Source organism: Peromyscus californicus, unplaced genomic scaffold, assembly GCF_007827085.1.
Source record: "Peromyscus californicus insignis strain IS unplaced genomic scaffold, ASM782708v3 Scaffold_12__1_contigs__length_115047231, whole genome shotgun sequence".
In the NCBI taxonomy this organism is placed as follows: Eukaryota; Metazoa; Chordata; class Mammalia; order Rodentia; family Cricetidae; genus Peromyscus; species Peromyscus californicus.
The window spans coordinates 79,003,612-79,147,790 of NW_026294413.1; the positions used below are offsets into that span (position 1 = coordinate 79,003,612).

The window sequence follows — 144,179 nt, forward strand, 5'->3', positions numbered from 1 at the left end:
GGGGTGATAAGAATCACATTGAGAGGCAATAACCGTTAATTATCATTTGCAACCCCAAAGGGAAGTGACCAATGGGGAAATGAATTAACTAAAGGCTAAATTCGGGTAATAGCTAAGAAGAGGGATCTTATGTGCTCAACTATTAAACTTAGTAGATTAGTAGAAAATGTTAAGAATCTATAAGTTGCTAGGTCAATGGGAAAAAATAAAACTGTTTTCTTTTTTCCTGTGGCTCCTATCTGTCCAAGCTATCTGCCGTTTTTCTGTAGGGTGGGGGAAAGTGTGCTCAGTCGCTAGGCAACCTGTGTACAGCTAGATGCCTTTGATGATAGTTAAAGGGAGATCTGGAACTGGAGGTAAGGTTTGGGAAAGCAGGAAGTAAAGCTTAATTGGCATATCTGCCAGGCCTTCTCAAATGGGTAGCCTGGATGCTTAAGTCTGTTCTTAGAAAGTACGAAGGTATCTCTGATAAGGTACTTTCCTCCACCTGGGGATGGACCTGGCCGGATGCTGCCAATGATGATAATTACAGGGAGGCTTGAACTGGGGTTCTGGCTGAGCATAGCTGTCAGTGTAGAAGGTTATCTAAATATTCCTAGAAGTGGTTAGGTAAGGAGTTAGAGGTCTATAAAGTTAGTAAGGCTATAAGAAATGAGGGTCCAAGCTAAATTGTGTAAAGCTATTACTTAACATCCACCTGACCTAGGTGTTGTCTCCTTGTGGAATTTACCTTAAATCAGGAGACTTGCATGTGGACTGTTATTCCTGCTAGTCCTTGAAAGTGGCCAAGGGAGATATCTGATTCCAGAGAAAGCCTTTCCTGAGGCTGTTCTCCAAATACCTGGAATGTGTATGTCCAGAGAGTGATCAGTCCACACTGTTAGCCCTTCTTAGGGAAAAGGCACACATGATTTTCATAACAGAATACAGCTGATATATAACAAGCCAAGTAACACCAAAAACTCCTTGGGATTTGGCTTCCTCTGGAGGAATTCCCTGATTCCTCCAGGTAGTGACTTTGCCATAACCAGCTGAGTTCTTATGATATATTCCTGCGGCCTGCAGCAGGAGATAGTGTCCTCTATGTGTGACAAAGGAACCACACACCTGAGCCCTCGATGATATGGTTGCTTGAGCAAGGCCGGTGTAATGATATCACCAGCTGACGAGCCATATGTGGACAGGGGAAATTCCACATATCCCACCCCTAGATGAAGAGCTGCTGAGGGACGGAGATTCAGTCTCTTCAGGATGAGTTTCACATAGGCTATCCAACCCCAAGTAGTCCACTGGGACTCATGTACATAAAGCTGAGTGGACTTGGTAGGTTAGATAGACATGTGTGCATGAGTGTATACCTGTAACAATAATAACTGAAGAGATCATGAGTTTGAGAGTGGGGGACACAGGAGGAGTTGGGGTAAGGAGAAGGAAGGGCTGGGGTGATGTAGACACAGTGTTCAAGTGTGAAGTTTCTAAAAAAATGATTAAATAAAAAATTGTATATACTCAAATGTTAATGTTCATGCACTGTGAACAAGTTGACAAGGCCTGGAAACAATACCCCAAATAACCCTTTTCTATAGATCTAGAGCTTTGGTTTCTTCCTGGTCTCAAGTCCATCTGCAGTTCCATGTTCTTCTGAGAACTTGGTCAGCAGAGGGAGCTTTTGAGAAAGAAGTGTGAGGAAACATCTCTGTCCAGGAGCCGGAAAATTCTCACAGTGGAGTCTCTGTGATTTGAATTATTATAATTAATGGTAAGTTCAAGCAGACTGCCACAGAACACGAACCAGAACAGCCACGAATTGACTGAGACACCAAGTGTAGGGGGCACAGTAGAGAATCTTCCCCAAGTGCTTTTTAAGCCTGGGGTTCCAGGCTTCATTTCTATTACATAATTCAAAAACCTGTGGCATTTAGGACAAATGATGTTTAGGTTCTTCAGAACTACTGACTCTGGGGTTTCTGAGAAATTATTCCCAACTAGAAAATCATGTTGGCTGGGAGTTGTAGAAAGGTTGTTGTTCTCTGGTCTTTAGCTTTCTGGTAGCTTGAAGACAGACAGCAAGAACAAGGCATTGATGGGTAAGGTTGTATTCTAGAATACAGAAACTGCAATCTGAATGCCAAGTAATGTCCATCTGTCACAAACTTCTCTTTTGATATGTATTTTTATTTTAATTTTACATATTTAATTAAAAATATTTATTATTTTGTTTTTCAAGACAAGTTTCTCTGTGTAAAAGCTCTGGCTGTCCTGGAACTCACTACGTAGACCAGGCTGGCCCTGAACTCACAGAGATCCACCTGCCTTTGCCTCCCGAGTGCTGGGATTAAAGGCCTGTACCACTTCCATCTGGCAATTTTTAAATTGTTTTATTTTTTGAGAAAGGGTTTCTCTGTATAGTCCTGACTGTCCTGGAATTCACTCTGCCCATGAGGCTAGCCTGTAACTTAGAGATCCACCTGCCTCTGCCCCTACTGAGTGCTGGGATTAAAGGTGTGCATGACCACCCCGCAGCTCTTTTGAGAGTTTTTAAATCATTAAAGTGAAAACATTCTTAGCTTGTAGGTTACAAATACCAGCTGGACTTGGCTTATGGCTTTGGTTTGTTAACTTCTGATCTAAGGCAACCCTCAGTCCAGCCTCTGAACTGCATCTGTGTCTGTTTCTTTTCAGGAATACTTGTCTAAATATCTTCTTCCTGGGCCCATGTAGAGATAGTCACCTTAAAAACAAACAAAACAACAAAAACTCAAAACAAACAAACAAAACTTCTTTGTGCACTGTCGAGAAAGAGGCAGGTGGATCTCTGTGAGTTAGAGGCCAGTCTGGTCTGCACAGTGAGTTCCAGGACAGCTCAGGCTGTGTAGAGAGACCCTGTCTCAAAGAACCAAACAAACTATCAAAAAGAAAAAAATCTCTTTGAGATGCTATGTGTATTGCTGAGTAGAGAAAGCATTTAAAAACTGGGACTGAGGAGCTGGAGAGGTGTCTCAGCACTTAAGGGCTCATTGCTCTTGAGGAAGACCAAGGGTTCAGGTCCCAACACCCATGTGACAACTCACGCCCCTCTGCAACTCCAGTTCTGGGCAGATCTGGCATCCCTTTCTGGCCTCTGCAGGCACGGCACATGCATGATTCACATTCATACGTGCAGGCAAAACTCTCATATGTACAAAATATGAATAAATAAAATTGGGACGGAGGTCAGGGATGAATAGAAACACGATGCTTAGATTGAGCAGAGATTACTGCTCTCCTGGTGTGAATAGCGACTATAGCATCCGCCTCTCGTCAAGCAGGCCCTCTGGTGGTCTGGCGCAGAACTAAGGGGCAAAAGAAAAGGTGCAATCTGATGCACTGAGATTTGAACCCAAACGAAGCCTTATTGATGAAGGTTTTGTACACGTGACTCAACTTCTCTAGCTTGTTTACTGTGCTGTAAGGGAAGATTATTGAATGGGACTTTGTGGAGTCCTGGAGCATAATAGATATGTTAGTTACTTTTCATCCTGGCAAAGCACCTCACAGAATTCATGTAAATGGGAAGGGTAACACGAATTGCTAAATAGTCTTACAACAAAAACCTGTAGCATGATATTCGGGTGAATGCTGAAATATCAGAGAGACAAAGGAACAAGCCACCTCTTACCTCTAGGACTCCTCAGCCTGAAAAGTTTTCCTCAGTCGAAAGACTTTAGTTCCTATCTCCTCTTGCTTTATATACCTTTCTCCACCCAGCCATCACTTCCTGGAATTAAAGGTGTATGTGCTTCCCAAGCAAAGGCATGAGATCTCAAGTGCTAGGATTAAAGACGTGTGACTCCCAAGTACTGGGATTAGAGGTGTGTGCCACCACTGCCTGGCTCTGATTCTCACCTAGACTGAGTCAATCTCATGTAGTCCAGGGTGGCTTTGAACTCACAGAGATCCAGACAGATCTCTGCCTCCCAAGTGCTAGGATCAAAGGTGTGTGCCACCACTGCCTGGTGTCTATGTTTAATCTAGTGACTTGTTCTGTTCTCTGATCTTCAGGCAAAATTTACTAGGGTACACAATATATCACCGTAGGGAAGGACCTATTTCTGCTCACGGTTGCAGAGAACTGAGCCCACAGTACTCTACGTTGGCTCTGTGGCCAGCTAGTGGGATCATGCTCAGGCAGTTCTTTGCCTCACGATGGGCAGGAAGCAGAAAGCCAGTCCAGGCATAACCTTCCAAGGTATACTCTCAGTGACCTACTTCCCCATCCTGCCAAAATGGTGTCATTAGTTAGTGACCAACTGTTCAACCCTGAACCTAGGGGACATTTCATGTTATAATCTTCAAGTAGGCACTTAGCCCATACTAACTTTCAGTACCAAGCAATGGAGGGACACTCCAAGAAATGCCCAGGTATGAGAAACAGGATAAGGGTTATATATTAGAATGAATCTGCAAGACTTTGAGATCAGAGTGCTTACCAAGTCTCTCTCTCTCTTTCTCTCTCTTCCCCCTTCTCTCTCTAACTCAGGGTTACAATGGAGGGGAAATCCTAGGCTTTAATAGAAAACAGTCTAGGCAGGAGTGCCTGACCTTTTGATGTCGTGACCTTTTGATGTCGTGACATGGCATTGTCAATTACAAACGTCACACCAGAGAACTATGCAATCCAGTTACACATCACAAAGCCCTCCTAACGTTTTCAATGAGTTTACCATTTAGTGTTGGGCCTTATTCACAGTTCTCCTTGGTGGCATATGGCCCATGAGGTCATGGGTTGAACATGCCCGGCTCCCAGATTGCCCGATTCTGATTGTAGGAGCTCTATACCTTTCCTTGCCTTTGAGCTATCTGCTAGTCTTGATGTTGTAGGTCACTGATAGCAACATGGAGTAGCTCTTGCTTTGGCCATACAACTAAATTCTGCCCTGTAGAAGCTCAGCTGACTGTTTCTTCTTTATGAATAAAGCCAGTTTTGCATCCGTTTGCAGATTCGTCAGTATTCCCGATCTACGAATGCCTCTGCTTTTGACTTCCATTTTGAGCTCATTATGACATCTGCCTAATTTACTTATTAATGAGTTAAATAAAATCTTTGATATGTGTTCTTTCAACAGTTATGTCAGTCATGATTTTGTTTTTTGCGTGGAAAATTATCCCTTAATTTCCTGCTTAATTATGAACTTGAAACCAGAAATGTCTTCCTAGAAAGTCTTTAACAGCATCCCAGGAGACGGCCCCGCACATTTCTCTCTTTCTCCTTTAATCATCTCTTTTAGCACACGCCCTTAATCCTAGCACTCAGGAGACAGAGGCAGATGGATCTCTGTGAGTTCGAATCGAGGCCAGGCTGGTCTACAGAGTGAATTCCAGGACAGCTAGAGCTGTATAATGAGACCCTGTTCCCCACCAAAAAATCATCTTCTCTTTCTACTTACATTTATCTGCTCATGAGTCTTCCTCAATAGTTCCAAGGACTTTGAACGATGCTTAAATTTTTCATCCACAAAATAGTTGTATGAGAAGACAGTCTATCAACAGCAAGCAGCTGTCCTCACACTTCGTGACCTCTGGACTCTTTTATATTTTTAAATTACTGACCACCCCCTCCAGTGATTAGGACTTTGACTTATGTGAGTTGGACCTATCATCACTTACCGTACTAGAGACTAAACCAATACATTTTGAAATATGTGTATTTACCAGGCAAGATGACTCACATCAGTAATTCTAACCCTTGGCTGAAGTAGGAGGACAGCCGTGAATCTGAGGTCACTCTGAGCTACATTGTGGGCTACAGGGTGAGACTTAAAAACATACAAACAAACAACTGAGCAGGAATTATGCGTGTTAATTCATCAAAAATAACAACAGCAAACCATTTCATGTTAGCATTTTTTTAAATGAAAAAATTACATTTTCCAAGACCAAAGCTATGGTAAAAAGAGATGGACCTCATTTCATAATTTTTGCGATCTTTTTAGTGTGTGGTTTATTAGAAGGCAGCTAGAGTCTCACATGGATCCCTGCATTCAGTCTGTTGTGGCATCAGTGTCCTGGAGCTTCTCAAAGGTCTCGTTCTGTGAGGAGAAGGAAGTGAAAGAAATACTCCAGGGCTATTACCAAACCAGCGTTGACCTTGGAGAGCCCTCAGAAGGACCTCGGAGACCCTCAGAGCTCCTGGAGCACTCTGTGAGAACTGCCATTATAAAATAAACACAAATCACCTCCAGATGGGGCCAGTGACATTTGACGGTGGGATGTGCCGGTACACTGTGCTAGTCTCCATCTGAGAATGCTGGTTGGCTTCCACAAGCCTTCTGGGACAGCTTTCCCTGGTATGTGCGCATGTGGACGGGTGCACGCGTGTGCAGCAGCATCTGTTGATCTGTGCTGTGATTCAGATCCAAGCTTTCATGGGCTTTCACGTGTTCCTGGCATTTGGACAGAAACGGGATGGGGATTGGAGCAGAAATGAGCACCCTTCTCTTATCTTTCTCCAAGGCTCCATGAGGCCTATAGCATGATTCATGGGTGAGGGCACCAGTCTTGCTTTTCTTCCTGAACTTTACTCAGATCATGGCTGGAGGGGAGAAGGGCCCAGAAGCCTCCATTGCCTCTCAGAAGATTCTGCTTCTGACCCACAGACAGCTGCTGGGCTTAGCTGACAGAGCAGTTGTTGTTGGAACAGTAGTTGGAAAACGAAGAATTCTCTCTCCCCTCCTGAAAGTCTTCAAGAAATAACCATCACGTTGCATCATCCCTGATATAATCAATCTTCTTGGTTTTCCTTGCACAGGCTCCATGATATCAAGAAATATTCTCTGTGCAAGGCAAACCTAATAGTTTCTGCTGACACTGTTGAGGCCCCAAGTCCGCTCAGTAAAGAAAGGGTTAAGTATTGACTTACGATACTGATTTCTTCATTCAGAGAGGCAATCCGGGGGCTTGATGGTCACAAACTATGCATCTTATAGACAACAACACAGTCAGAACTTCCCTTAAAATCCTCCTTTTTTTTTTTTTGCACTGGCATTCCAATTTACACCCTCGGATAGGAATTAAGAGAAGGATCTTTGAAATCAAGATGAATCTACACAGGCATCATTCATCTGCTGTTTGGGAGAATGCCGATCTTTTTAAACCTCAAATTCTTTATCTCCAAAACAGGATGGATTTGTTTGAGTTCTTGCTAGGTCAAGGCCTGGGTCTGGGGGTTGAAGGCAGGAAGCTTATGGGGAGGAAGTGTTGAGAATGAGCACAGCAGGGGATGTTCTCAGTTGTTAGGAGCACCTATTACTCCTACAGAGGATCCGGGTTCGGTTCCCAGCACCCATCTTAGGCAGCTCACAACTGTTTGTTAACTCCAGCTCCAGGGCATTCAACACCCTCTAGCGCCCTGTAGGGGCACCTGCATATAGACAGAGACTACACACACATACACAAAATTAAAAATAAATTATAAAAAGTTTTAATGAGGAAAGGATACAGTTTGAAGAAGCAGAAGTCACTGAAATGTTTGTTGGGCTGGTTACTATTGCAGATGACTGGGGACACCCTGGTTGGAATTCTCAGGTCTGCGATACAGACTGCACCCAGAACGGTCCCTCTGGAGGGCGGAGCTTCAGACATCGCCCCCGCCTCTTCCTCCCTCATTGGCTGAGGGTTGCTTCAGGGCGGAGGGAGTTGGAAGAAGGCGGGGAGGGGCTGAGGAGAGGGAGAGGGTACTAGTTTCCTCCCGGGAAGCTGGATCCTACCGAGAAGACTGCCCCAACTGCCTCTGAAGTCAGAAGTGGGTCATGCATGTGTTAGGAGGCACAAAGGATGTCCGCCTCAGGAGATACATGATGTTCCTTGAGTTACTGTGGGAATTAAGCGGAATATTGTGTACAAAACGTTGGTCCTCATGCCTGATGCCCCGTTAAGTATTTATTTAATACGCGTTCACTTTATTGTTGCGGCTATTGCTGGTGTCACCATCGTGGTTCTTATCACTGTACTCTCATGAGTGACAGACAGGTGACTATGTGTGGCTTAGAGGTTTCCAGGAATGACCAACCACAGCCTGTATGACTTGCCACGACCTATTGCCAAGTATGTCAATTATGAATTATTGTAGCATAGTTTTCCCTCAGGGGGACACGTCTAGCTTGCATATAATACCTAACCTCATGCTAATACTACACCAAGAGTCACTATACTGTGTTATGTAGGGACTGAGGACAAAGAACAAACTGATGACATGTTCAACACAGGTGAAAGTTTTTTTCTGAATATTTTCCCCCTCTAGGTCAATCGACAGCTGCAGAGCCCTCGGATACCAAGTTCACGTTCACTTTCACTTTCTCTTTCTTCCTTTAAAAAAAAATACATTGTCAAAATTTGGGTACAAGAATAAAGTACAGTCAGTCAGTTGTTTGGGGGTGAAAGCAGACTACTATTGCTCTAGACTGGCATGTGGCAGGACTCTCTGCTGGGGTAGAAATAGTCTGTATCTGTGCCATTCAATACAGTAGCTGCTGGCTGAGTGTGGCTATTGGACACCCAACATGGGATTAGCTTATCTGAGGGACTGAAATTTAACTTTACTGAAGCCTTGTTAATTTGTGGCTAACCTTGAATAGCCACACACAGGCAGATTGGAGGGCAGTCAGACAGAGATCTCAGTGACCGGACAAGAGGCCCCTCCCTCAGGCCTAAGCTGAAGATGAATTTTGCAGTCAGTCTTGTACTGTCTCTGATCACCGAACCTGGAGAAGCCCACAGACCCCTCAGTATTATCACTGAGGTCGAGGAATCACTGGCTGACGGAATGCCCAGACCATGGCCTGGGGGACATGGAACTCATTCACACAGGTTAGGAGAGGAGGCCAAGATCTCCACTCAGAGTTGGCCCATTGTTTTGTGTGGAGAACTTCATTCTCAGGGGCCTTAAGAATGCAGGAGGAATAAAGCGACATTTCTGAAAGGGGTCTCCCTGACTCTGGGGATGGTTACACTTTTCCTGAAAGACAAGACTCTCACATGGTGGGCTATTCACTTCAACATCAACCCCTCCAGTCCATAATCCACCTCTGCTTCCCTCCCGGCTTCCTGAGTCCTTGGTAACTGGCAATTGACTTTATGTTCTCCATTAACCCACAAGTTCCATGAAGGCAGAACAATGCTGTTTACTTCACATACTTTAAAATCCCGGTGAAAGGGTAAAGCCATTCAGAGACAGCACAGACTTCAAACTGACTTCCAAAGAAGAGCAAAAGGAAGTTGCTCAAAGAGGTTTTTTGTTTTTGTTTTGTTTTTCGAAACAGGGTTTCTTTGTGTAGCCTTGGCTGTCCTGGACCTCACTCTGGAGACCAGGCTGGCCTCGAACTCACGGAGATCAGCCTGCCTTTGCCTCCTAAATGCTGGGATTAAAGGCATGTGCTGCTGCTGCTGCTGCTGCCGCCGCCGCCACTGCCGCCACCACCTGGTTTAAGAGGTGTGTTTCGTAGCAGTTATTTTTCTTGTCACATGTAGGGACAGTCCAGAAGGGGTAAGCAAAGGGGTTGAGGAAGCAGAGAGTCACCAGGCAGTGAAAGAGGAGAGAGGTCTGGTGAGGCAGGAAGACTGGCATGGCAGAGCCGGACCCTCTGGAGCCTTGAAGGAGGATGCCTGCCGCTGACAGGACTACCTGGAAGCAGCGCACCGTGGGATTCTGAGTCTGGCAAGGAGTTCAGGTTTCCCCAGGATTCCTGTTCTGCCCACGTGGCCACAGTGATTCTGCCCCCAGCCTAGACTGTGAGGTCGTGGTCCAGGGACATGGCCGGACACTTTTTCTGGGACTGTCATTGTCTTTCTCCTTCAGTTGCCGGGCTGGTCAGAGCTGAGAGTATCCTGATGGCTGTAGAGGGGCGCACGGAGCAGGACAGGGGCACAGAAGTACTCAACTGAGTGCCGGGAGCCGGCCGGAGCTGAGCCAAGAGCGGACCGGCTTCTGCGCTCTTCTACGCTTAGGCAGTTGTTAAGAAGATCTTGCCTCCTGCAACCGAGGGAGCCTGATTACAGACCACTTTGGTGCCATTGCTGAGAGTGAGAGGGGTGTGAGAGTGAGTAGTGGGTGTGGGGGAAACTGAGACACCAGGCACTCAGGGCTAGAGCCAGGGGCATGGCTGGAGAGGAGAGGGTTTCAGGAGCCGAGGCAAGGCTGCCTAGTGTTTCTGTCTTCCAGGGTTGCTGGCAAGTAGTGCCTGCCATCCTTCACCACTGTCTTCTTCAGGATGCCTTTTTATTGTTTTGTTTCATTTGGTTTAGTCACTTTGTTTTGTTGTTGTTGTTGTTTGGTTTTGACTTTTTGAGACAGGGTTTCTCTGTGTAGCTCTGGTTACCCAGGAACTAACACTGTGATCAGGCTGGCCTGGAAACCAAAGATATTCCTGCCTCTGCCTTCCGAGTGCTAGGATTAAAAGTGTGCACCACCACACCGGGCTCTATTTGGGTACTTTGTAAGACAAATGAATTCAGTAGTCTTCCCTCAGTTTTATAGCTTGGAGAGGTTAGGGGTCTTGGAGATCACATGGGAACCTGGAGCCTCATTCTGGCTCTTCAATTCACACAATGGGCTGGTAAGGAGTACCAAATGTCCTTGAGGTCACCAGACACTATCAACCTGTAACTTAGGGTAGGGATGCAGTTTGCTGGTTCCAGCAGGAGTTCCCACTGGGGAAGGGTTGGGAACCCAATGGTCCCTTCATTGAAATCAATTCTGCCCAACTCTCCTGATTCTAAATAGAAGAAAATGTAGATTTGGGGCAGAACCGAAGGGAAAGGGATTTCCCTTGGCAAATTATTTGCAATTTGTGGATTGGAGCTGACCCAGCTCTAATTCCCTCTGTCACTGTGAGTGCTGTCTAAAATGTGACTGGCTTATTAAAGAAGGAGTGCTGGAGGGGATCCTCCCAGAGGGACGGAAGGAAACAGGAACAGAGCCAAAGCCCACCCGCATCCTCCTGGCAAGGGCTCCAGCCAGGAGCTGCCCAGGTCCTCACCTGCTGCTTGTTCAGTGTTCACTCCTGCATGCTTGCAATCTGTGCCCTTCTTCAGCATTAGGGAAAGCAAGCGGTGCTGGGTACTTAGAGAATGAAACTCGGAGGGTAGGCAGCATGCAAAAGAATGCGTGTTGTTAAGTCACCGTCAGAGAATCTGAGTTCACGTCAGGAGGCAAAGTACCCAAATAGAGTCCGGTGTGGTGGGCAGGGGAGGGACCTTTCCTTTTAATAAGCATCTCAGGTGATGCTGAGGTGGGTGGTCACCATTTGAGAAGCAGCGATGAACTTGGAGCGGTCATGCACAAACTCTACCATGGGGCTCCTTCATCCCTGGGTTGGAGCTGCTTCTGCTGCTGCTGGCACAAGTCCTAAGAGATCCAGCACTTCCTTCCTCACCAGCAATACCTACTACGAGGGACAGTCAGAAGGCTTTCTTGGCCGGGGGTGTGGGTGTGTGTGTGGGGGGGGGTGTGGGGTGTGTCTGGTGGGACAGACCTACAACCCCAGTGATCGGAGGAGACAGGACTGCAAGTGTGAGCACTGCCTGGGGGAGAGAATGAATTCAAGGCTAGTCTGAGCAACACAGCAAGATCCTGTTAAATTTTTTTAAAAGTAGAAAAAGCACACAGGTCAATGGTAGAGTGCTTTCCCAGCGTTCATGCGACCTTAGGTTTGATCCCAGTACTGAAAAAAAAAAAAGCCTTTGTTGACTGAGAAGATCTTCAAGGAGACTGCTGAATCTAGGATTCAAAGGTTCGGTCTTCTCAAGTATAGTTTTAAAATCACAGACAGAATAGCACACTTTGAATACGGTGGGGGTAGGATGGTACTATTGGGGTGCAGCTACAGCAAGTTAAACCGTCTATACAGCTAGCACATCTCTCTCTCTCTGGTCCAGCCTCCAGAGCCCTGAGCACCCTCCCTCCCATGTTTCCTTGGTCCCAAGGGTTGTGCATGAGACACAGCAACCAAGGAAGACTTTTTTTTTTGCAGAGCATCAGCCTCTTTTTAAAAACTGCTATGAACAAACTCCTAAAGAAACCATGGATCTCTGTTTCCCCATCTCTGCTTCCCCAGGTCCTTTTTAAATCAACATTGACGTGGGAGGTGGTCCACAGGTGTTTGCAATGAAAGTGACCCCACAGGAAATGAATCTGAAAATTCCATTTATTATAACAAATACACGGTTCATGTGGGATAAAGATGTGCACACTACATTCAGGTTCTCCTGCTTTAACATTTCTAAGCTGGGCATGGTGGCTTGCACCTTTAATCCCAGCACTCGAGAATCAGAGGCAGGGGATCTCTGAGTTCGAGGCCAGCCTGGTCTACAGAACAAGTTCCAGGACAGCCAGAGCTACATAGTGAGACCCTGTCTTGAAAAACTGGAAGAAAAAAAAAAACCCAACCCAAAACGCTACAAGCCCCCCCTCTCTACCCAATGTTTCTGTTACCTTCTATTTAAAGACACATTCCAGAGATCTTATACAGGAAGTGTGGAGATCTGAACAATTGTTGGGCTTTGAGACAGTAATATACACATAATATCCATCATTTCCAGGAGCAGCTAGAAACAAACACTAAGGAAAAAGAAAAAAGTATAAAAATCTCCTAAAGACCATTGGCTTGATTTACTCAAAATTCATTATGTGAATACAAGCATATGAGGGAAAATATGATTAATTTTTTAAAATCTCATGATGATTTAAATTATATCTTACTTGCTTTCAAATTGAAAAACATCTTAAATTCGAGTTGGTATTGAAAATGGTTCAAGTATTTTAACAGACATTGCATTTAACAGACATTGCATTATAAGTATGACATTTATTATTTCCTAATTCCATGGCAGATTTTAATTATTATCCAGGCATATAGAAATGAGGGCCCTAAATAACTAAGCTGAAGTTTCCTATTAGCTACTCTAAGATAAAATTATGCTGATGAAAATGATAGTTGACATTCCGAAAGACTTAAGCTCTTTGGAGACCCTAGTAAACAAAACCTTTTTTCCCCTTTAATAAATACAAACATCAATAAGTCAAAACTGATTCTGATTATAGCTCCATACCAAAGGATATGAAATTGTGAAAGAGACAAGATATTTTCCTGAAACTTCCTTTCAGATGGGGAATGCATTTTTTGCCTTCTCATTCTTAAGTATGCTCATGAGTAATTCATAAATCCTTAATTTTTGATTGTTAGACCTGTACAGGGTGTGCTTTGAAGATTGTGATTCCACTTTAATTGCTTCAGAGGTCTAAATTTGCACAGAAGTCCAGAATCCTTCTAGTGATGCCACTTGCCAGCAAAGAGTGCCCCTAGCTGACGTGTGAACACATATTCACGTTTCAGCTCACTTTAAATGTGTGACACTTTTAGCTGATTCCACAGTACTCTCAACCGTACAACAGCAGAGTTCTGTAAAGACTCACAGCTTTTTATTTCAACCACTAACTCTTCCTGAGTGCCCCACCGACAATAACAAACCCCCAAGATCTGACCGGAAGAGAGTTCCTGGTTACAAAATCGCATTCATGCACTGAGACATGTTCTGGTATCCTCATCTTCCCACCTCAGGCATAAATTTTAATCGGACATATTTATTCCTTTACCTGAAAACCCATAAAAGAGTTAAGAAAAATATTTACCAAATCTATTTCAAAATGGGTCCTTGCTATAAATAGGAAATCTTTTTTATCTTCTCTTCCCTCCAGGTACCCACCCCACTGCCCCCACACATGCTTTTTAAAAATGAGGAAGAGGATGGTAGGAGAAGAAAGTACAGTTAACTTGGCTGTAGTGGTCTTTTAGGATTTGGTAACAAACAGGATGTACAGGAGGCCCTCTTTGACTGGGAAGACCATAGAAAGCGTGTGGAGTCTCCCAGGGCCTTTCATTACCGATGGAGGTTACAACTGGAGTGAACAAAACAAAACAACAAAACAAAACAAACACCACCCCAAACAAAACAAAACAACAAAACAAAACAAACACCACCCCAAACAAAACAAAACAACAAAACAAAACAAACACCACCCCAAACAAAACAAAACAACAAAACAAAACAAACACCACCCCAAACAAAACAAAACAAAAAAAACACCACCAAGAAAAAAACACCCAAAAAACAAAAAAACAAAACAACAACAACCCCCCCCCCAACCAAACCAAACCAAAAAACCGCTCTCAGTGTTTTATTGTGGGAAGAGAGTGCTAGCCAAAGGAAGCTGTAAATAGGGCAGAGAGGCTCTGGCAAACAGGGCACAAAGCAATGATTGCTTCGAACTTTTGGGGGAGTGAAAAATGAGGACCATGTCGTTGGGAAGAAGAGCCAGCTGCGGGGGCTGCTCAGTGTGCCTGGGGGACTTGTCTCTCCAACAGCTGGTGTTCTGGGGGTGGCCACCTTCTTGGAAGCTGGGGGTTTATTTCTTCTGATGCTTGAGCTAAAGAGGGCCATAGGTTTCTAGTGTTGAACACGGACACTGTTCTTTTGCCTATGATTTCCACGGTTCCTGGAAAGTGGGAACGTGTTGCTATTCTGACAGTGCCTTCCTAAGTCATGGTGGATCCCTGCCCGGTCTCCAGTATGGGGTAACTGTGCTGCCCAAACGCTGTGGATTGGGGAAAACCTGTCTCTAGGCGCTTACACCACAGTTAACTAGGAGGTATTTCAGGATGACTAAGGCTCTGAAGTGATCTCCATTTTCAAAATACAGAGGACGTTCCCCCCTCTCAAGCATCTTTTTCTCTCTCACTTCTCTTCTTAGCTTTCCAGCTGAACAACAAAACTTCTGAATGGATGCAACATGGGGACATTTTCATGCAGTATTACTCAAAAACTATCACAAAGACATGAAAGCACCAGTCACAACACATGGTTTACTTTTACTTGCAGAATCAAAACTATCATATACAAATATTAAGAAGAGTGGTAAGAGAACACAGATAGCCGGCATTGTGTGAGTGTGTGTGGTGTGTGTGGTGTATGTGTGTGTGTTCTTTCTTTTTTTTTTTATTCTTGTGAAGAAATACCATAGGGAACATCTTTCTAAGCGTCTCAGCTATTCACTCATCCTTAGCGTTCAGGGTAACACACAAACCCAGCCTTATCTCCACAGTACACTAACAGGGAGGGGTACAGAAAGAGAAAGGGAAGGGAAAGAAAAAGGCACGAAGGACTAAACATGGATGTCATTCAACAGAACTGTGGCTACATGGGACTACAGCTTAGCAGAGGGTGTTTGAAAGACAATTCTCCTTCCCAGAAGGTCAGCCATATCTCAGCTCAGGACACCGGCTTTAATGTTTATTTTGTTTTTAAATATGAAGCAGAAATGTAAGGTTTTAGAGGGATAGCAGAAAAGAAGTGACACCGATTTTTTTTTTTTTTTTTTTTATACATTCCCCTCCTCCAGGCAGGTCTGCTGGGTCAGATCTCTAAAGTTGGGACATGGAATCAGCTTCCATTCTCATAAGGGGACAGTTTGTTAAACATGCACAGCCCGGAGTGTCCAGGATGGTTCTCCTTCCTCTCTTTAAATGCTGCGGACGAGAAAGGCGCCCACTTTGTTAGGAACTCTACACCAATGTCCCAGGAGCCCCGGCGCTCTTCAGCCTCCTCTCAGAGACTTAAAGGATAGCGCAGAAGAACTTCTTCTCCCGAAAGGGATTTTCTGAGGCTGGGACTGGGGTCAGCAGGGGGTCTTCCTTGGCATGTGCCTCACAGTAGGCCATCAAGTCCGCAGCCGCCTTGGACACCTGCAAGGGAAGGCAGAAATGTCTGAAAGGTTAGACAGGCGTGGACCCAAACATCCTCGGTGCCCTCGCTCGCTCAAGTCTCAGCTTTGGGCTCCACTACGCTGGGCCTCATCCTGCTAACCAAAGTGAAGGGAGACTCTCCACCTGCAGAAACTCAGCTCCCTGATCCGCAGACAAGGTGTCAATGAAGCTGACAGAGTGTTGCCAGCAGGTGGGGATCTAGTGTAAAAGGAGCCTCAAACAGAAGAGCCTCAGACTTAGGGCCTCAGACAAAAGAAGCACTCAACATCAGGGTTGTGCAAAGGGCCAACCCTGTTCTTCCACTTCTGTGCCCTGATACCTCAGCTGCTGCACCTGGTGGCAAGGACGACCCAAGTGAGCTAACCCAGGAAAAACTTCCAGGACCTCACATACAGGAAGCTTTTCACACAGGACAGCCACTGTTGTTATATACCTGTAGATAACCCATATTTATAGATAACATATATAAGATATCTATATATCTACAGATCGATAGCTATGCCCTTGCTTTTGGAATTCTGCTAGGAATGCCAAAGCCAGGCCTGTATCCCTTTTCTACAAAGGACGCATAGCTTCAAGTACACACACACACACACACACACACACACACACACACACACACACACACACACTGATATCATGTAGTGTGGAATATATACATCATAGCATCACTATTTGTGGTCCCCAGTAGAGGTGCTGCCCTGCTTTTGGAGATGGTGGGTTGCACATCCCAGCTCCTTGTGAGGTGTTGCCAGTGGTACTTTCCTTTGTGGTTGTTGCACAGTTTTGTTACTTGGGGAGCTAAATTTAATGTTGAGAGATCAGCTGACATCTGGGGATGATTTAGGTGATCCCCCAGAAGAATGCCATTTGGAATCAGAAACAAAGTCAGTCATTGCTTTCTTATATGACACAATGCACTTGTGCTGAAGGTCACTCCCAAAGACATTTGCTCATGGAACCACTACCACTGTAGGGTGTGAAAGTCTCTCACAGTGACTACTGCAAGTATAATCTTCCCTAAGACTTGGGCAGATTATACTATTGCTAAAAATACACCATGCTCCTCACTATAGGTAGGGCCCATAGATCCACACGGTGCTGTCCGACATGGTTATACCGCAAGCAATTTGTTCTCGCCAATGAGATGTGAGAAGAATTGATAGTAATCATTTTGGGGTAGAAGAATCCATGCGTGTCTTGCCAGGCACTCTTCCCTCTGCCACTCTGTCCATACGATGTTATAATTAGGGACCCTCTTTCATCCAGTCACACGTTTCCATGCATGGATCGATGGCCACACCCTTGCTTTGGTCTTTGCCTCAGGACCAAGTGGATTAGACTCCCATCCCTTACAGGTGCACCAATTTTATGATTAACAGGTTGGATATGGAGATCAATGTCATATTCTCAATCAATAACTGCTCGATTTTTTTCTTTCTCTATTCTCTTTGCCACAGACCAGAAAGATGCAATATTCCAGACAGACACTGCTCCCTAGGCCAGTGTTCCCAATGACAGTGACAGTGTGTGAGGTGGCAGTTGATCTGATTAGGAAAGATCTCATAGTCGCTCTGTAATCACAAACCTACTTTGCTCTTGACATCAAGTTAAAACTTCTCTTGCTCTGTAGTAGGAGTAGGAAGTATATCTGTGTTGGAAGTCCAAAGACTAGCAGAGGAGGACCCATGGTTACTGCCAGGAAGCCCAGCTTACCTTGGTTCAGATGTAAACACCGATATATGTATTCATATTCATATATGTCTGCCTTGATGTAGCATTACAAACCAGAAAGACCAAAACAGCAGCAGTAGTGCATTCTCTCGCAGTGTTAGAAATTTGATGTTGGAAATTAAGGTGTCAGCAGCTGTGGTCCCCAACCCTCCGAGGGAGAATCTGCTCCACGCCACTCTTAGCGGGTTGTGGTGCTCTTTAGCGTTCCCTGGTTTGTGCACAGAGCACTCACTCCAATGCTGACCCCTGTCTACATGGCATTCTCTCCGCTGTTCAAATCCCACCAGTCATTGTGTTAGGGTCTACCCTACTTAGTGTGACCTCCCGTTAACCCAATCACACCTACAAACACCCCGTTACCAAATGAAGTCACATTCTAAGATTCTAGATGGACGTGAATTTAAGGGGGGGGGGGGGGAACTATGTGGTATAGTATATTTGTTCCAAAAACCTATCTCTTTAATAGACATTACGGTAATTGTGAAATATTTTCATTGTGGCCCCATTTTGTTCCATCAAGTCATCTTTTTCTTCCTATCTTCACGGCAGTGCTTAAGTGAAAATCAGTATCTGCCATCTCTAGATGAAACCCGGAGGATCAGCAGATTTCCTGAGTGTGGTCATCCTCAGGCAGCAAATGCTATGGTAGAAGAAGAACTCGGACTTGTTTTTCTATTAAGCTGTAGCCAGCTGCCTGCAAACCACTCAAATCCCCGGCTAGCCCCAAAGGTGGAAACCGCTCTTCCAGAAAACCTGGTTTAATCCCCAGCATCCACTTGGCATCTCACAACAGTCTGTAACTCTGGTCCCAGAGGATCCAGTGTCCTCTTCTGGCCTCCTGGAGCACTGCACACACAAGGTACACAGACACGCAGGCAGGCAGACACTGACACACATACACTGATTCTGAAGTACTTCAGAAACTTCGTGCCACGTGTTTGTATGTGAGCATCTCTCTAGTTCCCAAAGTGCTTTTTTTATGACCCAGAAGAGGGCACCAGAAAATTAATAACACGGAGTTGCTCATAGTTTATATTTGAACAAATAATTCTGAATGATTTCCTTTTCAAAACGTATTATATTTTGTTTCCTCAATTAGATTGTAGTCTCCTGTGGATGATAATCCAACACCACATCAGAATCTTGTTAATAACTAGAATAATTGCCAATATCTGTGGCCTTTGCTATGTGTCAACACTGTGTAAACCACTTTCTACCAAGGGTCGTATTTAATCTGTAGAGCAGTAGCGTGTGTGTGTCTGTAGGTGATTAATATCCCCAGGCTTTGCTCTTTCTGTTGTTTGCTTTGGGGGACAGGATCTTATCCTGCTGCCCTGCCCCTTGCTCCGTAGCTCAGGCTGGTGTACAATTCAGAATCCTCCTGTCTCAGTTTCTTAGACACTGGAGTTACAGATGTGTGCCGTCATGTCCAGCACTGACCTCAATGTGGGTGTGTGGGTTCTAGGCTTCCCTGAGTAAGTGCTTGGCTTGGGTCTCAGCTCAGGAACAGCCAATGGTGAGTGTTTATGTTCCTGATTCAAACTCTACCTAGACTGTCACGTGTGTCCCTTACCTTAGTGTAAACTGTGTGACGTTCTGCCTGGATCTCAGGCTTTGAGGTTATCCTTTCTAACACTTTCATAGTCATAGGCGCTTCCTATGGAGATTGTTCTCAGAAATTTAGAATAGTCTCTACCTTTTCTGTCCTGTTGATTCATTCTCCAAAAATGTCCTACGTTTAGACCCCTTGCTGTCTGCCATCTCCAGAGTTGGAAGTTCCATCTTCTCTGTGACAAATGAAATAACCGCTTATATAAAAAGTCATTAATTGGGTTCCCCAATGGACCCGAGGACAGAATTTAAAGAGTGGTCTGTGAATGTTGATGATAAAAATTATTCCTTTATTTTTTCTAACGTCAAATGGAAATTTATCATCTCCTTTCCTTATAAACACGGTTACTAGCATGAGCTCTGCAGGTGAGTCAGTCAGCCAATAGAATCAGGTATTTTTAGTCATATTACAGTCATCTTCATAGCTCAACATTGTATTCCTATTTATCCACTTTATGGTTACAGGCATGGCATTAGACTATGTAATAAAGGGACATATCTATAACCATATATATATTATATATAGGTCTTGAAAATATTTTTAAAAGTATGCTATTATCTAAAATATTTTATAAAAATATTCTGATACACTATATTTCAACATAATCAGTTTCCTTGGTAATTTAAAGGCATTGTTCTGAGAAGGGACCATGAACTTCAGCAGACAGTAGTTAGGTCAAGGACACCAAACTGTTTAGGAAGCTGAATGACGTCTTTGCTTTCGAAAGTGTCACAACTGGTGTCATCGCACTGTGGCCGCAGAGATAGTTTAAGAACCCAGAATGCCTTGTGGAAGTCCCCATTTGAAATCGTGATTTTTTTTCCCACTATACTTTGTAGAAACAAAAACATCACACACTGGCCCGTGAGTTCTGAATATTTGGGACACACTCCTCTCCAGTTTCATGCCTCAATACTTTCCCCCTTTAATTCTGAAAGCTCTGTAGTCCTTTCTGCCTTGTAGTTTTGTACATTTGATCCTGAAAAACAGTCCTTCCTTCACATCCTCTCCCGTGTGCTCCATGTTTTTCGGCCAGGAATCGACAGAAACATGGCTCCTGAGAGAGCGCTCACTGATCACCTCATCTAAACCGACACTCTTTAACCTTCTCTGTCCAAGTGGAGCCCTCCTCTCTCTCACAGAAGCCTCACCCCTCACCGGCATGACTATCCTTCTGAGCTTGCTCATTGGTTACTTAACATTTTCTAACTCTTCAAGCCCCCTTTGGCAGGAGGGCAGGAACCTTATCTGTCTTATTCATCACGGTGTCATCAGTGCTGACACATGGAAGAGGCTCAGGTAACTACCAAAGGTGTTCTCAACTGTAAAAATAACAGATTAGAGGGGCTGGAGAGTGGTTTGTGTGGGTAAGAGCATGGCCGCTCTTCCGGCAGACCTGGGTTCGATTCCCAGCATCCACATGGCTGCTTACAGAGGGATCTGGTGCCCTCTTCTGCCCTGCTGGAGTGCCAGGCACACACACGGTGCGCAGACACACATGCAGGCAAAACAGCTGCACATACAAAATAAAATGATAAAAAATTTAGTAACGATTATAAACCACTGGTCTAAAGGGGACACCCTGAGCTCACAGCAACATAATTAAATACATTTAAAAAAAATAACAGAATGCTTTAGAGGAGCAAAAGAATTACATAATCTAGAGCTACTCAGGGTTCCCAAATATCGATGAAGTACAAACGGAGAAACCTGGAAGATGCTACCTCAGTCAATCATCAAAGTTAATGTCGCTAGTCCGTGACAACTCAAGGTCAAGTCCCACTGGTGCGGAAGGGGGCACAGCAAAGTAATACTCCATACGGCCAATGTGTTCTAACTAGAATTTATTCAGAGAGAAATATCAGATTGGGGGATGGCAAAAGGGATCGGTGGGTAAATGTCCTTGCTGCTGAGCCTCACAACCTGAGTTCGGTCCCCCGGGGCCGACATGGTGAAAGGAAAGAAAAGTCAGACAAGCCCAAGCTGAGTGACCTTGTGTAAAATAAATGGCCCACAATCTTAAAATGTGTCAAGGTCATGAGAGGAGATGTGTCATACAGGGCAGCTAAGTGCAAGGCAGGATTTTCAGTCAAGTCCTTTCTCTAAAGAAGGTATCACTGAGGGCAATTTTCAGTATGTAGATGGGAGCCTCAGGATTAGAGTTGAACTGTGTATCAATATTGACTCTTGACGATCACATTATGATTACGGAGACGAGTGTCCCTAGTTGTGCAAAACAGACATTAAAGTGTTTGAAGGCCCGGGACCGCTCCTCAGCTTACTCCACACAGTAGAAAAATACAAGCTCTTGGCACTGTACCTGTGACTTGTCCATAACCGAGATGTCTGTAGCCCAAGAGCTTACTTCTGACAGTAGCATTTATCTTCCCAGACTGACAATGGCTGAAATACAGCTTTGCGGTAACCTCGCCAACATCAAACCAAAGAGCGAGGAGAGGGGGGACTCTGGGCAGCCCCAGGACTGTCAGACTAGGACCATAAGCTCTGAAATCACAAGAACCTATTCTAGGCAGACAGATGCCTTGATGTCTCGGAGAAGCAGCAGAAGAGGCAGCTTTCTAGAGAGATAAAAACCAGACCTCCCGCCAAACTTAAATGGAATGAGAAGATACAGTTCCATTTTCATTGCATCCTGAAATTGAGCTCCATCTTCAAATTGATGGCACAGAACGCATGCAAGCCATCTGGCAAAGAAGCAAGCCCCTGATAGACAGCCATTGCCTCTGCCCATGGGAAGCTGCCTGTGCATTGAAGGGTGTCAACCATGAAGTCGCTTCCTCAGTCTCTGGTGTAGCTGGCATTACAAGCTTACTCCACCAGGCTTGGTTAAACAGCTTTTTTTTTTTTTTTTTTGAGGAAGGATGACTTCATTTTCCCTGAAAACTAGGCTACTTCAAGAACTTAATTTCCCAGGGATTTAAAACATCTAAGGTTTTATAGTACAAATGAGGATCTCAAATGCTTGGACCATTGCGTTTTGAAAGTTTTTAAATAAAAAAAAGAAACTATATTATATTATATTGTATTACATTATATATATGATGAGACTTCTTGTGGCTAAGACATAAGTCAAAACACAAAATTCATTTATATTTCATATGTCTCTTGCATATGGAAGTAATGCTATGAGTGAGCTTATGTTTTTACTGTGACCTATCAAGTGAGGTCACTGTGGGGTTTTCCCCTGGCGACACTGTCACTGTTGTGATGCTTAGGAAGTTTTGGATTTAGGAACGCTTCGGGTTTTTTAATTCAGAGTGCTTAGTAGATACTGTTTCCCCAGTGGCTACGTACAATGCACAAGGCTAAGCATACCCTCTGTGATGGAAAAATAGCCACTGAGTTGTTAAAAATTATATTAGCCCTCAAGAAACTGAAGTTCCACACTCATATCAATACAGAGCAGAATTTAATTGAAAAGCGTTTGCTTCATTTCCAGCTACTGCAGTGAACTGAGACTGACCATCCTTGAATATCTGTAAGTTCTTTGTATGCTTTACTGATTTTGTCATCCACGGAGATGTTCTCAATTGACCTATAAGGAGGATTATAGCCTACTCTTCCTAATAAAATTAAACCTATCACTTTGAAGAAGGGGTATTAAAACTTTCAACTCAAATGCTGGAAAAATATTTACAAAGGCCCAAACCAAGGCTATGTGTCCTTTTTTTTTTTTTTTTTAGCATCAAGCATGATGTCTAACTAGCTCGCTCTCTCTCTCTCTCTCTCTCTCTCTCTCTCTCTCTCTCTCTCTCTCGCTCTCTCGCTCTCTCGCTCTCTCGCTCTCCTCTCGCTCCCCGTCTCCCAGAGTCTTGCTATGCAGCTCAGGCTGTTCTGGAACTTGCAGCAATCACCCTGTCTCTGTCTCTCAGGTGGGATTACAGGCGCGTACCACCAAACCTAGTCCTGGTGTAAACCACCTTGTCTCCCAGTACAGCATTCTCTGAAGTTCCATTCCTATGCACTATGAGTCTATCATCAGAGAGACGATTTACTCATTAGAAATGCCCAGACTTGACGCACTAATTTATGTATTTTATTCAATTATTAAAATGAGCCTGGCTTTTTAGTTTTGAATTGTTTATAAAGATGCACTGCACATGGTGTTGACTTACACTCACACTATGACACACAAGTTTGACTCTAAAACCACCTATCCTGCCCCCTTTCACACGGCATTTGAATTCTCTCTAATTGCTGCAGTTTTGCTTATCTAATTACATTCATGCTAGACTCTTCAAAGAATCACAGGGAACACAAACACTGCCTTTGACTTTAAGGACCGTGCAGTCTGTTTGGAAAAGTTTATCTAATAAAAGTAAACTAGCAAATTTGGTAGGAATAGAAAAAGATTCATGAACAGGTGAGGATTTGAGCTGACACTCAATGAAAGAATATGATTTGCACAGGCAAAGAGGGGTTTGGGGTGGGGTGTCCCTAGGGAGGAACCCAGAATAACCAGGTATGCAGGAATTACATAACACATCGTTAGAGCAGTAAGGAGAATTGGTTGAAAGGGAATATTGGAAATATTTGGGAGAAATGAGTAAGCTTGAAATTTTTATGTGAGATCCATTTATGAGACTCATCAGGTAAGAAACAACCATTTCCTTCATGCTTCTGGCCTTGGGCTTTCCCCCCTTACTTCTAGATTATTTTCCATAATGATTAAGAGTAAGTAGTCTCTGCCGCTTAACAGAGAATTCTCAATAGAAGAATCTCAAATGGCTGAAAGACATTTAAGGAATTGCTCAACATCCTCAGTCATCAGGGAAATGCAAATCAAAACAACTCTGAGATACCATCTTAGACCTGTCAGAATGGCTAAGATCAAAAACACTGAAGACAGCTTATGTTGGAGAGGAGGTGGAGCAAGGGGAACACTCCTCCACTGTTGATGGGAATGCAAACTTGTACAGCCACTCTGGAAATCAGTATGGCGGTTTCTCAGAAAATTGAGAATAAGTCTTCCTCAAGACCCAGCTATACCACTCTCGGGCATATACCCAAGGAATGCTCAATCTTACCACAAGGATACTTGCTCAACTATGTTCATATCAGCATTATTCATAATAGCAAGAACCTGGAAACAACCTAGATGCCCCTCAACTGAAGAATGGATAAAGAAAATGTGGTACATATACACAATGGAGTACTACTCAGCAGTAAAAAAAAAATTATATCATGAAATTTGCAGGCAAATGGATGGAACTAGAAAATATAATCCTGAGTGAGGTAACCCAGAATCAGAAGGACAAACATAGTATGTACTCACTCATAAGTGGATACTAGATGTGAGGGAAGGGATGGCCAGACTGCAACCCACAGCTCCAGAGAGGCTAACTAACAGGGAAAGACCCTAAGAGGGACACATGAATGGCCCAGTGAAGGAGAAGTGGATGAGATCTACATGAGCAGAATGGGAGTGGGGGTGGTGGTAGAGGGTGAGGAGTGGGGGATGAGAACATAGGGAAATGGGAGGGTCAAGCTGCAACAGGGACAGAGTGGGAGGGCAGGGAGTAAGATACCATGATAGATAAGGACATCATGGGAACAGGAAGAGGCAGGGTGCCGGGGAGGCTTTCAGGAATCCACAAGGATGACCCCACCTGGCAGTGGTCTAGAGGGTGCCTGGACTGGTCTACTCTGGTGATTGGTCTAGTGAATACCCTAACTATCATCATAGAGCCTTTGTCCAGTGACTGATGGAGGCGGATGCAGAGATCCATGGTCAGGTGCCAGGCTGAGCCCCAGTGAGAGAGAGGAGGGATTCTGCAGGCGGGGGATGTCAAGATCATGATGGGAAGATGTGCAGAGATGACCGGCCACACTAGTGGAAGCCCATGAACGGTGGACTGGTGGCTGTAGAGCCCCCATGGGACTGGACTAGGCCCTCTGGATACAGAAGACAGTTGTTTGGCTAGAACTGTTTGGGGGGCACCCAGACAGGGGGATAGGGATCCATCCCTGGTGCTTGGGCAGGCTTTTGGGAGCCCAGTGCCTGTGGTGTGACACCTTGCGCAGCCTTGGTGCAGTGGGGAGGGGCTTGGACCTGCCTAGGCTCAGTGTGCCAGGCTCTGCTGACTCCCCATGGGAGACCTTGATTTGGGGGATGTGGGGATGTGAGGTGGCTTGGGAGGGAGGGCTGGGGGTGGGAGGAGGGAGGAGATGGGATCTGTGGGTGGTATGTAGAGTGAGTAGAAATTTTCTTTCTTTTTTTGGCGGGGGAGCTGAGGATCGAACCCAGGGCCTTGCGCTTGCTAGGCAAGCGCTCTACCACTGAGCTAAATCCCCAACCTGAAAATTTCTTAATAAAGAAAAAAAAAGAGTAGTCTCTGTCTAATATATCACCCTAGCTTACATCAGTTCCTAGTTCCTTTCTTACCCCTATGGATGGGTTAATTCCTAGGAACCATGATTTTGTACTGCAGTTTGATTTTGATAGCAGGAGATTGAAGCTGGAGGTATCTTACTCTTGCCAAACAGAGATGCCAGATTATGGACGTGAAACTGAAAAGATGTGGCCGAGTCTTGGTTACCCTGGGAGCGGTGGGCGGCCATCTTGTGTCTGTCATAAGCACCAGTCAGCTGAGAAACACACTTTTCCCAGGAAACACAGATGGTAGGAGAAGCAATGGCTCATGATGGAGCACTCACAGTTCCTGGTGGCTTCTAGCTGTCCCTTGTACGGCTGACACCGCTGCATTTCTATCCTGGATTCTAAGACACCTCATGCCGTCCATAATTAATCCTCTCTTTCTGCCTGAGCTAGATCGCTTCCGGTTTCTATTTGATACCTGAAGAGTCCTAATGTGGTAACAATACGATAGTTCCTGGACCCCGCTGTCCTCTACTTCGGTACATGTTCCCTCCTCCTGCACCCCCTTATTCCATGACTAGTGTTTGTCTATGTCCTGCTTTAGAGATCCAAGCGTCACTGTTCACAGCCCCTCCAAACTCCTCCACCTTGACTCCCTTGTTTTTACTTCCTATCCTTGAAGGAAATGCTAACAAAGAAATAGAGAAAGGCCAGAGGCATCACTGATATATGCCTGGGGCTTCTGAACAGAGAAGGGTTTTATTAGTCTGAATCCCCCAGGACATGTGATACAAAGGCTAGAAAACAAGAAACGTTTCAAAACAAAAACATGTTATTGAGGTCCTGTGAGCAGGCTGGGTCACTCTGGAGGCCACCCGCGGGATAAGGTGCTTGTGAGACCTTTAGAAACTCCAGCAGCAGCTGTACTCTAGCTCCTCTTATTCAGGGTCCTACTCATGTCAACTCAGCTGCTGCTGGTTCTTCCAGATGAACATAAAGCGATCATACGCTGAGGTTCCTGCTGTCACTGGAAAATCACAAACCTGGCATCTTTCAAAAAGCCCCTCTCCCTGATAGGCTCATGCACAGAAAGTAGGTAGGGACGCTAGAAATTTTGAAGCCCTTGAAGGAACCCTGAAAGCAGATAACCAGCTAGCTGACAACTGTGACAACAAGTCACAGTGTTACCCAACAGGGAAACTAAAAATAATCTGTCACCACAGCACGCCTGCCTGGCTGTGTGGTGCAGAACAAACGCCCTAGTACAGGCTGCTGCTGGGTTTCCATCATCATCAGGTCTGATGACATCAAGAAGTCAGAGATGCAGCTGTGAAGATCTCCTGCGAACGGTTTATTAGGCTAACCCTCTCTCTCTCTCTCTCTCTCTCTCTCTCTCTCTCTCTCTCTCTCTCTCTCTAGCTATTTATTTATGCCTCTTGAAAGGGCAATCAGGAGTTGGCTTTGACACCTTTGGTAATTATGCTTCCCTGATGTATTTGCTTATTCTGATAGTCGGTCTTGTTCGGACCTTTTGTAACCCCTCACTATGAGGCACATTATCGAGGGTAAGACCCATATCTGTTCATTTCTACCTCTAAAACCTAATAAGTACTGACAACATAGAAAATCTCAATAAAATATTCATTAGACAAACAGATGAATATGGACAGATGAAAACTCCAACCTCACAGGGAGGGTCCTGGAGACCTTTACCAAGAACCTAAGGATTGGGTCTGACTCTTCAGGGAATCAATGCCATTTCCCATGAATAAACTGAAAAGGGGAAGGGGAAGACGTAGGACACTCAAAGCTTTGATGTTCCTTTCGAGGGAATCAAAAGTGGTTGTTATGACCAGTGTGGGTAAGAGAAAGGGGAATAAAACTGAGGAGACGCGCAGGAGAACTCTGTAGTTTCCATTAAAGAGTCTGAGATTCACTGTACAAAGGATGGGGAGCTGCAGTATAGTCAAGTTTTCAGTGCGAGAGGAACATGATGACATTTTCCTCCGGAGTGTTTTCTTTGGCAGCTCTATGACAGGCACCTGTCAGCCTGGTGGACGTGGGTTTGAGCAGACTGCAGGGACCAGGCAGGAGCCATTGCAGTCAAGGGTTCCGGGAAGGATGGCCTGGCTGAAGAGGTCATTTCAGCACCCTCTCTTGATGTCATTTTTTATCACCCATCAGGACATCACACTCTCCTTCAGGACCAGTGTCTGGGGATTCTGAGGTGTGGCAAAAAAATGCCAACCACAGCAGAGATGGCAAAACCACTCTTTCTCAGGAGGAGGGTGGGTGGAGCCTCTGTCCCCCATAAAGGGAAGGATACAGAAGTCTCTGGGCCACCTCTCTTCTCCCAACAGTCAAATGCCTGACGGTCTCTTTGTACTTTTTCAGTAGGGGGATGAAAAAGAAGAGCAGTGAAGGAGGGGAAGCCAGAAAGCGGCAGAGGAAGAAAACGCACAGGACGGAGCCCCCATCTCATTCACGAGCAGGGAAGGATGAACGCCAGGGAAGACGGAGCAGGATCTGATTGTGGTATGGCCCACCCCCAGGAGTCTGAGCTTACAAAGGAGGTTTCTAGTGGATGGGAAAATGTCCAATGATGTCCGCCCAGCTCCTTTATGGAGGTGGGTGAGCCCTCCCTTCACTATCCAGGACTGAGCAGGTACTGGGGAGACAGCTCCAACCACTTGGCTGGAGGTGGCAGGTCTTAACTGTGGCTGTATAGTGGAATTAGCTGAAGATTAAAAAAAACACTGATGCCTGAATCCCAAACCCAAGAGATCCCAATTTAATTGGTTTTCCTTTTAGTGTGGTTTGGGAATTGGTCTGTTTATAGAACCCTTTGGGTGTCGTGAACACACAGACGGGCTGAGAACAATTGTTCTAGACCAGGAGCCAGCACACTTGCTTCATAAAGGGACAGAAGGTCATTATTCGGAGTCTTATGGACTGTATGATCCCTGATAACACTTCAGTTCGGTGGTTGGAGTGTGAAGCCACACACAAAATATAAATGGATGAGTATACGTGTGTTCCAATAATACTTTATTCATAAAAACAGAGCATGGGCTGGAATTTAGTCCTGAGCCACATTTTATTGGGGTACTGCATACCCCAATGCATCCGCTGAACAATCCAGACTTTTTAAGGTAGAGGAAAAAAAGTAGAAAAATACTGTAGTTTTGTTTTTTTTTTAAAAAGACATTGCCTCAACTGAATGTGCCAGGCTCTGCTGACTCCCCATGGGAGACTTTGCCTTGGAGGAGGTGGGAATGGAGGGTGGGTTGAGGGGGAAGGCTGGGGGGCGGGATGAGGGAGGAGAGGAGAATCTATGGCTGGTATGTAAAATGAAAAGAAAATCTCTTAATAATAAAAAAAATGAAAAAAAGACATTTGGAATAATGTTCTATTTTTTCTTTGAGTACAATGAGATATGTTTCTGAGTTCCGTTTCCTAAAATGCTTTTGAGAAAGTAAAATTGATGACTGACAAAAATTTACCTTACTGGTAATCCATCCTATAATAGCTGTCTACTCATAATGACATAGTGGGGTTAACTTCACATTCGAAATATGCTAAATAAATGGTTTGAACAAAAACCTTGCATCTAAGTCAGCCTCAACAAGCTGAACAAGTCTGGGGCATGGAAGAAAAAGTAGATTACTAACCTTCGTTAAACTTCTATGCAGTGTGTGTGTGTGTGTGTGTGTGTGTGTGTGTGTGTGTGTGTGTGTGTTTGGGAGACCAAGTGTGACTTTGTGTTTGTGCGTGTGCATGTGGAGGACAGGGGTGAATGTCAGACATCCTCCTCCATCACTGCCCACCTTAGCTTTTGAGACAGGGTCTCTCACGGAACCTAGAGCTCGCTGTTTCTATTAACTGTCGGGCTAGCAAGTCCCTGAGATCTGCCTGTTTCTGTGCATTAACACATCTGGCTTTTTTTCTTTTTACGTTTATTAACTTGGTCCCCCTCGTGTGGTGTGTGTGTGTGTGTGTGTGTGTGGTGTGGTATTGTGTGTGTGTGTATGTATGTGGTGTATGTGGTGTGTGTATGTGTATATATGTGGTATAATATGTGTTGGTATGTGATGTGGTATGTTGTGGTATGTGGTGTGGTGTACGTGTGGGGGGTGGTATGTGAAGTGGTATTTGTGGTGTGTAGTATGATGTGGTGGTTTTTTGTGTGTATGTGGTGCATGTGGTGTGGTGTGGTGTGTCATGGTGTATGGTGTAGTGTGGGGTATGGTGTGGTGTTGTCTGTGTGTGGTGTTTGTGTGGTGTGGTATAGTGTGTGTGTGTATGGTGTGGTATGTGTGTGTGTGATGTGGTATGTGGTGTGGCATATGGTATGATGTGGTATTGTGTGTGTGTGTGTGGTGTGGTGTGTCCTGGTGTGGTGTTGTGTGTGTGTGGTATGGTGTGGTGTGTGTGTGGTGTGTTATATGATGTGTTGCATGTGTGTGGTGTGTGATGTGGTGATGGTGGTGGTGTGTGTGTGTACCACAGTGCACCTGTAGAGGACAGAGGGAGTCAATTCTCTCCTTTACTAAGTGGGTTCTGGAGATTGAACTCAGATTATTAAGTTTGGTAGCTAGCAGCTTTGCCATTGAGCCATCTTGCAGGCCCCCAAACTTGACTTTTTGTGAGGGTGCTAGAAATCCAAACTCAAGTCCCCTTGCTTGTACAGAAGGCGCTTCACCCCTGAGCCATCTACTTAGGCCTCAATTGTGACTCTTGTGCTTTGAAGAAAAGAAAAAATCCAGTAAGATATAAAGATGAAAACTTTTTCAATGGTGAATGAATAAAACAGATTAGACTTTAAAATAGGCACTTAGTCTTAGATAGTGGAAGGGACAGAAAAAGTTAGAACCCAGAGTGAGGAAAATGTCTTTATTGGTCAGGCTGGATGTCTCAAGTGCTCACTCATTTCCTTGGCTGGAGCTCAGTCCAAGCCTGTTTTGCTTTTGCTGTGGGATTTGTTTCTGATTCAACACAGGGACCCGTTTCAATGCATGCTGTCATTTTACGTTGCGGAAACCCCGGGGAGGCAGAGCTACCTTCGAGAGATGAGTATGAGCGAGGGTGTGAGACCCAGCTCCTATTCTCCCTGATACTATCGACCTCTACGGAAAACCGTCAAATGGCTGCAAGACATTTGCTCCTCAGTCAAGCTGGATGAGCTGCAGATGACGTCACCCTCACCTTTATCCTGTCGATGTTGGCCTCCATCTTCAGCTGCTCTACGAGCTTCCTGGCTTGTGCTATGCTGGCGGTGTTGTTGCTGGCCATTGGAGAGCTGGACGTGGTTTTCAGACGCTCTAGAGAACAAAGGAAAACTGCATCAGAGAGTTCACAAGCTGCGGAACATGCAGTCTTCACACCTCAGAACAGCGAGGTAAGATCATGCAGATCTCAGAACAGTGACGGTAACTCGGGCCAGTTCCCCAGCCATCTACCCAGTCAGCATTATGTCTAACTAGCAGGATTTGACTGCCCATTTCTGGCCTGCCCCAAAGGGGAATGTTCACCTAGTTAGGCAGAGTAAAATGCACTGATATATACATATACATACACATATATATGATACTAAATCGACAACTTATAAAATGCTCTGGAAGTGGTAGGGTACTGGTGCACACCACCACTGTGTGGCTGCTGTGGCTGCTGTGGGTTGTGGGTGCTCTGTTGTCGGGGCTTGGGTGAAGTGTCCTTAGTTAGAAGATGAGAAGGAAAGCCGGGTGGAGGGATGGGGGAAAATTCAACGCTCCTTCGGGTCTCAACACTATTTCCAATATTCTGACGGACTCAAGCTCCACCCTGCTGCTTAGCTGTGACCACCTCAGACGGCTTACCACAGGGCCACTATACTGGGGAACCAGGGGTGGTGGCCGATGAGGGGGAGGGTAGCTAGTCAGCGCCACTTAATTGCGCATTGCGAAGAGCCATCCCTCCAGGCTCTGAACGTGGCTGAGTTCACAGTTGTTGCTCACAGTTGTTTTCCTCACAGCCCTGCAGGAACACATCCACAGTGTCGGGGGAAGACAGAACCACGTCTAAATTGCTAAGGACGTTAATTTGTTTACTAGTATTTTTCTGCACTAAGCACAAAAGACTTCCTCTTCAGTGCACTTGTGCTTTGAAAGGGACGTTCTCCGCCTGTGTAGCTCACGAGGCAGTGTCTCTGCTAGAGCTCCCGGGGCCCCCCCGTCATGTGGCTTGCCTCCCACGCCCTTCCAACCCTATCCTAATCTTAGTTCTCTTCTTATCCTTTCTTGGCCCATCATATCATCGTACTTTATTATTACCGTCCTTTTTAAAAGCATTCTGTTTCGTGTTCGCTGTCCTCCCCCAAATCTTGATGGGGCCTTGCTTCTCATCAAAGTCCCATGCTATCATTTAAAGCTGCCCCCGGAACAGAGTAGCAATGGCCTAGAGCTTTAATTTAACTAGGATGCCAGACCCAGGAAATGAAACCTGACACGTGGCATCGATCAACACTGGTCCAATCTTGTTTTGGATCCATTATATTAAACATTGTAACTCTGGCTCTCTTTGGGAAGTTTTTTTTTATGTAGTGATGGAGCGGGACCAGGTTCTTCATCTCAAAAAAGAACTCGGGCACATAGGAAATCCAATGTATGAAGGATAACCTATGATATGTCATAGACAAGTTTATCTACCACTAAAATAAATTGTTTTGTTGTTTTCATTACCAAAAAAAGCAGAAGACTATAAGTGATCTCTTTAGTCTTAAGAAAAAAGTTTCTAAATTATTTGTTCAATAATTTTTCATACATAATTCTTCAAGATCAAAGAAGACGTTATGTATAATTCTCTCTCGCCTTCCTTCTGAGAAGTTAGCTTAGAGGGCATGTTGATAAAACAAGCCACCCAACATTTGCCATGTAAACGGAAAGGCAATTAACTGTGTTCGGCAATTTTGTTTCAAAGGATCTGGAGACAATACAGTGGGGGCGGGAATTGAAGCATTGTCTGCAGCAACCAGGAGCTCCAAACTGTACCTTCAGATACTTGAAGATTAAAAAAAAAGGGAGAAATTCATGTTAAAAGGAGGAGGAGGCCGGGCGGTGGTGGCGCACGCCTTTAATCCCAGCACTCGGGAGGCAGAGCCAGGCGGATCTCTGTGAGTTCGAGGCCAGCCTGGGCTACCAAGTGAGTTCCAGGAAAAGGCGCAAAGCTACACAAGAGAAACCCTGTCTCGAAAAACCAAAAAAAAAAAAAAAAAAAAAAAAAAAAAAAAGGAGGAGGAGGAGGAGGAGGAGGAGGAGGAGGAGGAGAATAAGAAGAATGGGGCTTGGAGGGATGGTTCAATGTGTAAACTACCTGGGTTCAATTCCCTGAAAGCCCACAAGGTGGAAGAAATGATTCCAGCCAGTTGTCCTCAGACCTCCAGATGTGCGCCCTGACCCGTTCGCGCATGCACACACAAAATAAATGTAAAAGACTATGATTTAATCAGCATAGTCATTGCACAGGGATATTATATTTCCAAAACCCAATAAACATTTAACAGCCTAGCAAAACTTTACAAAGCCAAGATGAAGTATTGACTTCCCAGTCAGCCTGAGATGTAAACAGCCATGATCTCTCAGTCCCTGGCCACTGTCTGTGAAGCTAATGTTTCTGCCCAGCTACAATTCATTCATCACATTAGAACGCAGATAATCATAGAATGACTGAACCTTCCCTGGGCCTGAAACAGAGTTGGAAGCCTGGCCAACTACTCTTCTGCCTTGAATTGAAACTAAATCCTATAAAAAACCAGAAGCACAGACCATAATTTGCCTCCCGACACCTTTTGCTCTCTTCTTCATTGGTAATGACGTTTTTTCTTTTTATTTCTTTCCTTAAGTGTATATGTGGGTTACCTGTTTGTACATTCTCATGCGTCGTGTGTGTATAGGTGCGTGAGTGTGTAGGCCAGAGGTCAATGTCAACTGCTCTTTACCTTATTTTTTTTGAGACAGAATCTCTCACTGAATACAGAGATCACTGATTCTTCTAGGCTGGCTGGCCAGTGAGCCTCTTAGATCCTCCTGTTTGTGCCTTCCCGGTCCTAGGACTACAGGTGCATGCCCCCGTGCCCAGTGTTTTTACGGAGGTTCTGGGAGATGAGATTTGGGACCTCCTACTTTCTTGGAGAGTATTTGACCATCTTAGCTGTTTCCCAAGACCACATTGCCTTCTGTTTCACAGCTATTACAGGAACCCTGAAGCAGAGCTGAGTGTTACCTGCTGAGTGATCTGTTTTCCAGCCTCCCTTGCAGCTAGAAATGATTATCTAAGTTTGGGTCAATGAGTGATGTCCTTGAGGGGAGGAGTTAGCCTCACTGTCATTTTCCCTGTTTCTGGCCATCTGGAACATTCCAGGATGAGTAGGGAGAATTTTCTTTTTTTTTTTCCTTTTTAAAAATAAAGATTCATTTAAAAATTATTTTTGTGTGTGTGTGTGTGTGTGTGTGTGTGTGTGTGTGTGTGTGTGTGTGTACACATGTATGCACGTATGTGTGGAGGTCAGAAGAGTGTGATAGATGCCCTAGAACTGAAGTTACAGGCAGTTGTGAGCTGCACTGTGGTTGCTGGGAACTGAACTCAGGTCCTCTGGAAGAACAGCAAGTGCTCTTAGCTGCTGAGCTGTCTCTCCAGGTTCATAATCTGCATTCTTGATGGCAGTGTAGAGATACCATGCCAGCTGTGGACTGGCCACCTTTTATGTGAGAGTGAAGCAAGGGGCATCTTGCTCACAGCCCTGTTAGTAAGAGTTTGGCCACCCCAAACCAGTTGTTTACTGAGCTCCATTCTTGTCTTTTGGATTCTAGGGGAGTCTTGGTGTCTTTTTGCGCTCTGGAGGGGACGGATTTAATGTGTGCAGACTTGTTGCTGCAGTAGTGTACCTTGCACACTTAGCTCCTGAAACAGCAGAAAATTATCTTGCAGCTCTGGATATCAGAAATACGGAATGGGTCTCATGAGGATAAAGTCCAGGTGTAGAGAGGATGGGCAGGACTCCTTCTGGGGGGTGATGGTCCGAGAAAGAACCCATTTCCGTTTTTTCATGGTTTCCAGGGCATTCTTCATGGTTGGAGAAGGTGAGCGAGTCCTTCTATCACTGCTTGGCTTTCTGAGGTCATATCTTTCTTTGACTCTAGTTCCTATTCCGATTATCTCTGCCAGGATCCTTGTAACTCCATTGTGACTTCCTAGGTCACCCCAGATACTCTTCCTCACTTTATGTCAGCTGATCAACAGCCTTAATTCCATCTGCAACCTGAGTCCCCTTTGCTGTGCATTTACAGGTTCTAGGAATTGGAACCTGACCATCTTCAGGAAAGTTGAGAGTAACCAATTACTTTCTGATGGATTTAAGGCCCACTCCATGAGATGGAACCCATAAGCAACACTGTTAAAGTGACCAAGAACCTGAGAATAGATAAGTCATGAACCTAGAGGAAAACCTCACACTACCATTCTGCTAAAGGAACATAGCAGCAGTACAATGACTCCTAATGGCATTCTGCTATACTCATAGATCAGTGTCTCACTCACAACTGGACATTGTGCAGAGAGTTAGAGACTTTGGAGCACTCAGTCCTAAATGGGGTGTTCGCATTCAAGTCTTCCCCTCAGGGATCTATGTGAAAGAGGAGATGGAAAGACTATAAGAGCCATAGGCTCAAGGAAACAGTGTCTCCCGGACACAACAGGACTGATGATCAGATGAACTAACAGAGTCTGTGGCAGCATGCACAAGGCCTGCCTGCACAGGCTCAGTCCAGACAGGGTCCCAGCACTGAGGGGAAGACGTGAACATGGGCTCCACCCCCTAACCGAGAGGCTATCTCTAATTGATACCCACGGGCACAGCGAATATCAGCGTTCTCCAATGGCGTCGCACAGGGTATATTAATCACACTTCAGGGCAGGCCCCACCCCATGCACAGGAATAGCTGTCTAACACAAAACAAACGATACGGTACAATTGTAAACTTTTTGTCTCATTTTACCTTGTTTGGGTTTTTTTTTTTTTTTTTTGACTTGTTGGCCTTTCACTTGTTTATTTCGACTTCTGTTATTGCGTGCGTGCGTGCGTGTGTGCGTGCGTGCGTGTGTGTGTGTGTGTGTGTGTGTGTGTGTGTGTGTGTGTGTGTTTCTTATTTTGTTTTGTTTTTTAAAGAGAGAGGAAAAAGGCCAGGCAGTGATGGCTCACGCCTTTAATCCCAGCACTAAGGAAGCAGAGGCAGGCGGATCTCTGTGAATTCGAGGCCAGGGTGAGTTGTTTCACAGAGGAAACCATGTCTTCTAAGCTTTTGTACTAATGTGTGTGTGTGTGTGTGTGTGTGTGTGTGTGTGTGTGTGTATTTTGTAAATGCCTATTCGAAACACACCTATTCAAAAGGAGACTTCTGCATCACTAATTAATATTTACCTCTTTGCTGTAAAATTCACAGCATATAATTTATGGTCTTAAGTCATTTTTAAGCATGTATTTCAGTAGTGTGAGGGACATTTTTCACTGTATGAGGCCATTGCATTATCCATTTCCAGAATACTTTTGATCTGAAACTCCTCTAAACAATAACGTATGCTTCCCTTTCTCCAGGCCTCCCCCATCACAGTTCCATTCTTGACCTTTGAAAAAGAATGGCCCCCATAGGCTCATAGATTTGAATGTTTGGTCCTTAGGGAGTGGTGCTATTTGACAGAGATTAGGAGGTGTGGCCTTGTTGGAGGAAGTGTGTCCCTGGGGGTGGGCTTCGGGGTTTCAAATGCTCAAGCCAGGCCCAGTATCTCTTTCTCCCTCTTCCTGCTGCCTGATTGATGATCCAGATGTAGAACTCTCAGCCACCTCTTCAGTACCATGTCTGCCTGTGTGCCGCCATGCTTCCTGCCATGATGATAATGGACTAAGCCTCTCAAATTGTAAGCCAGCCTCAATTAAATATTATCCTTTATATGACTTGCTGTGGTCATAATGCCTCTTCACAACAATAGAACATTGACTAAGACACTGCCTCTGTGCTCTTGTGACCCTTGACTAAGACACTGCCACGGTGATCTTGTGACCATCGACTGACACACTGTCACTGTGATCTTGTGACCCTAGACTGACACACTGCCTCTGTGATCTTGTGACCATTGACTGACACACTGCCTCTGTGATCTTGTGACCATTGAATAAGACACTGCCACTGTGATCTTGTGACCATTGAATAAGACACTGCCTCTGTGATCTTGTGACCCTTGACTAAGACACTGCCTCTGTGATCTTGTGACCCTTGACTAAGACACTGCCACTGTGATCTTGTGACCATTGACTGACACACTGCCTCTGTGATCTTGTGACCATTGAATAAGACACTGCCACTGTGATCTTGTGACCATTGAATAAGACACTGCCTCTGTGATCTTGTGACCCTTGACTAAGACACTGCCTCTGTGATCTTGTGACCCTTGACTAAGACACTGCCACTGTGATCTTGTGACCATTGACTGACACACTGCCTCTGTGATCTTGACTACTTTGGCTCTTTCTTGGGAGTGGAATCACGAACTTGTCTATTTTGTGACTGGCTTATTGACTAGAGCATGAGGACTTCAAGGTTCATGAAGGATGCAGGGTAGGCAAATGTTCTTTCTCTTACAGCTGATTGGTATTGTGTGCATATATCACAGCTTAGAAATCCATTCATTTGTTGAGGGACATTTTGGTTACTTCCACATTTTAGCTATTTCGAATGCTGCTTTGAAGTTAGATGTCCACACACCTTTTCCACACCCCGCTTTCAGCTCCTTAGGGTAGAACTCAAAGGGGGAGTTTCAGGTTATATATGTATATGTAAAGATATAAACATATAAATAGAAGCAAAAATGTAAAATAGATAAAGACAGAAGAAACAGACTATACAAACACATAACAACAATAATGGATAAATATACAAAAATATATGCAATATATATATTTATATATATATAAATATGCAGTATATATTTTGTTTTACATACTGGCTTCTAGCATGACTATGCCATTCTATATTTGACCAAAAGTGCACAAGAGTTTCAATTTCTGTGCATGCTAGTCAGACGTGTTATTTTCTGTGACTGCTTTTTCAATAGTAGTGAGTTATCGTAACGGATGGAAAGTAGTATTTTCTTGCTGTTTAGATTTACATTTCTGTTATCAGTGCTGTTGGGGATCTTTTCATGTGGGGACAGTGGTTCTCTCAGCTTCTTTGGAGGAGTACCTGTTTGAATCTATTGCCCATGTTTTAAAAGAGGATTTTCTTGTGGAAGTTTGAAGGGTTTCCATTTATTCAGGATATTGTGTTCTCATTAGATAAATGCTTTCCAAATACATTTTCTTGTTATATGGGCTGCTCTTTATGTTATCCTTGGATGCATACACATTTTAAATTTTTGTGGAGGACAGTTTGTCAACTTGATATGGTTACCTGAGTCACACACAGGAACAATGGCCACATCCAGTGTTGTGAAGCGTTTGCTCCGTGCAGTCTTCTGGTACAGCACAGGTTTATAGTTTTAAGTCTTACAATCATGCCCCTGACCTTTGACTTGGTGAAGGGGTTGGGATAGAACCCAGAGCTTTGTTCTAACATTGAGCAATGTCCCAACATTAATCAATACATTCTGAGTTAATTTTGATTATCACATCAGGTGTATCTTCACTGTTTGGCCTATGGCTATTTGATTTTTCCAACCCCATTTGTTGAAAATAGTATCATTTTCCTCATTAATTATAAACTAGATGTTTGTTTTTCCTCCCAATTTATATGTAGAAGCTTACTGCACGCCCCCGCCAGTTTAAAGGTGGGGCCTTTGCGAGGTAGTTACATCATGCAGGTGGAGGCCTCATAGACCTGATTAGGAGATGGAAGATGGAAGTGAGGAAGATCTTGACATCTGCAGGGTAAGAAGAGGACCTCAGGCTGTATTTTTGTTGTTGCAGACCAGATTGAATAAGATACACGGTCTTCGTACCCTGGTCACAAGCCATCTGAATGCATAAGGCATTATTTCTGAACACTCTGTTTTGTCCCGTTGGTCTATGGAGAGGTGACATCTCTCTGTGCCTCTGCCACAGTGTTTTGACCACCACAGCTTTGGTAGGTTTTGAAAATAGCAACTGTAAGGACTACTTTAATTTGTCCCTTTGTATGATTGTTTTAGATATTTGGGGCTTTATATAAAAATTTCAGATGGATTTTTCTATTTTGGCTAAAAACATGGTTGGAATTTTGATAGGTGTTATCATGTAAAATTCCTTGGAGCAGTATTGGCATGTCGGTGGTCCATCTTCAATCTATGGCTCTGGGACATCTTCATTTCTTTGTGTGTTCTTTAACTTTTTTTCAGCAGTCTTTGTCAGTTTTCAATGTATGTTTTATCTCTTTGGTTAATTACTAAATATTCTTTTTGGTGCTGCTATTATTATAAGTGCAACCATACTTCCCTTTAGATCATTTCTTGTTAGCAGAGAAGCGGCACCTCACTAATCCCCCACTTGAGTTGGAAGCAGTTGTATGCATGGGGACGCATGGCTGAGGAATGGCGCTGCACCTTGTGAACACGATGGGTTTAAGAGTTCACTCCATCGGACGCTTCGGCATGGCAGCAGAGAGGCACCAACACATAGTCGACACTCGGCTAATGTTCCTCTTTCATTTTACACGCGACTCCAATTGGACAGCATTTACTTTAAGAGAGAAGAAACTAAGACAAACTTGCTAATCTCTGAAAGTGGCCCTAAAAAGAAAGGGACATTCTGCTGAGATCATGCAGACAAAAGTTTTAAATTACACCTACCTCTAGAAAACAAGTGGTGGTGGGGGGGGGAACATGCCTCTGTTGTTGTTAAAATACAGGTTGGGATGTGTGGTAGTTTGAACGTCATTGGCCCCCATAACCTCACAGGGAGTGGCACTATTAGGAGGTGTGGCTTTGTTGGAGTGGGTATGGCTTTGATGGAGGAAGTGTCACTGTGGGTACGGGCTTTGGGGTTTTCTATGTTCGGAATACTGCCCAGTGTCTCAGTCCACTTCCTGTTGCCTGTGAGATGTAGGACTCTCAGCTACCTCTTCAGTATCATGTCTGTCTGCATGCCGCCATGCTCCCCACCATGATGATAATGGACTGAACCTCTGAAACTGTAAGGGAGCCCCCCAATTAAATGTTTTATTTCACAAGAGTTGCCATGGTCATGGTGTCTTTTCACAGCAATAGAAACCCTGACTAAGACAGGATGTATCTCAGCAATATAACGTTTTCCTAGCATGCCAAGCCCTGAATTCAATCCTCAGTACAACACTAACAAACAAAAACCCAATCCAAACCAACCAAAACCAAACCCAAAGTGATTATTCTATACACTGCATCCCTGCGCTCTTATCAGCCTGGTCCTTGGTGACAAACTAGAGCTCTGTAGAGCCCCGCCGGCCCTGAGCCCTCAAGACTGCAACAGAGATGTGCTGGGGGGGTAGTGGTCATCTTTCCCAGGAGTCTGTAGGGCAGAGGGAAATAGAGTCCAATTTTAATTGTTTGGGGGAAAATCCAAAAGACCTCAGAACATTTCTGGGAGTCAGTTGGAGAAATGGTCAAAAGTTGAACAAATGCTAGAGTGACTCCTTTGGACTAGCAAACTGTCCTGGGAGACTACTGTAGTAGCCGCCAAGTGGGCATTATTTGGCAGCCATCATGTAGCATGGGATGCTTGTGGTTACGTTCTTGAATTTAGATCTCTCTCCTCTTTCCCTCCCTCCTCATTTAAATAATCTCAAATACATAATTACGGCAATTTCAAATAGGTTTAATCTTTGTTCCACACCCTGAACTTGACCCACTGGCAGTGACACCAGAAGGCATTTGGAAGTGTGTGTGTGTGTGTGTGTGTGTGTGTGTGTGTGTGTGTGTCTACTTCCGGTTGTGACAATAAATGGAGACACAAGTGGTATGTAATGGGCTGAGGCAGACACTCCGTTCTCTGCAGCATAGCACATAACAATGAGGTGGGCTGTTCCAAACGCCCCTGGTGCCCTCAGTCATACACGACCAAGCTGCTCACGGAACACATACCACGCAGAACCATTCACTACCTGCTTTTAGAGCCTATTTTTTGATTCCCACGACCCCCGCCCCAGTGATGCATGAGTGCTGAGAGCTCCTGATTCTCATCAGCATCTCTGTGCCCGAAGGATCTGCGGTTCCTGCTCGTTTAAAACGGAGCATGGTCTCTTTGTGCAGTGTTCTGGTGGACTGAGATAATGCTGAGCTGAGTTTGCCCATGAGGAAAAACAAAAAAACAAACCAAACCCCCACAAATATCTCTAGAACAGTCACAGGGGTTATATGTGAGGGACTTGTAGAGGTCTGCCGGAATGTCACATCCCACCTGAATTCCAGACGCAAGCAGCACACACAAAGCATTACTCTACTCCATTTGTGAGTCTCCACCCACTCCAAGGACCAGCAGACTTCTAGCAGGGTGATAACATTTCTTTTCCCTCAAAACACATTCAGCACTCTCATTTTCTTCAGGAGGAATGTTTTGGTTAAAGAACCATACATTTTCTTGTCACTTAGGCTTTGTAATATATATATATCAGTCCTTTATTTCCATGGCACAAAGATAAATACATGTTTTGAAATTGGGATCTTTGCCTTAGAGACTGTAGGTTAATTGTAGAGTATTTTATTCTTTTCATCCTTTAATAGTGTTTTTTTTAAAGCATTCAGACACACTTCCCTAGGAACTTTTATTTTAATTACAACTGTGTGTTTCTCTGTACCATGTTTTGATGTTTGCAGTAGGTGTGTGTGGGGTTTGATTAGTTTGTTTTGTACTAAACTGGTAATAAACCATTTATAGGTCTAAAATACCATTATTGGCTATAGTTCCCAGCCACTTGGTAATGTCTTTGCTATTTTCATTTGTCAGCTAGCTATCATTGGTGTTTGGGGGTTAATTCATTTTAAATTGGAAGACTAATTTTTAAATGTTCCAATTTTAAAAGTTTTCAGAGACTCTACAGTGATTTATTTGCAAATATATCTGTGCTACAGTCACACACCCATAATCATCCAGGTTGAGCTTGGGCACTTTTGTCTTCTGCATTTTGATCCTTATTCAAATTTACTGCAAGTATACTGACATCAAACCGGCGTTATATATTATATAAAACATACATCATAAAGGACATTTTACACTATATATCATCTATATCATCAAATTGACTGTATTATATATACCGATGAGATTAGTGTACGTACTAATATCAGATTATATGCACTTTCAGTTTCACCATCAGACATTAGTGTACTTATGCACAGTGACTGCAGTATAAATGAAATAATGATAAAACACGAGTCTGCAGGATCTCATGGTGGCTAACTTCTGGTCTTGCATCTCTTCCTGTTAACAGTTGGCCACTTGGGCTTGGAAACAGCAAAACAGCACATTCGAAACAGCACATCAGTCTCTGCCAATCAGCACACACTCATTTTCTTTGGTTCCCCAGCAACAAGGGACAGTTAAAACCAATAAAAGATGTATCGTGAGTTGCCGCTTCTCCCTTAACATTGTCAAGCCCTGGGGTATCTGGATTAGAATCCACACTGCATCTTTGCTCATCCAGCCCTAGCTATCTATGTATTTCAACAACTGGGTAGTCACAAAGAACTTCTTGGTGTCACAGTGTCTTGGTTTCCTTACCTTTGCTCACTTTGGAGCAGTACTGTGAAGGTTTGAGGGAGAGAATGAAAACAGATTGGACAGGGTATGTGTGCAGTATATATGTGTCCACACCGACACCATGGAGCGGCTTGGACGCAGAAGCTGTGGAACGGTCTTGGGCTCCATGAGTGCGCACTGAATGGAGAAGACAGGGAAGACAAGGGATGGCAGACAGAACAGAAAGGGGCAGGAGGAAGGGTGGGGTGGTACAGCAAAACAAGCTGTCCCTAGGAAGCCTCAGGAAGCTCACAGGTCTGCCATCATGCCATGGGCTGGAACCACGGCACTGGCTAAAATGTAGACTGGATTTGTAAGAAAAACAGAAATCTCCCAAGAGCAGTTCCCAACCCTGGCTCCCTTCTCCCGGCTCTAGGCTTTCACTATGGGACAAAGTGTTTGTGTAAATACATTTCGCTTGTATACTAAGAGCTTGCCATGTGTCACAGTTGGGCCAGGCTCATTCAAGCACTATCCTGTCTAATCCTCAGCATGACTCAGGGAAGTGCAGGCGCTATCTCCCTCCTCAGTGGAAACAGGAGCTTGGATTAAGTGTGCACATTATGGAGAAGGATGCTCCTTTTTCCCTGGGAAAGACTTTCTTCAGGCACTTCCTAATTCACAGCATTGTCAGAAGCATTGGTCTCTAGTCTGGGGTCTATGGTGCCTGTTCATTCTTATGCTCTGTAGGTCTCTGTTGCCTCTGGGAGAGCTAATGTGAATGAAACCAACAACCAGACTGTTCATGGGCCAAAAGGGAAGAGAACCGGCCCAGGGAATGGCTTCAGATCCACACTTACTTCCACGAGCTTTCCCTGGAAAGCAAGTGTCCCTTAGGGAAGGAGAGAAAGCACACTCCAGGGACTGCCTTTCACTCTGCAGGGGGCTGCTTCTGTCGTGGGGGTGGAGAGGAAGACACAGCCCAGCTTCCCTGCAGAACCATCATTTGAAATGACAGCTTCCCGCTTCCCGGCAAGCTGCTGGTTTTGAGAAAACATTAACCTCTACGAGATGGAGCCTTCCTCCTGGACACAGGCTAGCTGATTTTCATGACCTTTATGAAAAACAGAGGCCTTGATGAAAATGTTTCCTTCAAAGTCACGAATTTCGTAAAATGAAACAGAAGGGGTTAGGCTGTATTGCCACTCAGAAATGACACATCCGCTTTTAGTTTTCATCTGCCCCTGGCATAAGGCGATGGCTTGTTTCGGTAAACAGGAGCTGGCATTTTTAGATACTAGGTAAGCTTTGTTCTCACCAAGAAAAGATTAGTATTCCATTTCATATATGCTGGTTTTTTTTGTTTTTATTTTTGTTTTTTTTAATTATACATACGGAAGCCTACACCACGAACCACAGGATTCTGAGGACAGAGAAATACAAGCTAGTTTCTATGGAGATGGCTGTTAACCTACCGGTGCCTAATCCTCTGTAGCAGCAGGCTACAGGGTTCTGCCGGGCAGCAGCCTTCTGCTTCCTTTAGGAGATTATCTATTGGCTAATTAATTTCTTGATAAGAAACCGTGGCCTCGTTCTTAAATCTTCAGTAGATCTCAAACCTAAAACGGTTCCCGGGGTTTGGTAGGCTTCCCTGGCTGAGCCTGCCTTGTCCAGGCTCCGGTGGTCCTGCTGGCTTACTAAATGGGACAAGTCAGCCGGTCAACAGAGCTGCTGGGCTCTCCAGACGTGAACGGGGCCTGTCCCACCCAGGTTAGCTTCCATCGATGTATGCTCGGGTGTTCCCTCGATGCAAGTGACAGATGACACAGGACTGGAAATGCAGGCACCGGGAGACGGGAGCGCCGGATTCGAGTGGGCACAGGCGCTTCCTTCCGGCTGCGCTAGGGTGGAACTGCCAGTCTTCCGCGGCCTCTCCTGCTTAGCCATAAAGGGAACATTCCACAGGTGGGCCTGCCCTTGTGGGAGACCATTGTGAATTACAGAGTGCCGTGCAAGGAACAGCGGACAGTGACTGCTACTGCTTACGGAACCACCGCGGAGCATGGCGGCCTAAAAGTACTACATAAACATCTACATTCCATACCGCAAAGGCCATGGAAAAGGAGTCATGGAATAAGAAAGGCAAAGAAGAAAAGTCTATGAACCCAATTAAGAAAGAACTTAAGTAATAAACGAAAACTGGGGCAGTTTGGGGCCGGGGGATCTGTTTTGGAGGAGGGAGTAAGGAAATCCTCACACCCACCGTTGAAATTTCTGATTTGTATGAACATCCTGTCCTGTCAAAGGGATGACGATCATTTGGAAGTCAATTGTGATTTTAAATTATCAAGGATTTATTGAGTACTTAACGGGTGGCATCCAGAAGCAACAATCACATGGTCTATTAAGTTGCTACAGGAACCAGAGGCTAAGCAATTCTAGAACACGCTGTGGGCTTCCTCAATGACTCTAGGGTGGCAGCCTCTCTCACAGTTCCCTCTGCAGGACAAACCCATGTCCACAAATGGCAGCTGTAAAGCTCCCTCCCTCCCTCCCTCCCTCCCTCCTTCTTTCCTTCTTCCCTCCCTCCCTCCCTCCCTTCCTTTCAGGGAGGGGGATCTGAGACAGGGTTTCTCTGTGTATTCTTGGCTGTCCTGAAACTCACTCTGTAGACCAGGCTGGCCTCAAACTCAGTGATCCACCTGCCTCTGCCTGACTCCCCAGTGCGGGGATGAAAGGCGTGCGCCACCACCGTCTGGCCTGTAAAGGTTTCTCGTACCACTGAATAAACTGGCAAGTCTAGCAGCCAGGTTTGTGGAATTGGCCGCCGCACCTTCTCCTCAGGCCTGATTCCTGTATGCAAAGGACCAGCATCACCCACGGCAAGTGGTTTTGGCAAGAGAAACGTTGCTTGCCCTGGGCTCACATCACCAGCTCTGATCATCAGGCAAATCCCCTGCTCTCCCAACGCAGCTCATGCCTATAGCGGCCATGGTGATTTTGTCATGTGTCTTTTCCATAACCTTCTCAGCTCCTTCAGGCCACAGCAGTCCAGAAACCTCCAGGATAATCCTGCAGAAACCTCCAGGATAATCCAAACCATCTCTGACTTTTTTTTTTTTTTTTTTTGGTTGTTATTGCCTGTTATGACTGGTGTTATAAAAGATCATTATTTTGCTCAGGTGTTTATACACTAGCTCTTCGTTAGACCTGCTACAGAACCACTGAAACAGCCGTGGTATCTACCTTCACTAACTAGTCTGCTCCAGGTTTCCCCCAAGGGCCTTTGCACACGCCGCCTCCCTGCCTGCGATGCTACATCTGTTGTCAGGTGGTACTGCCACGCTGTTTTCTGACTCAGGCCCAGGCTCAAATATCAAGTTCTCCGATCATGCCTCTGGAAGGGCCTCCATCCAGCTCCTGCCGCTTAGTGTCTGTGTGTTGGGGGTGGGGCTTGGGCACATGCCATAGTGCTTATGTGTGGGGTCAAAGATTAACTTTCAGGAGCTGACTCTCATCTTCCCCCAGAGGTCCTAAGGGTTAAACTCGGGTTGTCAGGCTTGGTGGCAAGGGCCTATACCTGCTGAGCTATCTTACCAACTCCACCCCCCATTTTCTTCTCATAAAATAACTACGTAGCTGCTTTTAGAAAACTCAAAGGCGTAAAGATTCAGAAAATAAGAATTCCCTGTAATCCTCTCAACTGTAGACAATTAAGTTAATTTTTGAAGTAATGTTTTCCCCCGACTTGGAGTGCCCCCCCCTTCTGTGTGTGTGTGTGTGTGTGTGTGTGTGTGTGTGTGTGTGTGTGTGTGTGTGTCTCATTGCTGAGAAGGTAGTTAGCTAATATGTGGTCATTTGCTGGGCCCCGTGCAAGGCTGACTTTCTGGGGTAAGTTATTTTTATCTCCACTGTAAGTGTTGCCACTCTACATACACTCCCTCTGGAGAATGAAGTGATTTTGAGTCTCCCTGTCACTCATGTGTCAACATTTATGTTATACCTCATAATGAGCAGTTCCATCAGCAACGCTGCACAGAACAGAGCCTCTTTTTATTCCTGCAATCGGTACTGTTTTGCATTCCTTCTCTAAGTACATAAAAATAAATGGCCGTGCCAATATCCTTTCATTTTTAAGAAGTGCTTCAAGGCAAATGTGGAGGGGTATGGTACCCTTTCCATTCACAACGTCGCTCAGGTAGAGAGTGGACGGTTGCTGCTTTTGGGATTCAGAAATGCCCAGGTTGGTGGGATGGTGAACCCAGAAAGGCGCCTTCTCAAGAGAGCTGTTCATTCATCTTCCCCAACAGATGGAAGAATTTACTTGAATGTTGACTTGGGGCCTGGGCGTTACCTTTCACAAACAGGTTGAATATTGCTCATCCCCAAATCTGAAATCTGAAATGGTGAAAAGTGCCAGCATGACACAAAAATTCCACACCTGACCCTTGTGACAGGTTGTGGGCAAAACACAGAAATCCTAAAAACACTGTGTAGAATTACCTTGAGGTTCTCTGGGATATCTCACTATATAGGAAAGTACTGCAAAGTCCAGAACAAAAAATCCACACTTCTGGGTCCCAAGTTGTACCAATAAGACATGCTCAATTTGTAATACATATATGACGCATGTATACCTCTGGGGCAGCTAATGATTGTGCAGTTCCAAAACCACTGTCATGGCACGTACTATCTTAGGGAGCTGGTAAACCATGTTTGATGCTCAACTTCTTCCATTCCATCCCACCATCATAAAATGAGGCCCCCAGGCACCAAGAGCAGTTCTGAAAGGGCCAAAGTTGTGACCTTAACCAACCTTAGGTAACACACCAGAAATCCTTAAATCCCAGAGTTAAACAGAAGCCGAAAGCTGTCCTCCTGTAGATACACCATCTGTCCAAAGCAGGAATCTCTTCTATAACTGTCAATTAAACACCTCAAGCACTTGTCATACAGGTTATGAAAGCCCTCTTAAACTATAGTGCCCAGAGTGACACCTTTATTTAACACACACAGGTTCTATTTTTCTTTTTTTTGCGGGGGGGAGTGGGTGGCTAGCTCATGAAAGAAGTTTCTCTCCAGGAACTGGCTGAGGAGTTTTCTCGGAATAAACAGAAAAGACTCTACTATCCATTTCTCTCACCCACTTTAAACAGGCATGCAATATGAGGCATTAGAAGCCTGTTGGACCACGACCCTTATGTCCTGGGTAGATTAAACACAAGAGACAGAAAGATTACCTGAATTGCCTTAGAAAACACGACTACAAACAAATGTCAGAGCCAAGGACTTAAAATCATCTTTAACCTACTTAGATGCACTTATTTACTGTTCCTCGAGTTTTTTTTTAAAGCATTTTACAACCCCTTTCCCTAACACCGGGAGCATTATTGAGGTCCAGACTTCTCGATAAGTTGTCCCCCCCATTCAAATCACCAACCACAACTACAGCAACCCTGTGAGGAGAGCAGAAAGGCAGAGTCAGTGCGTGGTGATGATATCCCGCCAGCTACCGGGTGGGGTCTGGTGGTCGCTCAGTTCTAATGTAATGAGATCAAAGGCACCAGCCTTGATTTGCTCACCTTATTATTATTATTTTTGTGCTGCTTTATGAAAACTTAACATGAAAGGGGGAAAAAAAAGGGAACTACAAAGGCTTGCTGATTAGAGTGCGAATGGTTCTTGCCAAGCAGGTCTCTGCACTTCAATAACATAGGTTTAATGCTGTGCGGAGGGAGGAAAGATAATTGTGTGGATCTCCAGGGAAGTTTTAGAGGACATTTTTCTTTTGTGAGTGTGGTATCTTGAGATGGAAATTGGAAAGGAAAGGGAGACTCTGGGGGAAGTAGCAAAGCCAGGCGGCTGCGGACTGAGATGCAGCCCGAGCAGCTAGCCCTGGTCCCCAGCACAGGAAGAGACGAGAGCGTCGGTGTGGAGAGGAACGCAGGGCCGAAAGCTCAGGCTGGAACTCTGGATCTGAATATCTGCTTCACTGGGTGACTGCATGGGCTACCTCGTGGAGGGATTTCCAGTACTGTTCCTGATGACCGCTGATTCCGTTCTGGCTCTTTCTGTCAGCCCCCTTGTTTATTTCTTCAAGAGACCTGGTGTGGCACTACTTTTCCAGTATCAGTGAGTCCCACAGATCTGGACTCTGTCAGGCCACACTCCAAAATAAAAAAAACCTAAGAAACATGGGTAAGCATATAGAAAACCTCTGAGGCCAACCGCAGTGCAGGTGGAAAGGAGATTTCAGACATTCCCACCCGAGATGTCTGCTCCCGGCTTTCCAGACTGCCCTTGGTGTATGTACCCCCACTCTCCTCTCTTTGATCCACCCCCACCCCACCCCAGACTGCACTCTACTGAATTTCCTGTCTTTTCCCTGTCCCTCCAAGCTGTCAGAACCTTACCAGGCTCCCATCCCAATGTCTGTCTCCTCGTTACCCCCAGCAGCCTTTCCCGGTCCTTTCTCCATCACACCAGCTGGTAAGATCCCCCAGTCCTGGCTGGACAGGGTGCTTAGGTGGGTCTGGAGCGGTTGAAGGGTGAGAAGTGAGCACACATACTCAGTGAGAACCCAGAGTTCACTGCAGTGGACCCTGCTTCCCACCCACACGTCCCTAGCTCCCTTTGAATGATCTGTCCACCCTTCCCTTCTCTCCTCTCGTACCTCGTCCTTGCCCCCGGGCCATTCTCAGCCGGTGACTTGGCTTCTCATCTCAGTAAGAAAAGCAGCAGCAACTAGAGGAGAGCATGTCTGTTCCCCAGTGATATCCCTGCACCCCATCTGAGCATCCCCCTTCTAAGATTGACTTCTCTTCTCTGGGGTGCGTGAGTGCTTCCTGCCCTGGGTCAGGATGGCTCCCTCTCAGGGGATCCCTGGGTCCCATCTTCTCCTGCTGTCTGAAGGTCCTGCCCCTTGTGTTTCTGGCTCTCTCTGACATCAGTAATTGCTCTTGTCTCTTCAAGGAAGCACTACCTGATATCAGTACGTAAACATGCCAAAGCACCTCTCATCGTAAGAAATAAACAAGAGGGATGAAGGGATGACACAGTAGGTAAGAGTGCTTGGTGACCAGGCAGGAGCTTCGGTTTGAATCCCTGGTACTCAGGTAAGAGAAAAAAAAAAAAAAAAAAAGCCTGTACCTCCAGTGCGGTGGGGTGGAGATGGGATGAAGACAGGAGTATTGCTAGGGCTCTGGGTTCAGTGAGAGACCCTGTCTCAAAGGAAAAAGGCAGGGAGTGATGGCGCGGGACACCGACTACCTCTTACGGATATTCCACATGTTATCCAGCTAGCCAGGGATGGACAGTGGGGTCCCTGCCGGCGCCTGCTATTACAGGTGCCGCTGCAGTGAACACACGTGTCCAAACAGCTTCTCAAGGTCTTGCTTGCCGTTCCTCAGATATCCACCCAGAAGTGGGATTGCAGGATCATGCCATTCCATTTTTAATGTTTTTGAAACTAGATCTCACCCGGGGGCTCAGAGCAAGCCTTCTACCTCAGCCTCTGAGCTGCTGTGACCGGTGTCATGGCATCCTGCTTATTTTAAATTTTTTGAGTAATCCCCTTATGTTTTCCATAACATCAGCACTATATGGCATGGCTAGCAACAATGCTCAAAGCCGACTCAGTCTCCTCTGGCCTTCCCGTCTGGAAGAGCGGCCCCGATTCTTCAGTTCTTAGCTCATCCATTGCCTGACTCTGCTTGCTTGGCATTTGTGACCACATCCTCATTAATGCTTATTGGTTTGGGCTTTTCTGGATTCCTGTCTTACTGTCCTTTTGGCCCCTTCTTAGCTCTGCCTGCTTGGTTCCACGAGCTCCTGGATCCCCACATCTTAGCATATCTGCTCCTTTCTGTGCTCACACTCATCACCTTATCCGATCTCATTCACCGCCACAGTTATAAAAACCAACTTCGATTTCCCAGGTTTATGTTTCCAGAACCAATCTTGCCTGTGACTTCTGGGGCCACATATCCAACCACTAACTTGCTCTCTGCACACAAATGCAGCCCCCACTTGCTGTCACTCAAATCAAATGGTTGGTTTCTTCCTATCAACTGGCTGGTCCTGCGGCCTTTCCCCCCACAGTCCCACAGCTCTGTGCTTCCGGTTGATCACACTGAAAACTCTCAGGGAACTTCGCTGCCACGAGTACTTCTCACGTCTCATCTCCACTGTATAGCCAAACTCCAGGACTCTTCCTTCAGAATGCACTCAGAATCCAGCCCCTTCTCCTCACAGGTCTAGCCACATTGCTTCCTGTCTTGAACATTTACATAGCATCCTATGGCCCCAAATGTTGCCCTGGTCCCTTTCAGTCCACTTTTTGTGCATCACACAGAGCATCCTTTTGTAAAAGATACATCAGGCAGTGAGGTCTATGACTTCAGCTACTTGAGAGGTCAAGGTGGGGGATTCTTCATTTCAAGACCTGCTTGGGCTATTGCTTGAGTGCAAGGCCAGCTTAGGTAACTTAACGAGGCCTTGTCTCAAAAATTAAACAAACAAACAAACAACAAAAAGCCCTAGGGATAGAGATAAAGCTCAGTGGTAGAACACTGACCTAGCACATGTGAGATCTGAGGTCCTAGGTTTAACTCCTGCCCCTCATCTCACACACACATGCACACACACACACACACACACACACACACACACACACACACACACACACACACTAGCAGGATGTCAGTCTGTTCACAACTCTCATTCACATCCATTGGTCTGAGTCCTTCTAATGGACTCCAATCTCTGAATGGCTAGGGACCTAGAATCCCTCTTATTGACTTTCTACTGGATCCAACTTGTTTATGCCAGTATGATTAAAGCAGCATCGACTTGCTGCTTCTAGAACAGTCTTGGGACCTTTGCACTTCCCCATGCCTCAGCTTGGCATACTCTTCCTGGTCACATTAGTCATGTGTCTCCTCTAACAATGCGGTTTTCATGCTGCTGAATCACTAAGTCTAGAATGGGGCCCTGCTCCTGCAAGAAGAGTGGATAAATCACTTGTTTCATTTTAGTAACTAGTCATAGTATGAATGAATGAATAAATGAATGAATGAATGAATGAATGAATGAATGAGGTGCACACATTTTTTTTTCTGTCCAAGAGTCATTTGAAGATGGGCCTTCAGAGGTCTGCTGCTTTGGGACTTTATTAACAACAAAAGAAAGGTAACGGAAGCCAGTTTTTAAGACTTCTTGTTGATGAGAAGAAGAGCGAATTTTCCTGAAAGGCGCAATGGTGGAGCTTATATCCAGGGAGCAGCCAACTGTCACCCAATCAGAACTGTGAAGCCCGCCGCTTAATAGGAGGGAAGTCATGCCTGGGGCCACCATCTTAGTCTGCTGTCCCTGGCTGGTGAGGACATGGGTCCAGAGGACAATCTGTGATGGCCACTTCCTAAAACCAGTATAATTTCTAACTGCACTCTAAACACTTAGCCTTAACCCAACAGGTAAGTGCAGCTCTCAGCTCCCATCAAAGGAGCTTCTTTTTGCTGCAGACAGAGACTATTACAGAAAGTCAAAACTGGCCAAAAATGAGAGTAATTGAGCAGAGGGTGCTCACGCCGAAGTGATACAACTACAACACAATCCCCACCCCTAAGACTCAGGAAACATCTCGGAACAGGGGGTGGAAAGACTGTAAGAGTCGGAGAACCAGGGTGTCTACTGAGAGATAGTGTCTTCTATACATGACAGGGAAGAACCCATAAAACCACAACAGTATAGTTGCCAAAACAAGACCCAAACGATGACAATGCCAACACAGGGGGAGGGGGGTGTCTCACAGGTCCTCGTGCTGGTTAGTTTTTGTCCATTTGACACAAGCTAGAGTTCTATGGGAAGGAGGAACCTCTACTGAGAAAATGCCTCCATTAGATTTCCTGTAGGCAAGTCTGTGGGGGCATATTCTTGATTAATGATTGATGTGAAAGGGCCCAGTTCATTGTAGAGGGTGCCACCCCTGGGCAGGTTCCTGGGTTTTATAAGAAAGCAAGCTGGGCAAGTAACATTGCTCTGGTGGCCTCTGCATCAGTTCCTGCCTCCAAGTTCCTGCCCTTCTTGAGTTCCTGCTGTGACTTCTCACGATGATGAACTGTGATTGGGGTGTGCAAGCCAAATAGACTCTTTCTTCCCCAAGTTACTTTTGGTCATGGTCTTTGTCACAGCAACAGAAAGCAAACTAGAGCAGACCCCTGTGGTATTGTATTCCCCCAAATATCTATCTGGGGTCAGAGACAGAGCAGCCACAATATTAAACATAAAGGATAGGCAGTGGAAGCACACGCTTTAATTCTAGCATTCCAGAGGCATAAATCCATGTGTTCAAGGATACAGACAGGCATGGTGACTCACACCTTTAATCCCAGAAAGCAGCCTTTAATCCCAGGGAGTGGTGGTAGAAAGCAGAAAGGTATATAAGGCGTGAAGACCAGAAACTAGGAGCATTTGGCTGGTTAAGCTTTTAGGCTTTCGAGCAGCAGTTCAGCTGAGATTCATTCTGGATGAGGACTCAGAGGCCTCCAGTCTGAGGAAACAAGACCAGCTGAGGATCCGGCGAGGTGAGGTTGCTGTGACTTGTTCTATCTCTCTGATCTACCAGCATTGACCCCAATAACTGGCCTCGGGTTTGATTTTATTAATAAGAACTTCTAAGATTCATGCTACAGACCCCATCTGTAGATGAAGAACTATAGGCAATTACTGGCTGCTGAGAGGAGACTCCATCTTCTCCAGGGACAAAGTCCACGATAGATTATCCAGTCTCAAAAGGTCAGTTCTAAATACATATACATCTGAACAAAACTAAACAGAATCAGCAGGTTCTATTTATAAATTTGTGTGTGTGTATAAAACAATAATAATTAAAGAATAAAAGGCCATGAATTTGAGATGTGGGGGTGGGCACAGGAGCAGTTGGAGGGAGAAAAGAGAGAGAGAGGAAATTATATGAATACAGTACTTATGTATGAAATTCTAAAAAAGCAAAGACTTCCTGTTGGCCTCTAAGCTTTGCTCATACCTGTAGATAAGGAAATAGATGCCTGCTTTATGTGGCACCTCTAGGACTTGTTAGTTTAATTAATCTTTAGAAAGGTAGGTGCAAAGCCGGGCGGTGGTGGCGCACGCCTTTAATCCCAGCACTCGGGAGGCAGAGGCAGGCGGATCTCTGTGAGTTCGAGGCCAGCCTGGTCTACAAAGCGAGTTCCAGGAAAGGCGCAAAGCTACACAGAGAAACCCTGTCTCGAAAAGCCAAAGGGAAAAAAAAAAGAAAGAAAGGTAGGTACAGAAAGAAAGGTTATCGTCAAGGACTCATTGTATTTTTCTGTTTAGGAGAAGCACTGCTAAGGTAAAACAGAAGCAGATCTTGTGGTTGAAGAAACAATAGGGAGAGCAGGTGACCTGACCAAGGTCACAGACGGACCAGAAGTGATCCTCACACCCTGAGAACTAGTCCTCACACTAGAAACCTCCAGAAAGCCAGAATCCTCTCCCGGGCAAAGCCCAGCCTGCAAGCATGACTTGTTTGCTCCACAATTGCGGCCAAGGACAGAGGTCACATCCTGAGCCATTTAGCTTCTGGTAGGTAGGAATTAGCCACCCGCATGGTTATGCCATCCCCTTATTACCAAGACAGGATGGGGGCTGGACAAGCAGAGCCGACTCTGCCAGGAGGAACGAGAGTGCTTTGACCGTGTTTGTACAGCACACTCACCAAGTATATCACAGGAAGTTCATATGAAAGAACAGCAACCAATTCCTGCCTGGCTAGGCTGCCATTCACTTGGCTGGGAGCTGAGCACCAAGTCATCTACATTGAGACTGAGGCAAACACTCATTGTGGAGAGCACAGCATGAAGGTCCTTGCTCCCACAGATCTCCAGAGAAACCAGGAATGCTCAGCATGCAGGATTGTCTTTCCAATGTAAAACCTGCTCTTCCATCCAGAAAGCTGGAAACTGGAAGTGATTAATAAATAGCCTGGTGATCTGCGTTATCTGTTGGTCTAGGCCATATAAAGCTCCCACAATCATGACCAGAGATGGCTAATGGCCCAAATGACCTCTACGCTATCTGTATGATCAAGTCCAGGCCAGACCCTTCCTTAGGCCCTTAAGTTAGCACAGGTAGCCTATCTCCAGAACCCATCTTCTTGGAAGAAATGACAGGTACTCTGAGTCGAATTTTGATGGAATTAAGCTTCCTTGTGCATCAGGGTGTGTATTACACTAGGAAACTTTTTCCCCTCTCAGTTATACTGTGTTTAAATTTGTTGGTAATAAACTGCCTGGCATCAGACTCCCTGAGGTCTGATCCAGGTTGACAAAGCCGATCCGAACCGAGTTTTAATTTTCACCTCTTTGTAGTCCGCTGCCTGCTGTGGCCACTTGCAGGGTCCCCTCAGCTCACTGCATAGAAAGGGGTAGGAAGCGGGGTTATCGAATTTCTAGAGACAAATGCTTCGTTACTAGGGAAATAAAATTGAGAGGGGCACACGCTCTGACATCATCAGAGCAAAGCTTTCTTGAGGTGTGCGTACCCATCAAAGCTGTCATTCGAGGCCGGGTGGTGGTGGTGCACCCTGTAATCCCAGCACTCGGGAGGCAGAGGCAGGTGGATCTCTGTGAGTTCAAGGCCAGCCTGGTCTACAGAGCGAGATCCAGGACCGGCACCAAACGACACAGAGAAACCCTGTCTCAAAAAACAAACAAACAAACAAACAAACAAACAAAAACCAACTGCCATTTGTCTGTCCCCCTGGGATCAGGGCTCCCTGGACCAATGACTGTTGCCAGCCTCTCCTCTCACCCTCAGTGTTCCTCTGGCAAGCAGCATCACTCTCATCCCAGGGAACATTTCCATGAAAATCTAAGCCAAACTGAGTAAGGAGTGGGCATCGCTTCCAGTTCAAGCGCTTGTACACCATCGCCTCCACCCACCTGCACTCACTCTTGGCTGTAGGTTCACAGCTTTATGTTTGTGATGAGAGCCTAGCACTCTTCATCCCGTGCCTCGATGGGAGGAGCCAATTCCGCTGGAGCTGCTAGAGGAAAATGAGATTTATGGAGATTCATTTTCTGAGGCCCTGGAAGGTTGCTTAGTGAGTGCTGGCCTGGCCCCGAGCAACCCCCTTGCTTTCCACATATGCAGCAAACAGAAGACTCGATGAGTCATGCCTGGAGGAGCTGCATCCACTCCTGGGGTGAAAATCAGCACCTGGGGTTCTGTCTTGTTTGATGATTGCTGGGGGAGGGCCCAGTTCACTGAGTATGATGCCACCCCCCTGGGCAGGTGGTCCTGGGGTGTAAAAGAAAGCGGACTGAGCAAGCCATGAGGAGCAAGTCAGCACTCCCAGCATTCCTTCATAGCCTCTGCTTCGGTGCCTGCCTCCAAGTTCCTGCCTCCAGGATCCTGCCTCCAAGTTCCTGCCTCCAGGATCCTGCCTCCAGGTGCCTGCGTCCAGGCTCCTGCCCCCAAGTTCCTGCCTCCAGGCTTCTGCCCCCAAGTTCCTGCCTCCAGGCTTCTGCCTCCAAGTTCCTGCCTCCAGGCTCCTGCCTCCAAGTTCCTGCCTCCAGGCTTCTGCCTCCAAGTTCCTGCCTCCAGGCTCCTGCCTCCAGGCTCCTGCCTCCAGGTTCCTGCGTCCAGGCTCCTGCCTCCAAGTTCCTGCCTCCAGGCTCCTGCCATACTTGAGTTACTCCTTAGGCTCTCCTCAGTGATGGACGGATTGTGCTGTGGAACTGTAAACTGAAATGAACCCTTTCCTCCCCTTTGGGTCATGGTGTTTTACCATGGCAACAGAAACCTTACTTAAGACAGACATCCTTCTTCCTCCTGCCTCACTCCCCTTGGAGCTGGCCACGCATACGTGCATCTCCACATGTGACCAAGGTGCTCCATAATTTCACAGAGGCCCTCCATCTGTAGTATGCCACTTTGACATCCTAGCTGTTCTAAGACGTGTAGGCAGGGGTAATCACTCTTGTAAAACTGAAGTTCAGGTAAGTTCAGCAGTTTATTCTAACAGTACACAAAACCGTCAAGTAGCTCTTGGTTAGGAAATCAAGGTTTCTGATGTGGTCTTTGCAGCCAATCACAAGAGAATACTGCTTGCTTAAAGTAATTCATACTAAAATGTGAACAGCCGATACCTTCCGCTTACGGAGAGACACTTGCGTTTGAAAAGAGAAACTAAACAGGTTAATGGATTTATAATCACATGATGAAGGTGGGGGAGGGAGTGGATGTAAGTCTTTCTGAACACAGAATCTTTCTGTTTTTTTTTTTTTTTTCCTAACAGTCCTAAGCTGAGGTGACGCATCGTATCTGCTGGATGGAGAGAGAAAGGAAGTCCGCGAGCATATCCTGCCTCGGGCAACTGCTCCCTAAAGTCAAGGGCATCTTGTTTATTAGCTCATGCTTTGTTAATTAAAAAAAAAAAAAAATGAAGTACAGTGAAGTGAAACTTGTACCATTCCCCCATTGAAGAAGGTGCTGATAGGGGATAGAATCTCTTTAAAGTTTGCCAAACAAATGTCTTTCCACTGAACTCGAAATCAAATAGCCAGAGAGAATGGGGAAATGCAAATGTGTGTACATATGGATTTGCATATGCGCGGCCTAGTCCAACGAAGGAATCTGCCTCTCCGCTTCCAACAGTGCTGTCCATCTCTCTACGTGGTCCTCTTTTCCACCGCACTTCAGACCCATACCTCCCGTTTCCCGGAAGCTTGGTGGCCCCTTTTCACTCTGACATACGCAGGGATGCTGGGTGACACCCCCCACCGCAGTCCCTATAGGTTTCCACAGCTCACTGGCTTAAGACTCCTTTGCTCTGATAACCCATGGCAGAATGAAACCTCACACAGAGGACCGCATTTCCTGCCGGGTGACTATTACTTCCTCTGCTCAGGGTGATATTTCTAAATAAGAGTATTATGAAAAATAGACCAACCCCCCACCCACCCACCGTACCCACTCCTTCTCGGCCTGCGGGAAGCCATAAAGAAAAGCGCTTGCCAGACAGAACTGCCCGGCTCAAGATGCATATCTTCCTGTTTAAGCAAGAGCTCCAGAAGCTGCTCCGAGTAAATCCCGTGCCAAGTGGCCGCAGGGCGGCTGTGGACAGAGCCGCCTGTGGACAGGGCCGCCCTCACCCCGCACCACCGCCTGGCAAAGTGGCTGCCGTCTCTCCCTGGACCACTAAGCCACCCTCCCCACAGCTCAGAAATTGTCGGCCCGGGGCGGGCGAGGCGGAGTGAAAGGGGTCTTTGTGCACAGGAGGCCGTTATTCCTTCGGCAGACTCCCACATAAAGGCCTTTTTGTTTTTCCGATCTTTAGAAACGCTGAGCTCTTTCCCGAGTCTTTGGAGAGGGTGGGGATGTTGACTGCAGGAAGGATGCTGGGGGATGACGGCGGCGGAGGCCTAAAGCTGGTGGTGCGGGAGGGCTAGTGGCCCTCGTCTGGAGTGGAGCCCCACTTTTCCAAGGCGAAGGTGATGGCCTCCAGTTGCTGCTAGGGAGTGGGGACAGGACACAGAGACTCTGGCTGATCTAGTTACTTGGAGCACCCCCTCCCTGGGAAAAATAAGACAGCCATAGCAAGGGACATCTAGGAGAGACACACCCAGGGCTCCCCAGGAAAATTTCAGCCGAGTTGATCCTAAATAGACCTAATCGATTCCCTGTCTCTCTGTCTCTCCCCCTTCCTCGCTGTCTCCCTCCCTCTCTGATGTTCTCTCCCGGAAAAGCCACGTCTTCTGTTTGACCAGATTCAGGGCAGACATGGCGGCTCTCCGCTGTAATCCCCGCACTTGGGAGGCTGAGACAGGGCAAGGGACCTGAAGGCTAGCCTGGGCTACATAGTGAGAATCTGTCTTGAACAAACAAAGATTTAGAAGCAAACTATTGTAGTTTGGTATCACAGAAGTAGTTCCTGATTTGTGTATTTGTTTTCCATGAGCATGTGTGGTGTGGGTGCATGCATGCTGGTCTGTATGTGTGCACTTGAGTGTGGAGGTCAGAGGTCAACATCCCTGGCTTTTTTTGATCTACATTTCTTAAACTACAGAGGCTGAACCTACCAAAACTATATTGGACATTCCCAAATCCTCTCAGCAGAAGGCAGGAAAGGCTAACCTTCTACATACACACAAAGCCTAATTTATTTATTTATTTTGAGACAGGCTTTTCTGTAATCCAGGCTGACCTTGACTCAGTATGTAGACGAAGCTGGCTTTGAATTCCTGATCCTCCTGTCTCTCTCCCTCTCAGAGCTGGAATTACAGGCACGCACCACCACACCCAGTTTATGTGGAGCTGGGTATAGACAGAACCCAGGCCTTCACTCAGGCTAGGCAAGCACTCTGCTAACTGAACCACACCCTCGGAGTTGGTTTATCCTTTATCAATTTAATATTTAATAAGAATTCATCATGATATAAAAGGTGGTATCATGAGATTTATCCTGACAACACTAAAGAAAAGAGTGTGGAAGAAATGACGGGGCCTTGGTGGTGGTACATCATGAAAAGATGAGAACACAATGCTGGCTAGCTTGGAGCTGAACGGGGTTCACTGAAACCATCTCCATGGGAGACAGGCATCGGCGGAAGCCAGTGTCCATATGCTTTCCAATGAATATTCTCTTGGTTTGAGGGGAAAAAAAAAAAAAAACAACCTTTACAAGTTTTCGTTCAGAGGTCTCATGGCGTTGCTTAGAGACGCCATCAGCCTCAGACAATCAGCCTCTGCCTGGTCCGTCTGCTGTCTTGAGGTCTGGGGTGCAGGTTGAAAGCAGAGTGAAGTGAGCACTAGTTTGCTATGCTGTGCACCTCATGCACAGGGGGTGGGATATGCGAGGTGGGGGTGAGGAGTGGGGGAATAGAGGGTGTTTAATTCCCAGACGAGTCCTAGAGAAGACAGTTCTCTGTGCGTGAAGTAAAGCGCCCAGTGGCTCGGCCCCTCTTGAAAAGGTGTGCCTGCCTTCAAAGCCTGAAACAGAGGGCTGCGCTAGGGCCCCAGACTGCACTCTCTTGACCCTCTCACTGTCTGCTTGTCCCTGTGTGCTCGTCATTTGCTTCATGGGGGCCTGGTCCTTAGAGGAGGCGGCATGTGATCACAGTCTTGCAGGCTCTGTTCTAAGTGCTGAGTTAACTCAGTGGCGCTCTTTAGGATATGGTGAGCATTAACGTGCCCAACCTCACTGTTTAGGAATTGAACTCACAGACTTGGTGAGACCCACACCGTGGGCAGGCAGCAGAGCGGGGATCAGAACCCTTGCAGACTGGATGCAGAAAAAGAGCTTTACTCACAATGCCATCCAGCCTTTCAGGAGTTTGAATCCAAATGGACCTTAATCATTTTACTTTAAAGAAGGGGGAAAAAAATGAGGCTCTAGGAATTTAGGTGGGCCATCAGGGGAGGACAGTCGGCTCCTGACGAGGTTTCAGCTGAACCCGGATCCTTCTAATCCTAGTGAAGTGTGAGCCCAAGTCGTCCCCTTCCCAGCTGCACTCCCCGAGCAGCCTAGGTCGCATGTTGACATGACTCCAGCGGTAGACACTCGTCAGGCCTGTGTGCATCCACAACATTTTGTGGAGGCACCAGTCAAGCCCATAGTGGGAACATTCCTGCCATTTTCCTTCCTGCCAATGCCTGCAGGTTGGAAGGGAGCTTGGATGTGCTCCAGACATTTGTTCTAAAAACCTAGGGCCTCCAGGGTTTACCTAGACCTCGCCTTATAAATTATCGCCACAGCAAGCCCTTCCGGTAATATTCCATGGCCTCCTGTTCTTTCCCCTCAGACCAGAGCTGTGACGTGATGTGCAGTCACATCTAATGATGTGTGCATTTACATCCCATTTCAGCAGCTGTTCTGCATGGCCCATGAGGACAGGGGCCATGTGGATTACCCAGAAATACCTAGAACCCGGTACATAGTAGGTCCTCGACTATGATACTTTAAACAAATGTATGCCGGACTCTCAGCAGCACTGTTTGGAAGATGATCTAAACCACCCTTATTTTGCCTGAGAAGCAACTACTGTGCAGTCTGCCATGCTACCAAGTCCTGGGACCATGTCTGTCCCCAAGGCAGAACACATTCAAATCAGGAGCAGAAACTCACTTGACTTCCAAATCTTCCTATCACTGGGTGTCCAGAAACCCTCTAAGATATCCTGTAGGTGGGACAGGTAACATTGCGGGTTCCAACACAACACTCAGCAGAGACCAAACGCTCAGTCTGAAGTGGCTACCTTGTAGAGACCCTTCTGTGAGACCCTAACTGAAAGGCTAAATGATTTTTTATGGGCGGGTTGGCACGTTCAGTAACTATGTGTAAAAAGCTATTTCTCTTTATCCATCCTTTCTTCTCTCATCCCTTCCTTTTAAAGCCAAGCCCTCTCTGTATTGCATAGGCTGTCCTTGAACTCACCGTCTTCTGGCTTACACTTCCCAAGTTCTAAGATTACAGGCGTGCACTATCCTACCTGGCCTGAGATCTATTCTTAAAGATGCTTAAAAGTGAACTATTCTTTAATGTATTTTTGTTCTCACAGAGTGTTAGTGCACTGAAGCACATGTCTCTACAGAGAGTGGGTGTGTGGAGTGAAGTTAACTGCCAGTCACTGTCTGAAGTAAATCGGACATCACAGAACTGAAATGCACAGAGTGCTTACTGTAGCTGAATGCAAAAACGTTTTCTAAATCCCGTTTCTTTGGTGATGGCATAAGAATGTGTCAAGAACCGTAGCCCTGTGGTTTTCTGACCCCATGTGATGACAGTACACAGTCAGCCATTTCTATGGGGATGTGACAATCTGCTGGGTTCTATTCCAAAGCCAATCTCCAAGCAAAAGCCTCATACATTGGTCTTTTCTGTGTGAGGGTTTTTTATTTATTACTTATGTCAAAAAACACATGTCACTGGACAGACTGCAAACACCAGTAAGTACCCTTTTGGGACCAGGCCAGAGATGAACAAGTCCCCGTTACTTTTAGGAAATACCTTCATGAAAGTTGGAATAGAGAAATGTTGTGGAATAATCTTTTTGTACACTGTGAAGATGTGTCACTCTGATTGGTTTAATAAAAAGCTAAACGTCTGATAGCTAGGCAGGAGGTATAACAGGGACTTCTGGACAGAGAGAGTTCTGGGAGAAGAAAGACAGACTCACCAGGAAACATAGAGCAAGAAGCATGGGCATTACAAGGTAAAGGTAACTGAGCCACGTAAAAGAGCATAGATGAAAAGATATGGGTTAATTCAAGTTATACAATCTAGTTAGAAACAAGCTTAAGCTATTGGCCAAGCTTCCATAATTAATAGTAAGTCTCCCATGTCATTATTGGGGAGCCGATGGTCCCAAAGAAAAAAGTCCAACAACAGAGAGAGACAGTTTTGAATTTGGACTTCACCCTCTGTCTGCCTCATTTTACCAAGATGAAACTGGAAAGCAGTGGTAAAACGACCTATTTTTTTGTTGTTGTTGTTTTGTTTTTCGAGACAGGGTTTCTCTGTGTAGCTTTGCGCCTTTCCTGGAACTCGCTCTGTAGACCAGGCTGGCCTCGAACTCACAGAGATCCACCTGGCTCTGCCTCCCGAGTGCTGGGATTAAAGGCGTGCGCCACCACCGCCCGGCAAAACAACCTATTTTTGAGACTTGTTCTCAATGAAGACTTCTGTCTACATAAAGACAACTAGAAGCCAATGAGCCCAGCTCCTGGGATGCAAAAGCAGTGAGGTGTCATACAGGATGGGGCACAGAAGAGGTGAGGTGTCACACGGGTCGACTTAGTCACTGTTCTATTGCTGTGAAGGGACACCATGGTCAAGGCAACTCTTATGGAAGAAAGCATCGAGTTGGGGCTCACTTAGAGTCTCCCAGGTTCGGTCCATGATCATCACGGCAGGGAGCACGGTGGCAGGCACTGGAGCAGGAGCTGAGAGCTTCTAGAGATGGCCTGGCACAGGCTTTTGCAACCTCAAGGCCCACCTCTCGGTGACAAACTTCCTCCAACAAGGCCACACTTGCTAATCCTTCTAATCCTTTCAAGCGGTGCCACTCCCTAGTGACTAAGCAGCCAAATATATGAGCCTATGGGGGTCATTCTTATTCAAACCACCATACAGGGTGTCATACAGCCCTGTAAGTACCTACAACCCTGTTGAATAAAAATGCTTCCAGGATCATTTCCACCCATTTTGTTACCACTGCCAACTTTTATCTTCTTCCTTTTGGGGGTGGTAGTGGTAGAAGGGAGCTTTGTTTGACCCTTGATCCCACTCCCCTACCCCGTGTGTGTGTGTGTGTGTGTGTGTGTGTGTGTGTGTGTGTGTGTGAGAGAGAGACAGACAGACAGAGAGTGTGTGTTAGTGGGTGCATGGATATCTGTGTGCCCATGCAGGTACGTGCATGTAGAGGCCACGATACAATCTCAGGTGTCAACAGACAATTCACCTATCTGTTGAGACAGGGCCTCTCACTGGCCTGGAGTTTACCAAGTAAGCTACACTGGCTGGCCAGTGAACCCCAGAGATCCACCTGTACCAACGTCTCCTATGCTAGGTTACCAGAATGTGCCATCACACCCAGGTTTTTACACGGGTCTGGAGATCGAGCTGAGGTCCTCATACTTGGGGAGCAAGTACTTTGCCCATTGAGCCATATCCCCAGCCTCATCTGTTCATTTCTAACATAATGTATCTGATGATTAATAAGGAAATGATCAAAACTTCAGATTTTCTTTTAAGACCAAAATAATAACAAGTAACAGGCTCAGTGGTACAGATTTAAAAAGAAAAAAAAAAAAAAAAGACCCGGATTTTTTTTTTCTTTCAGGGGATAACAAATCTCCTTTGATTAATTCCACATACTTTTAATTTGAGGAAGTTTGGTGTCTGAGGGATTAGTTCCGTTTGCTGGATGGTAAGTGACAGAAAAGACAGAATTCTAATCAACTCTGCCCCAGGCTGGGGTTCCGACACTAATCCTCCAGAGGGTGGTGATCTTTCAGGAAGATTACGGAGGCGACTGCAATATAAACTCAACCAATCCTGTCACCGCCCTTTGAAAAATGGGATGGCATTTTCTAGAAGCTTCTTTCCTCCTGGGGTTCAGCAGGTGCAATGTGGGAAAAAAAATGTTCCTTCCTCGCTCCCTTTCTGGCAATATTTGAGGTTTCCGAGAAGTGGGGGACACTATCCACTCACTCACTGCCTGACACCCCGTTGGTCACACCGCTTCCTAAGGCCCAGCAGGCCCCCCTGCGCTCCCCCAACGTCCTGCGGCTGGCTCTCCCTGGGCAGCTCCCTCTCCGTTCCTTCCCATCTCACTTGGTCCAGCTTAACCAGCTCAAATCCTGTTCCCCAGGGAGGGTATGTTCATTCGGATTTTCTTCCCTTCTCCCCCCAGAATTATTTCTGTGGGGAAAGTTTCACACGTTAGGATATTCTCGCACGGGTAGAGACTGAAATACGAACTAACTCAGCATCAAACAGTCCTCCTGGGAGACCAGCGCGCAGTGCAGACTTTTCCCAACACTGTTTTGGAGGCTGCACCTCTGCCAGCCATCGAATACATCTGCAGAAGGCCCAGGACGGCTGGCTGTGTTCTAGCGCCCACTCGATGTCAGTGTTTTCTTCTGGCTGAAATAATAAGAGTGCTGAAAACAAGGTTGTCTCCCTAAAATTAGCCCTGTTCAGAGAATATCTGCTGTCATTGATCCCAAGACATTTCACGCAGAAGAAAATGACGTGGAGTCGGGGCGGGGCTTCATTCACTCACCCGGCTGGTGCCCGACTGTTTGCTGAATGCTGTATAGGAAGAGCAGAAACACAGACACAGGAGAGGCTCCTGGGCTCCAGGGCTGAACTCTGAGGCTAACTGTTGTGGCCCCGCCACGGTATCTTTGTCTTTCTAACGCTTCCCTCTCTAAAAATGACCAGCCGTAGGTTGATCTTTCAATAAGTATCATCAGCCGCCTCACCCACCACCACAGTCCCGGGAGAACTGTCAGCTGGATGAGGCACCTGTGCTGTGCTTCTGCCTGGCATGTTTCCCAGGCCCCTTAACTCGCCTTGCAGGTGACAGTGCTCCTCCCAGGCTGAGGACATGCCCCTTGGAGAGCGCTTGTTGAGAGCGACAGCATTGTTTCATGAAATATTTCAGAGAGGACGGTGAGAGCGTGAGGGAGTGAGAGTGTTCAGAACGCATCATGTACCGCGTCAGAACTTGTCAAAGACTAAGTTTAGTTCATTTGAAAACGCATTTTTAGAAAAATACCCGTTTTCTATGAAGGAGAAAAGGGTGAAGGGCCTAAGGGTGAACTCACGTTATCGCCACGGCAGGTTCGCAGCTTGTTCTTTCCCTCAAGCTGTTTTCCCGCTGCCTCTGACCGAAGCCCCTCCTGTACCCGAGACAGCCCAGCCATCTGGCGAGCTCACGTAGGCCCCTATTTCTCTTCTTCAACTTGGGGCAGTAACCGTGTACAAAGAACACAGCACTGTCACGTCTGCCCTGCCCACTACACTCAGACACATCCTTTCCCTCAGAAAGGAGCAGCGGTGCCAAGTGTTGAGAGGGGTTCCACGTCCAAACATGGACATTCTCATTCACAAGAGTCTTAACTGCCTGCACCAAGTGTTGGCTCTTCCTATGTAAGAATAGTGCCCTTATATTCATTTATATTCTGTGTGTGTGTGTGTGTGTCTCTGTGTGTGTGTCTCTTTCTGTGTGTGTGTGTGTGTGTGTGTGTGTGTGTGTGTGTGTGTGTGTATGTGTATGTGCAGGTGCATACACACCTACCTGTGTACATGTGGAAGACAGTGATAAACTTGGATGCCATTCCTTTACCTTCCTTTTTGGAATAAGCTCTCTCTTTGGCCTGGAATTCTCCAATTAGGCCACGCTGGCTGCCTTCCTCTGTCTCCTAGCACCAGGATTGTAAGTGCACGTCACCCTGTCTGGCTTTTTCACGTGGGGTCTGGGGATCAAATGCAGATCCTTGAGCTCACAGGGCAAACGTTTTGCCAACTGAACCATCTCTGTGCCCAGATGATGCCCTTATTATAAGGTAATAACAAGGAAGATGAAAGGCAGCATAGAGAAAAGATACTTAAACTGATGAGCATGGGCAGTGGGCCCTGCAAGTGGCCACTGTTTCTCACCAGCTGTGGTGGTTTGAATGAAATGGCCCTCACAGGGAGTGGCACTACTTGAAATGATTAGGGTATGTGTCCTTGTTGGAGGAGGTGTGCCTCTTGGTTGGGCTTTGGGGTTTCAGAAACCCAAGCCAGACTCAGTGTCTCTCTCTCTTTCTGCTGCCTGTGCATCTGGATGTAGAACTCTCAGCTCCTTCTCCAGCACCATGTCTGCCTGCATGCCTCCATGCTTCCCACCATGGTAAAGGACTAACCCTCTGAAACTGTAAGGGTGAAGGCAATACAGACTCCATCTTAGGGTAGGGCTACCATCTTAGACCACCCACCTGCTGTACTTAGTTGCAGGAAGGACCTCAGGAATGTGCCGTGACAACTCATATCAACAGATACAGGGCAGTATGCTCCTACAGACATTCTGTCTGCGGTTTATGGCCCTTGAAGATATCCAGTTAATCCTGCTGCGCAGCCCAGATAATCTTCCTCAGCAAATTGTAGTTCCCCACCAAAAGTTTAACCCAATAGTTTCAAATGTGGTTTTGTGTCAAAAGTCTAAACCAATAGTTTCAAAAAAATCACCTTGCCCTGTATCCCTACTACACAATCCCATGATGCCAAAGCATGTAATTCCCTGCTTGCAGTTTTTCCCTATAAAAACTTTCTACCCCTGAGCTCACTGCCACCACCGCATTTCCCTCCATCTGCCTGTGGGTGGCCCAGATTCGAACCTGACAATCAAAGGACCCTTATGTGCTTGCATTGGAAATGTGCTCCTTAGTGGTCTCTGGGGGTTTCTGGAAAATGGGTACAACATAAGCCAGCCCCTATTATATGCTTTCCTTTAAAAGGGTTGCCGTGGCCACGGTGTCTCTTCACAGCAAATAGAACAAGGACTCACAACAGCCATATCACAATGGTGAGCACCCTGAGTGCCACAGTTAGTTGACAAATGACCAGAGCTAAAGCAGACTCTAAGTAGAAAGAAAAGCCTGGAAGGTGAGCAAGCCGTTGTGAAGTAGCAGTTCTTCCTGATGGCACTGTGAGTGACCGTCGGCCACAGAGCAAGGACAAGCACTGTCTTGCCCATGCCCCCCATGTTAACTGAGAGAGACCCAACATACTGTCACCAGGTTTCTCCCAGAGCTACCAATGGGAGGCTGGAAGACAGCAGGACCAGCTCATCCCACGTGACATTTAAAGTCAACAGCAGTCTTCTGCCAACATCTGAGAAAGCGTGAGGGCAGGTCCCACACGTGTCACGAGCAAAGATCTGTTACCAGATCTGCCAGCACGTGGCTGCCGAGGCACTCCCCAGCCTGCTTTAATTAGGCATTTCACTTACAAATGAATGAATGAATGAGAGAGCCGCACCTGAAGTATTTTACTCGCGTGGTCTCTTTAAAGCTTTAAGCAGATTTAAAACAACAGCTACACCAAAAACACTGACATCACACTCTGTTCAGATGCTGTCACTGGGAATGTAACACCAAAGCACAGACGCAGAAATGACAGATCTCTTGTAGGCCCTGAGCACCCTCAAGACAAAGGGCCCCTCAAGAAGATTCAGAGGAGGAGCCTGAAAGCCTGAGCAGGGGCCTGTGGGCGTGGCTTCTTCCTCCGCATTAGACAATGGGAGTGGCCTAAGATGGCGGTCCTCTCCCACCTAGCCTCGCTCTGACTTACCCATTTTATATTCCCCAATGACGCCTATCCAGTCACCTCCAGCTGTATTAAACTGGTGACAGGGGGTGGGACTGTAACTCAGTGGACGGAACTCTTTCCAAGCATGTGTCAGGCCCAGGATCCCATTCTCCACACCACAAGAAGCGAAAATGGAGACGGACAGACCCATGAGCCCAAACTGGACTATTGCACTCTCCAAGATTAAAGCTGATTGTAACCTAAGTAACATCTCAAAAATATATTTTTTTTAAAAAAAAGGGGAAGCAGGATGGGGGGAAATCCATGTCATCTTCAGCTGCATAGCAAGCTTGATGTCCATCAAGGTTATTGAGATCCTATTTTAAGGAACCGCAGAGTTTGAGGGAGGCTAAGACCACACAAAACCCCTTGATCAGGGAAGCCTTGTGTCTCTGCATACTGCTGGGAGAAAAGGTCCGTAAAGACTGCGCGTGGATCCTGCTCCCTTGAGCGGTGCCTCTGGCCTCTCATTAGACTCACTGACATCTCAAGAGAAAGAATCTAGGCTGGTGAGCCCAGAGGGACCGGCTGGCTTTGGAATGTCAGATTGGGTCGATCATGCAGTTCTGTTAGGGGAATTTCACCCCTGAGGAACTTCTGGTAGTTCTGAAGAAGCCCAGGAGTAATGAAAGCAGACAGGACACAACCAGGAGGAGGGCTTCTGCCCTGCAAGTGGCACCAGGCACCCTAAGAGAGACCCGTGGCAGCCTCCACAAGCCAGGGAAGCTGCAGTGAGAAAAGAACGCGACAGTCCCTACCGCCCAAGTGTGAGCATTGGACGTGACAGTCCCTACCGCCCAAGTGTGAACAATGAGTGCCGGAATGTTATCAGGATAGAGTGTGGCGGCTCACCGGAAAGAGTGCTGGAGCCTTATCAGTACAGCTCCCTGGAATGAAGGATTGTGGGGTAGGGCAAAGGGTGGGAGGGCCTCCAGTCCTGCCTGCGGTAGTAAGGCATGGCACTGCTTTCTTCTCTGCTTCACTGGACATATGGATTGGACACCTCCTAACTTAGCTACCCGGCTTGCCTTAGTTCTTTATGTTGCTCCTAGTGGGGGAGGGGTATATTGCTCCTGGGGGGGGAGAGGTATGTTGCTCCTGGAGGGGGATGTTGCTCCTTGGGGAGAGGGGTAAGTTGCTTCTGGGGGGGGGCAAGTGTTGCTCTTTGGGGGGGGTTATGCTGCTCCTGGCAGGGAGGGGTATGTTGCTGCTTGCGGGGGGTTGGGTGTAGGGGGGGGGAATGGAGAACAGCTAAAGCAAACCCTGAGGGGCAGCAGCTCACACTCACACAACTCCGGCTTTCAAAGTGAGGCGATTGCTGGAGTTTCCATGGACGGAGCCTCGAGGCATCCAAGGGTGTGGAGAGACAGAGGGACAGGGAACAGACTCCAGTGTTGTCACTTGAGGTAGCTGGTGTTTGCATGGCTCCTTGATGGGTTATTCTAACTCTCTGCACGCTTACCTCTTCCATTCCAGCACAATTTCCTCCTGGCCCTTGGTGACGACCAAAGCTAACCCTTTTCTACAGCTGGGAGAGGTGTGAGTGAGGCAGGGGAGTGAAGACTCCAAGTCCTACCGCTCAGAACTCAGGCCTCCGCTCCACTTCCTAGGGATGTGATTTGTGGAAAGTGATACTGCCTCTGCACCCCGATTTCCTTATCTGGGAAGTGGGGTGGTGGTAGCAACACACACTCCCTAGGATCTTGTGTGGACTAGATTGGCCTGAGTGCTGTTCGCTTTCTTTTCCATTTCCTAAGGAAAAAAAAAATCACTAAATATAATGGACTTTTCATACCTCCGCTACTGTAGTCCTAACCCAAAACCTATGAAGAACACCTACCAATATGACCATCATCCTGAGGAGAATGAAGCTCAGGTAAGTTCGTTAAACCCTTGAGACTTCCCAGTTAGTAAGTGGTAGTGTCAGGATTTGAACTCTGCCCATGGGTCTCCAAGGCCATATTCTTGGCCATTCATTTCTGTGGTATCCGAAGCCTAGCCATGAGAATACCATGCTCATTTTAGGGACTTTCGCTAAGCCACTGGCAAGGATAACCACACCCTACCATGCCCCATGAGAAGTTCTTTCTTCACCCAACCCACTACAGACACACGTACACTCGTACACATCTTTTCTAAATCAAGCCCTGCTAGAATGTCATGCCATATGACACTTTTATTTGATGCCAGGCTGCCATCATAATTTGCTATACATAGAGGATGGCTGTACTTCTGACCTCCTGCTCCCCCTCTTCAAATGCTGAGATTACAGGCATGCCCCACCATGCCCAGTTTGCGTGGTCCTGGGGATCCAGCCCAGGGCTTCATGGGTGCTAGGAGAGCATCCCACTAAGTGGGATGCTAGTCCTCACGTTGCAATCTTTGACTTATAATGCTGAAGCTACCAGATGGTTGAACATCACCAACAGGCCCTGACCTAGTTCCCAAGGCCCCAGCCACATGACTTTTCACCCCATAGTAGCACCAAAAGAGGTAAATTCAGGAGCTAGCAGCACGGATCTGTTAGATATCGGCTCTTTGTTAAATAACGATTCAAAACTGACCGGGGTCACAGCAATACATCTCAAGAGTTCAACAGCTAAAAGCAAAGTAGGTTATCCTGGACACTATGGCAGGAAATTCCATGTAGACAGGTGACCCGCGGTGTGTCCATTGAGGGCTGCTGCCGAGGCCCACCACCCCAGGCTTATTGCAGCTGTGAACACTTGAGGGTGACATGGAGATGGATTAAGTCTTCTTGAATGTTCCTCTTGTAGTTCAATTTATAGCATGGACTTCTGTTGGAATGATCTCAGCTGGCAGAAATGGATACAAAGGGAGGTCCCAGCAGTGCTGCTTGTCACATTCAGTAAGGGTCCGCACAATGGAACTGTGCTCACACAAGTCCCAGGCAGGCAATGACGACCAGGAGGGATGCGGCTAACAGAGACTCTAGCTGTGTCTTTCCTAGCCCACGTGCCTCCCACCAGTCCAATGGCAAATGCCACTTCTATCCCCTTCTGAGCCTGCCTTTCATAGGTCCGTTTCCTGAGTCTATCTTTCTGAAAACACTACTTCCAGCCGCCTGTGTGGGTCCTACATGGCCTGGCTCCTTCCTCCTGCGCTACCTCATCTCTAGCCATCTGGTCACACTGGCTTCTCTCACAGTCCAGCTATTTCCTACCTCAGGGCCTTTGCATGCCCATGTGACTTGGCTTCCTGCCTTGCACAATCATCCCAGCTTTCTTTCCGACCTCAAACGCATCCTTTAGACTCGGCCTCCTGGGATTTCTGAGCTACTACTCATTTCTTAGACACAGTTTGCATTTAACTATTTGTGGCTATTTGAATGCTGTCTATTTCCCACACTGGAAGGAAGCTCCATGTCCACGTCTCTTGTCACCCATACCCAGGGCCTCTTCTAGCTTCTGGCACACAGCGGCACTCTCCTACAGTTGAGTCTGTGGATGAGTGGATGAACAGAAGCTGTTGTCATCACACCATGTAATCCAGTGAAGGAATTTCATGGTCGTAGGTCAGGCTTGTCAGGGACTGGGAAGTGGTTACCTTGCCCTACTGATGAGTCTCCATGCACTGCGTCCCTCAGATGATCTGTGGGTTGTTTAAAGACTCTTGAGTCTGAAGCATTGGCCACAGTAGTGTGAGATTTTCGAGAAGGAAGATGGTGGACTGCTGGGAAGCACAGAGGGAAGCTGGCTTGCCATAGTCAACCACTGACTTCGTTTCCTGCCGTTTCTGGCTTCAGTGGACAGAGCCGTGGTGGTTGACACCACCGGAGTGGGCTCTCTCAGAGAGGAGCTGGGTGAGCATCCCTAATGTCCATGCTCAAAGCAGAGAAGCCGGAGCAAGGATCGGGAGCTGCTTGCTGCACGTGGAGGGCGTACTGGGGTCCAGCAGCCACGCCCGCAGAAAATTTTGCTCACCAGGGTTTTCGGCTCTCTCTTCCTTTTCTTGAATTCTCCTGCCAAGTCTATCGTGTCTTCCTTAAAGTCACAGCAGGATATACTAGAGGAAAGTGGTGCTGGCTTCAGAAGTCACATTTTTTTTTTTTTTTTTTTTTTTTTTTTTTTTTTTTTTTTTTTTTTTTTTGGTTTTTCGAGACAGGGTTTCTCTGTGTAGCTTTGCACCTTTCCTGGATCTCGCTCTGTAGACCAGGCTGGCCTCGAACTCACAGAGATCCGCCTGCCTCTGCCTCCCGAGTGCTGGGATTAAAGGCGTGCGCCACCACCGCCCGGCTCAGAAGTCACATATTTTTGTCACCTCTGGCAAGATGTAACTGGGTTCCGTGCTTTTTATCTGATAACTCGGCAATATCTAGCACCCTGGTAAAGCACACACCCTTTCCCTCCAGAATTCACCTTCTGAAAATCATTTACCCTGAAAATTCTCACAGCACCTGTAGAGTTACGGGTATAAACAAGACTCGGACATTCAAAACAGGTGAAGGGGGAAAACTCAACTGTCCAACCATGGGCACTGGTTAGGCGATTCTAGATAAGGGAATTCTATTTGTTATAGTCATTCAACGCAGTGTTTCAAAGTTAGTTAAAGAATAGATTTTATATGACATTATGAGATACCCATGATATAATATTATGTGGAAAATAAAGCAAGATTCACAATATTGAGTATTTTTACGTGGATATATTTTATAGTAATATATATAAATATTTATCGATAACCATGGGTATTACTGAAACTTTCAATTTCTATATTAGATGCTAGTATCTATTATTTATACATTAGGAGTATATTTTATTTACATACATAAAATTTTACATTTAAAACCAAAGGTATAGCTTTATTTTTTTTTCAAAATATAATATTGCTATTACCTTGATCAAATACCAGGATTACAAAGAATGCAGCTATCTGTGCTTCCTAGAAAGCTGGTCACGTTGGACCTTCAGCAGCCTGCCTCCAAGATGACCTTCTAGACTTATTCCCTCCTGGTATTCATATCCTGTGTGATCAACAGAAGGGACAGAAGTGGGGATGTGTTTGGGGATGTGTTGCTTCTGAAATTAGGCTGTAGATGTCTCTCGTCTTGCTCTCCAGATCATCAGTGGTGCTCCGGCAAGCCTGTCAAGAGAGGTCTTTAGAGAAGCCCTTGTAAGGAACTGAGGCCTCCTGCCAACTGCCCCACAAACAAGCTTGGAACTAGATTTGCAGCCGCAGTCTGGACTCATAGGCTTCGGCTTCAGCTCAGATCACAATGCAGCTTCGTGACAGACCACCCTCCAAAACATGCACGGGGCCTGTCAGGTCCACAGGAAACCCCAATTCCCCAAACCCCAAAGGGCAGTCCATATATCCAGAAATGAGCTTACGTTGGACTATAGGAGGATCTCTATTGAAATAGTTACATAGCTAGATAAAAACCAGCATGCCTCAGAAACTTGTAATATCTGGTCCCATCTGTCAAAAGTAGTCATTTCCCTTACCTCTGGCAGAAGGGACGTATGGCTCTCCCCTGACATACATCTGTGGCTGTATATGAAGCCCGCGCTGGCCTCCCAGGCTTCCTCAGTTGCTACTCACGAGCACTTGTTACGCATTTCAAAGGCGCCACAGCAGTCTCCTGTCCCTTCCCTCCCTGCAACTACTCACCCTCCTTATAACCTGCTATTCTGTACTATTCCAGCACTTACTCTCTCTTCTTCTAAACTCTCACTATGCTCTATTCTCCTCGCTTCCTATCCTGCTGTCTCCGCCATTCTCTCCCGCTCTCCCGCTTCCTTAGCCCTGGCCATGTCCAGTCGGCGGGCCATATTCAGGCTGCTTCTTTCTCTCTCTGATCTAGACTCTTGCAGGTGCTTCTGACTGCTCTCTCTCTCTCTCTCTCTCTCTCTCTCTCTCTCTCTCTCTCTCTCTCTCTCCCCCATCTACGATAAAAATCTTCATCGTATCATGGAGCAATCGTGTGGGCAGTTTCTTTCCGTCAGCCCTTCGCACATACTGACGTGCAGTAAATTCTAGATGGCAAGTGTTCTCCGGTTTTCCACACTGCACTTGGACCTAGCCAGCTCAAAGTTTTCAAGCCTGTTCCCAAGTCGTGGATCCCTTCTCCACATTCTAAACTAGTCTCACACCATTCGTGTGGGTAAAGACCACGCACTAGACTCAGTGCAAGGCATTTTGTCCCGCCCTCGGGGTGTTCTGCCTCCTCAGGATGAGAGGCAGGAAGTGAGTCGGAGGAAGGTCACAGGGATCGCAGGAGCCGGGGACTGGTGTGTTCCTGAGCCTTCAGATTCAAGTCCTGCACTCTAAAAAAGACTTCTGCCTTTTCTACTTGACCCAACTCACTGTTCCATTATTGAGCCAGGCAGTGGCTCAAATTAGATGTCATAGGAGCACACCCTAACAAAGAGCATGCTGGGAAAACTGCCTATTGTTCTCCTGCTAAGCGGGATCTCTGAGGAGTGAAGAAATGGGCTCCTTGTGTATGGAGGCTTAATTTCCCTTAATGCCCCAGAGGCAGAGGGGATGGAGGCTGCATGTTACAGAATTCCTTGCTGCCATTATTGCTAGTGTGCTCCCATTCATGATCCCTGTTTTCCATGGTCTCAACCCAGCCAAGAGAATTCGTCCAAACGCAGCTAAGATGCTTCTTTTTTTCTGTTTAAAATAGTTGGTATGCATCTCGTTGTTATTGTATACGTGAGAAAATGTGGTGTGAATCAGGACCTCTAAACTCAATGAGAGGTCAGAGAAGCGTGGCAGCATACGCACTGAGGGCCAGTCTCCTCCACGGGCCCAAGACCTGGCAGCAGTTGCCAGCTTGAATCCAATCCAGGAGCTGCCATCCCTGTGCCTCCAGCTTGGCTTCAGAATGAAGGCACGGAGTCTATGTAAGGGATTGTCCAGCGGACTGTGAGTCAAACACAGTCTACACACACAGGTTCTTTTTTCATGGATGTACAAAGATGGCAGCGATGGGCTGGATGCAAATTCACTTAAAACATTTTTCAGTAAATTGTTTCCCAAATAAGAGACAGTAAAAGTTCATCTCCAGTGACTGGGGAGATGTTCATTCAGTCAAGTGCTGGTCACCCAAGTATGAGGACATAGTTGTACTCCCAGTATCCATATTAAAGAAAGGAAAAGAAAAGAAAAGAAAGAAAGGAAGGAAGAAAGGAAGGAAAGAAAGAAAGGAAGGAAGAAAGGAAGGAAGGAAGGAAGAAAGAAAGGAAGGAAGGAAGAAGAGAAAGAGAGAGAGAGAGAAAGAGAGAGAGAGAGAGAGAAAGAAAGAGAGAGAGAAAGAGAGCGAGAAAGAAAGAGAGAGAAAGAAAGAAAGAAAGAAAGAAAGAAAGAAAGAAAGAAAGAAAGAAAGAAAGAAAGAAAGAAAGAAAGAAAGAAAGAGAGAGAGAAAGAAAGGCAGGCTAGGAGAGGCCTGTTACTGGGGAGTGGAGACAGGAGGGTCCCTGGGGATTGCTGACCACCAGCTGGTCTAGCCGAATTGGCCAGCTCCAGGCTCAGTGCCAGAGTGACAGTGACTAAGAAAGACACCAGCTATCTGCTTCTGGCGTCCACACACTGTACACATGTGACCAGCTATGTGCTTCTGGCGTCCACACACCTGTACACATGTGTACACACAGAAGCTTGTCTCCTACCAGTTACTACACTGAAATTTGAGAAGTTGTGTGGAGAAAGGAAGATTTTTTCCAATTTGAAATGTTGGGAGCTACTGTTCCAGTGATGCTACACAGTGAGACAGAAAGGCAGTCCTGCCCCACGCACCCTCCAACAGGAAAATCCAGGACACTGGTTAAGCCAAGTAATGACTTAACCAGGAATTTACATTTAGAGAGCATGTTTTAACTGACAAGTAAACTCAAACATGACGGAGCACGATGCAGAAACTAGCCTATAATGTTCTAACTCCTAGGAGGTCAAAAAATAATACGAAAGAGTAAAATCAAAACAGGAAAGCAGAGGAAAGGCGGGGAGGGGGGGTATCCTGAAAGCCAGGTGGTAGGAAAGAAGTAGAAACCCTTGCCTCACAGCAATGATCATCTCTGAGCTTGCTGGCTTCAAGCCGTGGAGGAAAATGCTGCTGGTCCAGGGTGTCTGTTGTATTTGATGGCACCCTGCCAAGGAAAACCTCTCCTGTTCATGGCAGACCTAACCCCCGTGGCATTTTGATCCCTTTCTTCATGAACCTACCCAGTATTCAAACTGAAGAAGCAAAGGCATCCAGCTGTTCCAAGGGCATCTTTGTTTTTAACTGATGCATAATAAGGTAAGCGTTAATATACAGACAAACAACACTATGAACTGAGCAGGTTGTATTTATATACTTAGGAATACACACACACACACACACACACACACACACACACACACACACACACACAAAACAAAACAAACAAACAAAAACTAAAAGGCCATGATTTGAAAGACAGCAGGGTAGGGCAGATGAGAGGAGTTGGAGGGAGGAAAAGGAAAAGAGGAATGATGTGATTATATTATAATCATAAAATTATATTTTGCAAAAGGTAAGAGTTAAATGCATTCATGGGCTACCATGTGATTTTTTTAATCTGTTCATCCAAAGTTGTATTCAGGAAACATTCAGCTGAATCAGGTAGGAGAAGTGTCCGGATGGAAACTGTACCACAGTTTTAGGCACAGTAACTACTAGTTATTGTTTTTCAGTGGTTGACTTTGGTTTTCACTGATGTGGTAAACAACCAGAAAGCACAAACCTTCTCCAAAACCAAAAACTACAGCTGTCTCAAAGACAACTTAAATCTTCTACAAACAAACTCTTTCAGAAAATATTCCTGACTCCCCAGTGTCTGAGAAGCAAGCCTAGAGCTTCTTAGGGGCTGGGGCCACCGCAGAATGTAAATAATTATTTGAGACTGTCTTAGCGACTTTTCCATTACCGTGGTAAGACACCATGATCAGAGAAAGCTACAGAAGAAAACATTTATTTGGGACTTAACAGGCCTATGGATTGCAGTCCATGACCATCATGACAGGTAGGCAGGTAGGCATGGTGTTGGATCACTAGCTGAGACCTCACATCTTGAGACACAATCACAAGACAGACAGACAGACAGACACACACACACAGACATATATATATGAGAGAGAAAGAGAGAGAAAGAGAGAGAGAGAGAGAGAGAGAGAGAGAGAGAGAGAGAGAGAGAGAGAGAAACTGGGCCTGGCATGGGCTTTTGAAACTTCAAAGCCCACACTCCCAGTGACACACTTCTTCCAACAAGGCCACACCTCCTAATCCTTCCCAAACAGTTCCACCAATCGGGGACCAAGTATTCAAATACATGAGCCTATGGGGATTATTCTCATTCAAACCCCCACAGAGACCCACTCCTAGTTCCTGGCTAAGAGGATGACTCAGAGGCAGAGAAGCAGAGGGCTGTCAATTCAGACAGCACAGAGAGCACAATCGAATCAATCTCCTACAGCCCCTCCCATTCATAGAGCAAGACATTTACGGGACAAATACTAAGACAACTAAGCAGATCCAGAGAGGCCAGAGCTAAGAGACAGCATGGTTCTCTTCTTCTCAGTGTAAGTTCTCTGATTAGGATTTGGGTGGAAGCTACTATGTCCCTACCTGGGTTCTTCCCAAAGCACAGACTTGAGAGTAGTTATCACTAGCTAACCTTGTGGGCACACAAGAAAAAGTGCTATGTAGGTCCACCAAAGAGGATGACATCATCTCAGGATTTATTGTACAGACCCATGATTCTCAAATAACAATCTGTTAGAGAAAAGGGATCTGAACAATGGACCTAAAAACCTTCCCAAAGGATGGAAAGTCTTACCTACCGCTCCATGGAATGTGACCATGTGGGATCCAGGGATCAAACTCAGGTCCTCAAGGTTGGCAAGTGCCTTTACCCATTGAGCCATCCTGTGTGTCCTCCACTGTCCTCTTTTGCTACTGTTGCTGTGACAGACCAAACTGACTTGGGGAGGAAAGGGCTTATGTCATCATGTAGCTTCAGTTCAACAAGAAGGAAAGTCGGGGCAGGAACTCAAGCAGGGCAGGAACCTGGAGGCAGGAGCTGATGCAGAGGCCGTGGAGAAACACTGCTTACTGGCTTGATTCCCATAGCTGGTCAATTTTCTTTTTTATATGACCCAGGATCACCTGCCGGGGTGGCACCACCCACAGCAGGCTGGGCCTTCCCACGGCAATCAAGAAAATGTCCCACAGAATTACAGATGGAGGCATGTGCCCAACTGAGATTCCTCACAATAGAAGACCCTAGTTTGTATCGAGTTGACAAAAAAACTAATGAACACATCCACATTTTTTGGAGACAGCGTCTCACACTGAACCTGAGTTCATTAATAAGGCTAGCACGGCTGGCCAGCAAGCCCCAGGGACCCTCCTGTTTCTGCCTCCCCGGGATTGGGATCATGGGTGTGTGCCGCTAGGCCTGGCTTTTTAGGTGGGTGCCGGGAGCCTGGGTTTAGGTCCTCAGACTTTCACAAGTGCTTTACCCACTGAGCCATCTCCCCAGTCCACATCGTGCTGGTCTTGACACGGTTACGTCCAAGTACATTCTTTCAGAGGGCTGCATAATATTCGAGTAGCTGGGTGTGTGCAGCTTGTGTCTTGTTTCAGTGTTACTAGTTCTACTACAAACAGTGCTTTTTACCATTGCTTCCTGAGGGCAATTCTTCAAGAGGGGTTGAAGAAAGGGAGCAGCCCAAGGTGATACAAATGGATAGGTCCTTTCAATAAAGGTGTTTTCCTCAAGTCCTTTAGTGTGGATTTTATTTCTATTTTCATTTTGCTGGATTAACAGGTACGGAATTATATTTCATTATTGCTTTAATTTGCACTTACTTAATTACTGGTCAGGCCAATGAGTTGCTCACGTGCTGACTCATTTTCTCATTTATCAGTTAACTTTTATCAAGCCGCTTCCAGGTAGGCGTGGAGGCCAGGCCCAGGTCAGCCACTGTCCCTTCGCTCGGGAACCTTTTCTACGCCTGATATTGCTTCTCCATAAACTGTTCAATTTTAACTGTGTACTCGCGAAAAGTGTCTGTCGTCTTTTTAACTTTGAGTAAACACTTTCTGTAAATTTAGACAGGGAGTCTTTCAAAAAGACGTTTATTGACTTAGTATGTGTGTATGTGGAGATCCGAGGACAACCTGTGGTAGCTGGTTCTCTCCTTCTCCCACGTGGATTCTGGTGACTGAGCTAAGGTGTTGGGCTTGGTGGAAAGTGCCTTTACCCACAGAGCCATCTTGCCCGGCTCTAGACAAAAAGACTGTCTTTCATGTTGCCAATATCATTTCTTTTCTTACTTTTGATGGTTGGGCTAAAATAATTTCAACTTTATATAGTCTGAAGAGCCATACCCAAAATGAAAATATTTTAAAGATAGCTGGATAAGTGTTAATGCGTAGTATGATAAACCCAAAGTATTTGGCTAAAAGATGTTTAGCACTCCTTTTATTGGCTAAGTCAGCTACACCATCACACACACACACACACACACACACACACACACACACACACACACATACACACACGCACGATGAACTGCAGCAGAAATGACATGCCAGCATACTGTAGGTCTTTTCAAGTCCTTGGCTGAGTTTCCTCAAACTGCTGTCATGAGACTGGGGAATGCAGCTCAGTCGGCAGGGTGCTTGCCTACCATGCACAAAGCCCTGAGTTCCGTTCCCAGGCACAGCACAAATGGGTTATGGGGACACAGTGGAGAGGTAGACACAAGGTCACTCTCATTTTACATAGGGAGGCTAGCCTAGGCCACATGACGTCCCCTCATAAAACAAACAAGCCAAAAGTCAAAGGTCTGCAGCGACCGTCACTGACGCTGGAGTTGTCAGGCTAAGTGACGTCCTGGCCAGACCACATCAGAGTGACACCAGAGACTTCCTTTTGCACGGACAGTCTTGAAACTCTAGTGTCTGCTGCAGCGGTGCGCACCACAGAGCTCCCAGAATAGTGCACATCTGGATGCCAGGACCTCCCAGCAGGCCTTTGCTTCACTGGGTCTTCCTCTGACCCTGCAAAACAGCAGCATGGGGCCACCTGGTCCGCTGCTGTTCTCCTCTCCCCATGGCTCCTAGGCAGAGACAGGTAACAGATGTACCTCCGATGTTGCCCTTGGACACTGGGTGGCTGCTGCAATCCACATCTGTTTTGGCACTCTTTCCAGGTCCACTACCACCTCCTGGCCACCAACAGGCCACATCATTAGGTACTTTTAATCTTAGTGAAGATATGGAGTCTTTTTACCAACTGGTGAGAGCTCATTTCAGTATATCAACATGGGCACTCCCCTGGTATATAGACCTCTGGGTACTCCCAAACAAATACTTTAATTACACAATAATGCAGAAAAGTTTTTCTTGGGGTTTATCATGCTTAGACATTTTCAAGCAGTGGAGATAGTTTACATGGCAGGATGTGGGAATGAGGAGGTTATCAAGGTCTATATTTGAGCTTTGTATGCACTGACTATGTAACCCACACAAACAAACCCCAGAGTCACACAGGACAGCATTTAAATGCCAGTGGGCCTAATTACCCCATCGTTCTTGTTCAGTCATGAAAATGGTGTTACTCTTACTGGCAATTACAGTAGATCCCAAGGCTTTAAATATTTTAAAAAGTATTACATTAATTAATTTAGTCGCACGTGTGTGCCTGCACGAGTGTGTGTGTGTGTGTGTGTGTGTGTGTGTGTGTGTGTGTGTGTGTGTGTGTTATGTGTTGGCATGTATGTGCCACAGTGTACAGGTGGAGGTCAGAGGACAACTCATGAACGTTGACTCTCTCTTCCCACCATGTGGGGCGTGGGGATTGAACTCAGGGCATCAGGCTTGGAAGCAAGTGCCTTCACCCATTGAGCCATTTTGCAGGCTCTCAAAGTGCTTTAAGACCATGGTTGTCATTTCAGACTCCTGGACATTGGAAAGAAGAACATTCTCTCTGTTCTGCCCCCATACTCATCAGTATCTTCCTGCAGAAAACAAAGGAAAGGATTTCTCTCTGTGAATAAAGCTTTTAAATCTGCGAAGACAATTTTTTTCAAAGCTCAGAAATAGGAAGACAACTGTGTAAGCTCATCTGATGTGACTCACTGCTTTGTAGACACTTTCTGACTTAAAATATATTAGGGCCATGATTCCAGAAAGTTAGGAGTCTACTTACAGATTGGTAAATTGTCAGTTAGTTCTGTCTAGCAGAGGTGCAAATTATCTGAATGAGGAAATTACCCAAAAGGTCACATCTCTCCTACTCTGGAGGACACTAACTGGTTTTTACATAGCATGGCAACCATACTTCAGCATTCTTCCTGTTCCTCAGAGCATTTTTACTTTAGGCTTCTTTAAACCAGGCCTCTATTGATATGTCCTCTAATGTGTTAACTAAATTTTTGCCTTGTTCTTGTTATGTATCTGTGACGTTCGTGCTTTGACATTATAACATAATGGGCTCTGATAGAGATTTGCAAAGTTATCATCAAAAGCAGACAATGGCCTCCAGACAGGGCAGTGAGTTGACTGAGTTAATTCCATCACAAGTTGATGAGAAAGAGGAACTTGGAAGCTTCAAGAAAACATCAAATGTTGGGTGCCATCAAGACAACTCGGTGGGTAGAATCATTTGCCATAAAAGCTGATGACTTGGTTTTGACCCATGGAACCCGTGGTGGAAGGACAGAACTGACTCCCAAAAGCTTAGTTTAGCTTTTCATGGTCAACATATAAATCAGCAGTGCCATGTGGTCTTGTGTTCTGGTGCTTTGTGGGACCTGATGGCATCTGTCTATGTTGTATTGAAATCATCCCAGCTTGGGTTTTTTTTTTTTTTTTGAGGTGGGGGAGGTTGAGACAGGGTTTCTCTGTGTAGCTTTGGTGCCTGTCCTGGGTCTCTCTCTGTAGCCCAGGCTGGTCTTGAACTCACAGAGATCCACCTGGCTTTGCCTCCCGAGTGCTGGGATTAAAGGCATGCGCCACCACCACCCGGCTCATCTCTGTATGTTTTACCAGGTTATCTATAAGGGTTTGTAGGCTGTGGTCTGCCTCAAACTATGTGACTCTTCTAAGAGAAACCATAGTGAACAATCCACGGTGAGGATATGCCTTTATTTGTCCATTTAAAAAAAGATTTTATTTGTGAGTGTGTACATATGTGTGTCTGTGCAATTGTGTACAGGTGCCTACAGGGGGCATCCATCTCCCGTGGGCTGCCTGCTGTGGGTACTGGGAACTGAATGCCAGTTCTCTGTATGAGCAGAAACACTCTTAACCGCTGAACCGTCTCTCCAGCCCTATGTGTCTGTTTTTCATCTCCAGTGCTGTGCAGTCTGGTGCTATTATAAAAATCAAATAATTACAATTTCTAGATAACTAGAAAAATGAAACAAAAACTTCATTGAAAGTGCACTCATTTTTTAAAAATTATTAGATCTAAAGAGTCCAAATTGCTCTATGAAACAGAAGCTTTTTCAGCTAATATAAAAAGCTCCTAAGTACTCACTCTCCATTAATATATTACCTTAGGTGGAGGAAGGATGATGCACCCAGAACTTGCCAGAAACGCAAAACCTCTGGCCCTATCCCAGACCCACTGAAGCGCAATTTCTGATATGGGACCTAGCACCAGGACCTGAGTGGTTCGGCTGCACGCTAAATTTTAAGATTCACTGATGGAGGAGGACTATAAAGCAGAAGTCACAATATTAGATGTCAAAGGGCCAGGTCTGTACAGAAACACAAACCTGAGAAGATGAGTGGCAGATATCCTGGGGAAGGAAAGGATCACAGGAAGGACGTCCCAACAGAAGCACACACCCACAATCCCCTCATGAATGTATGCACACACATGAATGCATGCAGTTACACACACATCACACCCCACAAACCCACACATTCTACACAAAGCTTCTACTGGCCAGCATGGAGCCAGGTTTACTATTTTTTCAAACGCAGACAAAATCTTAATGAAACAATGACTTGAGGAAACAGTAAATCACTTTCCCTGCCAACTACGAATGCAGCATTGTGTACTAAATCCTAGGTGTGTGAAGGTTTGTTCTTGAGCTCTTTGTTTTGTGTGATCATCTATGTTCCTATCTGTAACTATCTATGCCACACCATTTTGAATTGTGACATATTAAAATGTACTTTAGTGGCTCGTGGGTTTACTCTTCCTTGACTTCCATGGACTTTTTGAAAAATTAATTCTTTTTTTTTGTTTTGTTTTTGGTGGCAGGGTTTCTCTGTGTAGTTTTGGTGTCTGTCCTGGATCTTGCTCTGTAGACCAGGCTGGCCTCGAACTCACAGAGATCTCCCTGGCTCTGCTTCCCAAGTGCTGGGATTAAAGGCATGCGCCACCACTGCCTGGCCGAAAAAATAATTCTTGGTCAACCAATTTTTGTTATCATTGATAAAGTGTCCTTCCTATCAGTATTTTGACGGAAACTGTTAACTTGGTTCATGTTAATTAACTTTGGCGGTGGGATAGAAAGACAAAAATAGGTTCTCAATGGCTGCAAGTTTGGAAGCAAGGTAAGGAGCCTGCTCCTGGGAACTAACTACGACATCTCCTGCTCGGGCCTGCTGGAGAAATTAATAAAATCACCTGGGGGGTAGCAGGTGCCCCAAAGAGCTTCTGCTCCTTCTTGTCTCATTCTCAAACACTGTCCACTCTTTTTCTTCTCTACCTAATTAATAGTTATCTTTATTCAAATGAAGGCAGGAATGAAGAACAGAACGTTTGCAAGCAATACGTTTCTCCCTTTATAGCTGTTTGGCCATGACAGACAGATTGTAAGTATAGCTGTTGTTTGTTGTTTTTTTAAATCAACATTATTTTGGGGAGACATGTACTGTGGGTTATATAATTTAGCATATATAACTTCTGATTTCTCAGCTCTTACTAAAATTTTAATATGTTCAAAAGGATGATTCATTTTTATAGCTTTTTTATGTTTGAGGGAAAAATTACTTTTCATAGTCAACTCAAACAAGATAATTGGGGCTGGAGAGATGGCTCAAGGATTAAGAGCACTCACTCTTGCAAAGGACCCAGGTTCTATCCCAGCACACACCCCCGAAAGCTCCCAACTATTCATAACTCCAGTTCCGGGGGATGCAACACACGCTTCTGACTTCGGAGAGCACCAGGCATGCACATGGTGCAGAGATGTACATGTAAGCAAAAACCACTCATACACATGAAGTAAATACATCTAAAAAAAATTTTTTTTTTGGTTTTTTTTGAGGCAGGGTTTCTCTGTGTAAGTTTTGGTGCCTATCATAGATCTTGCTCTATAGATCAGGCTGGCCTTGAATTCACAGAGATCCGAGCGCTGGGATTAAAGGCCTGCGCCACCACCGCCTGGCCATCTAAATTTTTTTAAATCAAGGTAACTAATCTGAGCCACAAATGACGGGCTGTCCAGAGTCTGTAACATGCCAGCCAAGAGCTGAAGGGCCAGAATGGACTGGGCGGGTTACTTCATCCAAACAACTCCTATCGCAAACTCACTGTTATCAGAGAGGGCTCAGGACCAGAAGTGTGTGACCGAGACAGGAGTGTCATTCAAAGGGCAAGTCTCATTCACTGGTGTTCGGTGAGTTCTTGAAGGTCTCTTCCACAGTAGAGATGTTTGAAGATAGCTCCACAAAGAACTATCAGCCAGGGAAGTCTGAGCACAGCTCTACTCCCTCCACTCTGCTCCCATCTCCTCCTTCCCTTTAGAATCCTGTCTTTGTGGATCGGTGGGCTGCTTCATGCTATCTATTTTATCTCTGCCAGCTCCTCGTGGTTCTGCAGCTGGAGTATGCAAGGAAGAGTCGGCAATGGCCAAGTGCTGTTGTTGACCGCAAAGACAGTAGGGTTGGTGACTTGGTCCGAGCTAGTGGGAGCAGAGACAGGCCTTGTCAGGAAGGCTGCAGACTTAGAGAGCTTGGGGATTCGGCCATGCATGCAGCATTTTGCAGTCAACTCACATCTGACCACTTTTAGTTATTTTTAATTCAGACAAAGAACTTTCCCTGGTCCTTTGTGGCTGCTTTGTTTCTTCCACTGGGCTTGTGCTGGAGCTGTTATTTTAACAACTCTCTCTCTCTCTCTCTCTCTCTCTCTCTCTCTCTCTCTCTCTCTCCAATGAGAAATCTTTTCAGGCCTTGATTCATGTGTCTTGTATCTTTCACTTTTATTAAATGAGGATGAGGAAGCACATGAGGACATCTTTCCCCCGGTAGGTCTGAGCTGTTCTATTGGACAGTTCTGGATCAGACCTTGGTTAATGTTCCTGAGAGGAGGGCTTGGCCAGAGGCCACAGTGTAGAGCAGCAGCTGTGTGGAACCGGAGTGTGAGTCAATGACTTTTTAGGGATGGTGGGATATGTGGAAATCCTTCTTGAGTTTTCCCAAATGAACGACCATCTTGCCTGAATTTTTTTTTTCTATAAATACAATTGCAGATGTTATTTCAATGCCTTGGAAAGTTCATGGTCTTAATAGTGGCGGCACTGGAAATCAGTAATTAGAGTGTCATCTGGCCTTACTTTGCAGAAATTTCAGGGTCTCTTCCACACTGGAGTTTGAAATGTTATCAGATCAGCCTCAGCATCTTCCCCCGGATGCTAATTTACACACATATGCCACATCTTTAATGAATTCTAGGGAGACTTTATATATCAAATTGTTGACCTTTTAAAAATTATCTATTTCATTGGCTCAAGTATTTCTCCCCCCCCCATTATTTTAAAGTTAAGAAACTATATATTTTTTTAAAGTAATAAATGATGTCCCATTCTAGAAATGGGTCAACTTGATCTGGAATTATTTTTCAACACTTATTTAAGCCATCTAACTTATTTGGTTCTATAATTAATGAACATGCTTACCTAATTACGGCTAGTCCAGTTACTTCCCCACATAACCATGTAATCCCTTCTGTCTTCCTCCCTTTTTTACTATTTCTGGAAACACCCTCAATTGTGACATTGCAATTTTCCATGAAATAGCTTCGGTCTCGTGCATTTTATCTCTTTTTTTTCTCATGTAGACTATTATTCAGGTTGTCAGTTTTTGTTGCTGTTGTTATTTCTGATTGGGACTTTTTGTTGTTTCAAATCAGATTGCTTTAAAGCTCATCATTCTTTTTTTTTTCCTATTCTCTTGTAGATTTGTTCTTTGGAGTCATGGCTTTTAAAAATGAAGTGGACACTTTGGAAAATTCCTCTTGGACTTGCACTTTGGAGGCTGAGGTTTTGTTGCTTGGAGACAATTGTCGGTTTCTGCAGGTGTTTTCATAGCCTCAAGAATGCCGTCTACATTGCTGAGGCCATTCATGTCTCAGAAGTAACTACATTGCACCTATAAAGTCTAGTCTTTAGAAATGAGCACACGCACGCACGCACGCACGCACAGCAAGTATAGATCGAGTTGCCTGGATAACAAAAGTTCTTCAACAAATGATGGCCCTTATCTGACAGCGGCATGCATCCCGTGGGTCTGCTCGGAAAATGAGCCCCTACCCAATAGATACGGCTCTGCTTCAAGGAGCGTTTACACTTAAATATAATAATCCATCTCCTCTATTCAGATCACTTTTAGCAAAACTGTGGCTGATTGACAATAGAAAGCAATGGCATTCCTGCCCACAGGCAGCTCCCAGCACCCCCACAAGCACTTGGACATTGGCCTGAGCTCATAGGGGCATAAGCAAACCGTAGCAATATATTCCATAATATATGCCTATGAAAATATATTTTAAAATACCAGAAGAAAAATACGGAATCTGCTTAAATTAATTACTCTGGGTAAGGGAAATGTCCCTAGGCAAGGCAAGAAACGAAGAAAGCCGCACAAGACAGACGAGTGACTAAAGATGAAAACCATTATAACCAAACCAAAGAGCAATGGCCGTCAGGGGATTAGGTAACTGTACTAAGCAGAGCAAAGCTTTATCATCACCCAACTAAAACCTGACACAAATGGAGGGAGGAGCCAAACAGCCTTCTAGAAACACAGGCAAAGGATGAGAAACGGCCGCTCACAGAAGAGGAAATGCAAAAGATCCATTAAAACGTATGAAAATACTCACAGCCACCCCAGATTTCAAGAGGATGCAAATCCTAGAACATCATTTTCATGTCTGTCTGCTGAAGCCACACAGTCCATCATCTGACTCGGATACCTCGTGGTCACCTCCCTGGCACACTTTGTGTGACATCCACTACATGGGTTAGTAGACTATGACCCAGAGACACGTACTGGGGCACCTCACCCTCTAGTGCCACTGTAAAACGGAAGGTTACGCAAGATTGTTTTGCAGTGTACCAGGAGTTAGCAAACAACAAAAAACAGCAGCTAAATGCACACATCACCTTAAAAGTTTTCAAGTCACCTTGGAAAACCAAAACTTGTCAAATTACAGCCAAAAGCAAAGGCAACACTTCTGGGTAGAGCCTTGCCGGTTTCGTCTTCCTCCTTAGGCTGGCAGTACCTTTCATTCACCTTCAGGTTTAAAGCAAATGGCATGGAAATTCAAACCTTGGCCAGTAAGATTTTCTCAATGGAGAGGGGAGAGGGAGGAGGTGTCTCCCTCCTGTAAACCTTGAGCACCCAGGAAACATACATGCTTACTGAACTAGACAAGGTGGGCTCTACTTACAGTGACTACAGTGCTCAGTGGTCACCCTGCATCACAGCCCTGGGAGAGCTAAATGGGTTTTAAAGGAGGTGATGTTTTCCCAGATGAAGGAAGAGAGTTAGAAAGGAACAAAGTCTGTTTTCAGTCCACCCTGTACCACTGCCGGGAACCCAAGCTGCCCTCCGACCGCATCGCCGCACCCCCGAATCTCTCTGCTTTCTGATTTGGCTCCTTGTCTTTCGGAGGGTTATGCCGAGAATCTGGACTTGCACCATTCTACCACTGTCAGCTCTTCGACAAATCAGCCAGCAGAGCTAAGATGCTTGCACGCAGGATAGCCTGTATCTAGTTACCATGGCAGCAGAGCTAAGACGCTTGTACACAGGATATCCTGTATCTAGGTAACACTGAGAAGCTAGGTGCTTGGGTAATCAGGGTGGTGCTACTTTTAAAAGGAAAGAAAACAGCAACAACAACAACAGAAGTCAAAATGGCTACAAATCCTTTATCATCTCAAGTAAACCAAAGCAACACATCGCCAAGCCCCCTTCTACCAGTGAATACCATTTATTTGCAAGTGACACATTTCTACTACCTACTGCTGGAATGTTCTGTATTGTGCTCCAGACCTGGGAATAGATGCAGCACAAGCAATGAGAAGAAAGAATTCAGTTAATTGCTGTTCCTGAATGCTTTTCCCCAAGCAAAGTTTTTCATTACGCACACACACACACACACACACACACACACACACACACACACACACACACTAGCTTCAGGCTGGGGAAAGGACTCAGTAAAATGTTTGCCACAAAAAGCACAGGACCTGGGGCTGGAGAGATGGCTCAGCGGTTAAGAGCACTGGCTGTTCTTCCAAAGGTCCTGAGTTCAATTCCCAGCAACCACATGGTGGCTCACAACCATCTATAATGAGATCTGGTTCCCTCTTCTGGCCTGCAGGCATACACGCAAGCAGAACATTGTATACATAATAAATAAATAAATCTTTAAAAAAAAAAAAAAAAAAAAAAAAAAAAAAAAAGCACAGGACCTGAGTTTGGATCCCTAGCATCTGTGTAAAAGCCAGGCATGGTGGCTTGTACCTGTAACCCTAGTGCTGAGGACTCAGGGACAGGATGATCTCTGGGGATCACTGGCAAGCTCTTCTTGCCTAATCAATAAGTTCCAGGTTTGGAAGAAAGCCTATGCCAGAAAATAAAGCGGGTAGAAGTACAGGAAGACATCCAACATTGATCTCTGGCTTCTACAACAAGTGTCACATATACGAACACACCTCAGCACATACCCCATGTATTGGAATACAACACAAAGTTTCATATACATCATCATTACATGCCTGGATATTTTCATCACAGCAAAAGCAGAATCCTATTCATTTTTCTCCTGCCTCCCACCAGCTCTCAACACCACCAGTCTACTCTGGGGATTGTCCTCTTTTGGATATGTCAGTGAATAAAACCACACAGTGTGTGATTTCTCTCACTTAGCGTAATGTTCTCAAGGTCCATCCATGTCGGAACATGCATCATTGTGTCCCCCCTTCTTACAGATGAATAATCCAGACCACAGTTTTTGCTAGCCATCCATCAGCTGGTGGCCACTAGGTTCTTCCCACCATCTTGCTTGTTTTAGTAAGCTTAGGAGGCTGGAGGAAGCAGGTTTTAGCTCTGAACTCAAGCAAAATCAGACATTAGTGAATGCAATTACTGCTCTGTCTGCATTTGTGCCCAGTCTTTGTTTACTGTGTTATTCCAAAGGGATGATAATAGAGCTGTCAGCTGTAATAACATGGGATTCTTTTAAAAAAAAAGTTATACTATTAATGAGGAAAAAAAAGAAGGGAAAAGGGCCTAAAACCTAACTGAATAATATTCACCAAGAGGCAAACAACATTAACTATAGTAAATACAGTTCAGCCTTAAAAGGAATAAACAGGTCATTGGACAGCATGCCTGCTTCTCAATGGGATTATTCTGGAATAGGGAGGGAATTTGGCTTATCACTGTGATAAAGCAATTTGTGGGTAGACATCATCATTATCTTGATTATGGCTATGGTTTCATACTGTTCCCGTTCATCAAATCATACTCTTCAAATGTACCATTTATTGTGTATCAGTTAAATATCAATAAACCTAAGAAGTGATGGTTTTATTAAGTGAGTCTATGGGCAAATCTAATTGGAAGTTTCCTGTTGAGCTTTGTTTTTGAGACAGGATCTTGCTTTGTGATCAAGGCCCACTTCTAACTTGAGATTCTCTCCTTTCAGTCTCCCATGTGATGGGATTACAGAAGTGCACTGTCGTACCCCAATCCATTATCACATTACAGACATTTAATGCATGCACCATTTCAGTTATCAGTTTTTCTTTAATCAAGATGTTCAAATATGGACACATATCTCCCAAATAGTTCATGACTATTGGATAGAAAGCTAAGTCTTCATTTGGCATACCAAATGTCAATTACTTCTGAAGTAAGTTGAATTATTCTTATGGTGCCCATGAGGAGACTCTGAAGCAGAGTTCAGTAAGTCACCAAGGCTCACACGCATTATGACGTCTAGATCTCTTATTCCACATCTGACATCCATGTTCTTTTTCTGCACCCCACATCTTCCATTGTTCCTGTTACACACTCAACTCTGTCCACCTGAATTTACCAGGTCAGGGAAGTTTCTGGTCCACAGAAGAGGGTTACAGTGCAGAAGAGGATTGATTGCACATGGTTTTCTTCTGACGGTTATTTCCCAGTACCTTTGCTAACTATGAAGTCATATCTAACTCAATGGATTTACTCATTTTCAGCAATTCAAAGCAGTTTGATTGATCAAAGTAAGAAATGGTGGTTCCTTAGGAAAAGGAATGAAAATAATTGAACTGATATTAAAAAAACAAGAACAAGCAAACACCTGACCCCTCAGCTCTCTAGCTGGGCCTGGCAATTCCTTGGGGTGACAGCCATTCCTTTAACTGTGGGAAGCCCCTGACTGTGGGCTACAGAAATTTCCCAGTGGTGCCCAGCTACTTCATGCTGCAAACTCAAACTGTTTGTTGAAGTTGCCATCCCAGCTCTGAATAAGACAAGAATGGGGTTGGTTTCCTGTGAAGATCCTGTGACCTCCTCCGAGCCATTGTTCACCCAACAGCTCTGTTCAAATACTGCCATTGTTTTGGGGTCCATTTGAACATGGGCTACAGCCTTGATCAAGTTAAATTAACGGAAGTATGGACGTTTACTAAAACAGTATTTTCTTGGCTGGGAGGGTTACATCACGGAGAAGTGTGGCCATTTGTTTCATGTAAGACTTCCCTAGGTGGACCAGGCTGCATATCTTCTATTTGCTCTGTGCCCCTAGGAAACTAAACTGCACGGACTCCATCGCAGGCAGCCTGGCTCTTTGCCTGCCAGTGGGCTTGGCCAGCAGGGAACATGACCAGACTAGAGGGAAGAAGAGAAGCAATTCAGGCTTTTTGTTTCCTGGGACTTCTGTCTACAGGATCATCATCATATGACCAGATCCCTTTCCTGGTGGCCTCAACTCCACTTTGAAGGTCCTCTTCCTCATCTGTCATTGCTTCAGGGCAAAGGGTAACCAAGACGACCACACCTTCCTCTCCATGTCCCCTAGACTCTGCCCACACCCTTGAAAATCACTCCCTGTATTTATAGTTGCTCTGCTGCAATGAACCAATTTGAGGGTGCCAACTGTTTCCAATTCAGCTGGCATTTTCTGCAGTTTGGAGACCCCACAGTTCACAATAAGAACTTATTCTAAGTCCTCAGTTTACATGAAATCGCTGACATTCATGGCATCAATACCAGGCACATAGGTGAAGTATGGAGGGGGTGGCACCAGCACAGATCCAGCCTCATGCCCACGCACACGTGTGGCTGTCGGGTGGCACGTCCTCACAGACTTCTGATTACAGCAAAGGGGATGGAATATGTTTTCCAGATCTTCCAACGTGAGAAACGCAGAGCATCTTGAGGTGGGTGGGTCACGCTTCTTCACATCTGCAGATCGCATTTCCACACTGGCTGCAACCTTTTTGTAAACAGTTTCCTATCAGACTGAGGCCGTAAGTGACTTGGGAGGAGGTGCTCATTATCAAACCTAAAGGAAATGAATGTGAACTGCAATGGCGCGGCAAAGCTAAGGTGTTGTGGAGGCTCCATCTGTGGTATCTCCTTGGGAGCTACCGTCATGTAGAGTGAAGGATACTAGAAAACTGAAATATGAGTCTTGCATCGTGAATAAATTATAATCTCAAGACTTGGAACTACTAGCAAGATATTCCCTTAAAAAGAAAAAAAAAAAAAAAAGGTGAATTCTGAGCCTGTCTAAATCCGGAAACAACCAACTCCCAGAATCACCTACACAATATCATTCCAAAAAAAAGATACAACAAAAATAGCTGCCTTAAGCTCTTTCACGATATTTTCTTTAATAAAGCCAAAGTGTTATTTAGTATGAATTGGTAAAGCTCTCTGGATGACAAGCTAGAAAATGTTGAAGTGTTAATAAGACGGTGTGTGTTTGGTGGGGGTGACAGAAGAGGGCAGAGGGGAGAGAGGAGAAACCCACTCGACTAACTCAGGTCTATCCTCGCGTCCATTGTGGACACAAGCAGAGCTTGAAGGACTCCGAAAGCAGGTCTGAGAAGAAACACTAGAGAACTCTGACAGCTTCCTTAAGACCAGATGGCTCACAAGCCCTCATCTCTTATTCTCCAAATGAGTGGTAACTTCATTCTTTCAACTTTTCCTACTTCGATACAACACCCACGCACAGCGCCGTCCGGCGTTCGTGTTTAACGATTTACAAAGCACTTTCCTGTTCGTTAGCTCAACTGTTGCTTGCAATAGCTCAGATACGGGCAGAGCTACCGCAACCCCAGCTTACAGGTGAGAGAACTAAAGCCTGGAGGTGTTGGCCGGAGCGCCTTTAGTAACAGCTTGAATTAAATTAGGCAAAAAGGGGAAATGTGCCGGCTCACACTGGCTGGATTCTCAGAGCCCAGTTGTTTCTAGGCACAGCTGGAGCTCATTCTTTTATCTGCGTGGTCTCTTTACTCTTCCATTCTTTCCGTTTTCCTCTTTTCCCTCGCTCCCTTCTTCCCCCTCCACCCCACCCCTCCCCACCCCCGCTTCCCACTGTGCACTGCCCTTCATCTTCTGAAACATAGCCAGGCACAATTCCTTCTGCCTCGAGGGCAGAAGAGATGGGGCCTTCACCTGCTCGACTTTTGCATGATCCAAAGAACGCTCTGGCCCCTGCTGGTCACATGCCAGTTCTCTGAACTAACCCCATCTAGGGATGAAAACGTATGGCCTTATCAGTTTGACTTGAGCCCTCGCTTTGCACCCAGAATTCCCTAAAGAAACAAAATGGGGACAGAACAGCCACTGGGAAAACTGAAAGGAGAGAGTTTGCTGCCCCCCCCCCCCCGCACCCCAGTCTGCACCGCCTTAAATAACTTGTCAGTGGCAGAATCAGAACGACTGTGTAACCAGACCTTGAGAATTCACTGTCCCTTTCAGTCAGTCACTTCAGGAACCACTTAAGTGTTGCTAACCTCATCTTCATGGTCATCAGTGTGCTCTGGTTTAAGGCTGTGTAGTGGTTTGAATACAAATGGCTCCCATAGGATCGTATATTTGAATGCTTAGGGAGTGGCCTTAGGAGGTTTGGCCTTGTTGGAGAAAGTGTGTCACTGGAGGTGGGCTTTGAGGTTTTTAGAAGCTCAAGCCAGTCCCAGAGACTCTCTCTCTCTCTCTTCCTGTTCTCTGAGAATCCAAATGTAGAACTCTCAGCTCCTTCTTCGGCACCATGCCACCATGCCCCCCTCCCCAGTGATAATGGACTAAACCTCTAAACTGTAAGCAAGCCCCAATTAAATGTTTTCCTTTAGTCAGGTGGTGGTGGCACACGCCTTTAACCCCAGCACCCAGGAGGCAGAGCCAGGCGGATCTCTGTGAGTTCGAGGCCAGCCTGGTCTATAGAGTAAGATCCAGGACAGGCACCAAAACTACATGGAGAAACCCTTCCTCAAAAAACTAAGAAAAAAAAAATGTTTTCCTTTATAAGAGTTGCTGTAGTCATGGTGTCTCTCCACAGCAATAGGACCCTGACTAAGACAGGCTGAAACTTGGCGTCTATCCTGATCCTGTCTCCACTGATCGATCGTCTATGTGACCTAATGATCATGGGCAAATGGTCTCACTCTGGGAACCACAGCTTCTCGATCTGTAAAATAAGCAGTTGTTGTGTCACAGGTCACCCAGAGGATCCAGGGACATCATGTACTACAGGCGATACGGATTACAGAGCACAACACTAAAGACTGTTCCTTGGTTGTCGTCCACACTGACTCTTCCTCTGGTCTCCACGCCCTCAGCCCTCTCCACGCTGGCCCTGGCAATTCTTAAAAGGCACATTTGAAAAAGAAGCCTCCAACAGCATTTCAAAATGAAAAGATTTAGCTTAGAGGAGAAGCTGAGGGACAGATGGCTGTGTACTACTTAACACACCCACCCTCTCTCTACAGAGTGACTAGGACAGGGGAAGCTCGCCAACAGATACCAGGAACTGTTCACTTCAGTTGCCTCCAACGGTGATGCTAGGAGCTGATGGAGGGAAACTCCTTCACCTTTCACTTACATCCATCTCTAATACTTTAATGTTATTAATAAAATGCTAATTAAAATTTTTAAATCATGATTATAACCAAAAAGGAACACAGCACCTACCTAGAGAGTGTTTGAGATATAAAATGCTTCCAGTAAGTTCTTGCTTATTGACCAAACTTGATATTTCTAGTTACCATATACACAGTACAGTAAAACCAAATCCATTAGAATAAAGCCCAGTTTTCTTCTCTATGATATCTATTTTTTTTTATTATTAACGCTGTGAAAAATGCTCATTTCTACCTGCTGAGGGTAGAGGTTTAAACTTTTACATGTTCCCACATTAAAAGTGACATCTACGCCGGGCGGTGGTGGCGCACGCCTTTAATCCCAGCACTCGGGAGGCAGAGGCAGGCGGATCTTTGTGAGTTCGAGGCCAGCCTGGTCTACAGAGCGAGATCCAGGAACGGCGCAAAGCTACACAGAGAAACCCTGTCTCGAAAAACAAAACAAAACAAAACAAAACAAAAAAAAAAGTGACATCTACTCCCTTATTGTTGGAGACAACACCCACACTGGTCACAGGGCATGGAGAAATCAAGTTGGTACTGACCAGGAAGCTTCTCCCTGATGGCAAACGGTCATAGTTTTAGAAGACGCTGTGAAGGCTGCTTGGGGGAGGGATTCATCAACAGTCTTACCCACTGTGAACCCTGTGAACTGCAATAATGACCAACCAGTGTGGCAACTGACCACGGATGCAGCAGCAGCGGCACAAACGTTGTAAGTGTCACCAACCACTTCCGATTGGTTTTAAGTCCTGTTGTGCAGGAGGAGACGTATGCCTGGCACTATAAGCCTGGCCAAGACCCTATGGTTTTGTGAAACTCACAGGCCTCAGGAGTGAACCTACTACTATTATTCTGCAAAATAGTGCACCAAATGGCTCTCTAAGTTCATATCTCTCTGCTCATAGATCGGTGCAGCCCTCAGACCTCATCACAGAAGTTTGTGCAGTGGACAGTGGCTAACATACAAACTGATCAAACCTCCAACCATGACTGAGACATCCATATCACAGCCCCTCCCCGAGGCTCAGAGACCAAAATGGGAGAGGAGGCCAAAAGATTCTAAGAGGCAGAGGTAGGAGAGGACTGAAGCAAAGCAGTGTCTTCTGGGCATGACGGGGCTGCTGCAGTCGTGAAATCACGGCAGCTGTGACTGCCTGTATTTGACCTGCCGAGATCAAGCCCGTCATGAGAAAGGGAAGGACTAACGGGATTCCACCATAACTGAACTGAATGGCCTCTGGGAGAGGATCAGTTTAGGGTGTGGCTCCTGGTAGGCCCACTGACCACTCTACAGTGAATGGCCCCACACTTAAGAATGTAGTCACAGCACTAATCAGAGTCAAGGGTTATTTGAAAAAGAAGGCATGAATCTGAGGGACTAAGCAGGTGGGGTAGATCTGGGAGGAGTTAGGGGGAGAAGTGGGGGTAATTATGATCAAGATACAGTGTATGAAATTGTCAAAGGATTAACAAAAATATTTTTAAAATATTGTTATAGCTTTTTTTTTTTTTTTTTTGGTTTTTCGAGACAGGGTTTCTCTGTGTAGCTTTGCGCCTTTCCTGGAACTCACTTGGTAGCCCAGGCTGGCCTCGAACTCACAGAGATCCGCCTGGCTCTGTCTCCCGAGTGCTGGGATTAAAGGCGTGCGCCACCATGTTATAGCTTTTTTTTTTAAAGTGAAACCTACCACCTTAACCTCAATTGTAAAACAGTGCATGTGGCCACTGTCAACCACATCCCGGCTCCTGTGCACACGCTGCCTTAAGAGGGACGCTGGCCTTCTAGGAACCACACCACGCTCCAGGTTGGAGATGCGTGTGATATTTTCAAAGAAAATAAAGGTTACATGGCAGCATATGCCAAAGCTAAAGAAGAGATTTAAATAGTATTTTTTTAAAAAAAGTGATGCAATAGCTACACACTTTGGGTGCTGTGCAGAGACCAAATGCTATATTGGTTGCCTAGTTACATCTCTGTAGAAAGGTTAAAATGGTTATCTCTAAATCTGGCAGAAATTTAAAGCCCCAAGATTTCATAATTAAACCCACATTTACTCGTGATCCCTTGAAAGAAGTCCCCATCAATTAATGGCCCTTGGGATGTCTAAGGAGATAGTTTAATAAAAGATATTTCTATATATGAAATATGCTGCCTCGCTCACATTTCATTAAAATTGTCACATCTGGACTTCTTCCACTCTGTCATTTCCAATTGCTGTCTGTACTGCGGGATAGTAAAAGCTTACAACGGTGCTAAGGATGTGTATCCCACGACAGGCAGAGCGAAGCTAAACTCTAAAAAAACACATTTTATTGTGATAAGCTTTGCCAAGGATAGACCAGTTGATAACCAGTGACAAAAGGGACACATTTTAACAGCGAACAACTAGTGTTCCGCTTTTCCCCTTCAATGCTTCCTCGGTCAGGACCACCATGACTCTGAGGCTCGTATTTCCTCCCAGTAATGGAACAGAACAGATAATCATTGAGGACCAGGGGTTTAACATGAGTACATTGTATTGTTTACAGACCTTTCCAAGAATTTGAAGGTAGGAGGAATCAGCTTCTTTTCCCCTCTGGAAGTTTAATCACTTTTTTAAATTAAGGTAAAAGTGTTCACCTTTCATTAAAGCAAACAATGGGACAGCATTTAATAATAATGCACATGTCACCTTTATCTCCTTCCAGGACGCTTCCCCAGTAGGAAACCCCGTCCCCAGCACAAGGGTTTTTTTTTTCTTTTTCTTTCTTTCTTTTTTGGTTTTTGTTTTTTGAAACAGGGTTTCTCTGTGTAGTCCTGGCTGTCCTGGAACTCACTTTGTAGACCAGGTTGGCCTTCAACTCAGAGATTGGCCTGCCTGTCCCTCCCAAGTGCCAGGATTAAAGGCGTGTGCCACCACCACCCAGGCATAAGAGTCGTTGACCCCTTATTTCCGTGTTCTCTAATCTCTCTCTCTTTGTATAGTTTCTTACAGAACTTGCTAGTTCACAAAAACACCAGCAGACACTGAAATGAGGGTTTGCTGCTGTTTGGGGATTTTGCTGTTCCAATGCTCGATGCAAACCAGACCTTTCCTGGAATTCAATAAGTACTCTACCAGTATGATTATGATTCTCTTTGCTTAGTCCTAATGGTTCAGAGAGATCAAAACTCGAAGTAAAAGCCACAGAAGAGCAAAGGGACACCGCCCTGGGACCCTCCGCTTCTCTCCTGTTGGGCTTTGCTATGGACAGCTGAGCAGGGGTCATTAGCAGATGCACCAACATCCAAGTCATTGTCTGCTCAATCCCATCCCTTAGAGCATCCAGACTCTTCCAAACACTCTGCGCTGTTTATTAGGGGGTAAGGGAAGGTTTTGTAACACAAAAGGCAGGATGAAAGCTAAGAGGACTCTGTGGCAGACGGGTATTATAACCTCTACACGCTGACACACTGAAGAAGATTCAGGTCCCATGGCTACCTCAGTAACAGTTCTTAAAGCTTCCATTATTGCAGGTGGCACACAGGAAGTGGCAGCGGCCACTGGGGAAGCAACTGGGCAGGAAACCACTTTGAATCAACCTTGTGACTTCCCAAACATTGCCGGTTCTTCTGAATCCTAGGAATTGTTACTGTGTCAGTCTGCGTGTGTCCAGCCATCCTGACTTGTGGAGTGTCTGTGAAGGACTGTTTCCAAGACCCTCCATGGATACCAAAAGCTGTAGCTGTCAAATCCCTCTGTCAAATGGCATAATATTTACACATAACCTCTTATTCATCTTCTCTTGAAATCACCTCTAGATTTCTCGTAATGCCTAACACATTGTAAATGCTATGAAAATGCTGTGAGGTTGCATTGTTTGCGGAATGACCAGGAAAAAAGCATGTACATGCACAGTACAGAATTGAGAGCTTTGTTTTGTTTTTGAAACAGGATCTCACGTATCTCAGGCTGACCTTGAATTCCCTATGTAGTTGAGGATGCTCTTGAACTTCTGATCCTCTTGCCTCCACCTCCCAAGGGCTTCCATTGAAGGGTGTGCTACTACTACATTTGCTTGTGATGCTAAAGATCAAACCCAAGGGCTTCGTGCATGTTAGGCAAGCAGTCTACCTACATCGCTCACCACCAGAAGTAATTTTTTAAAAATATTTTTCCAGCCATGGTTGGGTGAATCTGCTGAGGCAGAACCCATGAATACACAGGGTAATGGATGCAGGTTTTCCAAACAGGATAGATCCTCCACCACTTTCAATCCAAACCCCAGAGGCTGTTTTCATTAACCAGTTAAACTAAAGCCTCTATTCTAAAAATTCATCAGTATGACACCAATGTCCACTGGAGCCCTTTAAAATGACCCACTATCCTGATATGCTAAGGACTCTCCAAGTTCTAGTTCTGAAAGTCCTGTATCTTGAGGGGAAAAAAAGAAAGACAGTGTCTCCCACTCTTGGGAAAATCGGGACATTTTGATGCTCTACTGAGAGCCCTAGGTTTAGACTTCAGACTTGGGGTACTGGAGTATCTAAAGTTGATAGAAGGGAGACCTGCTACAAAAACATCTGAAGAGCTTAAAATCTCACCAAAATCTTCAAACTCTCACGTTCCTTTCAAGATATCCCTTTAAGCCCGGCAGTGGTGGCACACGCCTTTAATCCCAGCACTTGGGAGGCAGAGCCAGGTGAATCTTTGTGAGTTCGAGACCAGCCTGGTCTACAGAGCGAGATCCAGGAAAGGCGCAAAGCTACACAGAGAAACCCTGTCTCAAAAAACCAAAAAAAAAAAAAAAAAAAAAAAAAAAAAAAAAAAAAAAAAACCCTTTAAAAAATAACCTGATAGGGGCTGGACAGACGGCTTAGTGGTTAAGAGCACTGGTTACTCTTCCAGAGGACCTGGGTTCAATTCCCAGCACCCACATGGCAGCCCACAACTGTCTGTAACTCCAGTTCCAGGGGATCTGACACCTTCATACCAATGCACATAAAATAAATTCAAATAAATTATTAAAAACATAACTCAATAATCCATTTTATCCCCAAGACAAGACATGGTTTCTTCCTTGCAGGGATAACCTACCTACTGTGGAGGCAACTGAGACACACCTGGATACTAGCTGTAATAGCCATGCTACATAGGGATGCTGAATTTTATACCATTCCCTCCCCAATCTCTACGTTTTGGAGTCTAATAAATAACGCATGATGTGGCAGGCAGACACAGCAGCCTACAAGAAAACCTTCACACTCTTTGGTGCTATTCAAAGTCCTTGGAACCTATGACCAGTAGACAAGCACTCAGAGCTGGAGAAATACCAAAAGCAGCAACCTCTCCAAAGCCCACACCCACAGTACTGCAGTCTAGCCAAGAAAAGGGAAGCACTGGACTTCAACCTGTCTGCCTGCTTCATTGCCACATTCTCTAAGAAAAGCAAAAGTCTCCCAGTGCCCAGACCCACCGAATAGAAACTGTAGAGCTAAGACAAGAACTTGCTTCATTCACTCAGGAGCACTAAAACCCCTCCATCTGGTAAAATGAAGTTTGACAAGATCCCAACCTGAAGCGGTCCTACCGTTCTGAGCAATTCCTCTCTTTCCTCTGTGGTAGGCAGAATAACAGCCTCCAAATATGTCCATGTCTCAATCCCCTGGAGCCTGTGAATGTGTAACCTGACCTGAATAAAAGGACTCTGAAGATACAGTTAAATTAAGGATCTTATGATGAGATAGATTATCCCCGTTCATCTAGATGTAACCAGGCTGGGGGTAACGTGCCTACAGCACAAAGTCACACAGATGCGCAATGTCACAGGCTTTGAAAATGGAATTGGAAGCTATAAAGATGAGGAGCCTTGAGCCTCTTAATATGTGGCTTTTAGCCCAAGTGAGATCCTATAGACCCTATTCCACAGCACTGGAATATGCATATGTATGCTTTTAAGATGTTAAACTTATCATAACTTGTTAAAGTAGCAAAGGAAAACAAACAATCTCTCATCAGTAGTGTACCATTTGCCTGATGCCTTAGCTGGACTTGGCTTCCAACCATATCTGACCACTTCTTACCTAGTGTCTAATTTGCTTCTCTGTTCAGACTTTAAAAAACAGACAGTACTAAACCAAATCTACTCAAAATCCCCGTGAGAGTACAAAACAACACCATCTTTTGTATGTCTACCTTGTTTAGTTTCTTTCTTTAGTTTATTAACTTAGGTAAGGGACCACTGAGACCAGTAATTTTGTCTGAAGGAAAAGTTCTTTCAGGGGAGAGCAGCAAATGCCAAATAACTCCTTTAAAGTTGTGTGCAAAGGCACAGTAGTTCTCAGTGTGTCCCTAGAACATTCCAGAGGCCACAATGACTAAAGGATGCCACTGCCCTTAATGAGCTACAAGTACTGAGAGTACAATGAAGAACTGTCCCACTGTACACATGAACAGCCTCCATTGGTCAACTCTGCTTGGGTCGATCTGAAATTTTTCAGCTTACTTTTTAACATGAAACCCACACAACATACGAAGAACATCAGAAGATGTATAAAACATTCCTAGCTATTACTAATATTTGAAGGAATATTTGGGATGACCCAGTCCTCTCCCAAAAGGTATGAGGTACTCAAACCTAAAGAACTTGATTACGGGGCAGCAGAGGTTCTGTGTGGTCTTGCACACACACACACACACACACACACACACACACACACACAGCTATCTTCAAATAAGCTCTCAACCTGGCTGCGCCGGTAAAGCATCTGCAGGGCTTTGAGAAACCACAGATATCCAGGTCTTTCCCCGGGCTTCTGATTCAACTGATCTGGGTGGCTTCTGTGTAGCCATGTGTCTCCGTGTTTCTCTCTCTGCAGGTGCTGACAGACAAGCCCAACTCAGAACAATGCTGCTCTGCCCGGCAGTAAGCAGCCCACAGGCATGCCCACACGGATGAAGCCACTCTTGGGATCTGGAGTCTAGTCTCGCTTCTTGCGTTTGGAGCCTGGTGACCACTCCCCAGCTCATCTCCCCAGGGAGAGGCTTTGAAGTTCTCCTAGGGACTTGCTCCCCTTCCCACCTCCACCATCAGCTCCATCAGCTCCCCGGGATCCCACGTCTTCAACCCACAGGGATCTTTTTCCACCCCTGTCTTCCCGGCAGCCCTCCTTCCATTTCCCTGCCGCCTGTAGAACCATCTTTTCCAAGTTAATTTCTCATCGCATATTCTTTCTGCCTGCCCACCCAGAAGATCGCAGAGTCCCTCCGCACTTAGTTGGCCTGCTACTCAAGCCCCACCGCTTCAGCCAGCTCCACTCTGGCCACTCTACATCTCTGAAGGCTTTCAGAACACACCGCGTCCTTAGGCATCTGTGAGTATTCCGTCACGGGATTCTTTACGTCTGGATTGAGTTTTCTCTCCCTTTCTGACTGAGGGCATCTCACCACTACTCAAAGCTTTTCTCCTCAGGGCCACCAGGCCAGCCCCCTCCTCCACCTGCTGGTGACTTTTGGCTCACACCTCATCCATGGGGCCCCTCATCCCACAGTACTCCCCCATGCAACTGGCAATACTGTGGCCTGTGTGGTTTTCATCTTCGTGCTCCTGCATCTGGCATCCATTCTTTTGTTCATTCATTCAACACTTTTATTACATATCTAACAAATGCCAGACGTGCTGTCTACATGCTGGAGGTAGAATTGTTGGGTTAGAAACCACACCTGCTCTCACAGAGCTTTGTCTTGAATAGATTGCTGGAGGAACATGCATGATAAAACAAAAAGATTGATCAGAGAGTGGGGAGAAGTTTTGTTTTGTGTGTGGTCTTTGCAATCCCACTATATTAATAAGTTAAGAAATAACCCCCTGCCGGGTTTCTAGAATTGTGATATATGTCAAATGTTTACATTTGACTGTTAAAGTTGTAGACGAAGGTCGTCTTTTCTTTCTGTCAGTGTGTCTCTGAGGGATAACTTCATTTGATAATCTCAAAAGTTCAAATTGAGGACCTCATTATTGTGAGTTTAAACAAAAACAACAAGCCGGAGGGCGGTGGTGCACACCTTTAGTCCCAGCATTTGGGAGGCAGAGGCAGAGGCAGGTGGATCTCTGTGAGTTCGAGGTCAGCCTGGTTTACAGAGCGAAATCCAGGACAAGCACCAAAACTACACAGAGAAACCCTGTCTTGAAAATCCAAAAACAAACAAACAAACAAACAAACAACAAAAAACCCCAAACAACTGACCTCTTATCCAAATGAAGGTCTAGGGTTTGGGAAATGCTAAGTATACATTTGCTGTGTGAAGAAACAAATGAATGACGAGTTCTGGGAACCAATTAAGCCAGGCACCGAGGCTTTCTGTTTTAACCAACGTTTTGCTGAAGCCATTAAACACATATGTAAATAAATGACTGCAAGTCCAACCACCAAATGCTAGTGGCCACACCATTCAACCCAATGGAGAAAGGAAGGGGAGACAGAGAAGAAAGTATAAAAGACACTGCGGCTGTGAATCTGCAACCGTTGACACCAGGTGATGAGGTCATGGGAATTTTTCTATAATAGTTATCTCTGCTTTGATATCTGCTGAAAAGTTTTCATAATGAAGTTGAACTTTAAAATGGAAAGAAAATTCTGAGCCTCTGCTGAATGGAAACTTCACTTCTGGTCTGGGACAGACAAACTACAGTACCTGTCTCAGGCTAACAGTTTTGAACGGCTTTAACTCATCTCCAAAGTTAATTAAGGGTCTTTCAGAAGAAGCCCACCAGCACTCAGCTGACCTTTTGCTGTTCCGGTTACTGCTAAGGGAAAAGCTTGTTCAACGCCTATAACCAATCCATCAAGTCAAGGCTAACCTTCCCAAGCCAATCACCCTGAGGCTCTGTCTTGCACAGATTATGTTAATGTCTGAAATCCCTTAATCACTTTTGGTACCACAGGGATCTCGTTATTAAGGTGACAACTTCAAACGTTCTCCAGCTCAGACATTTTTTTTTTTTTAGAAGATAAGGGGAAATCTGGGTAAAACTCCACTTTTAACTATCACTAAAGAGAGCCATGTTGTCTTTGAATACCAGAGCCACAACAGCATTGTTAAAGACCATAAATGGTTGATTTCTACAAAAACATCACATACTTAAAGGTCCTGGTCTATAAGATTACTGATATTTTCATGGTCCCTTCTGAAGTTCTAGTTAGGTTCATAATGAGCCTAGAAAAATATTTCAGAATTCTTACCTTGTCAGTTTTCAAGGCCGGAGGCTCACTGGCAGATCTGACTGTGTAGAAAGCAAAAGAAAACATACTTTAAGAAAATGAGAAATAGCAAAATTCATAACAGCCAAGCGAGCAAATGGACATTTCTGTGGCCAGGTTAAGGGCGCTGTGGCTAGTGGTAAGGGCGGAGAATCCTGGGTTTCCATGTCAGAACCTATATTTTATGAACTTTCTCTTTAAAGAAATGTATGTAGCAAGTGAAATAGGAATCTTTTGCTTTGTGAAATTCACTATCCTCCCAAACATACACACACATATGCACACATACCTCACCACCACCACCACCACCACCAAAAACCACCATGAGAACACCATGGCAGGGAGGCAGAGTTCTTGGTAGCAGAAGCTGTGTACCCTGGGATGGGTAGTTCTAAACTCTGCTCTTGGGCTAGGTGGATTGGTTCCCACCAAGATCAAAGCAAAGACTACTTCCTTTTGCCCTAGGTGTTAAGGGAGCTGGAGTGCTCAGTCTGTGGGTATGTATGTGGCCCTTTAAGAGGGCTGATGGAAGTGAGTTGGTGGTTGCGAAGGTCTCTTTAGCATGTAGTCTTTCCTAGGTTGTTTTGAGGTCTAAAGGCACCTGCACTCTTTGCTAATGCCCCTGTGAATTCCAACCGAGTCGGCCTAATTATGCCTAGTGTCTGTGCTTCCCACAGAAGGAGCACCCACCCCGAAGCCTCTGGGAGCACCTTCCCACTCCTACTTCATCTCTGACTCAGAACAAAAAGGTATCTTACACCAAGAGGAGCATGGCAGGGGTGGGAGTCAAGTTCATAAGGGGTCTTAGGACTAACTAAATGGGATCGGTGTCTCCAGAGGTCTCACGCTGTGTGAGGCCGGCACGCATGTCTCAGCCCAATCAGCTGTGTTCTCGGAGTGCTAGAAGAGGTCACAGGGTTTTAAATGAGCCAAAGTTATTAAAAAAGAAAATCATTATCTTGTGATTAATGACAGCAAAGGAAAAGAAAACAAGCCAAGGGCAAAAAAACAACCTATTTTCAGAGATTGAACCCTGGGGATAATAATGACTAAGTGGGACTCAGAAAATAAGCCTGCACAAGGGTGCTCTGAGGTGCGGGCTCATATATTACTGCTGATGGCGCAAACTGGCACACGTCTCTGGAAAGCAGCTTGCTACTATTCATCAAGGGACTTAGACGTGTTCACAGTCATCATGCTAGTGAGTCCGCTCCTTGATTCGAACAACAGCTGTAGACAAAAATGATTACCAAGGTGTTAGAAATAACCCCAAGTATCAACAATACAACTTCCTAGGCAACGGGAACTCTGCATGGTGAATCAACAATAAAGACAAGATTTTTTTTTTGGTTGGGGAGGGTAGTGACTGCGTTTTAGGCAAGCTCTCTATCCGTGCACTTCATCCCCAGCCCAGATGCAAGAAATTTAAATGATGAGGAAAATTGCACCTGATATGGCGCAGAGACACCAAAGCAAAAAAACGCTATCTACAGTGTAATGCCAGCTAGTTCCCTAACATATAACTTTGTGCATCCCACAGTCCCATTTGAAATGTGCTCTTCTGGGTTTTAGTTACTTGCAGTCTGAAAATATTCATACATGAAAAATGGAAAATTCTAGGAGTGAATAATTCATAAGCTTTAAATTATGCCACTTGGCTTCCCTTGGTCCTGCCCAGAGCACTAATCATCCCTTTGCCCAACGTATCCACACTGTATATGCTGCCTGCCTCTTCATCATTAACTAGAGTCACTTATTAGACATCTCATCGCGAGGTATTGCAGTCAAGCATTCTTTTTGTTTTGTTTTGTTTTTTGAGACAGAGTTTCTCTGTAGCTTTGGAGCCTGTCCTGGACTAGCTCTGTAGACCAAGCTGGCCTCGAACTTACAGAGATCCACCTGCCTCTGCCTCCCAAGTACTAGGATTAAAGGCGTGCGCCACCACCGCCGGCTTCAAGCATTCTTTAAATAGTGGCCTAATGCTATGTGACAACATCTTTATTATTTAATGTACTTTATTTTGTCCTGCAGGCATTTTATTACTTCACATCACCTCAAGAAGGTGAGTACATAAGAAGAAGATACTTTTGAGAAAGAACTACGTGCCCATACATGTTAAGAGGGGCTAATTTTCCCAGCCTCCCTTGCTGGAAGTGTGCAGCCATGTGACAGAGTTCGATGGGAGAACTGTAAAGGTAGTATATGTAGCTGTGGGTCCATGCTTTCTCCTTCTCCCTTCCTTCCGGGTTCTTGTAACAAGCCATCTAAGACCACAAGAACAAAAGAATCATGGAGCAACCTGGCAGAAGAGCCGGGTTCCCTGTGTGATCTTGAGCATAGCTTGGTCATTTACCTCTGGGTTGTTGTGTTAAAAAGAAATAAGCACTTTCTAACTTCTTCCAGACACTGTAAAATCAGGTCCCCACTACATGCAGTTAGTTCAACTAACCACAATCTTAACAAACGGGGCTATTCTTACTTTCGTTATTCATAATTTGCAATGTTATTACTTCCATTTTTAATTTAATTTTTAATGCTCTCCATGAATTACTTTGATGATCAGTAAAATATATTATTATGCTTTTAAAATGTATTTACTTTGCATGTTTTTCCAGTGTGTGTGCACATGTGTGAATATGGACACGCACACCACGGTACATGCTGGAAAGTCAGAGGATAGTATGTAGGAGCAGATCCTCTAACCAGCTCGGGGTCCAATCCAGGCCATCAGGTTTGGCAGCAGGTGCTTTCACCCCTCCAGCTATCTTAGGGGCTCAAGTTAAACTTTATTTACTAATGTTAAGACGATCAAATCTAAAATAAAGTTGGGGTAATAGTTATTTCTACTTATGAGGATAAAAATAAATATGGAGTTTAGAGCCAATGATGTTGTAGAGAGAACCAATCATACACATTTCACTTTATTTCAAGCCTTTGGAATAAGGAAATCTTAATCTAACTCCAGGTAAAAATCTGCTTCCAAGAGGTATGCTCTAAAGAATAAAATTTCAGCCTATACATAATAATCATAATGTGAGCGGATGCCCAGCCTTAGGAAAGTGAGTTTCAAGTTCTACATGTGCCCTCATGTCTTTGGCTCATGACTCTGCTTGTTCTTCAGTAGAACCAAGAGGAGTGACCTCCACAAAATTCCTCTCACGGAGCCCCAGGACCTCTTGGATGTCCATCAATCGTGGGCTCTGATTTTGGTTTGCTTAGGAGCAATGAATGATTCAGCAGAACTCCTGTAAGTTTGGAGGTCTCCTTGGAGAGCCATGGGCCTGCATTATAAGATGGTTGCCCAATATAAAGGAGTCAAATCCAGTCTATAAATAAAGATAGCAGGTCCACATACAAATCAGCTCAAAAAAGTAAAAACAGCGTCTACCTGGGTAGCTCATGGATGATCATTACATTCTGCAATAATAATATGCCAGAGGCATTCAGCACCTTTTAGGAGATCATTAGGGCCCTGTGCACAGACACTCAAAGCATTTCAGCAGGTTGACCTTAGAGACTTACCTGTAATTATCTATTAGCTAAAGAAACCATTTGTGCTCTTCTTCTCCAGAGAGTGCCGATCGGTCCTTCTCTCCCCTGTGAACTGCAATCCCCAACACTAATAATGGCGGCTAGTTTGTCTTCAGGAACAACAAGAAGAGTGGGGAGTCCAGAGTCTCTCCACTTCCCTCCAGAATGACTGCCAGCGTGTTCAAGGGAAACCCTAAACTCTCCCACAGTAGGCAGGCCGAAGCCGACAGTCAAAGCTCAGAGTTCACAGTTTTTCTCCCGTCTTCCCTCTGCAGGAACATAAGCAAGGCAGCTCCACAGGCCTAATTACCATGGTAACCGCATGCACTATGAGATTAGGAGTGTGTTTGCTAAAATGACTCTCGGGTTGTTCCCCCAGAAGCCCCAGACACAGGTTTCTGGCTGGTTTATAAAATCCATTTAAAGTTTCGTTACATTTTTGGGGGCTCTTATTAGCCTATCTGTTGCTATGAGGAGGGATCCATAAAATCAAACAGGCCCTTCTTGAAGATGAAAAAGAAAGAAAGAAAGAAAGAAAGAAAGAAAGAAAGAAAGAGAGAGAGAGAGGGAGGGAGGGAGGGAGGGAGGGAGGGAGGGAGGGAGGGAGAGAGAGAGAGAGAGAGAGAAAGAAAGAAAGAAAGAAAGAAAGAAAGAAAGAAAGAAAGAAAGAAAGAAAGAAAGAGAAGAAATCAGGAGTAGAAAGAAAGAAACAAATCAATTCTCTCAATGTTCCAAGATAAATCTATTTACTTCAGGTTTACAATGAAATTATGTATGGAAGATAATCTCTTCCTAATTTAAATAATTTAAGTAATTCCATGAAGTAGTTTTAAAGACTCTAGTGAAATAAGCAGGTGAAATACAATATTTAATAAGAAATAAGGGGTTGGGGATTTAGCTCAGTGGTAGAGTGCTTGCCTAGTAAGTGCAAGGCCCTGGGTTCGGTCCTCAGTTCCGGAAAAAAAAAAAGAAAGAAAGAAATACCAAACAAAATAACCTAAATTTGGGAGCACAAACTGTTACAGAAGAATAATTAGAAATCTTAATATCAAGGTATTTTAAAATGGGTGTCCCAAGTTAAATAATTTATTTTTAAAATTCAAAACATGAAAGAATCCAGACACTGGAAGAAATGAAAATAACTTCTATTTATTTAATAAACACCATTTAAGGCCGTGTATGAACTATGCATCATTGTGTGCAGCTGGAACATAACAACAGGGCTTAAGGAGACTCATTCCAGACAGAGGCCCATGGGCTGGCCTGGCTGTTCCCCTCTCTCTGAACACTCACAAGGCACCCCTGAGGGTAGAACTCTCCTCACCTGCTGCACGCCACAGGCACGACTTTGGTACTACTATTGACTCCCTCAAAGAAATACATGCTGGTCATTTTAATATAGGAGTTTCCTCTGTGTGGAGTGAAAATAAGCCTTATTGCAAAAAGAAATTAAAATGCAAATTACTTATGCAAACTTAATTATCTTCCCAACCCCTCAGTAACATTCATATACACCAATGCCTCAAAATGTGCATTTAAAAGCACCGTCTTCAGAATTATGTAAACGTTTTATGTACTAAGGCCAATAGCCACCCCCACAGTTTAAAGGGAAAACCAAAGTGACTATCAGGCAGAATGGGCGAGACTGTACTGACCACAGCCACTGTTGACCCGGCAAAGCCTGGTTCTCTCTCCGCGGTCATTACTGGTCAGCGCGGGGAGCTCCGTCGTGTTGTCCAAACTTTCAAATCAAAGCCACTGCCGCCCCCTTCCCCACCGCCCATGGCCAGGGGACACGTTTGTGTATTGTTCTGATATCTTCTTTCGACCGATGACGCGTTCCATATCGCTCACCTATCTCGGGCCAATGCCGGGCACCTGGCCACACCTACCAAAAAGCAGGTTTGGGTAAGGTGAGTCTATTATGAATTGGAAGGAAACCTGGACGTGATTACAGATAAGCCCGTGGACTCCTAGATAAACAGTTCAAATCTGAGATTAACACTTCACTAAGTCCGAGCATTGACCGTGCTCTGTGCCAGGGAAATGGGCTTCCCCAGTTGACTCCAAACTCCAGTGGTGAACTCTGACTGGATGGGAAGGAGTCCTTCTACTAGAGAGTGGCAAGAAGACCCTGGTCAAACTAAAAGGCACTCTCCTTCAGGTTTGTAGCAGCATAAGTTATAGGGATAACCGCACTTTCGCGATAACCACTATAGTTTAGGCACATGACAAATAAACACTCTGTAGCCGTCAGATGAGGAAGCCGGGACACAGAATGTCTAAGCACCTTCCACAAGTGACTCTGCCTCCACACTAATCTCCGTTAACTACCTAACTCCTAAATACTAACTTTCCCACACTGCTGTATTTTGGATCATTTCAAGACACAATAAAAGATAGATCGGACCAATATATTTTGGCCTAGAAATTCTCACCTTGCCTTACATTTTTGTACTGAAAAAAAAACTTAAAGCTGTTTAATATCAACATTTTTTTTTTTGCTTAAAGGAGAAAAAATAATGATAGAACTGTTAGTGAAGTAGTTTAATAATACCAGTGGATATCAGGGTTCCATAAATATATTCATGAAGTTTTAAAGAAAAAAAAAGACAAGAGATCAATTCACTCCATGGAAACCCTCAAAAACGACAGTGAGGGGTTTTTTTTTTTGTTCTTGTTGTTCCTATGTCATTTTTTTTTTTCTTATATGGCTCGACACAGATCAGACAAATGCCTTCTTAAACAGGGCTCTGTTGGCATTAGACAGTAACTGTACTAGACATTAACTGTACTTTCCCGTTTAAAAATGCAAATAGATGAGTAGGAAGCACTCCATCATCCACTGCAGAGAGATCACTCCCACCACCACCTGTCTGCTAGGATGAGGAGAACACACAGCAGCACGTCTCCGCGACAAGCCGTCACAACACTGAAACCTCTCCTCTTCCTATCGCTGTGCCACACACATTACCTCAGAAATGCAACACCTGAGTAGAAAGTAGCACCAGAGACGAGCGTTGGCAACTGCTGGAACCACACACACTTGCCTCCGGAGCCAAAGACTGGAAACCGATTGTCTGAGAGACTTGCCATCAGACATGTCACAGATTGGGCAGGTCTCACTTACAGGTGCTGTAACCAACCCAGCGTACCCCTCGGGAGGAAACGGCCTTCTCACTGAAGTTGGACAGACAAATCCTTGGCCGCTGAGCTCGTTACTCAGCCCAGGCTGGCTTTCATTTAGATCAAATTGATGTGCATGATCAGTCACAGAGAACCAACTTGATTATATACATATATGCAGAAATGTAGGGTTGATTGTCTAACGGGAGTACTTTTCCGATCGCCTTTACAGGACTTGCCGTGTTTCCTTCAGGACGATTCTCTTCAGAGAGTTGTTCTTACCTGTCTTACCTCAGCGTTCTATTTTTCCTCTGCTTGGACTTCTTTCTCTGTCCTATCTAGATCACTATCACCAGCAAAAACAAGTTTTGACATGTGCGTAAGTGGTGAGTGCTGAGTGTGTGTGTGTGGTGTGTGTGTGTGTGTGTGTGTGTGTGTGTGTGTGTGTGTGTGTGCATGTGTGGGTGCATGTGTGTAGGGATATGTATATGTGTGGATACGTGTGTGTGTGTGCGTGTGTGTGTGTGTGTGTATGTGTGGGTGCATGTGTGTAGGGATATGTATATGTGTGGATACGTGTGTGTGTGTGTGTGTGTGTGTGTGTGTGTGTGTTGCTTTCAAAGTGAAATGTAGGAAAACAACTCAGGTCAGGCTGTGTGGTTTGGGGGAGCTATTTGATCTTCAAGTCTTGGTACTCTCACTTGCAAAATGGGACTAATAGTAGCAAAATATATTCACAGCCTACCTGGGGGCCACTAACCCCTTTGTTTTTTGTTAATAGTAGTGAACCTTTCTCCTGGGTTCTGGTGACCCTGTTTTTCACAGAGGTTGGGCTGCTCCAAGGCCTCTGAAAGGAAGCTCCCAAATTAGACAATCACAGTGGTTCCTTCTGCTTGGTCAAGTGTGAGTCAGGAGGGGAATACAGCTGGAGATGACTTTTTTTTTCCTTTCTTTTTCTTTCTTTTGCAGTGCTATGGAGCACATCTGAGGTCTTGGACATACAGGCAAGTTCTCTGTGACTGAGACGCATCCCCAGCCTTTTTTTTTGTTGAGACAGGATTTTTTCCTTGTAGTTTCTGATGGCCTTGACTTCACTATGGCCTCATACTTAAGAAATTCCTTCCCATATCTCCCTAGTGTACAGGTGAACCACAGGCTGTTTTTCAACTTTCAAAAGGGGTGCATGAGTGACAGGTATTGTCAAAAGTTTGTGGCCAGCCTGGACTACATGAGGAGCTCTAGGACTCTGGTAGACTGAGGGAGAAACTGACACAAAGGAGCACACGAGCTTCATGAGGAGAACCTGGCCCCTCAGCTGTGCCTGTGGGCTCCAAACTGCTCCTACTTTGGACTTGTAGGCCGCATCTCCACATAGTGAGGGGAGCTGGCCCGAGAGAGCACATCAGCATGCTGAGGCTAGCAGAGTGGGAAGAATAAAAGGGTTCAGCTCGTTGAGGACACTGCCCAGCTGCTAACTCATAGACTCTGGATCCCGAGATAAATTCCTATTGTTTCCACTTAGGCAACAGCTTTTCTCCCTCACCAGCAGCTCAAAATATTCTGGCAGAAAAAAAAATGTTCATTTCACGTGGTTAATGTAACAATGAGTTGAAAACAGTAACATATAAAGTGTGGAGCACAGCTTGAACGCTCCTCAGATGCCAGTTCAACTGGCGTGTGAGGGTGGTGCTATTCACCCCTTCTACCAGGAGGGAGTGCCTTCCTCCGTGTGGCTTGAAGGACTCCTCTGTAAGGGTTTTTGCTGCTTCCTCCAAACACAATAAGGGACAGAGAGCATTGCTTTCTCTTCTTTATTCAGCTAAGAGATGGATATCATGTATCTAAGGTTATTTTAAACAATAAGGATAGTGTTTACTTCAGACAACAAGCCCTGTTGAGTTGATTGCAGTGTAGGAAAAAATCTATAATTAAATGGAGAAGTCTTCCTGACTGTGCAAATCAATTTGATCTAAATAAAATCTAACCCAGGCCAAATACTCAACCGCATAGCCAAGCATTCTGCCTTGGAGTCCGTCTAGGTTGACCAAAAAGCTGCTTCCAGTAGAAGAAAGTCTGTAGGTCTTCCTGCTTCTGCGGGAGGAAGGGCATGTCGCCTCTGGGGTCCCACCTCATCCTTACTTCAGAAAAGTACTTGTACTTTCTGCTTGGAAGCACTCTGGTACAGCCTAGAGCTTCACATGCCTGACTCCTTAGCAACCTGGGTCTTAACCCCAATGTCGCCTCTTGAGAAGCCTTCTGGGATTATCAAAAACCAAAACCAAAACCAAACAGAAAAAAAGAAACCTAAAGCCCCGTGATCACACATACAACCTATATAACGCTACCTTCCTTCCCCCCGCGCCCCCCCCCCCCCCCCCCCCCCCCCCCCCCCCCCCCGCTTCAGCTAACACAACACACAGTGGTCGCTGATACTTTCTTCTACTGTGATTTATCTCTGCCCATGGTTTCCAATCCTGACTGACCCTGATTTCATAGTCTGGGGTGGAGCTGGGACATAGCTCCCCCCCACCAAAGTACTCCCTTGTGATTTCTAATGTGTAGTCAGATCTATGAGCCTCTGGTTTATGTGTTTATTGAGTCTGTCTCAAAACTAGAATTTAAGTTCTAAGAAAAGAAAGAACCCGCCGTTTTGTTCCCTGGCATCTCAAAGGGCAGGTGGCACAGGGCAGACATTCATTTGAGACTTGTGGACAGACTGACTAGCTGAATTGTAATCATTTCTGTATCTGCCTGTTTTCCCCAGTGGTCTGTGAGAGCCCAGAGAACAAGCTCTACGTCTAGCTCACTCTGCATCAAAACTATGAGTCACTCAAGAAAGTTCATTAAATAAGCGCATGATAAACAAATTGCATTGTGTGCTATGAGGCAGACAGACAAAACCCAACGTAGCTACTATCCTCAGAGTGTTTGCTGCGTGGTTAAAAGGGGAGTGAGTGTGCAAGATTAATACACACACACCAGAAGGAGCTAAGTGCTGTGCTCAGGGAAGAAAAAAGACTCTTGTTTATTCAGGAAGGAGGAGAAGAAAGTGACACAGCCTTCATGGAAGATGGAACCACTGGCCTGAGCCTAGTTAGAATCTAGCTCCTTGCAGAAGCAGGGCTGTGAGGTGAAATACAAAGGAGAAGTAGGCAAGCTGCTCTAAAGGGAGGACAGATCACTCCTGGCGAGACCAAGAGGCCCTGAACCAAGAGACTGTTATCACCATAGAAACGGGTAGACGGTATCGGGAGTTTACTTCCAATCCCAATTGCAAGAGCTATTCAGCTTACTGCTCCTCGGGTTGCTTGGTGAGGAAAATGGTGAGAGAGAGAGTTTTTTTTTCTAAGTAAGAACTGAAGGAGGAGAGTTCGTTAGCAGCCATGGCGTTAGGGGAGGAGTGGATTTGAGGTATAAAAAGGTGGTGGTGCGGGCTATCTCGGATGTGAGCATGGAGTTGGATGGTCTAGTGAGTTTGCTGTGGAAGCTTGGAAACCAGTGAGAGATCAGATGTGAGAAGTGAGCTGGGGCTGACCCTCACGCAGCAATGATTAGACCCAGAGGAAAGAATGGGAGTTGGGGAGAGGGAAAGAGAATGGGCAGAACCGTCCGACATCCTGTGTAAGCGTGGGTGGTGCTGGAAACCTTCAAGGGGTATGGAGAGAACAAGGGAGGCAGGAAAGGTTGTAAGAGTCAAGAGTCCCCAGGCATGACGGTACACACCTGTAATCCCAGTACTCAGGACATGGAGACAAGAGAAACCTGCCTTCAAGGCCAGCCTGGGCTCCACTGTGAGACCTTATCTCAAAGGAAAAAAGCCCAGATTAGCAGATTTTATTTATTAAGTTATGCATGTAAGTGTGGTGGTACTGTGTTCCCCAAAATATTGTGAACCCTAATAAACTTATCTGGGGTCAGAGAACAGAACAGCCACTAGATACAGAGGCTAGAAAATGGTGGCACTCACGCCTTTAATCCTAGCATTCCAGAGGCAGAAATCCGTCTGGATCTCTGTGAGTTCAAAGCCACACTGGAAACAGCCAGGCATGGTGACTCACGCCTTTAATCCCAGGAAATGAGGGCAGAAAGGTATATAAGGCGTGAGGACCAGGAACTAGGTTGGTTAAGCTTTTAGGCTTTCGAGAAGCAGTCAGCTGAGATCCATTTGGATGAGGACTCGGAGGCTTCCAGTCTGAGGAAACAGGATGAGCTGAGGAATTGGCGAGGTGAGGAAGCTGTGGCTTGTTCTGCTTCTCTGATCATTCAGTATTCACCTCAATACCCAGCCCTGGGTTTGTTTTTATTAATAAGACCATTTAAGATTCATACTACATGTAAGAAAAACGAGACAAAGGTAATAAGAAGGAGCCGATTAAGGAATGAAATCCGGGACTGGTGAGGTGGCTCAGCAGGTAAAGGCGTCTGCCACCACGCCTGATGACCTGAGTTCAGTCCTTGGAATACGCACGGTAGAAAAAGACCTGACTCCCACAGACCATCCTCAGCCCTCCACGTGTGCACTGTGGCCTATGTGCACACACACAAGTCAATATAATAAAAATGATAAGAGAAGGAAGCCAATATGGAGGGAAGAAGATAATTAATGTCAGAGCATCATCACTTAGGCGGTAAGAGGGAACAGAACAGAGTTGGAATGAAGGATATAGCCTCACTTTGAAGGAAAGGCTAGGGAAAGAACACAGAATGCATGTGACTCTGGTCCAGACACTTGCTGTGTGTGTGTGTGTGTGTGTGTGTGTGTGTGTGTGTGTGTGTGTGTGTGTACTTGTACTCCTACCCCACTCATATGTTAGAATTTAAGCCCCAGTGTTGTTGCACGGGGATTAGAGGAGGTGGGGCCTTCGCAGAGGTGATCAGGTCATGCACTGATTCCCTCAGAGAAGAGGGCCTTCCGGAATATAAAGGATACAAGAAGACAGGATCCCTGAAGAACAAACAGGTCCTCACCTAATCTACTGACACCATGATCTCTTATCTCCAGACTCAGAAACGGTGAGAAATGGATTTCTGGGGTTTGTAAATGGCCTGGTCTGTGGTAATTCATTATGGCAGTCTGAATGAAGACAAGGAGAAAATCTGAAGTGATAAGAATTGAGGAAGCCTACAACATATGTTAGAAAAAGAGAGGGTTGGACCAACCAACTGTAAGGAACGAAGTGAGTAGCGGTTGAGGCTGTCCAGATTTCACTGTGAATGCATGGGAGAGAGTGAAAGTGAAATACAAAAAAAAAAAATCAAGAAAGACAGAGAAGAAAAAGAAAAAAGGGGGAGGGGGCTTTCAAGAAACAACTGCCTGCTGACAGGATGGCGGATCGCAAGGCGAAGCCTCAGCCTGGCTTCCAGGCCTCTCTCCTGCCTAGGAGACTAGGCCCCATGACTGACCATGAGCATGAATGCCTGCCTCCAGCTAGGCCTCGAGGGTGGAGGAATCAGTGAAGACGCGGCTGCTCGGTCTCCCCTGGTCCTTTGGCTCATACTTGCCCAGAGATAAAAGGCTCCTTCTGCCTTACTTCAGACATCTGCAGGAAAACGACTTCAGAGAAACATGAAGTCACTCCAAGATCACTGAACAACCTCTGCTGTTGAGTGTGTTGTTTGTACAGAGTGTGTGCATGTTCATATGGGACTGTGTGTGTGTGTGTGTGTGTGTGTGTGTGTGTGTGGTGTGTGTGTGTGTGGTGTGTGGTGTGTGTGTGTGTGTGTGGTGTGGTGTGTGTGTGTGGTGTGGTATGTGTGTGTGGTGTGTGTGTGGTGTGTGTGTGTGTGTGTGTGTGTGTGTGTGTGTGTGTGTGTGTGGTGTGTGTGTGTGTGTGTGGTGTGGTATGGTATGTGTGTGTGTGTGTGGTGTGTGTGTGTGGTGTGGTGTGTGTGTGTGTGGTGTGGTGTGGTATGTGTGTGTGTGTGGTGTGTGGTGTGGTGTGTGTGTGTATGTGTGGTGTGTGTGGTGTGGTGTGTGTGTGTGGTGTGTGGTGTGGTGTGTGTGTGTGGTGTGCGTGTGTGTGTGTGTGTGTGTATGTGGTGTGTGTGGTGTGGTGTGTGTGTGTGTGTGTGTGTGTGGTGTGGTGTGTGTGTGGTGTGTGGTGTGGTGTGTGTGGTGTGTGTGTGTGTGTGTGTGTGTGTGTGTGCCGGAAGGAGCCATCACTTTGGCTTCGCATCCATGTCAGGCAGCTCACAACTTCCAGTAACTCCAGTTCCAGGAGATCTGACCCCTTCTGGCCTCTGTGAGCACCTGCACTCATATTCACACACATATGCACACATGTATATAATTTTAAAGTAAAAAGCAAAATTTTTTAAAGGGAGAATCACATTCAAAATTGGAAAGTATTTGAATGAACATTTCTTCAAGAAGACGCACCTGTGGCCAAAAAGGAAATGAGAAGTGAAAATCATTGGGAAACCGTCGATCACGTGGGATCCGCTCTTGCAAGATGGTGTTGGGGTTACCTGAAGCGCTATGGCCATAGCCAGGAAAATGCAAGTCCACTCACAAAGAGATTCCCCTGCCCACTCTACGGTGGTGACTATCCAAACAAATAAACAAAAGAACCAACCGCAGGTGTGGGTGAACTGGAACCACTGTCCCCTTCTGGTGGGATGTCAAATTGGGCAGCTGCTATAGAAAACAGTAATAGTGGTGCCTCAAAAACTGAACACGAAGCCAGGGACTCTACACACCTCTCCTCATAACAGCACTGTCTGCACTAGCCAAAAGCCGGTCCAAGTATTCATTAAGGGATGAATGGAAAAACAGCACGTGACAGATAGAAGTGATGGAAAGTTATTCAACTTAAAGAGGTAGGACACTCTGGTATGTGCTACAACATGGATGAACCCTGGGGACAATATAGAAGATGAATTAAGTTCATCACAGAACACTATGAGTCCCTCTCCATCAGGTTCTCAGTCAAATCCATAGAGACAAAGTCGTCGACAGCGTTTGACAGAGCCTGGGCTACAGCAGAAAAGGAGAGTCACAACTTAGTACTCACTGACTTTCTGTTCTACAAGACTAAAAAGAGGCCGGGCGGTGGTGACGCACGCCTTTGAATCCCAGCACTCAGAAGGCAGAAGCGGGCGGGACTCTGTGAGTTCGAGGCCAGCCTCGTCTACAGAGTTCCAGAACAGCCAGAGCTACACGGGGGAAACCTCTGTCTCAAAATAAAATAAAAATAAATAAATCAAAAATAAATAAATAAATAAAACAAAAAAGATTAAAAAGAATTCAGAGGGTGGATGGTGACGACATCAATGTGACTGCAGAACGGCATGCTTAAATGTGAAGGGAACGGGGCATTTTGTGTTATGAATATTCTTTTACGATAAAGAAATCTCTGTTCTCAGAGGCTATGGCAGAGACCAAGACTAAGCCAGCTTTTCCTTATGTTACTACAGAAGAACACGATGACACCCCAGCATCTTTTTGTACCCGACACTCACTTTATCCACACACAGAAGCAAAGGCTGCACCACATAAAACCCCGACTATGTGCTGTCATTCCTTCTTAACTAAGTTCCCAAATGACTGTACTGAGTCATGTCGGAAGAAGCACGGCAGGACCCAGGCACACCGTTCTGCTCCACAGCCTGCATTCTTGGCGGGCTACCACAGCCCTCTCTTTGCCTCACACTGATGGACCTCTCGTGAACAGGTTTTCTCCTTTTAGACTTACAGGTCGGCCCTGTCTTCTGAAGCAGACTAAAAAAGTTATTCGGCTAAACACATCACTATATATACCCATCATAGGAGGCCCAGGGCTGGCCATACAATAACGAGTCATGTTTCCATTCAGTCATTGACCATATGTCAGAAAGGAGGAGGGGGGAGCACATATAATTAAAATTTCAGTGTTTGTCCTTTCCTTCTAGGGCCACTGAATACCCTGGGCAAAAAAGAATGCCTGTTAGTATTCCGAACAGCCAGAAGAGTGGGAATAGTCTCATTGTGCAACAGAGAAGCATGCCCATCTGTTTCTTGCTTAAGAAAGAACCCTGCCTTTCATCCTTACTGATCTGCTGTTCCTCACTCACATTCTGCCTCAAGCTGGAATTTCACAATTAAGGAAATGTTTTGTGCTCGGCAGAAAATAGGTACCTCTTAGCTGCTTTCAGAAAGGTAGCAGGGGGTCCCTTGACTCTACTCTGCCTGCTGGCCAAGGTTTCATCATCTCAGTCTCTTGTGAGACATGGGGTGGGGGTGGGAGGGTGGCAGGGCGGGGGTGGGATGGGTATGTAACACATTTTCTAGAATTCCCAAACAAAGCAGGGTGTTGGCATCGTCTGGGGAGGGCAGGCTGTAGATGATCCGGATAGAAGAAATGTCCCGGCCTCCACATAACCCAAAGGCCCAGTTTTTTTATTTCATTTAGAGACACACAGCCGGATCACCCTGCTAGGTCTAGCCTCAGCCCCATCCGGAAGATCGGTGCTACATATTTTACTTTAGGATACGGTGGGGACTGTGGAACCCTGACACGATTTGCTTTGATTAAATTCAAGGAAGCCTTCCCAAGAGCCCCATGGTTACAGCAACTCCTACACACTCAGGAAAATAGAGATTTGTTTCTTTGGTGCCCATGAAAGCTTCCTGTTTCAGAAAATGCACTGCTACTCTGCAAAGTCAGAAAAACTAAATTAATTTCATAAAGGTAACAAAACAGAACAGAATCCCAATCATATGGCTCCTTCAACTGATAATAGTGCTTTCTCAAAAGTACGTACTTTGTCAATTGGTATATTTGTTTTTTTTAAAAAAATTGTATTTTAATAATTCATGAGTATCCAAACGTGCCATTGTATTGTTTTCATTCTACCACCCGAGGTTCCTTCTTTGTTTTGAAAAATTATCTCCTTTCACTACATAAAAAAAGTTTAAAAAAAATCATTTTAATCAATGCTCTCTTGTGCATAACCACACACTTTATGTTGGAGATATTTTTAAATTATGCCACAATTTATTAAACTGTTTATCCTACATATTCTGCCAAAGAAAACTCACAATCTCGATTCAAGCCCGTTAGACCTCTCTTTATTGCACTTTTACATGTATCATTCACAAACCGAGAGAGTTACCAGTCCCAGACCCATTATCAGCATCCACTGCTGGGGAAAAATTACAGAATAAAAATTGTGTTCTGATTATATTACTTCTGTGTACAGCATACACAGACAAGGGGACAAACCAGCTCACTTTGATATTATCTCTCTGTCTGGAATAACAATCGCTTCGATCTAGAGATGAATAAATCCATACAGGCATAGAATCCTGTATTCACACACCGGTATCCGATTTGGGGCAAGTTACCGTCCCTAGTCGGTCCTTTGAATAAGGATGCAACTTTAGGGTAAGACCTACTGACAAACCCACTCTGAGGTTAGTTACCCTGCAAGGAGCTGCACATAGCAGAGAGGAAGACACTGGTTCCTTAGTGGTAAATACTGCCTGTCCCTCACTCGCGAAATCTGAGCCTTTGTTGGTTAAAAAAAAAAAAAAAAACCTATGCACAAAAGGACCCAATCTCCCCAAAGCCAAACCACACAATACCACCACAATAATGTTGCAAAGAAGACGGCCCAGCGATATATAATATGAATGTGCTTAACGTCTTTCACTACTTACACCCCAAAACAAGGGACTGCCACGCTCGGTTGCCCAGACTGCAGCTTCACAGGCCAGCTGATGGCAACTCAGCCCTGCCTGACTCCCCGGCCAGCTAAGCAAACCACTTCTTACATTCAGCGTGTTTTCCTAAACACGGAGGGTGGTTCCCCGCTCCCTAAGCAAAATGTGTCACAAATCTGACCATCCTTCTCGGAAAAAAATAAATAAATAAATAAAGCTAAAAACCCCACCTGAACCACTTCCCCCCCGCAAAGCCTGGAACAATGTCCCTCGCTTCCCTACGAAATCCGCCCTAAAACCCACAGGCACGGTCATTTTTATCTCTATTCAAAAGGAGCTACATGGAAAACGTGTCCTTTACCTTGCTTGGCTCCCGACGCTTGGTTAGAGAGCAGCTTCCCCTGGCGGAGCTGATGGGTGGTGAGCTCGGCCCGCCCAGCCCAGCCCAGCGCAGCCCAGCCCAGCCCAGCCCAGCCCAGCCCCGCCGTAGTAGGAGTTGCCCACCGAGCGGCGTCGAGTGTCTGGGTAGCAGCCGCTGCAGCCCGGGCGTGAGTCCCCACCCAGCTTTGTCTTCAATCATCATTTCTACAGGAAGCAGCGCATCTCCCACTTCCTCCTCTCTTAGTACCGGCTAGCAAGCCAGCTTTCTTGTTTGCCTCGCACTCCACCGAAAGGGCTTCCTCTAAGTCGCTTTGCCTGCTGATGAGAGTAATTTGGCTCTAATCCCCTGGACCCCTTTGTTCCAGCGGCCCTCCACCCCCACATCCCTACGGCACTGTTTTCTTTCCCTATCTCATTCCCCAGCCCTCATCTCCCACCCAGGAGCACCCACAGACTGCCTCAGTGGGTCTCCTTCTCAACACCTAAGCTGCTTTCTCATTCTGAACTACAGCTGCTGTTTATTGGGTCTGTGGCCCCCACCAGGTTCTAGTCCTGAGATCCGGGGCCAGCCTCCACATCTCCTTCTGACTGATGGCCGATCCGCATTCCGGGCTAGCTCACAGCTTCTTGCTGCTGAGTTTTTCCTTTGTGGCCAACCTTCCCGGAGCTTCATTTCCCCAAGGTCTCCCTACCACTGAGGTTTTATTTAACCCATATGCTGAGAAAATAATGGCCCCACAGGACTTCTTCTGGGACATGGGAACTAAGCCAAGTCCTGCAACGCTGAGGTAGGCCTAACAGTGAAAACAGGCTGAAAAAGAGCGTGAATGAAGGGAGTGAGGAGGCCCTGAATGGCCTGGATTCCCATCCTAGAAACAGATCCCCTCCTCCACCACCCACGCATACATTGGTAGGGCTGAGAGGGTCTTCATGGCCTCCTGTCCCCTGCATGGCTGGTGTCATGGGTAAAGGTAGAACCTATAGGCAGTCTGTCCACCAGAGTTAGAATCTCAGCTGTCATCCCTGCCTGTGAATTTTAACAAACGACTTAACTTCTATGTGCCTCAGTTTCCCCACCTGCAAAATAGAGATGATTATACCATATTTCACAGTGAAAAAAAAAAAATCTGAGAACTAAATAAGACCAGACACATGGTGCACCGTTATAGTTCTAGGAAGAGAAGAACTAGTATGCAATACATACTAGTGCATATTATTTATAGGAGCTTGAAACTCAGATGTGACAGGTGACTTGAACAGCCAAACCAGAACCAGTGTTTGTTCCCCTGGTTCCCCCTACAGTTGTTCACAGCTGAGCCCTGATGCTCACGGTAACATTATACCCAAGGCTTGAGTCATTCTCTCTCTTGGTTAAGGAAACTACAGTTTAAACATTGGCAGGGTGGGAGGGGGGCGGGGTGGAAAAGCGAGTCCTTGTTCCAGAAGGGAGGTGATGCTGTACCAGCCGGATGTGGTAGACAAGAGAATCACATAGAGCTCAAGGCTTCCCTGGTCTCAAGTGTAAATAATAAATCAGTAAATCCTCCCTCAGAAGCAGGGCCTGGAAAGCCACCCTTCTCAAACACTGGAAGTAGTCTGCAACTGTATTTTTAAGGTCCTATCCTACCTTTATCCCCCAGCAAGGAAACGGACAGGATCACTAGAAGTCTAGGACTGATGCAGGCTCATCAGGTGAGCATTCTAGCACACCTTGGGGACCACAGCCTGTCATCCTGGCAGGTACAGAATTTAATCTCGGTTCCCTGTTGTTTTGATTTCAGGTTCCATGAAGTTTCCTGGAAATCTTTTTATTGTAAGGGACCCTGGTGTGGAAAGTTGTTGGGTTTTTGTTTGTTTGTTTCCATGTGGAAGCTGAGGAACCACCTCTGAAGTAACAGCAAATAGGAGTGCTCTGCTAGAAGATGGGACAAAGGTCCAGTGTCACACAGGTTATCACAAAGCCAAGAAGCCTGATGCTAAAGGTTACCAGAGACGTCTAATGTAAATTATACACACACACACATACGTACATACTTATAACACATATGTAATGTATATATAACACAGATACATGATGCTAAGCCTAAGAAAAATTAAAAGCATGCTTTTAAAGTTTTGGGGAAAAAACCCAAGAATTTGGTCATTTTCAGACCAGCTGAATCTAGCATTAGCTATTGATTCAGGTAGACCTTTACTTTGAATCCTATCTATCTATCTATCTATCTATCTATCTATCTATCTATCTACCTACCTACCTATCCGCCCATCTATGAGAAAGGGGTTGATACTTCTGTGTAAGCTTTTATAAGAAAATCCCTTTTGATCAATGAATCACTAGGAATTAGCCCTGCTGCCTTCTGATCCACCCTTTCATCTCTGGTCATAAAGTTCACAGCAGACTGAGCTGCCCAGCTCCCAGAGAGGTCAAAGTACCAAGTCAGGTTTTCAGACCTTTCCCCTCCTGTCATTGGCCTCATTGCTTCCAGCTAGTTCTAGCAGTTTCTTTCTTTTTCTTTTTTTTTTCAGGAGACAGAAGTCAAGGGTGGGTGTGTAGCTCAGCCAGGAGAAGAGATTAATCCAGTTTAGTTTAACTCAAACACAAGCATAGGAAGTCCTGACACCAGGTCTCCAAAGCGCCCATTTCACAGGGAACATGGTACCACTTTACCTTATGTGAAATGTTTGTGCCGTCAACTGTCAGATGCAAGCTGCCTTGCATACGTTAGATCAATGCAGAGACAGACTGAAAACCGCCCTAACGTCCACCACTGTCCTTGTTTGCAGAAATTAATCCCTTGTTGCATTTCTCACATGTATCTGATAGTGGGGGCTGATGAGGACATCATTTTAGCCTGATGTCTGTCCTGCATTTTTGAGCATTCTGGCTAGAAGATTCTAGACATTGCTTTCACCAGAAGCCTATTCCTCTTTCTATATTCTCCATTTCCTTTAATAATGCACATCAACTGATTGTACACACAGTATTAGGATGGCCCCAGACCCCTTTTCTTTGCTAGTTCAAAGAAAGTCAGTCTTTGGTTGCTGCCTCCAAATTATCTCCTTACTCACTGTGATCCTTTCTCTCCCCTGCCACCACCTTCTGTCCCCACTGCTCAGGTTTCCTATGTGACTGCAATGTCCCTACTATGTGCTGCAATGTCCCTACTATGTGCTTCTACCTCCAGCCATTCTTCAAAGCCATCCTCCCCAGAATTACAGTTCCAAAATGAAGAGTTGATCATTACTCCGTCCCGTCTTCATTCCTCCCTTTCTGCCTTCCCCAGGGCTTAGGAGATACAGTTCTAAACCTCTTTGCACAGCACATAAGACCCTACATGATGTCACCTGTCCACACTCCAGCCTCATTGTCTCTTTCAGTTCCATGTCTGCCATCCCAGTGGGTGAGTGGTAGAGCCTGCTTCCCACCCCCCCCCCACCTCTGTACCTTGACACCTACCATCCCTATCTCCACACATACCCTCCCTCATCCTTCTCCTTATGACATAGTCTGGAAAGCCCCTGTTTATCACTCAAGACAGCCTTTCCTAAAAGCCTTTTGTGATGGCTAACTTTTGTTATCCACCTGACTGGATTTCAAATCACCCCAGGAGACATCTCTGGATGTATCTTGAAGGTGTTTCCAGGGGTGCCTCACTGAGAGAGGGAGGTGCACCCAGAATGTGGGGAGCACCATTCCCTGGGATAGGAGCCCAGACTGAATTAGAAGGGGGAAGGCGGAAGGCTGGCTGAGATCCAACTCTCACATCTTCCTGCTTCCCGTGACCAGATGTTGCATACTTCCTCCACCATGTGCTGTCCCAACCATGACAGATGACACCCTCTAAATGTGAACCACGATAGACCCTCCTTCCTGGGGTTGCTTTTGTCGAGTATTTTGTCAGAGCAGTAAGAAAAGAAAAGAAAATTACACACACACACACACACACATATATGTATGTATATCCATCCCCATATATATGTATCTCCATATCTATCCATCCCCTGGCCGTGTAAGCAGAGCGGGTTCTCTCCTCTGTGAGGCATTCTGCCTTGCTGCTTCAACACTGGTTGTTTTAATGCTCATCATAATGCCTGTCTCGCCCCTCTGGCTTGGGCCCCTTTGTGTTTTCTTAACCAATGTAGCAGGTAGTTCATAGACATCTGTGTATTGAGCAAACAACAACTGTAACAGAAAGTCTCAAGCTTTTGTATTTCTTTGGGTACCTTGGAAGGGGGGTGGGTGGGAAGAAAGTCTGAAATGAGAACTTGGCCAGACTGTAAAGAAACCCCCCCACGCCCTGCAGAAAACCATGTTAGTGTATACCAAATTCTGAATATTCGCTGCGGCCGCATACCTGACAGAAGCTATTTAAGGCATGAGAGATTTATTTTGCCTTATGGTCGGGAATATAGTCTATCTTCATGGGGAAAACATGGCTACTTCCCATCAGCTTGGAACCAAGCCTTCAACACATCAGACTTTGAGGAGACACTGGAGATACCGGTCACAATGAGTTTATTCTGACTAGCCAGCGTCTCCAGAGTGTCCAGTACCTAGAAAGCACAGTAGGCATTAAATCTTTGCTACGTGGATGAACGAAGAACCCCAGAAATAACAGAGACTACTTATCATATTAAGTAAATGATGAAGTTTAGTATGGATTAGACTCACAGCTTCTAGGCTAACCAGATGGCTCAGTGGGTAGAGCACTTGCCATGCAAGCCCAACCACCTGGAGCTCAATCTCTGGAACCCACATAAAGGTCGAAGAAGAGAACCAGCTCCCAGAGTTGTCCTCTGATACCCACACAAGCACTCGGGCAGGTACACACTCATGTGTACCTCACACCCCACATACACACACCACTATTACCACTGCTAACAACAGTAACCACAATCGTCAAAGCTCCTGGATATGGTGTTGAGGTGAAGGGTTGCTGGCAAGGACTTCTGTGTCTCTGGTGTACAGCAATGAATCTGTGATCATGGCATCAGGTCATACCTTTTGATACTAGACTGTCTCCCTCACCCAAAGAAAATTGCCTCATACCCTGAGGGATTGGTTTCTCCTCACTTGGTGCCTGGAAAGTGGTTCATCTACAGGTGCCTTTGGGGACCGAGGGGGAGAAACTTATCCTTGCACAGATAGATGGGTGTGTTGACCCTGAGGCTGCCGCCGTGTTTGGATCCATCAACTGGAGTAACTCCATGGTGCTCATGAAGACATGCTTCTCGCACTGTGAGCTCTTGTCTCCCTGGTATCAGTAACTGAGAGTCAGCAATCTTCCGCAGCTTGTCTGTCCTGCAAAGGACAAGACATTCCCCCAGGTACTGTTGGCATATTTCGAGAAGGACAAGAAGGATTTGTCTCCTGAGGACCCACTTTAAAATAAGATCTCCAAAAAGATGACTCAAAGACAGGCATACAAACAAAACCCATGTGTTCTTATTTTAAGAGGGAGAAAGGTAAACAGTTGCTTCTAAAATTCAGGACCTCCTCTCACCTGAGACAAAACAATACACTTTTTTTGTTTGTTTTTGTTTTTGTTTTTTGAGACAGGGTTTCTCTGTGTAGCTTTGGAGCCTGTCCTGGAACTCACTCTGTAGACCAGGCTGGCCTCAAATTCACAGAGATCCGCCTACCTCTGCCTCCCGAGTGCTGGGATTAAAGGCGTGTGCCACCACTGCCTAGTAACAATACACTTTTCAAATGAAAGTAGAAGAAACTGAGGAGGGAAAATAGACAACATGTAACAGCCTCTAACAAGGGGCTCAGACAAAACTGAATTCACCCAAGAGTATTACTTCACTCTTTAGGTGAGAAGGAAGAAAATAAATTCAGTTTAAAAGGAATGGAAATATTGCTGGAATTAGTCATTTAGTAGCGCTTACTTTTTCTCTAAAACTGGATATAATTATATATTCAAACATGCAAATTCTTATTAAGAACTTGCTGAGGAACAAAATAGAATATGTCACTTGTTTCACGAAGTTTATGTGATCAAAGGGAATCGACAAAGGAAATGGTTAACAGAAAAATATATATCGTGTAACATTAAACCTTGTGAAGGAAAACAAAACAGTAAAGGGGACAGAGTGGCAGGAACACATGCTCTATTTTAAGGAAGACGGTCTTCAAAGGGTGCTGGCCTTACTGATTTTTTTCTTTGATCTTTCTCTTCCCCCGCTCTTTCTAATCCATCCCCTACTTTTCTTTGCTCCATTCTCTGCCTACAGACTTTTCAAGATGGGTCTTCTATCCTGGCCATTCTTGCCCCCTTTCTTTTCACACTTGCATTGAACTTATCTGTGTGACTTACAAGCGTAAGCCACAAAATATACTACAGCTCCCACGATGGCCTCTCAGATCGACCATTCAGAGGCTCTGGGTGTCATGTTCTGAGAGCACTCAGGAAGCCCTGTGGAGAGAGAAAGGACCTTAGATCCCCTGTCAAGAGCCCGCAGCACCCTGATAATCTTGTAAGTGAGCAATCAGGGCAAGCTTTCAAATAACTGGCATTCTGACTGTATAGCATCAGGTGAGAAGGGGCCTGGAAGTACAAAGTTGAGCTCCCAAATTCCCGACCCACAGAAACAATGAGAAATAGTTAATGTTTATCATTTCCAGCTCCTGTGTTAGGGAAATTCATGGTGCACTAACTCTGTATCACTCTTTCTGCCTCTGCCTTTCCATCTGTGTTTGGCCAATGGGCAGGAGTGAGGTCAGCATGTCCCTTACCACATTGCTTTGGTTCTGATTTCCTTCCGCAAAAGCCACAAGTCCTCTGGACATTGCCACTGCTTCCAGGACTGCAGCTGTTTGTGCTCCTGCAACACTAGCTCCTTCAGGTCTGGATGTGGCGTTGGATCTTGCTGTGGTTCCCTTAACCCTGCACACACCACTGTGACTAGTCCCTTCACTCTTGAAAAAAAAAAAATCCTCCTGCCTTCTGTTTCCAGGCTGGTAGAAATGAATGTTTTCCTGTAGGGGAGGCTCTCTGAATAGATAATGGGGGGGAGGGAGAGGCGGAGGGCGGGCTTCTCATTTCCAGGGCACTGTGTTCAACAAGCGTGAAGCCCCTGGGATCAGCAGATGTTTCCAAAGGAGCACCGAAGAGTGAACGTGGGTAAAGAATGAACAAGTAGGAGAGAGCTAGGGTGTGAGAATGGGCCGTCATCAGGAGCCACATCGGAACAGGTTTGGTGGTTGATGGCCCGTTAGTGAATGTGACGCTCAGCAGTGGGGCAGAGTGGGGAACAGGCTGGGCATGGCCTGGTCTGAATTGCCTGATAACATGACAGTGAGGGTTTTCAAAAGGGAAGCTGTACAAGTGTCATAGGGAGCTTTTTTTTTTTTTAATTTAGAAAGATGGTGGGAGCATGGTTCAGGATGACAGATATTGAGGGCTCGGAGAAGAGAGTCAGGGTGTATTTTCAAAATAAGGTTGTGAGAATTTGTTGCTAAATTGGACGTGAGAGAAGGAGAGTAGGGGGAAGAAAGGTTCGCAGTGAGTGATGGGTGGTGGAGCCCGGTGCAGAGGTGGAGACAGAGGGGTGGGAAGGGACAGTTTGCAGAGGAGGAGGAGGAAGTCAGCAGTTCCCTCCTCTCAGCCTGTAAGGGGGTAAAGAACGACCTACTTTTTTTTTTTAAAGGAAGATGTTATTTTACAAGAACAAGGCTTTTACAGCCACAGCGGTACTCCTATCTCTTGGCTTATTCTAGTGTTGCCAATAAAAAAAACTTTTAAAGGCAAATAATGTTTCCCCGACCTTAGAGTGCGATGGACTCTTGATAATCTTCCTCTACAAGTCACACCAGGAAATCCAGGAGGAAAGTCTGTACCCAGCGGGGGTCTAGACTCCTCTTTGTTACCAAACATAAATCTGCCTCATTTTCCTCATTCAAGAGCCTAATGACCAGGCCTATAAAAGAGACATCACCCTGCTTAGCCTTGTCCACTTTGAATCTTCAACCTTCCTAATGCTGCGACCCGTTAATACAGCTCCTCACGTTGTGGTGACCCCCAACCATAACATTATTTTGTTGCTACTCATAACTGTGATTTTGCTACTGTTATGAACTGTAATGTAAATGTCTGATAAGCAGGATATCTGAGGTGTGACTCCTGTGAAAGGGTCGTTTGATACCCCCGCCCTGTCCCGTCCCCCTCCCCCCAACACACACACACACACACACACACACACACACACACACACACACACACACACACACTGGTTGAGAACCGCTGTCCTTAATAAATGTGACTGAAAAGAAGACTCAATGGATATGTCTGTTTTTCTCAGGACAGTACCCCGAGCTCTGTTTCCGCAGCAGCCACAAAAGTAGAGCGGTACCCCAGGCAACCAAGGCGAGCTCTCCGCAAGCAACAAGACTTCCTGCCTCCCTGGGCTAGGTGATTACAGACTTTCTTCAGCTGACTTGACTTGTCAGAGCCCTGTGTCCTGTGCAGAGGACAGAAGGAGAAGCCCTCCACCCTCTGGCATCTGCCACAGACTCAGCGCCTTCCCACTTGATGATGCCAGCACACACACACACACACACACACACACACACACACACACACACACACACGCAGGCCTGTCCTGAGGCCAGAGTTTGGGGGTCTTTCTTCCTTCCTTCTTTCCTTCCTTCCTTCCTTCCTTCCTTCCTTCCTTCCTTCCTTCCTTCCTTCCTTCCTTCCTTCCTTCTTTTCTTCCTTTTGCTTTCTTTTGGTTGTTGTTTTCAGAATGACCTTTGTCTAAAAATTCTGTAGGCTTCCAGCAAGGGACACAGCCTACTGTGATAAATGGACCTTTCCCTTCCCCCACTCTGGTTACCAAGGCAACGCCGAATGACTGATTTCCTGGTTGCCATGTGAATGCCGTGGGATCCCAGCCCGCTCTACCACACAAAGACGTCAGAAAGAAAAGCGAGGAAACAAAACAGAACGAAAATCATATTCGAAAAGACAATTTCATCGCCAGTTTTCTCGTCTCACACAAAAAGCGAGGGAAGGGGCCAAATGTAGTTAGGAATAGTGCTCCGCCCGAGGTGGGGCAGAGTGTCGTTCCCACTGGGGAAGAAAGGGGGAGATCCCGAGCAGTTGGCATGGCGACAGGAAGACAGATGCCTTTCTCAGGTGGCTGGAGCCCTCCAGCAATCCGTCCCACCCAGAGGAAATCTGAAAGACTTAATGGGCATGGAAAAATTAAGTTAGACTCAATCAAAACAAAAACCAGGTCTTGTGGACTCTTCAGAATGCATTTGTTTATTTAACTCTAAAAGAACAGAGTGAAGTTTCCAAATGTTTTCTTTTCATGTTTTGTCATGTGTAAGTTTTATTTCTATTCAATGATTTTGTAAAATTAACCACAAAATATTAACTATTTTTCTCTCTTTTATTGACATGTAACTCCCTGATTAAAACTGCATACCAAAAATTGGTCACTCTGGATTTCTCTAATTATCATAACCTAAATATTTACCTTAGTAAGTCCATAGTGCACTTGTTTGAGGGAAAAAATGTAAAATATGTACTACTATAATTTTGCAAAAAACTAAAATTGTTGATAATTCATCTGGACTATTCATCATTGTACTTCAGAATACATGGTTTAAAATCATTTTTTGACTTTTCTACAAAATATCTTCCTTTTGACAAAATCTTTGTATGTTTTTAAAATCTAACTTGGTAGAATTTTCCTAGGTTTTCTAAAATGCACACAGATAAACTGCTGTAACCCCAAGGTCCCTTCTAAAATCTGTCTTATCAGAGTTGATGAAGCAGTGGATTCCAACCTCTCCTTTTTTCAGATGTTAGTACCTGACCCATGATACCCAGACAGACCTCAAGGCCATTGGGGCTACAGAGTACAAACAGATTCCTGTAAGGGCGTTTCTTGCATTCTTTCTAATACTCATCCTAAAGTGAGCATGCCCCAAAATGGATCAGTAAATGTCACGTGGTGTGGTGGTTTGAATAAGAATAGCCCCCATAAGCTCATATGGTTGAAAGCTTGGTCCCCAATTGGTGGAACTGTTTGGGAAGGATTAGGAGGTGTGGCCTCATTGAAGGAGGTATAGCTCAGAGAGCAGGCTTTGAAGTTTCAAAAGCCCACACCATTACCAATGTCTCCCTCTCTACCTCCTAGTTGTGTCTCAAGATGTAAGCTGTCAGCTACCGCTCCAGCACCATGCCCGCCTGCCTGCTGTCATGCTCCCCACCATGGTCATGGACGATAACCCTCAGAAACTGTAAGCCCGCAACAAACTCTTCTATAAGCTGCCTTGGTCATGATGTCCTATTACAGCAATACTAATGTAACTACAAGATTGGGACAGGAAATTAAGAGCTTTAATAGTTTTGTGCAGTTCTAAGTTCTGGAGTATCTATCAGATTCACTTACTGCAGGACCTGTCAAGGTTTGTTGATATTCTGATATGATGATTCTCCAAGAGACGAGTCTAGAGAACATATTGTCTCCCAAATATATTTGACTACTGAATACTGTCTTCTCAGCACATCATTTGTGTTTTCAGAACATATTTTGAGAAACATGGGGCCAGATTGAGTCTAAAATCCAATATAAAGATCCATGGACTTTTATTTGTGTTTAAAGTCGTAGAATTTTTAAGATCCCTAATTGATCTCAGACAAATTCCTGAAAGAGCCAATGGGGATAAGAAAATGATGAAGAAAGAACCCACAGTAAATAAGATACCTTATATTTTAAACCTGAGTACATGAGCGCATATTTTCCTTTTCAGGATTTTGTTATTCGTTCTATAGTTCTGATAGGTGAAATTCTCTAACAATAAAAATCCACTGGAAGTTCAGTTTGTTTTATGAAAACATTATGAGAAAAGGCAAAGGAGCATGAATAGCAGTGGGGCGTGGGGGCCTCTAGGTTGGGGTCAGCTGGAATGTGCCATTGAGTCTCCTTAGAAGGAGTCATCAGTGGTTAGGGAACTTTGGGAAGGGTTTGTGGTACATATGTGAGTATGTATGCATGCATGCTGATGTGTGTTTGCATGTGGAGGCTGGGACTTGTGATGTTAGATGTCTTCCTCTATGACTCTCCGACTTGTTTTATTGAGACAGAACTCACCAGTTGGCTAGACTGGCTGGCGGGCAAGCCTCTAGGACCTTCCTGACTCTGCTTTCCAGTTCTGGGGTGCTTACTTGTCTGTTTGAAGTGGGGGCTGTGGCTCCGAACGCAGGCCATCCTGCTTGCACAGCGAGCGTTTTACCCATTCATTGAACCGTCTCTCCAGACTGAGCGAGAGACTTTCTTGGCATGATGCTCTCTTCAGTGGAGACTAAAGGCCAACCAACACATGTTTACTCATTATAGGATGCTCTCCCCAAGCCCAGCTGTGGAAAACAGCAGAATTTCCGCAGCCCTGCCACCACTGAAGGCAGTGAAAAATCCAGGACAGAGGGGCCCCTTCTCTTCCTCTCCTTCATAAGAAAGAAAGGGGCAGTGTCACAGAGTGGATCTGCCACTGAGTTGCTTCATGTAGGCTTCCCTGGGGAGGAGAGAGGTCTGAGCCAAATATTCAATAGTTTACAGGACCAAAGTGTTTTAAGAAACACAAGTGACTGAAGAGTTATGACTTAGAACAAAATGTTGTTGTAGGAGCCTGCTGCCCAGAGAGACAAAAGAGCAGATGAGAAACAGTCAGTAACAGCCATTTGCAAGTTAAAATTAGTCCCTGTGTTTACCTCAGAGGGTTGAATGTCTTCAGTCAAACCAATTGAGTAGCTGGGGACAGCCATTTAAGCACTGTTGAGGAGCTCAGAGGCAGAGAGGGAGGTAAGGACATACAGGGAGATGAACTTACTTTGCCTGTGTTACCGAGAGAATCTATGCTACAGACAGAACTGAGGGGGTGGGAGAGAAGGGGGCTGTGTGAGCTAGGGTAACTGGTGGGTTAGAGGCATGAGGAAGGACAGAGCATGGCTGGCTGTGTGGTAGGAAAGATTCAGCATCAGGGAAGTAAAAGGCTAGAATGTGTTGCTAGGGTCACACTGTGGATGGAAGAAGTGGGTTGGGGTTGGATGGGAAGTGCTTATTTTCCACGATGCCTCAATCAACATCGACTGGAAAGCCATGGAAGACTTTTGTCTAGGCACTGGCACTCCCAGGTTTATGTTCGAAAAGACCATTCAATGACAATGAATTCGAGACAAGAAGGGTCACACTCCAGATCCTTGAGTGTTTCCAAAGAATGTTATGGTCAGGTGTGTAAGGGCACAAGATGAGGTCCCGGGGATGAGGAGGCCAGGCTTGTTCTCTCAGGTAAGACCTCCTACCTTCATTCAAACCACTCAGCAATCACTCATTTGTATTAACTGTATCCGGTCCCTCTCTCGGCCCTGAAGATCTTCCCTAGGACTTAGAGTAAGAAGGGGTGTTGATTAAAAGCACCTGAAATAGTTCAGCTTATTATAACTTAATTGGATTGCTGGCCTTTTCCTCTCTATAATGATACCAGTGGGTCTTTAGCAGCCACATCGTAAGCTGTGGCCTTTGTGACAACAAGATTACTTAGTGGTAGAGTTCTCCAGAGGGGGAGAAATTTTTTTTTTTTTACTTTAATTCTAGTAAGTAGTTGTCCTTTGTGAAAACAGGCCAGCCACAGGTCATCCCTTTAGCCGCATAAGCCAAATCACCATCATGTTAAATAATATTGGATCTGTGACTGTTCTGGTGGGAACTCAGCAAAGTCCTTCCTGGCTCGGAACAGGAGTACCCAGCCCCTCAGCATTTATGCTGCGGTGCTATGCAGAGCCCCACAGCTGTTGCAGATGAAATTCTGCCTGCCAATCACAGGTTCAAGCGTTGGTGGTCCACAACTTGGACACAATGAAATGTTCTAGTCTCCTGAGAAAGTCTGTGCTCTCTCCTTTTACAAAAATAACACATTACAATTGGATTCTCAGGGAAACGTATTTCAAGACACCCACTTTAGATTAAAAGATTCTAATTGTACCTTCTTTGATGGATCCCTACGTCTAGACTAGATATTATCAGCCCCGTCCTCTCGGATCTGAATACACTCTGTGTTCTGGCTCTGAAAGGATTTTTCAAGGATCTTGGTCTTATTACGGTTTAGAAATAAGCATGACATCACAGTTGTCATCTAGGTTAGACAAGAAGGAGGCCTTTAAGACAATAGGAAATAATGCACAGTGTGCTAGGCACACCCTTAAAAGAAATGTTGGTGGAATTTTCTACATTGTTCTGTGTGAACAGGTAACTCATGTTAAAAGTTATACTAATTTTTCCATCATACTCTCTCGTAAACAGTTTGTTCTTTCCTGATAGCATTTTCATTTTCTCCAGACTGTCATTAAGATTCACTTGGGCACTCTGGAAGCTGGGGCAGGAGAATTTAGAGTCTGAGGCCAGCCTGGGCTAGGTAGCAAGACCCCGTGTAAAACAAAACAGAGCCTCAGCTGTCATTGTACAGCCCTGAAGTACAGTTTTCCACCGGCCCCGTGCCTGCCTCTAGAGGCCAGAACTCATATCTGCTTTTCATAGTAACCTACTGATTCCTAGAGAGTGATCTTCTTATCAGCCTCTCCTCTCTTCCTACTTCATTCCTTCCATGTGTCCTAATGTTTTCTTAGCTTTTAATAGTTGTGTTGAAACCTCATTGTGGACTCTGTGAAATAGTCTACTCCATCACCTATGGAGGAGGATGGCCTGTCCCTCAGCCTCAGCATTCTTGTCTGCAGAGTGCTCATACCAATAGTCGATCACATGGACTCAGGGGATCACGTGAACTGCTGTGGGCAGTGCCAGGCTTCCTTTCTGATAGAGCTTCTGGCCACAGGGTTTCCCAACTTGGTCAAATTTCAGAATGCCCTAGAGAGAAATCTTACAGTGCAGACTCCTGGGCAAAGCTCCAGTAGCTGACACAGTCCAGAGGGCCCTAGCGTCTGAGTGACATCTGGGAACCTTTGCATGAACTATGCGTGTGAAGGGGGTTTCTCCTCTGATGCTGCGCTTGTGTAGATCTTTATATAGAGCTACCCATACTTGCTTCCTTGTAGAACAAAGTATTTTCCTGATCCTCGGTGTGTGTGCCTGTGTGACATCTTCTCTTGGAGCAAAGTGATCAGATGCAGGTGTTTATACTGAGCCTGTTTGCTATGGTGCGGGGTAAGAGATGGTGTCACGGGACTTAATATACGTGATGACGGAACCTGGCTTTAAGACTTAGGATACTGCCAGCTAGAGGAGACGGAGATATTTGTTTACATAATATAACTAAAGGGGATTCATGAATGAAGCCAAACTGTCTCATGGCATGTAATGTAAGAGATGTCATTTACAGTGCTCTAAAAGCTTGGACCACTATTCTGGTTGTTTGACTAGGGGATAAACCAATGAAGGTAGTTTTCATCTCTCTTTACCAACTGTCAGCTCTAAACCTCTAAGGTGATGAGATGGGGTTCAGCCCAGGTAGCAAAATTAAGGAAGCTAAACTCAGAGTGTAGAGAGAGTTTCAGGAGAGTGGGGCCCAGTGGGGGAGGGGGTGGGCATCTGCGGAGGAGAGAATGTCCTCAGAAGTCTCGGAACTGAAAACTTAGGCTGTATCCAAAGGGCAGAGTTAAACCTGTACCCAACCCAACTTAGAGGAGACTGGCCAAAATGCTGAAGTTGTTGCTTCTAATTTACTGTTGAAGGTAGAATCTATGGAGAAGGGTCCATAGAGGTCCTGGGAGACATGAATGATGGAAAGATACATTAGGCACAGATAGAAACAAGATTTCTTCATGATAAACTATAAGGGATCATGGTGCTTTGAATGAGAATGGCCCCCATAGGCTCATACTTTTTGTTGTTGTTGTTGTTGTTGTTGTTGTTGTTGTTGTTGTTGTTTTGAGACAGGGTTTCTCTGTGTAGCTTTGGTGCCTGTCTTGGATCTTGCTCTGTAGACCAGGCTGGCCTTAAACTCACAGAGATCAGACTGGCTCTACCTCCCAAGTGCTGGGATTAAAGGCGTGTGCCGCCACTGCCCAGCCAGGCTCATACTTTTGAATGTTTGGTTCCCAGTTGGTGGAACTGTTTTACCAAACTTAGGAGGTGTGGCATTGTTGGAGGATGTGTGTTGCTGGAAGTGGGCTTTGAGGTTTCAAAAGCCAATGCTATTCCCAATTAGTGCTCTCTCTCTCTCTCTCTCTCTCTCTCTCTCTCTCTCTCTCTCTCTCTCTCTCTCTCTCTTTCCCTCCTTCCCTCCCTCCCTCCCCCCTCCTGCTTGTTGATTAGATGTAAGCTCTTAGCTACAGCTTCAGTGCCTGCCTGCCTGCCTGCCTGCCACCATGCTCCCTACCATGATGGTTGTAGACTCACCCTCTGCAACTGTAAACAAGCTCCCAGTTGAAATGCTTTTTTATAAGTTGCCTTGGCTGGCCTTAGTGTCTCTTCACAACAATAGAAAAGTAACTAAGGGATAAAAATGGTTTTGAGGCAAAGCAGAAAAAAAAAATGTAGTATGTGCCTAGACTAAAAAGTACAGGCTTCCAGATGCCCCAATCCCATGGAGACACACAGCTAGGATGAAGCTGTCTGGGTAGAATACTGATTTCACCAGACAAGAGGGACCCACCTTTGCTCATTCTTATTTTCGAAGCTTTTTCCATCCTACGATGGTCCTTGCTCATGACAGGGTTAGTCACTGACACAAAACAACGACGACAATATTCTAGTGCTTACTGCAAGACAACTGTGAGCAACGGGTAATTCTGTCAGAGCACCCAGCAGCTGACTAAAGTTTCGGGGCTGCTGGAGCTCCGCTCCCAGAACTGAAGGAGAAGGCCCAAGTGTGAAGTGAGACACGGGTCTGTACATGCTGCCTCTGCTTATGTGTTACAGAATGAGCAATAAGAGTGCAATGATATTGTTATTCTTTAAACAGTCATCTTTGTAGTACATCTTGGTCTCTTACCATTTATTTTGAAGAAGAAGAACATATGATTTGCACAAAACAAAATTTATCCTTTAAAAAGTATAGTTATGTGAGATTTGACCACTGTATACATCAAAGTCACTGTTGTGATAAAAATGTGGGTTGATGGCATCAGTTCCCCAGTTTTATCGCCCCCTTTTGCAGTTCATGCCTCCCTGCTGACATCCTTATCATTTATTGCCTTTTCCAGAGTGTCAGTTAAGCAGAGGCATGCAATATCTAACCTCCTGAGTAAGGCTCGGACTCAGCATGGTGTTCTGGAGATCCATCCAGAGTGCTCCGTCCTCAGTGGTCCCTCGCTTCTGAGCATCTTGTCTTCTGGGTTTGAGAGTATCAGGTATAAGTTGGTGTGGGGAAGTGTGTGGACCGAGGGTAGAAGAGTCAAAGAGGACACAAAGAAACCCAAAGAGGACATGTTAAAGAAATGAATAAAGACTATTTGAAGTAGGATTTCCAAACTCCTTTTACTCCATGAGCCTCTGCACTTGGATTGCTGGGTTGGCCTAAAAGCCTTATGTATGATGCTGGATTCTCAACCTTCTAGGTAGCAGCCATCCCTCCAGTCTTAGGGATGTGGGAACTGAGATTCCCGGAGATGTGGTGACTTGCCAAAGATCACACAGTGAGTGAGTGATCGAAGGAAGATTTGAAGCCCGACAGCTTAGTTGTTCTTTTCTTGCCAAAAAAAATTACAGTCATCTATCAAATCTCACTCACTGGAGGAGAGAGAGGCCAGCGCAGATCTAAAGTCTGGCCGTTGATGGAGAGCAACCTCCTTCAGAATCCTAGATTATATCAGCCTGTGCAGGAGGAACAAAAATAACTGCAGATCCAGAAATGTAGTTGTAGACTGTTTCGAATATGAAGTATCTGCAGGCATAGAGGCCACCAATTTTCTGTACGTTAGTACGTCTGCCTGACGGAGCCACCAGCCTATGGGATTTGGTTAAAGCAGGCAAAATTTGACCTGGACACCTACCAAATCTATATGTAACCAGATCTCTCCTGTGCAATTCTTACCCAGAGATTTCTAAGACTGGACATTACTTCTTTGTAAATAACCCTGTTCAATAAAGAATTGAACAGTAGCATGGCTACCTTTTTGTAAAACCTTTTTTCTTTTATTTTTTAGATTACAATATAGTTACATCATTTCTCCTTTCCCTTCCTATATGTCCCTCCTCGCTCTCTTTCAAACCCACAGCCTCTTTGTTCATTAATTGTTGTTACATGCATGCAATACATAATAATGTATTACATTACATGTAAATACATAAATACAGCCTGCTCAGTCTGTATAGTGTTACTTGTATGTGTGTTTCAGGGTTGACCATTTGGTATGGGATGACCAATGGTGTGCTCTTCCCTGGGCGAGACTGTTTCTCCCACTCTCGGATTCCTGAGTTGCCTGGAGTTCTTTGTGTATGGTTGAGGCCTGTGGTCTCTCCCCAGTCCACTTTGCCATTCTGTTGTTTTCCCTGTTCAGCTCATGGCCAGGCAGCCATGCTCCTGAGATTTTAGGGGTGCTGCTGCTGACATTCATTAGGAGAAACAATCTCACAGCAAACTCTCTGGTGCTCTGGCTCTTACAATCTTTCTGCCTCCTCTTCTGCGGTATTCCCTGAGCCTTAGGTGTGGGGTTATTTTGTAGATCTAGTCACAGGAACAGGGCTCCATATCCTTGTATGTTGACTGGTTGTGGTTTTCTGTAATGGCCTCTGTCTGCTGCAAAGAGATATTTACCTGATGAGGGGGAGGCCTACACTTATCTGTGGGTATAAGGACAAATATTTAGAGTGTAGTTAGGGATTATGCTGGCTTAGTAAAGTAGTGGTTGTAGATTCTCCTCCAAGATCCATGACTTCACTGGTTCCTGGGTAGCCGGCTAGGTTTCCAGCACCAGGCATGGTCTCCCTCTTGTTGAGTGGTATCAGTCCAAATAGAGAGCTGTTGCTTACTGCCAAGGTGTGTGTGCCTCTACGGCACCCTTAGAGTTATCATGCCATGATGGTCATTGTTGTGGTTCATAGGCATCCTAGCAGGGTTGGACTTTTGGTTGTCTCCCTCCTTTGGAAACTTGCATGGCTCCCTCTGGTACCATGGAAGCCAGTCCTCAGGGAGGAGACATTCAGGTCAGTTCCAGCTCAGGGGCTCTGGGCTCTGTGTCTGAAGTACATGAGGAGTGGATGGTACAATTCGCCTTAAAATGTGTTCTTCCAGCACCTGTGTTTGTAGGGAATTGAGGACCGTAGGAATGCACAGAGGTTACGTTTTGACTGCCGGGTCAGCACATCCCAGACCCCTGATGTTCTTGTTAGAGCTGTGAGGAAGAGAGGTAATGGGAGTCGGACTTCGAAAAGCATCCTCTTGTTTTCCTAGATATTCTTGGGCCACTGAAGTATTACAGGTGAAGAGAGCTGAGAGATCAGGATATAAATAATCTTTTTCTTTATCAAGATAAAAAGAATGGCATAGGAAGGTAGATTTAGATGCAGAGATAATTAAATCCTAGCCTCCCCCGACCCCCCTTTTCTGTTTCGGGTGCTTTGTGTCTCTTGTGCGAGCTTGGCGCTTCTGCCTCTGAAGGTAATTTCTGACTTGGCTCCCCTTCTCACCTCTTCTGAACCCTGGCACATTAATAAACGTCCGCACAGCCTAGGAGCTTTTTCTGCCCGCCTTTCACTAGACGCTCACAGGGGAGCTTTTAAGAAGCTGAGCCGGTGGCTAGTGCCTAGTTCTACAAAGTTCTATGAGTTTACACCCTGCTCTTTTGTCGAGACTCTCCTGACCCTTCACGGCCTGGCTATTCCGAGTACAGAATTTTGTCCTTATTCAGCTATGCAGCAGGGGATGCTGGGGCACGTAGGGTATCTACTCTGCGTGTAATACAATGTCTGCTAAGGCCCAACAGGACAGAGCAGGAACAAATGGATGCCCTAAAAGGAAGGGAAAGAAAATGCATATCTATAACATTTGCCTTTTATTAATGAGTACGTCTGTTCTCCATAACTTTGCGTGCCATTTAGAGCTCCGTTCATGGGTTCCCAGAATTCACTTGGGCAACACCCCAAAGCGATCCTTTTCTTCCCTGGCTGAAAAGGCTGCTTGCTGCCCTTTACAGCAATCTGTGTGGATTGGGCGCGCTCTTGTCCTTACTCAGCATCCAGTGGCATCTGCAGCCACACTGTACAGGAGCACAAAGCCCGCTGCACCTGACTTGTCAACCTCTGGAGGGGATGACATTAGCATCTCGTCAGCCTTTCATCTGCCACCTTCACCCAGCGCTTGGCTCTTGTCTCCCTGCTGGTTGACAAGCTCTGTTTTCAGTCACCAGGGAAGGCCTCTCTTCCACGTGGCTCTGACCTCAGCAGGGGAGCTTGAGGTTTGCAGACGTCTGGCAAGATGATCACGGAGCAGGCGTCAGTCCCTCCAGCTCCGGGTCAGGGCACCATGGATGGAAGAGAGAAAGTGCTCTGAACGTTATGTATGAATCCGAGTTTGCGTCCTGGTTCACAGACAGAAGGGAATTCTGAAGCAATTCCTGTTTTCCTTCCCCCACCCTACCCCTTCAAAGGCCTTCCCTTCTCTAAAAGTCCCAGTGTGTCTTTTATTTATCACAGCTTCTGGATGAAGTCAACACTTTCTTTGTCCAGAAAAACGTGCTTCCTAACTCCGTAGGTACTGACATTATGTAATGAAGGGCAGTGTTGAGAGCATCTCAACATCTACAGTGAGCCATAAAAACACGGTAGATCCAATGATATGCATATGGCCGCCTATGTCGTTGTAAAAAAAAAGGAGGGCGGGTGCCAATGGTTCTGATGCAAGGGTAATAATTCAATCCATCATGCAAACAGATGACCCGCAGGACTTTGGCTGTGATGGCTGATGTGAGCGGCACCCTACTAAACGCTGCCATTCCTGATAACTTTTCTAAAAATAAGTCACCGTCATTATTTATGGCCCTCAACCCTCACACCTCTGTTCTTGTTTTCTGAAATTCTAAATAAATAAATAAATAGTAATTTTCATTTCTTTAAGAGAAGGTTTCTTGGCTACTGTTAAGTGAAAGCTTCTTGACTACGTCCCATCCCCAGGATGGCCTCAAACTCCTGAACTCAAGGGTTACTTTCCTGCCTCAGTCTCTCAAGTAGCAGACATCTCCACCTTCCTGGAAGGAGGCATTTGGGCTCCTGTTTTTAAAGAGCAGGGATTAATGGGAAATGTGGTTATATTTGTATTCGTCATCTTACCTCGCTCCAGGTTTTTAGGAGACTCATTTTCCTGCTCATCATAAAGGTAACAGGAAGCAAGAACAGGAAAATTCTTAGAGAAGTTGATGTGTTTGCATCATTAAAAAAAAAAAAAATCACACAGACCAAGAACGACTGGAGAAGAGTTGATCGAGGACAGGCAAACCCATGATGATGGAGATTTGCATAGAATGCCTAAAGAGAAGACACATTTGGAGATGGGGTGGTGATTGCTAGGGAGAGAGAGTAGAGGTAGATTGTCCCCAAAGTTCTCACCAGTATATTTTCCTTCTAGGTCCCAGGAACCTGTCTTATGTGTCTGTATGTTTATTTTATATTCTTATTACATAGCACCCACACCCACAAATCACATGTTTGGGGCTCCGTATGTATGAATCATGAGTGAGTTTATAGAGAAGCAAATAGATGATGTTAATTGTTTTTTCCTGGGCTGGAGAGGTGGCTCAGCAGTTAAGTGCTCTTTCTACGCTTTCAGAAGACCCAGGTTCAATTTTCAGTGTACACACACACACACACACACACACACACACACACACACACACACACGGGAGGGTCACAACTGCCTTGAGTCCGGTTTCAGAGGATATGATGCCCTCTTCTGGCCTCCTCAGGAGACTGCATGCATGTAGTGCACATATATACACTCCTAGACACACATTCACTCATTTGCATACTCATAAAATAAACTGACGATAGATAGATAGATAGATAGATAGATAGATAGATAGATAGATAGATAGATAGATAGACTATTGTGTGCCACCTCTGTCATGTTAGGACAGTGAACTTATCTAAAGGTTGTCTAAATATAGAAGCATATGAAATTGTCCAACTGACTAACCACAAATTATTATTGGTGCTGCTGTTGTTTTGAGACAGGGTTTTACCATGTAGACCTGGTTGGCCTCAAACTCATAGAGCGCTGCTTGCCTCTGCCTTCCATGTGCTGACATTGGAGGCATGAGCCACTACACCTGACTACTGATTAACTAGATCATTTACAGCTCTGTAAGTGTATCCTTTAAGTTGCAAAAGATAGTCAAGATGCAGATGTGTTTGCCCATTGCCACTGATTGAATTGTTTCCTCCCCTGCCACCCCCAAATCCCTGGTGTTGAATACTTTAGTTTCAATGTGATGGTGCTTGGGAATGAGTCAGTTAGGGAAGAGGTGACTGGGTTTACATGAGGACATGAGGGGGGAGAGCCCTGTGAAGGGATTCATGCCCTTGAGATGCTCAAGAGCTGCTTTCTATCTCCATTCCACGTGAGGACCCAGAGGGAAACCTCACCTGAAAGGTAGGAAGAGAGCCCTTATCAGAAACTGATCAAGCCAAAGACCTGATCTAGGACTTGCCAATCTTCAAAACTGTAAAAGAATAAGTTTCTACTGCTCTAGGCCCTCACTCTATGATATTTAATTATAGCAGCCCTAGCCACCTAACACTGACTGAGAAGTCTTTTCCAAGTAGAGATACAAATGATTAGATAAGCCCAAAGCTAATGGTTTCTTGTCCTGTGATGAATTAATATGCATTCCATGTAATTAAGAATTTTATTTCTGCAATTTCCTTTCAATGTTTCTATGTGCACTATCTTTCTTACTGCTTGGACTGTCTTCATCATTTTAATTAGTTGAAATAAAAAATTGACACATACTCACTGTGGATTTGTACAATAATTATGTTTTTTATTTTAAAAATACTTTAGAAAAAGAAGAGAATCTTAATTTATACTACATGTTATATGCTTTTTATATCTTCATGTGAGACCATTTAGGATCTAAATTACTTTTTAGACATTGAACTGTGATTTCTTTCAAAAACAACATATGCTGTCATTGTTTATGTCTTAGTTAGGATTTCTATTGCTGTGAAGAGACACCATGATCACAGCAACTCTTTTTTTTAATTCTCTTTTTTTTCAATTTATTTATTATGTATACAGAGTTCTGCCTGCATATATGCCTGCAGGCCAGAAGAGGGCACCAGATTTCATTACAGATGGTTGTGAGCCACCATGTGGTTGTTGGGAATTGAACTTAGGACCTCTGGAAGAGCTACCAGTGATCTTAACCTCTGAGCCATTCCCCCGCCCCCCTCCCCAGCAACTCTTATAAAGGAAAACATTTCATTGGAGTGGCTTACAGTTCAGAGGTTTAGTCCATTATCATAATGGTAGGACATGATAGCATGCAGGTATGCTGAAGAAGGAGTTGAGAATCCTACATCTTGAGCCACAGGCAACAGGAAGTGAACTGAACTAGGCATAGTTTAAGCACTGGAAACCTAAAATCCCACCCCCACACTATTCCAGCAAGGCCACACTTCCTAATAGTGCCACTCCTTATGAACTATTGGGGGCCAATTGCATTCACACTACCACAGTCCATGAGGTCAGTCAATTACATCTGGATTTCTCTAGTGTATGTGAAATCTGAGTTTATTTTTGAGGTTCACTTTCTTGTAGGCCATGAAACAAGTTGGTGGTGGGGGATTGCTAAGGAATTATAACTGCTAAAAGGAAGTGATTTTTGCCTGTCCTTCCCTCAGACTTGGATATTCAAACAATATATAGCTTGGTTGTGGCCCATTTTCTTGTAATATTTCTCCTTATACTGTTTTCTTAGTGACTTGTTCTGAGGCCTTTCCCGTGCTAAGCAGGCAGTCAATTGAGCTACGATCCTCGACCCGTAGTTTCTACTACTGATTTCTAGATTTTAGGAATCAAGCTTGGTCTTGCATGTCTACTCATCTTTATTCATCTATTCATTTAAAAAGTGCTTATCAAGGGATAATATGCCCCTGACACTGTTCTGTGCCCTGAGGACTGCACTGTGGTCTGTCCTGGCGTTAAATCCTGAATGCTCTCATTCTGATTGCATTGAATTAGGGAGCACACACAATAAATATGTGAAAAACTCAAGACAGTGTGTCAGATGTGATTAAGTATTGGAAATAATTTAAAAGGAAAGTACAAAAGAAGCTGAGGAGGGTAGGCTGAAATGTTTGATGCAGGGACATCTTGGAATGTGACATTAAAGCCCTTAGGTTACGTACATTTGGAGTCAGGGAACTGGCAAAGCAGACACCTGAAAGAACGGTCTCCGGCCAAAGGACTAGTCAGGACAAAGGTACAGAGGATGGGAGGGGTGTGGCACGTTTGTCAGAGAGCGGAAGGACAAGGGCAGAGAAGACCACAGCCAGAGAGACTCAGCTTGCTCTAGATCCAATCAGGCCACATCAAAATCCTGAGGATGTCAGTTTCTGAAATGAAATTATAAATGAGGTGGGGGAAGTTTTGGAAGACTTTTAGAGGAGGAACTGCTATGTTATTCAGTGTTTGAAATGCTTCACCTCAGCTGCAGTAAGGAAATTTGATTAGAGAGGGAAAGGGTCAAAACCGAGATACTAATTAAGACATTATTTTGATACTCCAGATTAGGGATGTTGGTAATGGTAACTGGAGTCCTAAGAAGGGGTGAGCTGCTGGCTACAAACTCATGTTGGCTGCCAGCTAAAACCCTGCTGATGCACAGACATAGGTCAAAGGGTAACACGATGGTAAAAGGACTCTGACTTTTGACTGGAAAAAATTGAGTTTCCTGTTGGCTGAGCTGGACGAATTAAGGGCAAGCTTGAAGATCCCATCAGATGTTCCATTCTAGACACACTAAAGATGAACCGCTTCTTCTCCATCAAGAATTCTGAGAGAGAGGTGAAATGAGAAGTCTTCACTACATATGTCATCTTGAGAGTGGTCGAGGCCAAGATGTTGATCCCACAAGGACAGTAGTCCAGTAAAGAGGCGAGTACCAACACTGAAAAAGTCCAAAGAGGAGCCTCAAAGAACTCAGTCAATACTATAGAAAAAATGAAAAAGTTGTATTTTGTGTCCATTAGAATGTTCGTTAATACCTGTTTGCAATCCATTCTAGAATCTTCAGCGTGGTCATGAGTTACACAGAAGTTATCAACCAATTTATTCTGGTCCAGCACAAGGGACCTGTGCTCTGCCTTTGTTATTATCTCCTCGATTCCTTCCTTCCTCTCTGCCTCCTCCCGCCTCCCTCTCAGCCAAAGCCAAGATAAGCAATAGCTGACAGTTTGTAAGAATCTTCTGGTCCTGCTAAACCTTGTGATAACAACTAGGACCCGGAAGCATTTTGAGGCAGGCGCAGCTCTCTCCTGGGTAGCATATCCACGACTCTGAGTAGTTTTGGTGGCTCACGTAGAAGAACTAATCTCTGGACAGGCTCTGCCACAGCTGGTTCACTTTGAAGGCAATTTGCCAGTCCCCACAGCCGCCCTGCCCGTCACAAAGCAGCCTTGCTGGAAACTGTAGGCTTCTGTCTGGGACGATCAGCCACAGTGGCACCAAATAATTCAGGTCAAGGAAGCTAATCAGTGGACCAAGTCCTCTCATACTGATAATCATGCCACCGAGAGACAGACAAATAGGACTTGATCTCCCCCACCTTTCGACACCCAAACATCTCTCCTGTAACTTTATGTCCCTTCTGATTCCCTCCACCCTCAACCTCTCTCCGCAAGCCCTTAGCCTTT

The 144,179-nt window shown here is 45.4% G+C and overlaps 1 protein-coding gene across 2 annotated transcripts; it reads right to left on the reverse strand.

Annotated features, from left to right (window-relative positions):
• Positions 1 to 12,161: 12,161 nt before the first annotated feature.
• On the reverse strand, positions 12,162 to 119,434 carry Gng2 (G protein subunit gamma 2). 2 transcript variants are annotated; one of them, XM_052733474.1, is made up of 4 exons: positions 119,341 to 119,434; positions 102,662 to 102,702; positions 30,686 to 30,801; positions 12,162 to 15,773 (listed from the first exon to the last, which is right to left on the reverse strand). In XM_052733474.1, exons 3-4 carry the CDS (start codon positions 30,770 to 30,772, stop codon positions 15,645 to 15,647), a joined length of 216 nt encoding a protein of 71 aa, XP_052589434.1. In that variant the 5' UTR covers positions 30,773 to 30,801; positions 102,662 to 102,702; positions 119,341 to 119,434; the 3' UTR covers positions 12,162 to 15,644. The 2 variants fall into 2 exon arrangements, with proteins under 2 accessions (XP_052589434.1, XP_052589435.1); XM_052733475.1 differs by lacking the exon at positions 119,341 to 119,434 and adding an exon at positions 106,202 to 106,409.
• Positions 119,435 to 144,179: the final 24,745 nt, after the last annotated feature.

Bases quoted from the DNA above. Each gene is read 5' to 3' on its own strand.
- Gng2 (XM_052733474.1), bottom strand. From the start codon at position 30,772: ATGGCCAGCAACAACACCGCCAGCATAGCACAAGCCAGGAAGCTCGTA. The intron at 15,774-30,685 runs GTGAGGGTGACG...CTTCCCTTGCAG, and splicing joins CCAACATCGACAGGATAAAG to GTGTCCAAGGCGGCTGCGGA.